Here is a 144,179-nt window from a genome sequence, read left to right as displayed (position 1 = left end):
CATTTTAAAAATATCTCGCAATAGAAAAATGATCTCTAAAACCAGGTCGCGAGGGTTATCGAAAAAAATAGCGAGATCTACAACTTTCGTGTTGGACGTTTTTTCATCCAAACAATGCACAAAGAGATATCTCAAAATTAGTGTTGCAGAGTGGAACAACCACATCTTGCATGAAGGTCAACTCAACTCTCTCTCCAAGAAGAGAAGCTCTTGAAATCCTATAAAAGAGAAGGCTCTCCTTGGGTGTAAGGGAGGGGTGAAGGAAGCATCACTTTGCATGTATCCAAGAGGAGAAGAGAAGGTGCAAGTCCTGCAGAAGCTCTGTTGAAATCAAGTGCCAGCAAGTGTTAGCCGGTTATATACGTGCAAGGAACCGTGATCTTGTTTCCAAGATCTACAAGTAAGAACTGGCTTATGTGTAATGAAAGAGCTTGCTCCTTGTCAATAATATAACTCCACAAGGGGGGGACAAGTCCATCTTCCAGTCCCTAGTGTGTTGCCAATTTCTCTACCTCTCTCTCTACATCTTTCTTTTCTCTCATTTATTCTCCCTCTGTGCCAACATAATATTTGCCATATATATTTTAAGTATATAAGAAAGTCGAGCATGTATCTCGGATTCTATAATAGAAGCAATGTCATGGACTGCATTCCCTACTTGTAACCAGCCAAGACACTTTAAATGCATTTGTTTTGAGCTCTAGACTTCAATTTTCAATAGCATTCAATGCTTGACCTAATGCTCCAAAAATTCCCAGACATATCCCAAGCCATACATTTGATAGGGACCAATCAATGTCATGTAGTGCTTCAAGTGTAAACAATGCTTGTTGTCCACAGTAAATGACATTTTTTCGCCTATGAAAATTTTCCAGATCTAAGTATTTTAGAAAAAATTCTAGCTTCAACACAAAATCAAATCCATATGTCCTCCTTGCATATATCTATGCTCCAATGATGCTTCTGGGTATGTTAAAGAGCTCCAAGCTCATGTCAACATGCTATATGTTGTATGTGTATAGTAGTTCAAGTCTTTTCCTAGATCTATATACTTGTATTTAAGTTTATATCTCTTTCCCCAACCAAGCATTCGCATGTCAAGCCTTCAAAGTACCATCTAATATATGCACACAAGCACTAGACCACACCATAATCACCTTATGTAATGGATTGCATTCAATAGAGGCAGTTTGAACAATAGGCACAATCACGCTAATAGATCCAAAGGTTGCTGCTCCTACTCATGTAGTTAATGATGACAAGTGCACCCTTACAAGTGCTCAAGGAAGCCTTAGCAAGCTCCCAAACAAGCTACAAACACTGCTTGAGCAATGGCAAACCAAATGATGCAATGCATACCTTCAACATGAGCAATGGCAGTCAGCCCCTCTTGTCGAGAACTTTGAATCTTCAAGTTCCAAGTCTACTTCACAAATGCTATCCACCACAAAGCCCATTCATGGCTCTGATACCATGTTGAGAGACAGACAAAGACAAAGATAAGAGTTGGAGCAACAGAGAGGAGCCGTATGCTCACACTCCTTTTCTTCATATTCCATAACCCATGTAACTAAAGTGAATACAACACTTTAAGGTCTGTAAGACCATTCACACCAGGTACAAACTAAGTCTAAAGTCATCAACTTATTTAATGTCTGCATGTGGTATAGCTGGACAAGCTAAGTGTCGGGTGCACACAACCTAAAGATAGTAGAGCTGAGCTTGAAGTTTTAACAAGAGCTGTGGTCTATTGTCCAACGGAGAATAATGGAGCAGATATCTTCACCAAAGCTCTTACAAATGATCTCCCTCAAATTCATCTTCAGAGACTTGGCATTGGGGTGAGAATGTAGTTCTCCTACGGGTAGACAATGAGGGGGAGTGTCAGATATGCTCAATACCCCACCCTCGTAAGGTGCCACCAATTATCCATGGGTGCTCTAAGTTATAAGGCCCCTATTATGAGGAGAAGCCATGTGTGAGCAATGATATTATGTGGGTCCTGACTTGTATGTCAAATTAGGTCTATGTGACTAGATGGCAAAAAGGTAACCTTAATGGAACTAGTCTTTGGGTTAGATAGAGTAGTTATGTTGGTAGCAACTTGAGGCACAATGCATCGAGTTGCGAGGTGTGGGAGTTATCAAGGGCCTCTATTTTGGGGATTTGTGTGTCGTGGAAGTGTCCCTTAGCTAGAGGGGTCTCAGGGGGGCCAACGATCCCCTGATAGGGGTCGAGGGGGGCAGCACCCTTGGCCTAGTAAAGGAAATATTCCCTCAAATGTTCCCTAGTCGACTAGGAAAGATTCACAATATAATCGAATATGCTGAGCAGACTACCTTTTTGGGCTATAAAAGGAAGACCCCTCTAAATCCATTGTCAATCTATCTTTCACCTAGCTAGATTTCTTCTATAGCTACCCTTAAGCTCTTCGCATATCATCTGTCTAGGATCGCCATCTAAGCTTCACAATGGAAGTGCACGGGTGGATATAGCCATCTTTGTATCATTTGAAATTAAAGCAATCTTTGTTCTTCTCATATTTAAGATCTTCTCTTGAATCCCTAGTGTGCCACCTTCGCTTCCATAGTGCTTAGTTGAGAGTCTATTATCCCTAGTGATAAGGAGGTTCATTGATTCTCAGCCCATATGATTTGGCATAGAAGTCAATATAATCATCAATATGGTCAAGTATCCAAAAGCAGCCATTGCTGAGAAAGACCCTAAGTTCATCCAATACTCTCCCACAATGCCAACAAAAACATTCTTGATCCACCACCACTCATTTTTCTTATAAAGAAAATGTAACTTATGATCCCATCTCATGCTTCTTCCTTTGAAATACTCATGGTATAAGGCTTCACTTCCAATGTCCCAAAAGGAATTTTCCCATTTGTTTTGGTGGTCTCAAAGTTGGTTGGTTTGATTAGTTTGTTTTTTGGTTGTGTTTTGGTTTGTCTCTCCTTTTCTGTACAAAAGTGTTCTTATTTGTGTTAGATATTATCTCTTATTGTAAACATTTACCCACACAAATTTGTAATACACTCACTCTATTTTTAGAGACTCAAGATAAGGAAGCATACCCTTTATGTCTATTCAAGATTTAACAAGTGGAACTACCTTTGAACAAGTCTAATACCAAAACATCTTACACACATCAAAAGTCTTTTTGTACATCCATTTCATATGACAAGTGCTTCTTGGTAAAAACTTAAGGCCACTTGTTCTTATTGTCAATAAGTAAGCTAAAGCTACTTATGTTCTGAGCAATTAATCCTCTTTTCAACATATACAAGCTCTATGAAAAGTATGATTTTAAAAAATATTTATAGTTTCAAATTAGGTAGGGTCATATTCTATAATATACATTGCAATAAGAAACCTACATGCAGTTCAAGTTTTAAATTCATGCCTTCAAGAATTCTTTTTCAATCTTGTATAGATCAAGGTCATGAAAATGGTGCCAATATCGCTCCTCATTTGTAGCAATTGGATCCTCTCTTTTCAAGCCCTCCACTTCCACCACCTCATATCAGTAGTAGCAGCTCGCTTCTCCTCCTGGTCTTCTCTTGGTTTTACTGTATCAGCCCCTTGATCATACCAGGCTACAACCACTCTGGAATCCCCAACCAACCCCCAATTATTCTCTTCTCCTCCCTTGAACAAGTCAGAACATAAGGCCACTTAATGAAGCTCCTATTGAGGTTAAAATCAAAGTTGCACCAATCCTCAACCTCTTCTTGTAGAAGCGTACACACTTCTTTTAGATGTTCTTAGTAGGGCATTCCCTAATCATCTAATCCCCCTTTCAAAATACTTCCACGGCAAGAATATGTAGCATGCTTTCCAGTACATGCTCCCATGTAGATTATGCAAGGACCTTCATAATTTTCTCTGACCAATGGCTTGTAGACGCTCTCTTCTACTACTCCTTTTAGTTGAAGCAAACTACCATCCCCCCAAGATCCAGAGATCCCCCGCTTGTGTAGTTGCCATCACTCTCCCAAAGCATCTCCCTTCCTTGGCCACCTTTCTCTTCCCTTGTCCTTCACATGGAGAAAATATGTTACTTTTTTAGGCCTTTGGGTAAGTTTCTTTCATGCCCCTGTTCACCCATAAGGCCAAGCACACAAGCACTTATTGGCCCATAGGCATCTATAGGCACAAATAGACATGCACAAGCCCACAAACAATTCAGGACACTAACACACATAATAAACCCATATGTGCACTCTAACACACATGTAGACATGTACCACATAGCCTAGCACATGAACACATGCACACGTTTCATGCTCAAAAACACCTATAGGCACATACCTGCACACATTTTCACACAAGCATATATGCATGTATTGTGAGGCACAAGAATGCACATATACATGATGATGAATTTAAACTCATGCAAATATATGTATATATGCATATATATATATATATATATACATACTAGGCCTCCAGACACACATAAGAGCACATTCTTACATATATATATACATATATAATACACACATAATAGGCCATATATCAAAGACACACATGCACATATAAACCTAAATACACTTCTCTTTCTTGCCTCTCGAATAATAATGAACTACTCTCATCCTATTCCCCACTAGCATCTCTCCATGTGATGATAACAAAAATGAAGCCTGAACCTTGCATTGATGCCCATTGCCAAGGGCTCTTGGCACGACCCTCGTGTGCACTGATAAAATATGCTTGCAACCAATGTATTGTGTTCATGCATACAATGATGAGGTGGAAAATCCAAAAGAAAATCATGAAATGCAAAGCAAGCATTCCATGCTACAAAAGGATATATATGCATTGAAAATTTGTTGTGGCTACATTGTGCTTAATGCCTAATGCACTATGCATACGGAAGTTCCTTGATTATTTGAATTTCGCTAGCACTCTTTTCAAGTAATGATGATTCATTAGCACTCTTTGCAAGTAATGATGATTCATTAGCACTCTTTGTTGTGGCTACATTGTGCTTAGTGCCTAATGCACTATGCATACGAAGGTTCCTTGATTATTTGAATTACTTTAGCACTCTTTTCAAGTAATGATGATTCATTAGCACTCTTAAATGCAAGTAATGATGATTCACTAGCACTCTTAGTGCCTTATGCATTATGCATACGGAGGTTCCTTGATTATTTTCATCAGCTAATGATGGTACTCCTCTCAATGCCCACACTTACAACTTTCTCTTGCTTGGCTGTGTATGATGAGCTATATAAACACCTAGTCTCTCATTTGATGTAGTCCTTCTTGACCCTCATAACTCACCCATTCATCTCACCTCTCTTCCCATGATTCCTATTATGTCATCATTCCCCAAAGTGATATGCTAAGAGGTGTATGCATTTGAAGGTGCATATTCAACATGCTCGTGTAACTAGGGTTATTAGATATAACTCCAATGGGCCTCATTTTGTGTAGTAAAATAAATGGTGCATCAATGCATTAAACCCCATGGCATGGAGTTTATTGATAAGTCAAGGCCCTAGTGTGTGTCAAGTCAACATGTGCAAGTGCTAATGCTCGTGTCCTAAACCCTAGTGATGTGCAATAAGTTTAGGGTATTAGAATACATTACTTCCCTTGATGGTTGCTTGCCTCTTGGCATCCAACTTCATCTTCTGCATTTGAAATAAACTCAACCATTCTTGATACACAAGATAATCCCTACCCCATGAAGAGTTTGAGTTTTATTCCTTTACCTAAGCACAAAGCATTATGCAACTATACAAAACAAGGTTTTAAAACCCCAACCATTCTATGTTGTCCAAGGGACTTTTTTGATTTTGCAAAAGTGCATTACAATGTGGCATGGGGCCCTACTAAACTTGTTGATGTGAAGGAGTAAAAAGTAAAATTATCTACTCTCGCGACTCACTTGCCAAAGGATATTAAAACACACACACTCTCTTTCTTCAATATCATATATTCCTTGTATAATAAGTTACAACCTACAAAACAACTATATAATATTTTTAACATATATGAAATATGTTTTAAATTATGCATTGTATGATAGACTATTCAATAGGCCAAATAATTTATATAATCATACATACATACGTACGTGCGTACATATGTATGTATGTATGTGCATGTGTGTGTGTGTGTGTGTGTGTGTGTGTGTGTGTGTGTGTGTGTGTGTGTTGTAGAACGAACAATGTATAGAATCCATCATATAACTTATTTATATAGATTTGTTTAAGAGTATAACAAATTTTTATCATGCATTTCTATTTTTTTAATATAATCCATTAAATACTCATTAGATGTGCCTCCTTTGTTGGTTGAAGATGTGGCTTTTAGTATTTACACGTAGAGGTTTTGTATCAAAAGGCTTTAGTCGTCATTGAGCCTAAGGTCCTTAGCTTTCTCTTGGTTAGTCGCATACAAGGGTGTGTTGCCCTTTCTAGAAAATACATTCCACCGTCCAAATGCAAGTGGAGAGACATGTATGATAGTTATTTGTCAAGCTCCTATGCGACTTTGGATAAAGAAGTGAAGCATATAACCTAATTATGAACCTTCATCTATCTATTCTATACTTCATTATTTGGCCTCTTGCCTCGGGGGCTCCGAACCTCCCGAGGCAAGAGACCAGGTTGTCGGAGCCACTGCAACCAACGCAAAAAGAAAGGTCGTTAGAGTCAACGCCATCACCACAATCATTCTCACTTCCCTTCTCCTTCTCTCTCTCTCTCTCGACCTCTCGACCTCTTCTAACGGTGTCGTCTAGTTGGTGGGCTCCTAGGCTGGCGGGTGTGCTCGCGACAGCGTGGCAGCTCCTTGCTGGGCAGTTCCGCGCTCTGTCTCTCACTCACTCTCTCTCTCTCTTTGGCATCGCCGAGCTGTGCAGCTCTAGCATCGCGAAACCAAGCAACGTTGATCCACCTCTCTCTTACCCATGAGTAGTTCACATCTGTTGTCTCTCGGATTCTCATCACAGGCCCATGGACAATTGACCCACCTCTCTCTTGCCCATGAGCAGCGCCTCATCAACGTGGATAACATACAGCCTTGCTAATATACGATTGTCCATGGACAGTTCGCACGGCTCCGTCACGGGCCCATGACCCACCTCTCTCTTGCCCATGGACAGCTAACGTCAGCAGCATTGCAATAGCAGCTTGACCCATGAGCAGCATTGCTCTTTCTCTCCCGTCGGCACTCGGTGCATCCCATCAACTTATGGCTCTCGGCTGTAGTTGTTGAGTGTCGAGGCCAGCAACAGGCTAAGTTGGCGGGACGTCTTTCTGGCTGCAGCAACTGAGTAGGGCGGGCTGCACTAGGGCAAGGCAGGCACATCGGTCCTCTCTCTCTCTCTCTCTCTCTCTCTCTCTCTCTCTCTCTCTCAAATAAGCGGGCGGGCAATGACTCACGTTGAAGCCAAAGCTGGGGGCAGTGGTATCAGGTAGGGTGCAGGAAACCCCCGTGCACTTGTGGCATGGCTCACGGGGTATGTTGGATGTCATGTCGCATGGGACGTGGTGGTGGGTTTACCCATATGCTTTCTCTCTCTATCGATATTTGAGTAGTTACAAGTATTATATATTTGTTTTTGTATCAAATTAATATATTGTGGCTATACAATTTTTCAAAATCTAATTATGACAATGATTTTGTGATAGCAGCCATTGGCATTGTTGATTGTCACATCTAGGCCCGGTTTGTTGTGGGGGTGGACTTTGTCACTCGGTCAAGTTAGAACAACTATTCAAAATACTTTGAGACAGATAAACATTTGATTTATTGTGTATAATTTTGGGATGAACATGTGTTTAGGGATAAAATATAGTTTGAAGTTTTACAATGGTATTAACACATTGTTAACATAGTGTGGAGTTTGTGAATTATTAGGACAAGTTTCTATTATCATGTTATTAATGTGGTGTTTAATTAAGTGCATTGTTAGGACAAGTTTCTATTATAGTGCATGTCAGGTTCATGCATGTAGATGAATATTTTATTAGCTTTTTAATAATGATTAAGAGGGTAGATAGGGTAGGGATGCATGTAGGTAGATATGGTGCGCACGCACGCACGCACGCACACACACACACACACACACACACACACACACACACACACACACACACACACACACACACACACACACACACACACACACACACACACACAGGACTCTGTCCTCTTAGGGTTTACAGGTACCTCTCTCTTAATCTCAATCTATTTTCCTCTCTCTCTTTTTCACGCATCTAGATAGAAATGGTTTATACAAGCATGATGAGAGAGAGAGAGAGAGAGAGAGAGGGCCATATCCTCTCGGGGTTTAGAGCCATCTCTCTCTATCTCTCTCACATTTGTGTGTGAGAAAATAAGATAAGCACATTTGAAAGACTCTCACATGAATTGATCAAGATAAGAAAATTTAAACTTAGTCATTGTGTGTTAAGTGAGTAGATGTAAATGTGTGTGTGTGTGTGTGTGTGTGTGTGTGTGTGTGTGTGTGTGTGTGTGTGTGTGTGTGTGTGTGTGTGTGTGTGTGTGTGTGTGTGTGTGTGTGTGTGTGTGTGTGTGTGTGTGTGTGTGTGTGTGTGTGTGTGTGTGTGTGTGTGTGTGTGTGTGTGTGTGTGTGTGTGTGTGGATGTCTTTTGCACACAAAAATAAGAATGCATGTGTGTTAAGTACTCTTACACTATGTAGATAAGAATATTGGTGTAGGTAAGGATGCACTCAAACTTGGCCATTGTGTGTTAAGAGAGTGGGTGTGAGTGCGTGTATTCATGGATGTCTCTTTGTACACAAGAATAAGACTGCATATGTAATGCACACAAGATTGAGAATGCATGTGTATTTAGTACTCTTGCACTATGTAGATAAGAATACTTGTGTAGATAAGGATGCATTTAAACTTGGCCATTGTGTGTTATGAGAGTGGTTGTGAGTGCATGTATTCAAGGATGTCTCTCTACATACAAGAATAAGAATGACTGTATATTTAGTACTCTTGCACTATGTAGATAAGAATACATGTGTAGATAAGGATGCATGTAGATAGAAATGGTATGTATGCATAGGGGGGGAGAGAGAGAGAGGACTCTCTCTCTCTCTCTCTCTCTCTCTCTCTCTCTCTCTCTCTCTCTCTCTCTCTGTGTGTGTGTGTGCACATCTAGATGGAAATGTTTATATGAACATGTTGAGAGAGAGAGAGAGAGAGAGAAAGGCACATGCTTGCTATAATTTGTATGTCTATAATTTGTGCATTCAAAGGAGATAAGGATATTTAAAGTGACACAATGTTAACCTTGATTATGCCTAGCAATCCACATCTACTTTGTTAAGAATTAGACCTTGCTAACTAATGTTGCCTACTATAGAATTTTATTTTTAAATAATTTTGTTTTGAATCGATCAAGATAAGCAATTTTGAGCTTAAATATTACGTGTGAGAAAATAAGAAAGTGGGTGAGGGTGCATGTGTTCATGGATATCTCTTTGCACGCAAGAATAAAAATGCATGTATATTCAGTACTCTTACATGTGTGAGAAACCCTAAGCCCTCGCTTATTTGCAACAATCCAAGAGCCCCTCTCTCTTTCTCTTTTTCTATATAGACATTTTAGCCTACCCCTCACACACACACACACACACAACAAGAGAGAGGATAAGTTTTCTCTAACCATAATCCTAAAATGAAAATATAATGTTCCTAAGATATATCTATGGTTTAGTTCAATGTGGAGAGAGTTTAGTACATCTAATACTTTAAGATAGTAATTATTTAACTTCGGTGATAGTTTAGTATTCTCTCTCTAAAGCCATTTCAACCTACCCATGCACGAACACACACACACACTCTCTCTCTCTCTCTCTCTCATAGGCATGACCTTATTCTCTTAGGGTTTAGAGTCTCTCTCTCTCTCTCTCTCTCTCTCTCTCTCTCTCTCTCTCTCTCTCTCTCTCTCTCTCTCTCTCTCTCTCTCTCTCTCTCTCTCTCTCTCTCTCTCTCTCTCTCTCTCTCTCTCTCTCTCTCTCTCTCTCTCTCTCTCTCTCTCTAAGATTGTATAGTTCTTTCTCTCTTTCTCTTTCAAACCTACACTTTGAAAATAATAATATGTCCTTTTTGATTCTTTCATCACATAATTTTTTGTATGCTCTTTTTATAAAGTGATGAAGTTTTCTTTGCTACATGTAGAGTGTATGTGTACATATGTGAGGCATGTGTTCATGGATGTCTCTTTGCACATAAGAATAGGAATGTATGTATATTTAGTACTCTTACACCATAAATGAAAGCCTAATACTTCACTTATTTGCAAAAATCCAACAACCCCCCTCTCTTTCTCATTTTATATCTTGCCCTAATCCTAGAATGAGAATGTGAGGTTTCTATATTATATCTATTGTTTATTTTTAAGATGATAGCTTGAGATTGAGATTTTTAAACTTTAGTGATACTTTAATATTCTCCTTCTCTTGCTTTTTCTTTTTCTCTAGAGCCATTTTAGCCTACTCCTCATGCATGCACACACACATCCAATACACACACACATACATAGACAATCATACACGTGACCTTGTTCTCTTGGGGTTTTGAGTTCTCTCTCTCTCTCTCTCTCTCTCTCTCTCTCTCTCTCTCTCTCTCTCTCTCTCTCTCTCTCTCTCTCTCTCTCTCTCTCTCTCTCTCTCTCTCTCTCTCTCTCTCTCTCTCTCTCTCTCTCTCTCTCATCCTATGCCCTCTAGGAGCTCCAAGTCCTTTCTGTCTCTTCCTCTTTTAAATCAACACATTGAGAATGTGTATACATGGTAAAGTAGAGTAACTCATTGCTATATGTGAGATGTGAATGAACCTATTCTCTCTATGATTCTTTGACCACTTGCTTCTCAGTCTATTCTCTTTGTAAAAATGAGAAAGTTTTCTCTTTTTTTATCTAGCCATTTTAACATGTATCATGTAACATATATGTTGGGATGGCTAGCTCAACACATGCAGACATTGATGATGGATTGTCTGGCTAGATGGGTCCTCACATCTACACATAGCACATCAGTGGTCATTATGATCCCCACATGGCCACCTACTTCTCACTTATTATAATTAGTTTGTTGCACCTACCTATCAATAGCATAGTTATAGTATTAGTCGATTAGAATAGTTTGTTATGCATTGTTTAACTTAGTAGGCAGTTATGTGCTGCTCTCTTGGCCATCTGAGACCATTTTGGACCTTGTTTTAGACCCACAAGGTTATAGAGACAACAATTTCAAGGTATACTGTAGTTTCTGCTCTATCGATTGAAATTGAATGCATAGGTTATAGATTTCAAATCTGTAAGTTTTGAGGTATTTACTAGGCAGCAAACACAAGTTTTATTTACAAATAAGTTGCACATTACATGTATTGTTGAGTAGTTAGTGAAAAAAGCTACTTGGTGTATTATTGTGCACTTGCTGTGAAAGGTTATAGAAGACTTGCTTGCTGTTTTATATCATTTTTGTAATAATGGCAGAGAGTAGTGGAAACCCCATCATTGAGAAGTTAGACAAGAACAACTATCCATTGTGGAAGTTCTGTATGAAAAACTTCCTTATTAGAAAAGATCTTTACGAGTTCATTTCTGGTGAAGAAAAGGAGCTAGAGCTGAGTGACCCTACAACTACAAAAGAATTAAAGGTGTGGAAAGAATGGAATGCAAAGGACAAAAAGCTGATGTATTGGCTATCTATAGACATTGATAATACTATACTGGGGCATATAAAAAATGCAGAAACTTCACATGTAACTTGGATAATTTTTGAAAATATATTTTCAGTAAATACCAAGGCACCAAAGATTCAACTCAATCAAGAGTTGAATACTTTGAAGAAAGGGAAAATGTATATCAATGAGTATGTTTTGAAGGTGAGGAGTATTGCAGATGCTTTGACAGCAATTGATGCAATGCTTGATTATAATGATTTGGTAATTTCATCTACTTTGGGTGGCCTTAATATTAAGAAGGATTGAATATCATTTGTGTCACTTCTTTATATGTACCAAAGCCATTTCTAGCTTTTGATGAGTTGGTCTTTCATGATCATTGAAGATATCAATATACACGATGAATCATCTAAAAGAAGTGGTGAATAAGTCTAAGAATTTTTCTTGAGTTTAGAAAGAGGGCGTGGTAAATTCTCTTTTAGAGGCCGTGATATGGGACGCAGTGCTAATAACCAACAAAATAGGTTAAATCAGTAATTTAGTGAGCTACAGGTTTCAGAAAACTATGGAAACTTTAGAGGTAGAGGGAGCTCTAGAGGAAAAGGTGGATAGCAAAATATAGATTCTGGTAATTCTAGTATTGTTTGTTATTATTGTTGCAAAATAGGTCATATTACAACCCATTGTTAAGCTAAGAAGGATTATATCCACAATGGTAAATTTCAACAAAGAAACTATGCATCATCTTCATGACAGAATGAAGACAAAAATGAGCATTTGTTTATTATGCAACCTATGATGAATGTTGTTACAAGAAAGAGGACACATGATGATGTATGGTATGTCAATTTAGGTGCATCTAATCATATGACTAGTCATACTGAATGGTTTGAAGAGATAAAAGATTTATAAAATCTAGGTTATGGACATACAAGTGATGATTCATGCCACCCAATTTCACATATTAGAAAGGTTCCCTTGTCCTTGCATGAATATGGCCAGACAAGCAGTCTATCAGATGTATTACGTGTGCCATCAATCACAAAGAATTTAGTGTCTATTGGCCAAATGATAGAGCAAGGGTTACAAGTTCAATTTGATACAAAAGCTTATTTTGTAGAAGACTTTAAGTGTAGGTTGGTCGCAAAATAAAGTAAAGTTGGCCGCATGTTTACCTTAGATGCTAGAATTCCCACTATGAATACTACCATGTATACTAAAGGCAAAGGAGTAGTTGCAGACACTGAAACATAGCACAAACATATTGGACATACAAATATGCAAAGGCTGAAATTAATGTAGTCCAAAGGATTGCTTAAAGTATGACCTACCTTTAGAGTTGTAGAATTTCATAAAATGTGTGAAGCATGTCAGTTTTTTATAAGTAGGCAAGACAAACTTTTTCACATGAGAAAGATGTGAGTAGAAATATACCCCAGGGGATCCATCTTATAGAATATATAAGATACCATGTGAGTTCAAAAGAAATTGTATTATATTAGTAAAATTTACAAGATTATATTTACAAAATTTATTTTTTAATTATAATTTTTTTAAAAATCCATATATTTTATAAAGTAAAAGGCTTCATTTTAAGGTCTTATAACATGTAAAAAATGGGTAGTTTTTAATATCATTTAAATACATGTTACATAGATGATTTCTTATAAGTGGACTCCCCGAGAAATATACTTGATGTTGTGCATACAGATGTTTGGGAGTCTACACAGAACATATCTCTTGGTGGTAACAAATACTTTGTCACATTTATTGATGATTATTCAAGAAAGCTATGGGTATACTTCATGAAGAAAAGAAGTGATGTATTTGAGCACTTCAAAACTTTCAAAGGCTGCTATTGAAAGAGAAACAAGCTTAAAAGTTTAAGTGCTTGAGATCAAATAGCAGGGGAGAGTGCCTCTCTAATAAGTTTAGTGACTTTTTGAGGTCTCATGGGACAAAAAAGACAGTTTACTTGCATGTATACCCCATAGAAAAATAGAGTTGCATTTTTTTTAATGCATATTATAGAAGTTGCAAGGGCATTAATACCTAAAAAGAATATGTCAAAAAAAATTTGGTCTGAAGTTATTCATACTGCTATCTATATTATGAACAGAACTCCCACAATAGCTGTAGTTCATGGGATGATCCCCAAAGAATGCTTTACAGGCAAGAAGCATGATATGTCAGACTTGAAAGTATTTGGTTGTATTGCACATGTCATGTGCTAGATGAGCTACAAAAGAAGCTTAATCCAAAGGTTGAAAATTATATTTTTATTGGATACTCTTTAGAGTAGAAAGGATATCATTGTTATAACCCTATCTCACTAGTGAGTTCAGAGTGAGCAAGGATGCTATTTTTTTATAAGATGAGCAATTGGTATGCATCTAGTGGTGATGCATCGGATGATAATGATGATGATGATAGTTATGTGTAGAAAGAAAATCAAGAATCATGGAGCCTTAGTGGACTAGAAACACCATCTAATACTACATCTATAGTTAGCCCTTGGCCTAGGAGACTAGGGAGTAGCCCCACATCTTTAGGTGTATCTACAAGTGTTGCAGGTAAAGACAAATGGAAGAAGAAAGTGTCATATGGTTATACTAGTTATTTGGGATTTGTTGGAAATTGCAGTGGTTCAAAGAATTTGGATAATGAGCTTGCTATTCCTTCAATCAAGACACTAGGTGTACAGAGAGCACATAGTAATGTAAAGGCTCCACTAAGTGATCTAGTGGCACAAAGGTCTAGCAAGGTCAAATATCATATTAAAATATATGGTTTTGAATATTATGCAGCTTGCCATTATGCTTATATGGTAAAGGTGATTGAGGATGTTGTTGGTCATGCTCATTGGGATGCAGCAATGGATGAGGAGATGGATGCATTAGAAGCTAATAAGATTTGGGATTAGTACCATGCCCTAAGGGTAAGAAAGCTATTGGCTATAATGGATTTACAAAATCAAGCATAATATAGATTTTTCTATTAGTAATATAAGTCTATGGTGGTTGCAAAAGGTTATGCTCAAACATATGGCATACATTATAAAGAGACATTCAGTCCACTTGCTAGAATAACAACTATTAGATATGTGATTTGTCTATATACAAAGGTTAGATTTTGTAGCAAATGGATATCAAGAATGCCTTTTTGCACAGTGAACTACAAGAAGAGGTGTATGTGGAGCAACCATCAAGTTATGAGGATTTAGAGTATCCCACATATATGTGTAGGTTAAAGAAGGTACTCTATGGGCTAAAGTAAGCACCTAGAGCATGGTTTAGCAAGATTAGAGAGTATCTTGTTAACATTGGCTTTTATGTTTTTTTTATGTGAGAAAGAGATATGCAGGCTTGGTCATCATAATCATCTATGTGGATGACTTGATTATTATAGATGATAGTAACAGTGGGATTGCTGAAGTTAAGGACTTTTTGAAAAAGAAGTTTGAGATGAAAGATTTGGGTGAGCTGAGGTACTTTCTCGGTATCGAGGTGATCAGATGTGATCATGGTATATGGTTGTTCCGAAGGTAGTGTGGCTTCCATATGTTGTCCAAGTATGGTATAATAGCATATAAGCCTCTTTCAGTGCCATTGGACCAAAATGTAAAATTGAATGCTGATATTGGGGATGAGACCCTACTATGTTCAAGAGGATAGTAGGAAGTTTGATTTACATGACTATCACAAGGCCAGACTTGAGCTATGTTGTTGGCCTTATTAGTCAATTTATGTAGATGTCTAGAAAGCATCACTTGGATGTGAAATCCACTTTGCATTATGGACTTTTTATCAGGCAAGTAAGGATATACAAAGTGTTTGGATATATAGATGCAGATTGGACTGATAGTATATCTGACAAAAGATCTATCAATAGATTTATTTTTTTCCTTGGTAGTGTAGCAATTACAAAAAGCAGTAAAAAGCAACCTATAGTTACTTTATCGAGTACAAAGGGCAGCATATGAGGTGTATAGCTATAGAAGTTATTGGGTGATATGGATGTGCAAGGAGATGGTCCCATTGTGTCATTCACTATGACAACATGAGCAGCATACAACTAGCTAGGAATCGAGTATTCCATGCTAGGATAAAACACATTGAGGTACATTGCCACTTTGTGAGAGAGAAGGTACTTGCATGAGAGATTGACTTTGTATATGTCAACGCACAAGATCATATATCTAATATTTTCACAAAGACGTTGGGTGCAAAACTAAGCTTCGAAAGTTTCAAAGCTTAGTTGAAGTTGCAAAGACATAGTTGAGCTTGAGGGGGAGTGTTGAGATGGCCTCCTCAACACATGCAAACATTGATGATGGACCGGCTAGCTAGATGAGTCCTCCGTCTACATTTAGCACGTTGATAGTCATTATGATCTGATTTCTCCCTTATTATATTTATTTTATTGCACCTAGCTAGAACTGGCATAGTTATAGTGTTGATCAATTAGTATAGTGAGTTAAGCACTGTTTGACTTAGTAGGCCACTTTTATTTATGTTGTATCTTATTTATACTCTGTGTACATCGTAATGTGTGTGGAAGAAGAAGAAAAAACCAAAAAGAAAATGTTTTTGGCCTCCATCTCTCTTCTTCTGTTCTTTAGTGAGCTTCCTCTCATCTATATGATGTGTGTTTGGTGCAACAACTCAAGCAAGTCCCCCCACCATGCAATTCTTGGCAATATACACACAGATGGAGAAAGATGGAGGATCCTATTCTCTTGGGGTCTTCAACCCCCTTCAAAATCATACATTTTCTCTTTTAGAGAGAGGGAGAGAATTGTAGACTCTATTTAGCCTCGACAACACAATTTTTCTCTTTTTGTATAGAAGTTTATATTATTATCAAGTGAGGTGAAACCAATATTAGAAATGGTATGTTTTCTCTTCCAGAGAGAGGGAGAGAGTGCCCACCAACCACATTGCCATTTTACCCCCTTTGAGAGTTTCTAGCATTGTTTGTATTTCCATCCAATTGCAATTTAAGAGGTTATTAAGGTCTCTCTCTCACTCCCTCTTTAAACTTGCACTTTGAGAGTATGTGCATACATGGTAAAGTAGAGTAGCATGTTGCTATATTAGCATTCCTTGCATGCTTCACGCACATGGAACACTAGGCTGATTTGCAATAACCTCACGTGATACTATATGTGAGACATGAATGACCCTATTTTCCCATATGATTCTTTGACCACTTACTTCTCAATATATTCTTTTTGTAAAAATGGTGAAGTTTCCTCTTTTCTATCTAGCCATTTTAGCATGTACCTCATAATATATACACACGTGGAGAAAGATGGAGGATCCTATTCTCTTGGGGTCTTTATCTCCCCTTCAAAATCATATATTTTCTTGATTAGAGAGAGAGAGAGAGAGAGAGAACCCTAGGCTCTACTTGCCCCCATGACCTGGACGTGAACCTTATCTTCTTTACCCGATTTAGTTGGAGTGAGCACACAAGTCGTCAATGAAGATGTCTAACTCTTTCCTAAGCATGTCCTTGAATATTGAGCACATGAGCCTATGAAAAGTAGTAGGTGCATTAGTCAGCCCGAAAGGCATGATTATGTAGGCAAAGACATCACGAAGGTGGTCTTGTGCCTATTGTCAAGGTGCACTTGCAACTGATTGTATCTCTTGAGAACCCGTCCAAAAAACTATAGGCCTCTTTTCCTACCACTCTCTCAAGTAGGTCTTCAATGTATGGCAATGGACAATTGTCCCCATTGGTAGTATGGCACACTCTGATCATTCCATTCTTCTTCAGTGTGATCACTATGGACGAGACCCAGTCCGTGTGCTCAATCTTGTAAATGAATCCTACCCTTAGCAGCTTGTCAATTTCTTCCTTGACAGTGTGAGCAGGCTTGGGATTCATAGGGTACGGTCGGTGCTTGACTGGCATTGCATCGGGGATCATGGGGATATTATGAGTTATAACAATCGAATCTACCTCTTTCAACTCATTGAGGGACCAAGAAAAGACATCCATGTACTCTCACAAGAGAGAAATGAGACTTGCTTCCTCTTCCTTGGTCAAGTCATTGGTGATAAAGATAGGTCAGGGTGTCTCTCCTTCCTTGGCTAGATCAACCTCCTTGGTTGGTCCTTCTATTGGTTCACTTTCTTGTCCCTGTTGTTTGGCTCTTTGCAAGATCACTACCTTGTCACCTTTCTTAAACTTAGTAAATTGCTTTGGCAAGTCTTGCAGTTTCCTTTGCTCCTCAGCTTGCATAGCTCTAGGCTACTTTTGTCGCTCGTCCTTCAACCTTCGATGCCTTAAGTGGACTGGCATGTCCCCTTTTGTGCATTTGGTCTTACGTGGTTATGGCACCTCAGGGTCACTATTTGAACTTACATCCGACTCAAAATCAAATTCTCCATCTTCACTAGAAGAGGCAGTCTCACCTGGTGGTCATAGTTCGAACGATGACTCTATCCTAAGCACTGGCAAAGCACTTGTCTGAGCAATGCCTGTTTGTTCATATATTTGATTTCCTTTACATGCTCTAGCCAGGCTCAATCTCAATACATGCACATGACTCCTCTCTTGATTCTAAAGGCATTCTTTCCACATGGGTTGAAGTCAGCTTGAATTTTCTCTATCATCCTTCTCTCAATGTCATATTCCACCATGTCCTCCTCTCCTTCGCTTCCATCACTAAAGGAACAACAATTCTCATATTCTTTGCTAGAACCATCCTCCTCCAACTACTCATCATCTCCTAGGTCTTGATAGGGACTTTCTTTCTCGTCGGTGGCTAAGGCCAAATTGTATATTAAGTTTAAGTTGTGCACTTTGGTCCATCGCCACTTAGGTTCATCCAAGAGATCTTGGAAAGGTTTAAGGTTACGGCAAGATTTCCTACTAGCTTGCTTGTCAAATATTCTAGAATCCCCAAGAGTTCTCGCTTGTTACTTGGGACATGGATTTTGATGGGGTTGGATTGTCCATTCAAGCTTTTGGCCATCATGCAGATTGGCACTTAGGGTGCATGTCTAGGCTTATCAACTATCTTGGCAGCTTGCTCATACTCCTCACTATTTGAGAATGGTAGATCTATCATGGCAAGCACGTGCATCCAATATCACTCATCCTTGGGACAGGGGATATATAAGGTTAGTGGCCCCCCATAAGATTTCCTAATCTACATGTCACTCTTCAGCATGGTGGAGATGGCATCTAAGTTGACTGGTGTGGTCTTCCATGTATCCATCTCTACTCTTACTGCCTCCATTCAATTTCCTAAGGAGATCACATTGTTGCCCCAATCTTCTATGACCCATGCATTGTGCATCCAACGAAGGCAAGCCTAACAGGATGTCATAGTCTACTCCCTTCATGACTATAAAGTCAACAGAGAATTGGATCCCTGCGATCTTAAATGGCCAATTCCTTAATACTCCAAATGGTTGCACTTTCATTCCATTGGCTAGTGTGACATTGAACCTACCATTCTTAACAACGGGGTTACCCCAGTCCTGGAGTACTCCATGGCTCAACACACTAACTCTTGCTCACGTATCCATAATTCCGTTTCTTGTGGTGTCTCCTAGAGCTAGGACCAGTAAGATTGCTTGCATTTTGGTGCCTTCCCAAAAAGCGTTAACATGTAAGGACTTTGGCACTAAGTGTAGTGTCAGGCTGGGCATCTGAGTTACTGCATCATGATCTTGTAGATCAATTGCTCCTTGCTCCATGGGTCCTTCAACCCACTGCTTCAGTTTTTACCATAGCATTGGATGTTGTCTAACCAAATCTCCTAGGCTTAGAGTCACCAGGGTGGTAACTAGCATGGTGAGGAGGTCATTGACAGCTTGCCTCTCTTCTAACTCTACATTTCTTGGCCAATGTCCTTGAATGGTTTGCTAGCCCATAGCATGTAGGCTCTGTTTAAGTGGCACTACTTGTGGCACAACCGCATCTCTCGACTTTAGTTGTGGAGGCAAGGCTGGTGTGCTTATTCTTGAGAGATCATCGATCTCATCTTCCAATATGGGCTTAGCATCCTTTAGGTGTTATTGGGCTTCTTTTACCCACTCCATGACCTTTTCAATGGCCTCAAGTTGGCACTTTAGGTTGGGGTACTCCCCAACCTTTACACTCCCCTTATCGGCCGCCTTTGGAGCTAACATTTCTACTTCTATGTTTATCACATTTTTTTGACAAGCAGTGTTGTGGCACTCTCGATTTTCACCATGACCTTTACATCATCTTTCTTTCTCGTTCCCCTATGACTTTTCTTTCCAATTGAGGCTACATCTAAGTTGCTAGGTCTAGGGACTAGGCCTGCTTTGTCTGCACATGGGTCATGACATGCAACAGGATGGGTGTGTCCTCTCCATTAAATGTCTCAACTATAAACAATCCCAATGGTATAGATGTCTCATTTGCCACACTAAGGGGTAGATTTTGTCTAGGGCATTCAGAAAACAGGTGAGTGATTCCACACACTGGACATCTAAGATATTTTCCCGATGCTTCTACTCCTATTCGTGGTAGTGTGAGGAGATGCATCCTGGGTGACCGCAGTTCCCCCACGAGATTGTTTCTTAGGTTTTCCCTCCAAAGACTATGCCTCTACCTCTACCTAATTCCATCACTCATGCATATTGGTAATCTATAAGGATTACATTGCCCTCTTCATCATATAACACATAGGGGTGCACATAAGGCTCTTCATCATTCAGCTCCTCCACATAGTGAATTGGAGTGTCACTCGGTGGATGGGTTATGTAGGGTCCATGTGGTCTAGGTATTCCTACGGGGTTAATCTCCATCCTAGGAATGGCCGGTTTGGCATCATTAGGTGCCAAGAGAGCCAATGGGGCTCCTCTTTTGAAAAAGTTTTGTGGCCTATTGGCTAGATAAGGCTGTCCGTATGGATGCGAGTATGGGAGTCTCCTCGATAGTCTGCAATGCATGACATTGTGACTGAACCTACCACAGTTGGCATAAGGTCAGGACCTTGGGTCCTAACACTCGGCTGGCAAGTGGTTTCCATCACAATACACACATTGGACGTGAGGGCATGTTGGCTGTCTCATCATTTCTTGTAATATGGCTAGCTCCATCTTCATCTCCGCTAACTCCTAACTTGCATCCATGCCCTTTCCTTTATCTTGAGTACTTGGGCATGATTTTTTGCCTGAAGTCAAAAGCCTCTCAGAGTTTCTAGCATGTTGAGATGGCAAGCTCAACAGTGTAGACATTGATGATGGACTGCTTGGCTAGATGGGTCCGCATGTCTACACTTAGCATGTTGGTGGTCATTATGATACTCACATGGCCACTAACTTATCACTTATTATATTTAGCTTGTTACACCTACCTATAGCTGGCAAAGATATAGCGCCAATCAATTAGTGTAGTCTGTTATGCACTATTTAACTTAGTATACCACTTTCCTTTATATTGTATCTTATCTATACTTTGTATATATTGTATAGTGTGTGGAAGAAGAAGAAGAAATCAACAAGAAAACTTTTTGGCCTCCATCTCTCTTTGTGTGTTATTGAGTGAGCTTCCTCTTGTGTATACAATGTATGTTTGGCGCACCAGCTCAAGCAAGTCCCCCCACCATATGATTCTTGACATGGTATTAGAGTCCCACCACTAGGAGATGCTGATTTTGAAGATTGAAGTGAAGGAAAAGAAAAAAGGTTTGAGCAAGCAAGCAATGGGTAAGAAGCTCTTCCATTCTTCCACTCTTTCTCTTGGATAGTACCTATGGAGGCACTAGAAGCAGGGTAGAGTGAAAATCTCAGATTGTTGTGAGATTGGGTATGTGAGTAAAGCACTGTATACTCTTCGAGCAATTTTTTTGGGCATCGGAGGATATTTTAGGCCCTGTTTTACAGCCACAAGGTTGCGAACAACAATTTTAAGGTACATTGTGATTTCGGCTATGTTGACCAAAGGTGACTGTACATGTTACAGATTCTGAATCTGTAATTTTTTAGGTGTTTGTTAGGAAGCAAACATAAGATTTATCTGCAAACAAGTTGCAGATTATATGTACTATTGAGTAATCAGTGAAAAAGATTGCTTGGTATATTATTGTGCACTTATTGTGAAAGGTTGCAGAAGAATTGCTTGCTGTGTTGTATCATTTTTTGTGATAATGGGAGAATAGTGGAAATCCCATTATTGTTGAGAAGCTTAACAAGAATAACTACCCTTCATGGAAGTTCCATGTGACAAATTTCCTCACTAGAAATGGTCTTTACGAGTTTGCTTCAAGTGAAGAAAAGGAGCCAGAGTTTCGACTGCAGATAAATTAAAGGCATGGAAAGAATGGAATGCAAAAGACAAAAAGGTGATGTACTGACTATCTATAGTCATTGATAATACTATGCTGGGACATCGAAAATGCAAAAACTTCACATGCAACTTGGATAATGTTTGAGAACATGTTTTCAGTAACTACAAAGGCACAAAAGATTCAACTCAAGCAAGAGTTAAATACCTTGAAGAAAGGGAAAATGTTTGTCAATGAGTATGTTTTGAAGGTGAGGAGCATTACAATTGCTTTAGCAAAGTGGAAAGTTGAAAATGAGCAACTTTCAAGACATAAGAAAGAAGACTATGTGAAGGCTTTCAAGGAGTCCATTGAATCCTCACTATCATCTAAAGCAGCATGGTAAAGTCGATGGGCTAGAGGCCTTGGAGAAGATATACAAGGAGCTTAAGAGAAGCAAAGTTGAGGCACTCATAGAAAAACAAGAATTGTAGGAGAAGCTAGAAAATACGTAGAAGGACTTCAAAAATTCATCATTCATCTAGAGAAGCAAGCCCTAAAGTTCCAAACAAAGATGGAGGACAAGATTATTGCACTTCAACAAAGTCTCAAGAACTCGATAAGAAGAAAGAAATGTTACGAGAAGAGTTTCAAAAGATACTACAAAACAAGAAAATCTCTCTATAGGTAGAATTCCAAAGAGCATTATAGGAAAAAAATAGTGTCTTAAAGGAGGAACTCCAGAAAGAACTATAGAAAAATGAGATCTTTATGAGAAGAAATTCAGGTGACTAGAAAAAAAGATGCAACATAGATGAAAGAGCTACATGAGGAATCGGAAGGGAAGGAGACGGCCCTATGGAACACCATCATTAAGCTTCAGGAAGCAAAGATAGACCTGAAGGAATACATAGAACACAATGATACACTGAGTAAACAAACAGTTGAATTGAATTGCCTATTGATACAAAGTAGCCTTGAGCTTTCTCAAGAGAAGGCTAAATTGTAGCATAATAAAAGAGAACATGAGCAACACCTTTAGTAGAGAGAACAATGGAAGATCACTTTTGATACACTACATCAAACATTGACTAACCAACTAGCCCAGGCTAAAAAGTCTATGAAAGGAGAAGCACAACAACTATGTGGGGAGATGCTCTTAAAGTTGTCTAACAATCTAGGCATTTCTCTTTTTGTATGGGAAATCCCAATACAAAATCTAGTTAGACACTTACAAGTACATCCTCACTAAGTATCAAGAAATCTACAAAGAAGGGGCCCTTAAAATCTGCATGCCTTAGACATAAGATCCTAATGCGCTCAAGTCAGAACTTGGAACTACACATAGCATCTTGGATGATATGGAACTAATCAAGATTGTAAAATGACAGCTAAGCCAACCAAGCAAGACCTCATATGACACCTACAATAGAAAGGATATGAGGATCATGAGTTAGAACTAATGGGGCTTCTAAAAGATGAGCCTTCTCCTCTAAGGTTCCCTATTTCCTTAGAACCACCAACTATCATGACACCTCCAACAAATCTTCCTGATCTACCACTTTTGATTATTTCATTGTACGGCCCATTATAGAATAGATTGCAAAACAAAAAGATGCCCATCATGCTACAGTAGAAGATCTTAATGCACAACCCCAAAAAATATTAGGTCACCCTATTTTGCTTGAGCTCATGAAGAGCGAAGAGGAAAGCAACACAAGAAAAAAGTCAAAGGAGAATCTTCAGAGGTACAAGGTCATAGGAGGAATCCAGCAAGGAAGTAATATTTATTTCACTCAAGCTCAACAAGGTCGATAAGTTTAAGAAGCCCTTACCCCCACAAACAATCAAAGTCTTTGGCTAGTAGCATAGCATAGAAATGGGTCCACCAGATGGACCATGATGCCTTGGAATTGACTGAGTGGCTATGATATGGCTCCACCTTTGAAACCTACTACTACCTACCTATTATAATGATCTCTTGACATATGTGATAGATAGTAGGTTTGCTCTATGCACACATCCACTCTATTCATAATCACATCTACAATTGTGCAACTCACTAAAAGAATATATACTAAGTAAAGGATGCCTCGAGCATGCACTCAAATTAGTCCCTGAGTAGTGGAAATGACTATTTTTTTAAAAGAGAAAAAGAGAAAAAGAGAAGCACATGGAAATCTCATAACACCCAAGTGCCACCCTAGCCCCCTCTCCCACGTCACAATCTCAGGATCCATCAAGGGTAAGACATCCTAAGCTTGCTTGGTAGACCTGTCACCCAAGGGATGGCACAACACACCAACCTTCCACAAATTGGGTCCTCAAGTATGGGACAATGTTCCTTGAAACTCAACCCATCTCTTAGTTCCACTACACAAACATCTCACATCACCAAGACAAGTAGACACGCCCTTAGGGAGAGCACCATGATGGGTATATGGAGCACCTAATGAACCATCAACATTGGGGGCCTATACTTCATACTTACTCCATCTTTCACAGCCATCATTTTCCTCTTTACCGCACTCTGCATCTTTTCCATATACTATCAAAGAAAGTTGGCCCTCCAAGCTCTCTTCATCAACTAGCCTAATATTTCTCACCAACACATAATGCTTCTTTGGCATAAGTGCCATGGGGCTGGCACTTCACTAGGACGGGCACAAATATTAACCAATCTTCTGAAGACATGAAGACCCGAAGAAAAACAAGAACATGGAAACCTGTTTGAAGACATGAAATTCTAAAGAAAGAGAAGAACATGGAAACCTCGAAGCCTCAAAATTTTTGGAAATTATTATGCCTTGAAATTGAAATCATTTTTATAAATGAGAGCGTGGATCCTTCCCATACAAGTTGTAATCAAAATTGCTAGCACTCAACATATAGGAATGTAGATTTGAGCACATCCAAGGGTAGAATATTAGTCTTTGGCCCAAAATATGGGTAGTATTCCCAAAGGACATGGGGAAAATCCTAAAAGGTTGAAAAGGAATGGAAAATGCTATTTGTGTGTGTGCCACTTTTGGTTCTTGCCCTCATACTTTTGTATTGAGAGAGAGAGAGAGAGAGAGAGAGGGAGGGAGGGAGGGAGGGAGGGAGGTGAGTTGAGAGCAAGAGAGTGGGGGTGAGGGTGAGGGACCAAGAGGCAAACATGATACTCAGCAACATAGAATTGTTGTTCATCAATTGCGACACTTTTTTCTATCACCATAATCATTATTTATTGAACAACGTGAAAGAGAATAACACCAACACTCAAGAGACAATCTGAAGATAATGGGAGCAAACATTAGCAGCCATTTCCAGTACATACAGATGTTTGGAGGCCTACACAGAATGTATCTCTTGGTGGCAGCAAATACTTTGTCACATTTATTGATGACTATTCAAGGAAGCTATGGGTATACTTCATGAAGGAAAAGTGAAGTGCTTGAGATCAAATGGAGGGGGAGAGTTCCTCTCTAATGAGTTCAGTGGCTTCTTGAGGACTCATGGGATAAAGAGGCAATTTACTTGCAGGTATATCCCATAGCAAAATGGTATTGCAGAAAGAAAAACATGCATATTGCAGAAGTTGCACGGGCATTAATGGCTGAAAAAAATATGCCCAAACATTTTTAGTCTGAGGCTGTCCATACTGATGTCTACATTATGAACAGAACTCCCACAGCTGCAGTTCATGGGATAACTCCTAAAGAGTGATTTACTGGCAAAAAGCCCAATGTATCGCACTTGAAGGTATTTGGATGTGTTGCATATGTTCATGTGCCAGATGAGCTACGAATGAAGCTTGATCCAAAGGCTGAAAAATACATTTTTATTGGGTACTCTTTAGAGCAGAAAGGGTATTGCTGTTATAACCCTGTCACAGGTGAGTTCAGAGTGAGCAGGGATGTTATCTTTAATGAGATGGGCAATTGGTATGCACCTACTGGTGATGTATTAGATGATGATAATGATCAGGACAGCTATGTGCAAAAAGAAAAACAAGAATCGCCTACAGTGAGCCCTTGGTCTTGGAGACTAAGGAGTAGTCCCACATCTTCACATGGATCTATAAGTGTTGCAGGGAAGGACAAAGGAAAGAAGAAAGTGCTGGATGGTAATGATGCATCTACTAGTCATTTGAAATTTGATGGAGATTCTTGTGGTTCGGAGAGTTTGGATGATGAGCTTGGAATTCCTTCAGTCAGGACACCAGGTGTACAGAGAGCTCATAATAATATAAAGGCTCCATTGAATGATCCGGTGGTACGCAGATCTAGCAGGGTTAGATACCCTGTTAAAAGATTTGGTTTTGAAGGTTATGCAGCTCACCATTATGCTTATATGGTGAAACTAGTTGAGGATGTTGAGCCCACCTATTTTGAGGATGCTGTTGGTCATGCTCATTGGGATGCAACAATGGATGAGGAGATGGCTGCACTAGAAGCTAATAAGACTTGGGATTTGGTACCCTTACCTAACGGTAAGAAAGCTATTGGCTGTAAGTGGATTTACAAAGTCAAGCATAATGCAGACGGTTCAGTTAGTAGGTACAAAGCTAGGCCGGTTGCAAAAGGCTATGCTCAAACATATGGCATAGATTATGACGATACATTCAGTCGAGTTGCTAGGTTGGCAACTGTTAGGTGTGTGATTGCCTTGGCAGCATCCAAAGGTTGGAGTTTGCAGCAAATGGATGTTAAGAATGCCTTCTTGCATGGTGAATTGCAAGAAGAAGTGTATATGGAGCAGCCAGCAGGCTTTGAGGATTTAGAGCATCCCACATATGTGTGCAAGTTAAAGAAGGTGCTAAATGGGCTGAAGTAAGCACCTAGAGCATGGTCTGACAAGATTAGAGAGTATCTTTTTAATATTGGATTTTGTATTTTTGATGTTGATCACTCACTTTATGTGAGAAAGGGAGATGCAGGGTTGGTCATCATAGTCATCTATATGGATAACTTGATTATTACAGGTGACAATGACAATGGGATTGCTGAAGTTAAGGACTTCTTGAAGAAGAAGTTTGAGATGAAATATTTCGGTGAGCTGAGATACTTTCTTGGTATTGAGGTGATTTGATGTGATGATGGTATATGGCTATTCCTAAGGCAGTATGACTTGGATATGTTATCCAAGTATGGTATGATAGCATGTAAGCCTCTTTCAGTACCCTTGGAGTAAAATGTGAAGCTGAGTGCTGATGATGGGGATGAGATAGAAGACCCTACTATGTTCAAGAGGATAGTAGGGAGTTTGATTTACATGACTATCACAAGGCCAGACTTAAGCTATGATGTTCGCCTTGTCAATCAGTTTATGCAGATGCCTAGAAAGCCTCATTTGGATGCAATTAGACGTATATTGAGGTATATGAAGTCCACTTTACATTATGGAATTTTTTATGAGGCAAGTAAGAATGTACATGTCTTTGGATACACAGATGCAGATTGGGCTGGTAGCATATCAGACAGAAGATCTACAAGTGGATTCATGTTTTCCCTTGGTAGTGTAGCAATTACATGGAGCAGCAAAAAGCAACCTACAGTTGCTTTATCGAGTACAGAGGCTGAGTTACAGAGGTGCTGCTATGGCAACATGTGAGGTGGTATGGTTGCAAAAGTTACTAGGTGATTTAGATATGCAGAGAGGTGGTCCAGTTGTCATTCATTGTGACAACATGAGCAACATACAGTTAGCTAGGAATCTAGTGTTCCATGCTAGGACAAAACACATTGAGGTGCACTACCACTTTGTGAGAGAGAAGGTACTTACAGGAGAGATTGACTTGGTATATGTCAGCACACATGATCATATAGCTGACATTTTCACAAAGGCATTGGATGCAGAGAAGCTTTGAAAGTTCCGAAGCTTACTTGGAGTTGCAAAGATAGAGTTGAGCTTGAGGGGGAGTGTTCAGATGGCAAGCTCAACACGTGCGGACATTGATGATGGACCGCCTGGCTAGATGAGTCTGAACATCTACACTTAGCACGTTGGTGGCCATTATGATACTCACATGGTCACTGACTTATCACTTATTATATTTAGTTTATTACTCCTACCTACAACAGCTGGCAAAGATATAGTGCCAGTCGATTAGTGTAGTCGATTATGCACTATTTGACTTAGACGGCCGCTTTCCTTTATGTTTGTATCTTATCTATACTTTGTGTACATTGTATAGTGTGTGGAAGAAGAAGAAAAAACCAACAAGAAAATGTTTTGGCCTCCATCTCTCTTCTTGTGTTCTTGAGTGAGCTTTCTCTTGTGTATATAGTGTGTGTTTGGCACAGCAGGTCAAGTACGCATACACTAAATAAGAGTCCACTGGTGAATCCCAACCAGTCATACCACCAATGCTTCTCCCTCCAAACCTTTTCAAGTACCTTCTCCATTTGCAAACCAAAGGTAGCAACATCCACTATTGCATAAGCATTTCGAACAATCAATTACCCCAATAATTTTTGTATATCCCATTTTTCAAAATCAAAGTTTAGAGCAAGAGGCCAACCAATCTCTTATACATGGATTTTCCAAAAGATAACCTAGCTTTCTAATGCATCATGATGTGAATCACAGTCTCACCTCTCATGCGCTTAGGGATATCATACCATATGTACCTATGCACAAAGCTCGCACGTAGAGGATTAGGGATGTTCTCCACCCTTTCTCATCCAACTTTTCAACCTTCAGCTCTATAGCTCACTTGTTCCCTTCACCAACTAATCCATATCATCCTCTTTTACTATCAAAACAATAGATTTATCCTTAGGAATATTCACATATATAAGTGGCTTGCTTAGAAGCAGTAGGCAAGGCCCCAACATGCAATCTCTCCTTCTTATATGTTTCTTGATAAGTGCATTTATAGCATCTTTGGCAGTGTTGCCATTTAGTTTTAACCCCTATTTTAGAAGATTGATATTCCAATAGATCATGCAGCTTTTCTTGCAAAGCATGATCTATAGCTTGGCAAACATCTCAATTTTCTAGGGTTCAAACAATATTCAACTACTCAAATCTACTTTCAAACTCTCAAAGAAATTCCTTAGCTCTAAGTCCTTTATTTGGCTTCATGACCCACTCTTGAAATGTCATGCAGTAATCGAGTTAGCATATTCTATGTAAATTTCCTCTTAGTGCCTTCTTAAACATAGGCCAATCAACACCCTGTGAATACAATTTTGTAATCCATGCCTTTAATTCTTGCACAATGAGTCGTACAAAATATTGGATTCATGCAATTTGAGTCTCCCAATAGAATTCCATCTTTAGTGCATATATGCAGATATATTTCAACCATTAAACAATTTCATATCCTACTCTACAACCAGCAAAGCCTTTACCACGGTTGACTCTAATTTTGCAGATGCATACATCCTTTGTTGATGTTGCTTTTGTTGCTATTGTGCATGCAAAATCATATTCATATTATGCATTAACTGTTGAATAACATCACTTAAACCCAACCCTGTTATATTTCCATCTTGCATCCTACCGATGGCTTTCACATCGTGTTCATCAAAAATGTTAGAGGATAAAGGGATAGAAGTCGGAACCACGAGGGTTTTGGAATTATGGGCATAGTAAGTAAGGTTTCACGAGAAGAAGATGAGAAAAAGGAGAAAGAAATCATAACCCAAATAAATCTGATGCCAAGCCTTTGTATTTCTACCAAGTACAATAGTGCCCAATCAATTCAACCCTTGCTGCGACAATTGATCAACTCAAAACCAATTACCCAACTTATAAACTGACCTTGATTACGAACAAATCAAACTCTTGTTGTACATGAATATATGAAATAGGAAAAAGCATCAAATCTCAATGCAAATGCATGAATTTTGGTGGGGAAAGACCAATCCCATCACCCAAAAGTACTATCAATTGATAGACATGGATAAAGATACGTCAAACCTATATAGGCCTAAATTTTGTACTTTATCCCTATTTTCTATTGTGAATTACACCAGCAAATAAATGCCTTTAATCCACTCCAAAATCTCTCTAAACTGTGTGCTTGACAAGTGCAAATTGCTCCCTTAATCACTCGAAAGCAATACTAATCAATAGAAGTGATTTCTGATGGAGCAAACCCTGTATGGGCCTCTATTTTTTTGTTCGACCTTGTTTTTCCCTATTTATTACAATATTAATAAAATGCTCAAAAATTGCTTCAAACCCTCCCAAGATCGAGCCTTTAATAGTCACAATGCATCCTCTGATAGTAGAGAGTAGGATCCTTTGCATAGTTGCACCTAACATCAATAGAAGACACCTAAATCTTTATGGACAACAAGCTGGCATGTTCTCTTTCCTATAAATCCTTGCTTTGGAGAGCATACAGATAGCCAATAACTCCTCTCTCTTACAAGAATAGACAAAATATTCACTTTGATGCTAGAGCCATCTCCCCTTTTCTTCTCTTCCTGTTTGCATGCTCATCTCCCCCTCCTTTAGTCCACAATTGGAGCAACCCAAAGCATGCCTATTGGCACCTAAAAAAAGCACCAATTTTTCTCCTCTTTTTGTTCACATTTTGTCTCTTCCTCATCCACTCCCACTTAGCCCCTGAAGTCCTCGCCATAAACCATACATTATGTCCCATGCAACCTTGATTTACTAAGCCTTCCTCCTAACTTAGCCTTATAGATGACTTCTAAACACTAAAGGTTGCATATAAACTGAGTCAATACATTGAGCAAATCTCTCATAAGCATGTCTCCTCACGTCCTAAAGGCAATGCATAGAACTCTGTAAGGTACGGGTAATCATCCACTTTCAGAGCTTAGCCCCAAAATCACATGACATGACAATGGGCAACTTGAATATATGCTAGAACTATATGCAACCTAAACACATGTTTACAAATCCCCACAGAAACTAGAAGCACCGATGAATAGTTGAACGGACTAGTTATGCCCCAAATACAGCATAACACACATATATCTCAATTGTCTTAAGCGAAAAGCCATCACGAGAAAGTCCATTGTCCCATCTATATCCTTGTCTTTTTTAGCAAGAACACCATACTATTCCCTATAGATATATGTCATGTGAAATCAAAGTAAAGAAACTACTCCCAAACCTTCCACCACTAATAGATCAATCATAAGAAAAAATAACTCTAGGAAGAGGAGAAAGAGAGCTACAACCAAGGTGATGCTACAAAGCAAAGGACTCACCATGGTACCTATTGAGAATGTTGCATCCAATGTAAAGAGTGCAACCATAGGTCCATGAATACAAAAAGTTGTAGCCTCTAAAGAGAAAGAGTACCCATTTTAGAACATCAACTCAAGATAATAGATAAAGTCAAGATATGGGTACAAGAGGCTCAGGCAAGAGAACAAAATCCAAAAGTTGTGTATGGCATGAGTGCAATAGGGCTATCCAACACCATCATCACACCCATGACAAGAACACAACCTAGAAAGACCAATCTCGAATCCAATCAAACAAAGAATAAGCCAAAGTCCGACCCACAAAAGGCAAAGTCATAGCCAAATAAGTGGCTAGTTCAAGTAAAGTGAGGCAAAACATTGATTGATTGTCACATTGGCTTCAACTAGCATGACAATGCCGCCAGGAATATTATTGTGGGATAGTCCTAACCTCTAAAAAGAATTCAAACTCTAAAGAGAGGAAAGGACAAAACCATATGAACCTTAGCTTCACTAAAGAAAAAGAAATATCACTATCGAAGCACCAATCCCTTCTCCAAAGGCACTTGGAGTCAAACATATTTTGGGAAGGAGCTAAGTGTCATACAAGTTGGAATATCAAAGTTGAAGCATGGAAGAGTGTGCACGAGGGAGAAGAGAGCTCATAAAGTACAAGATCTTACTTATTCAATTGCTCATGAAGTACAATTGGTACACTCTCTCTACTACCCTGAGAGTGACCAATAGTGCTATTTCTATAGCCACTGAATGAGCTAGAGTTAGGGTTTCCCCTATCCTCTAGTCCATTCACACCTCACATTTCCTCATGCACCCTTGCCTACATAAGGTTCTCATGCTATACTTAAAACCCCCCCTTCCCTCAATGCAAAGGCGGCATTGGATTACATAGCATGGAAATGATCCCCCTCTCAATCAAGTAGCAAAATGCCTTTATAAAGTAGACTACAATGATGTTTATGGAAAGATGATACAACATATACCATAGTTGGCCTCCAATTCTTTTGGTACTTCATGGGAATTAGGACATTTGATGGTGGTATGTTCTATTTTTCCAAGCAGTTGCTTACAATGTCCCTTTTTATTACAAAAGAAACATTTAGTGGAAACAAAATGACTAAGAGTTTATCTTGGGTTGTTGAGGTAGATGATAAGCTAGTGCTATCTTCCTTTTGATTTCTTTTCTCCTTATCCAAACAAGACTGAATGGCACCATCAAGTTTAGGATTTGGTACATTTGTTAGAGTAGTTACAAGAGCTAGGAAGACTTTCCATACAGCTTTTAAAAGTATTGCAATTGCATCTTCTTCAATAATTAGAGCCTGGACTAAAGCTAGTTGGGATATCAATCCCTTCATATGGGAAAAGACTTTTTCCAAGTCTTTTTCTTACTTGTATTCCAACCTAAAAAACTCTACTTTGAGAAAAATTTTGGAGTCTTTTTCTCATGCACCATACAATTTCTCGAGCTCAACCCACTTCTCCTTTGTAATTCCAAGTTAATCAATGTGGTGGATTAAGGATTCATCCAAATGCAACATTATTATGGCTTGGACTCTTTCATCATCTTCTACATCCATAAGGTTGGATGGGTCAATGTCCTTGGTCCCTTTGATGAAGGGCCAATAAACCCTCTCCATCATTTTATATTTCACTAATACCTGCCATGGATGAAAGTCTCCCACAAATTTGGGATTTTACATCAACATAGACCATAATAAGGTCTTACCAATTGCACAAGGCAATGGCAATGGCAATGGCAATGGCAATGTCTAATCCTTTACAAAGCAAGTACTAAGAGCATAAGTAAATGAAATTATGCTTAAATAGCAAGCAAAAAATGATGTAAAACTTGTATAGAATTGAATGAAAAGATGAAATGATCTGTGTTTATATCTGACACATAGCCTTACAATGATGAAGAGATAGATGATGATAGTTAAGCACTTAGTTAATATGCTTAATGTCTAAAAACCTTCAGATTGCTAAGAATAATTAACAAGAAATGATAAACAAATTGATCAGTAGTGTTTAAAAACACTCATATCCAAATAGATTGTAGTTGGACAAAGCTAAAGAATATCCAAATAGAGGTCTCTTGCTTTCTATTGATAATACATGAAACTATTATTATATACCTACAAGAATTCATAAGTTGGATAGTCATGAAACAAATAATCAACAAAATCCAATACTCTTGAAACCTACGCACGTCAAGTTGAATACTACCATTGGTGAGGTACTTGAGAACTTAACTCCTTTAAGTGAAGAAGCAAACTGCTAATATTATATCCATTGTTGCAATCAATCAATCTTGTTATAATGAAGATTCAAGTTCTCATTGCGTCATCTTGCAAGTTTGAGAGTGACATTCCTCACTTATGAGCACTTGCCATGCTCATCACAATTCTTGCTCCTCCAATTGATGACCACCCTCCTAGTGCTTTGTCACTCCATTTTCATAACTAAGTGTCTAATTGTGGATCCCAATAAGGTTGTGGACTACTAAGTACCCACTTACCACACCTAAAGGCCTTGTGCAATGGATCAATTGACTCTCTTAAATCTTCACACTCATGTCTAGAACATCTAAACCCTATAATGCAAAACAAGTCTCTATTTGTTGTCTTCTAACAAAGTGTAAAATGAAGCTCTCACAAAGCATGTACTCCATTCAAACTTCCATCATGCCATCAATCTATTATTTGATAACATCTATCCCCTCAACTACCAATCTACAAACTAGACATCTCTCCTCCATCTCCCTCCAAAAGGCAATGTCTTCTCATCCTCATGGCCTCTCCAAAGAAGTTGATTCCCTATAGGCTCTTATTCAACATCTAGCTACATGTCCAATCGGGAAGTCCACAACCCCCAAGAATTGCATGACCAATGCTTTTAGATCCTTGTCATAAGAGCTAGTGCTCTAGAATCTTTACACTGCATTGAGACGAATGTTCCAATAGATTAGTGTCAAGAATTATATCAACTATGCCTCCTTTCTCGCAAGCCCAATTATCCACATCAAGACCATGGATCTTGGAGAAGACCCACCAATGCTTTTAGATCCTTGTCATAAGAGCTAGTGCTCTAGAGTCTTTACACTGCATTGAGACGAATGTTCCAATAGATTAGTGTCAAGAATGATATCAACTATGCCTCCTCTCTCGCAAGCCCAATTATCCACATCAAGACCATGGATCTTGGAGGAGACCCTAGCTCCTAATATTTCTATTTTCTTCAACAAGCAAAGCGAGCATGCGAACTTCTCAAAATCCACTATGAACCAAGGATCCTATCCTCTAATCTAATATATCAACTCACATGAGGCATACTTTCCTATGGTCATTGTGCAATTCTCTCCCTCATCATCCAAGGCCTCCACCATGTTAAGTCTCCAACTACTCCCCAAAGCTTGAATCTCTGTCCTAATGATGGTACCCAAAAGTGTAGCTCCATCTTAGCAAAAGATTCCTGCAATATCGAGATACTTTCCCTGTTGGGAGGAGGTGTTCTTGTATCATGAGAAGGCCCACTGATCCTTCCGCTAGTAATGTATGTATATCCTATATCTCATGAGGCTAGTGCTCTATGTAAATCCTATATCATCATGTAGTCTGCAAAATCTAGAGACATGTATCAACAACATGCTCATGTGGCTGTGACATCTGAGACTCCCAGGATGCTATTGGTTTGGAGTGACTGAGGGGGGAGTGACTTACGTGCCTCATGCTACAACTTGGGCCACCACTTGAGTACCATCCCTCTGTCTGTCCTTGCTTTTGCTGAAGACCTTATCCATCTTAACAATGCAAAACACATGGTCATATGAAGCCATAAACCACTTGCCACTGCCAGTTGGAATTTATGAACCGTACTTAGCTTCAGGAACTGGCACTTTTTAAATCATAACTTCTTAGATTAAAAACATGCTTGTGGCAATGTTGAAATGTATCATTTTTAATATTTTGCCAAATTCTTCATCCTAGTGAAAAGATTTGATTGAGCGTGCTGAATTTTTTTGCTTTAATTTCTTAAATGTACTCATCAACAGATATTAACCACTAAAACATGTGCACCTAAATATAGCTCAAGTATGAGCCTGGTTATATTAAACAATACTGCACTTGGGCATTGACTTCTGTACGCAAATTATGTTCACGTGTTCACAAAAGATCTCAATAGACTCGATGTTGCACCTCCCCATTCCTGTGAGATCACCCCAGAAGGGCTGAAGCCACAAGCTATTCATGCGCTGTCAACTTTAACTTGAGAACTGGTCATTAACAGCATTGGTCTAAAACAAAAGATGCCTTAAAATGTAGATTAGCTCTCTGAACTGTTAAAAACATTGTCTCAGCTCTCATAGCTGTTTGAATAGATAGTGTATCCACAGACAAGGTCATTCACTTGACTCACCCATTCGCTCTGTGACTCAAAAACACATTTCAACAGAACGCTCCATCACAAATGGATACAGTTCCCATAGCACACGTAACTATAACAGTTTTAACAAAAGAGCGGAAACAGGTGCAATCATCTAGATGGGTTGTCTGAGGCGTGAACCTGGTATACTCTGTAGTGCAAATCTTCAAAAAGTTGTTCGAAGTCCTAATATATACACACAGACTAAGGCATTAACTTCACCCATCTGCTTGAGCTACACATTACGATAGGCGGAGTGTACTCTTGAGTGCTGTTTAAGAACAAATCGTCCAGGAAGAACAGATTTGGCATATTTACGATAGGCCCAGTGTACTCCAGTGCTGTTTAAGAACAAATCCTCCAGGTAGAACAGATGTGCCATATTTCTCACTTCAAGATTTGTCAGGATGCCATTCAAGTTCAGTTGATCAATCTCCTGTAGAAACAAATGTCTCTAATATACAAAAAAGAGTGTACAAATTCACAATTCACCCTTCTTTCTGGCGCTTTGCAGGTTTGCTCTTCCCTTCCTTCTGGGATGGCTTCCTTCGAGTATTTGCCTGTCGAGCTTGAGATCCTTTCCCCTTTCCCTTCCCTGCAAAACAGATGTGGAACTCTCCAGTTTAGAAACCTGATCCATCAACTATTACTGCTCATATGCAAAAGAAAAGGAAGAAAATGATTTGTAATAACTTTCCAGCCTTAAACAAGAGCAAATCAAACAAATCTTACAGCTGCACACCCTTAAAAAGTGGTACACACCTGCAACATTCTCATCCAGAATCAACTGCACTTTACCATTTGCTTCTAATGTAGCTGCATAACCAGTAACCAAATGTTCTCTATAAAAAGGTGACCAAATAGACTGTTTGACACTCAATCCACTCTCTTTACAGAAGTTAAAGAGTGATAAAATGCACGACAAGATTCAGAGATAACAATGCCTTTCTTTAGATATCAATACAAAAACCATCAAGTTACGTCAACTATGAGCAGAAAAGATTTATTTTGCAATTTTAAGCTAACCTAGATTGTCAGGATCCACAATCTCTTCATCGTCCTCATCTGCAATCCCACCACACATGAATTAGGTTCGTCAAATATTGCCTTTAAATGTACAGAGTATATGAGATCTCCAATCATAGATCACATTGTTTTAACGACTTGCCTATTGATTCATCTACTTCCTCATCTTCAAACGACTCTGCTGGAATAATTTGCAGTGCACTGCGCTTCTTTGGAGCCTTTTTCTGTCCTCCTGGGCTAAATACAGGAAGAAGGTCAGCTGATTTCACGCGCCTATCACTCTCTCTTTGTTTGTAAGCCTTGGTCAAAGCTGTCTTGACTGCAGGTTGAACACCCTCCATCAAGTCATGCTGGCCCTGTGCAGGAAGAAGCTGAAGCATATAAGTACTATCATTTACAGGTTAAAAACTATGTCAACTCGTTCTAGCTGATATGATTGAAGAAAACCAACCTGAAATCGTAAAAGCTCAAGGATAGAATCAAAATCTTCCTGTGTTATAGAATACTCTTCCATAAAATTGACCACCTCCAGAACAGCTTTCTCCTAAAACATAACACGCTGAATATAACTGGTCTATACATTGAATGGTCAATTGGCTGGCACCTACCAGACCTCACATACACAAACTCTAGTAACTAAAACCAATGATAGTCACTTAAAAACTGTATCTAAATACAATGGAATAACAGCGACTAGAAATGCAGCACCCTCACAATCCACCTGGAAGTAAACGAAATTTTAAGGCAACAGGACTGGTGTCAAAGAGGCTTGAAGGGATCAATCTATCTATCTACCTATCTGACTGACCATTCAAGATTGTCCATATGGGGTTCAATCTTGCAAGTCCTCCCTAAATTCTCAGAACTGAGAATTGACAAACATAGATGGCAAAGAGCTTGAAGCATTGACAAGAACTTGCACAACAGGCAAACACTGATTTGATGGATGACGTTGATTCACAATCTCTCACTTGAACTAAGTGCTCAATCATTTGATCCTTCTTATATCCATGTGACAAGGGTCCATGGCCTAGAGCACAATGTGTGTGTGAGGTGTGCGTACACATATGCTAGATGTTTGGGCTAGTGGCCAAGGAATTCAGTATGCAGAGTGTCCAGTGTTGGGGTGGCTACTCATGAGGACATCTGGGCTAGTGGCCAAGGAATTCAGTATCCGAGCGAGCCCCAATGTGAAAGCAGCCAGGGTGGCTCACTCATAAAAGGAAACCCAAGCTGCATTATTGGGAGAGACCCTTCCGAGTATGCGAACTCACGTGCAACCAATGGGGCTAGTGTAGCATAAGCTCACTCTGAGGTGGTTCGGCATGATGATATAGGACATCATTGTCTTGCTCATACAGTTGCTATTCTCCAGACACTCGAACCCAATGCAAGGGAGCCATTCAACAACAAATATAGACAGGCAGCTTGTCCAACTTAGTTCTCTAGGTTGCTGTGCATATTGGCTCAAAACGACCGTGAATTGATGGGCAGCACAAATGCACACATGCATGACATGAACAGAGTGATAGAGCTCATAAGTCTTAGACGAACTCTGAGGGAGTTCAAAACTAGGAGAGGTTTCTTGACAAGTCTTTGAGAGGAGTTGAAAGTGTCCAGTTCCATATCAGGACACAAAGTATTTAGAAGTTTTGTCCATGATTTTACATTGTACAAGCACCACAGTAATAGTCTGCTACAGCAAACACAAGGCTGCTAACAGGGGTAGGAAGCCGGAGAGAGTGCCATGCAGCTGTCTCACAAAAGTTGATGGCAATGATATGAGAGTTGCAGTAGCAGAATAGGGTCAATGCAAGTAGAGAGAACACTAATGGCAAGAGTGAAGATGATGAGAAACTCAGCTGAATGATGAAGAGAAACTGATACAGTGCTCAGCCCCTGCACATCCTACAGATGAAGCTGCAGTGAGGGCATTGGAAAGAGAAGACAGGAGACTGAAGAATGTCAGCGACTGAAGTGATTGAAATCTGTAGACCAACAAACATGTGAAACCAAAAATAGGGATGACAGACCAAAAGACCAGAAATGACCAAAATGACCAAACCTGGACAGAGCTCCTCATGTCTGTTACTGACTCTGTGCAGGACTCACAGCCAAGAGATGACCATGAACACAAACGGGCTGAGCTCAATTCATGCGTACTTGCTGAACCTAACCCTAATATAAGTTGTGCATAAGCATCCCTTATGTATGACCTAACGCTAATGCGTATGGGCATAATCATGCTTCTTTATATACTGACTTGATTCTTATACTGAATGTGGTTAAACTGAATGGCATTATCAGAGCTATGATGTCATTTGTCATTGACTTCAACTATCTTAAACATTCATGAGCCATACATAGCTATCCTTCAACCCATAATGCAATGGTGAGCAATGGTGTTTGTGTGATCATCTTCATGCTCTCTCTCAAACACTAGCAGCCTTGTTTGTGCTATATTCTTCATGCTCTCGTGCATACACATCAAGCCTCGAAGCAAGGACAAGGGCATGCATGGTTCCTTCACATGGATTTCTATGTTATCATGGTGATGCCCTCTTGCTCCACATTATGAGCGGTAATATGTAGTGTTGGAACAAGTATGTGTGCTTTTCATAAAGGATAGGTAGACTTTCCTTGCTGCCTGACATGTTTTGTTGTATCAATACCACAGAAACTCTTTCTTGAATCTTTGTCATCTCTCCCTTGAGCCTGTGCAGACCTTAAAACATATAAAGCTCTTGTAGAGACAGGCTTCGAGTCTGATTTACATAAACTTGTGACATCTAGAAGTCTCTAATTGCATAGTCTGTTAAGCCATTACAGACTGCCTGATACACCACACCAAGGAGGCAAAACGATTGTAATAGTTTAAAAGTTTATCTGCTGGCATTAGCCAATTTAGCTGCTGAATGCTTGGCATGCAAAAAGAGAGGAGACACTGTGGTAAAACCAGATTCCAAACCTTTGGCATGATTTTCAGAGGAGTCGTCAGCTGCAGAGCCAGCATATAAAGGTAATCCCTCCGAACAGCCTGACTGCATAGCCACACAAATGGAGTTCTTCAGAGCATAGAGAGGTGCTTCACAGAACTGCATTATGATACAAGACCTTGAGCAGTGTATGCTAAATCACAGAGAACTTCAACATGATGTATCTTTCTGCCAGCAGATATATAATGTGCTCAAAAACAGCAGGCTCCATGCCTAAAAATTAATCAAATGCACACCAACAAAACGTTTCCATAGAAGCAACAAGTTCACTTCACTTTTATCAGAAGCTCTCCTGCCACTTCTCTCCCTCTTTTTGTGCCCAAACCTCAAGTGTTTCTCATCTCCCATTTACCCTCGCATTGCCCTCAAAATAACTTGATTTGACGGTGCCATCCATAATCACATGCTGATGATATGGAACAAGCATACACTACTTAGGTCTTTCCATTAGCATGGTCATTTATGGGTCCCTCAGACTACAGGTTTATACCTCGAAAAAATCAGGATAACAGGTCAAAAAAATGCCAGAACAGCTCTCACAAATTCACACCTCATGTTTTCAAGTTACTAATGTGCAAACGGTAACATCTTTTGTTCTCTAGAGAGACAAGAACTAAAAGACAGTGCTAACCATAGCTACAAAACATCACCAAAACCAAGCTAGAGGAGGTGTAAATAATCACAATAACCCATTCAACAGGTGTCAGGTACAATACACAAAATGGGCTCAGAATGATTTTGACAGCATCTCAAATCACATAATCTGAAGCCATCAAGTAGCACCTATAGGCCACTCACATTGAAAGCAGCATAACCGTTATTTAAAGTGCATGCCTAAGCTTGTCATTTTACCATCCTACATAAAACACAGTAAAAATTTCACATACCGTGTGGGCTCACATACTCTGGATGCCAACAAATGCACGTGAAGATCATCCAAAAGACGTAGTTTCTTTCCAAAAGAGGAGTTCTTGCCCAGCCAACCCCCAAAACGATTGAAATTGCGTTCACCCTGTAATCACTTAAACAGATGAAATATATATGTATGTACCAGCAAACCTTAGTAAAAAATATTGACTGGGTACTGCTATTCCATGCCATCTAAGGTGCCTGCTCATATTCTCCTTCAACCAAGTGCTGTGAGATGTTCTGGTACTTACAGCATACAACCAAATACAATCACCTACACCTATCCTTATCACAAGTAACAACATTATTCATGATCGCAGTCTGCTAAAAGTTTGTATCCATTGAACAATTCTAATGGTTTCAAAAATTTGCTCAAAGCACCAAAAGTATTTGTGAAGCCTTAACTCTGAGAAGATCACTTAAAACAGGCGTTAACATATTTGCTCAAAGCATACTTAGCAGTGACTAATCCCCTCTTTGCGGAGTGCCAAAGTAAATAAACAAAGTATTTGTAAAACAACAAAACACTCATGCACGCTCATATACAACACACTGCTTTATGCCATGCTCACATATAACTATCCTCATGCAAACAATCTCATGGTAAAACATAAGCATGTGATCAGATCACACACTTGTTGCAAACAGCTGCGTTTTGGTCTTCCAGCTGCTGCCCTGTCATCTGCCACCATTCTGGTGCTGGTGCCCTGACTGAAGGTGCTGCATTCCATTGCAGCCATTGATTGAGCTGTCACACTCTGCATTTTCAGCCCTATGCAAGCATCCCTAACACCTACTGCTACTCAGGCTGCCTTTACTGCCCGATCAGGCCTGCCAGCTGCTCACATCACCATTCCAACTATTGCCCAGCCTGTTTGGGGCAGTAAACAGCTGCATTTTCATCTTCCAGCTGCTGCCCTCTCATCTGCCACCGTTCTGGTGCTGGTGCCTGACTGAAGGTGCTGCATTTCATTGCAGCCATTGATTGAGCTGTCACACTTTGCATTTTCAGCCATGTGCAAGCCACCCTGATGCCTACTGCTAGATTCAGCCCATCCAGACTTCACTGTCCACGTTTACAGCAGCTGATCACTTCCTAAGGAGGCCTGCTGCATTCCAAGATCCGTTCAAAGTACAACACACTCTGCAGTTCATCTCTGCCCTGGTCCATCCAAGACACAAAGCTTAGACATCATTGTATTCACATTAGCATAGTGTGTTTGATCACTTGTTTACATGCTCTTTTAATAACCCTTCACCTTTGAGTTCTATTGTTTTTCATTGTGTTATCATCATAAACTTTGAGTTTATCTTCTTTGTTTGGGTAATTCTTTACATGGTATTAGAGCTAGGTACACATTAAAGATCCCTAAGCCTTGATCTGAAAGCTCAACATCGAAGAGAAGTAAGGACAAAGAAAGGAAGATGTCTTCAAACAATTCATCACCAAAGCAATCTCCAACACAACCCATGTCAAGAGCCGAACAAGAGTGGTATTCACAACCGACTCCTAAAGAGCCTTATACAGATGGCAATTTGATTAATTATCATGGTCAATACAAGACGTATCAGATTACTTGAGCCAAATACGGCTCCACTCTTATATATAGGACCCAACAAGTTCTTGAAGGTAAATATTACAAACTCCCTTTGGATTTTGTGCACAAATCGGAGGATCTTGCAAGACCGTCGGCGCAACACATTGGGCCAAATCCTCCAATTATAGGAGACACCAAATACATACCATTTTTCAATCCAATTCCACCTTTATCAGTAAAAGGTAAACAAGTTTCCATTTCTAGTCCTTCCTTTACTAGTTCTATATTGCAAGTAAAACCAGGCTTCCTTCCGTGGATGGGTGGTAATTCCCTGATTACAACTTAGTTACAGTTGTAACATTTATTACAAATTTGAGAAATGCAAAATAACTTACAATCTTGGATAATGGACACCCTATTGCGCCAAAACTAGTGAACTTCATTGAGAAGTTGATGTACAATGGGATTCTCCCAATCCCTATTGGTATTCCAACTACTCTTGCTATCCAAAATGACCAACAAGTCTTCAATCTGATTTGCCCCTTGATTTGGGCAATCAATTGGTCTTTATCCGCTTTGACAGAGATGGAAAATGCCCCAAATTCATTGATTTGCTGGTCCCTCCACTTGAATGTGACTGAAAACAGCTTCAGCCCTATTGAATCCAAGTCTTGGAGCTTCCAATTTTTTGCACCCTTCCCAAGGATGCTACTAAACCCTAATTTCTACTGCAAATTAGAATTTACAACAGAGAAATCTGAAATTTCTCAACCTCTAGTGATCTCAATGCTGTAATCTTCGAAGCAAGGCTGTAGAAAGGCTAGGAGATGAGAGAATGTTGAGGAGAGAGAAAATTCAGACTTGGCCAAATGAATGACCTAGACCAACAACTAGCACCAAATGTTATACACAGAGTGCGTAGAGTAATATCCCCAAGCTTCCTTTGGCACAACACGGCACGACACGGCATGGCACGGCACGACACGGCACAATACCAAGTGTTATACACAAAGTGCGTAGAGTAATATCCCCAAGCTTCCTTTGGCACAACACAACACGACACGTCACGGCACAACACGACATGATTGCAAGGAAAGAGAGTGAAGAGAGTTTTGAGAATAAAAGTGAGAAGATGTATTAGAAGGTTGTGAGAATGCTTTTTACAAAGGAATAGGCAATTCGAAGATAGCGCTATCAACACGCTACCAATATCGTTTCAACACCGTTAGGTAAGAAAGCAAGAGGATGCTCCCTTATACACCAGATACCACCAAGTACCTATGCGGAATAACTTATAGCAACTTTTGCCTTTGACATCCTATGATTTCCTAGAGTCCCAAGCTTATAAATTTACTCGGCTCACATGTGCAACATTTACTTTAACCATGTGATTAAAAATTAATCCACATGTTAAGTAAGGTTTCAAAAATACATGTCCCCATGACAACAAGATACGAGTAAGCCATCAAGAAGATCCCTACCAATACGTTAACACAAAAAGAGGTGATTATAAGAAAATTCAAAAATATCTTTTTCAAAATTTCCTTCTTCCAGTCGATTTACTCTTAGTGCTTCATCATTTACTTCTCAAAGTCCATCTTCACAATTTCATTTTCTATCATTTAACCTGAAATTTTTAAATTTCACACGCTTATACTTCCAATCACATCTCATTTCCAAAACCCACCCATCCCACCCTTTCCTTCCGCTGCACCTTCATTTGTACAAGCACTTGTACCACCACACATCACACAAGGGGACCATCATCTTTAGACACATCTAATCTTTCTAGGCCCTTTGCTTTTCGCAACTAGGTGGCAGACTTGTGGTGGGGATTTATCCCCCAAGCCAAGCACCTTTCGGGGATTATTCACAAGGTTTACCTACCCAAGTGTACCCAACCCCTTGGTGTTTCCACTTAGTACCGTAATTTGCAAATATGTTATCACCTAGTGGACAATCTAGTCAAGCTCTATTACCTCAACCTACAGTTGAAAAAGGACCTTTGGTTCCAATGTTGCCTCCTTCGACACCTTATGGCATACCACGCTCTATTCCTACCTTCCTACCATACCCTTCTTATCTGACACCTCAAAGTTCACATTCCACATCAACCTCTCCTAAGAATGCTTTCACTAACAAGACACGTTCTAACGAGTCTAACTATACTACATGATCTAATCTCATGACATATTTCTTAGACTCTTAGAACTTATGGGATCTTGTTCAAGGGCTAGAACCCCAACTAGACCCTTGTTGGACTCCTCCAAAGGTTGTCCACTCTTGAAAAACAACAAATGCTTCTATCATTATCGAGTCGATGCAAAGTCTTTTACTTAAACTCACAATTGCAACATTTTAACCTAGCATTTGAGCAATAGAAACAATTAACTCACCGCTATGCGGCTCGAGATAGGACCCAATGTAACAAACATTTCGTATATCAATTGTTACCAAGACATATTGGCTCAATGATTCTAAATTAATTTGATGCTCACGTATGTTAAAAGGCAATTTATATTCTTTAAGTGTTTCAAAATATGATTAAATGTTCATATTTATGTTTAAAGGTGACCAATTATCAAATTGCCCTATAATTATTCTTGGGTCGTCATTGTCGAGATTTCCAAGAGAAATTAAAAGTTTAGTTGGGCGATCAAATTGACCACAAAGCTCAGATGACTAAGGCTTTTACACTCAGATAGTCACATGAACTAGACGCCCATATAATGAGTGGTTTCAAAAAGTAAAACCAGATCTTCATGATCGAAAAAACAAACCATAAACCAATGAACCTATATAATGAAGCTTTCCAGAAGCTAAATTGGATGAATCCTAAAATTTAGGAGGTTCCTATTTTTTGAAAGTTGCTAAAATGGAAATTTTGTTCATAATAAAGACTCTAGAATTTCGCAAGAAACAATTTTATCTTCAACAGCTATCTCAAATTCTTAAGCATTTAAGAGATTTTCAAAGTAGAAGGTTTGGAAGCTTCTTTCTCTAGAAAAGTAACGTGGCATTTAGAAAAGGACATGTGACATTATGAAGACACAAATGTCCCTACACTTGTCATTTTCAACAAACACTTGTCATTTATAGCCTCTACTTTCCACTTTTACCACACATATATATTGGAGATCTCTCTCTTTATTTGCAATAAGCTCTCATGCTGAAATTTTAGCCACATGATTTGTATTCTCTATCTATCTCTCATCCAAAAAGTATTTTCTACTTAGTTTAATTTAACCGAGCCCTAAAGAAGAAAATTAACTTGCTGCACAAGTTTAGAGAAATTAAGGTTTCAAAACCCTAATTTTCAATATTGCAATAAATCAGCCTTTTGTTTATGCTTCAAGCACTTGGTGCGCGTGGTTTTTGTTTTAATGAATTCCTATCAAGGGGAGAGAGGGGAGGTCGGTTCCCCTCTCAACGTAGTGTCTCTCTCTCTCTCTCTCTCTCTCTCTTTTCATGGTGATAATTCATTGAGTTGGTTGAGTTCAAAGTACTGTCATTCTCATGTTCTTCCCCACGCTTACACCCATCTTATATATCTTCACCATGAGCTCCAAGAGTTCAGAATTATTGATCCGGATGACCTTGAGGTCCAACTAATAGAGTACTCATGTTTACTCACTGTGTTTGCCGCTACAACACTTCCTAAGTCCTCTGATGACAAAGTCGCATTGTTTCTCAAAACAAGATTTCACATAGATGCTTTAATTTTCTATAACAAGTGATCTCACAACCTACTATGCCCAATTTCTATGCATTTGACTGTCAACTATTGCAATACCTATAATTGTTCGACCAATTTCATAAGAAAGCTCCTCTCACACCTTCAAAAGGGGCCCTTGTTTCCACTTCTCAAAAGCGGAAGAAAGAAAAGAGTAAGATATATAAAGACCAAAATCAAAAAAAGAACACTAGTGAATCACAAGGGAATACCCAATCGCAACTCAAATCAATGACAAAATATTTCCAAGAAAAATAAGCATTGTCAATGCTCTCAAAAGACTGGCCATTTTGACTACGTGTGTTGTTTAAAGGAAAAAGATAAAAAATCCAAAAAAACTCTCCATACAAACCCCACCCCACAATCACAAGGTATACTCCACAATGGAGGCAAGGTGGTGGCAATCAAAATGCTCAAGAGTAATAGAGATCTCATACTCACTCTACCACAAGCTAACTATCCTAATTTGCGCCTTTCTCGACTCCCAAGGAAATGTCAAACTCATCTATTGGACCAAAAATGGACTTCGATCCTTAGCCCACCTTGTCTCAATAGAGACATTGGAGTTTGACAATTTGTCCCACATATGCAAGTTGCCCACAAATGAGGCTATAACAAAGGTCCACCCAACCTGACCTTCTAGTCATACAATCACTTGGATTGTGGATAGTGACGCCATGTATCACATGACCCTACTCGGTAACATCTTCCAATCCAACGGTCCATGGTTGGGAATGTCTAATGTAGTAACAACTCTTTCGCCAGCATTCTAGGCATCAATCACATCATGTCTAATATTGACAAAGCGTCGAATCTTGCTTCATTGGATGATGTACTATATGTCCCCCAACTTGGGGTGAATCTTTTATCCATCCGTTACCTTTGTCACTTAAGGAGAGAATTTTCTCTGGACACCTTGGGTATGATTCTCTTTATGAGTTGTCACATCATCAAATAGTTAAAGGCTTTCGTGCCTAAAACTATCCAAGGACGTCTATAAAGCATGCCAACTGGATAAATAACATTGCACACCAAACCCTCTGCAAACCACAAATGGAGTTGAGGGGTCCATTAGGTTGATTGACATTAACCTTAGTGGGCCAACATCCACAACCACCTTAGATGTCACGTTATACTTCTTCCTGTTAGTGACGATCATTTGAGATATACATGGATATACTTTCTCAAGGCTAAATCAAAGGCCTTCTCATAGTTCTCTACATGGATGTGATCAATATAAAATCAAAAGGATGTGCATATTGGGAGATTATCCAACACACCTCTATCAACTCTCCCTCTCAAAAGAGAATCCTAGAGCATAGGAACCAGACTATCATGAACATGGCTCACTCTATACGATTCATAGCAAAGCTTCCTGAGTGCCTATGGTCTAAAGTTGTTAATACTTTGGTGTACATCCTCAACAAGCAGTTGACTATAGTGATCTCTCATAAGATCCCCTTGGAGACACTGCAAGGCATTCGATCTACCATTTCTCACCTTTGAGTCTTTAGGAATTGTATATACACCCATACTCCCGACAACAAGATGGATAAGCTTGCACCTAGACAAAAGCTCTTGATTTTTGTAGACTGCTCTTTCAAAGCTAAGGTATACCAATTGTTGGATCCCAAAACGAACCGTACCGTACAAAGAAGAAACATCGTATTTGACAAGAGGGACATCCTGCAACCCCTTACACTAGCCAAACCCTTTGAGCCAATCCATCAACAGGATAGCCACAAAACATGTTTAAGTGCCAACGGAACATAAAACACGTTTCACACGTGAAAGGTTTCAATGAGCGGTGAAGCACCTAAATATTTCAGCCTCCCCCCCCCCCAAGAAAAGGATTTTAAAAATGACGCTTTTGGTCGCTTGCTTTAGTCTTGACCCTTTAGCTTAAATCGAAGGATTTAATAATAATCGTTGCTCAAACAACTTAAGTTAATCGTGGATAGTGCTTACACTTCAATCATATCAATCAAGATAATGAAAAGTCAATGGCTTACGTGTTTGGAGAGCAATGATTGTTGGGTGATACACGGACAAGTCATCACTCACAAGACGATGACTTAATCAATTGGCTCATAAACAAATATTCATTGCAGGTTGGTCTAAAAACTCTCTCTCTCTCTCTCTCTCTCTCTCTCTCTCTCTCTCTCTCTCTCTCTCTCATAGTCTAGTGGCTACCCTAGTGATAAGCCACTTATTTTACTAACCCACTAACTTGGGTTCAAATCTCCCTTTTTCTATACCTATATAAATGGCAATGTTGAACGTAGGAGTTGAACCAAAGACTTTCTGGTCACAATGGGTTCAACTTAACCAATTGAGCTATGTTCTCTCTCTCTCTCTCTCTCTCTCTCTCTCTCTCTCTCTCTCTCTCTCTCTCTCTCCAACGAGGACTGCAGTCAACCGATCAGTGGCCTCACCCCAAGGAGTCACCTTGGATAGAGCTACAGAGAGATGTAGAGCTTGCCGCCCACACCCAGCAAGCCCACGCCCCCGCAAGAGACATCACCTATAGATACAGTGGATACTACAGCACCACCGGGGAGCCATACCCCGCCGCTTCAGCCTCTCTATGCTAGACACGCCCATGCGGGACATCTTAAGATGACCACACTCCATGAGCAGTTCCACACTGCACTTGAAGTGCAACTAGATTGTATCAAGTTTGTATCCTATTTTGTACCTACTCACCTAGTTCACCATAACACTAGATAGCAGGTTTACTAGGACTTCGAAAACTTCCCAGACATTTTGTATATAACCTTTTGGTCTCATAGGCCAACTTGGCCTTTTGTAGATGTTAACTCTCTCTCTCTCTCTCTCTCTCTCTCTCTCTCTCTCTCTCTCTCTCTCTCTCTCTCTCTCTCTCTCTCTCTCTCTCTCTCTCTCTCTCTCTCTCTCTCCAATATTGATTCAGCAAATCTGAAATTTCAACATTTTGCTCCTAAGAAATTTAGTCCCAAAATCCAAAAATTTTGCCACAATTTTACCAATTTTCATCCCAAATCTGAAATTGTATTTCCATTTTACCAAATGTGGCCCAAATATGTCAATTGTTGCCCCCAGTCTAAATAAATTTGTCCAAGTTCGTCTCTAATCTGAAAATTTTAGTCCCAAACTTTGAAAGTTTGCCTTAAATCTAAACCAACTTTCCCCCGAATCATAAAACTTTTCCCAAATCAATGTGATTTTTCCCGGGCCTTAAAATTTCTGAATAATATTGCCAAATTTTGCAGCCAAATCTAAGAATTTTAACCCCAAATATAATCAAATTTTGTAAATTTGCACCAAATTGGATATAACATTCGTCCCAAATCTGAGAACTTTGCTCCAATCTCATTTTCCCCAAACTTTGATGGTCTCGCTTCAAATTTGAATACATTTGCCCCAAATCTCCAACTTTTATCCCAAATCAGATCTCAAATTTGAATAATTTTGTCCCAAATCTGAAAAATTCAGTTTGGGGATTAACTCTAAGTTTCCCATATCTTAAAGTTTGTAGATACTGGCATCCTTTCTAAATTGTAATTTGCCTCATAAATAATTTGTTATTTTCTTCTTTTGTTTGCTTGTTAAACATGGTATGGTGAACTATTCGAGGAAATCAAGTGACTAGCGTTCAAGCCAACACTCCCCATGTTTGGCAAGAATTAATTGTGATTAAAAGGTATCCCAAAGGAAGTGGGTATGCAAGCATTGCAGAAACATACTTGCACGTGGTGTTGCTCGAACAAAGGCCCATTTTACATGGGTAAGTGGTGAGAGAATACATGGATGCAAAAGGATCTCTAAATCCATATTTTTGGCCGATGGTGGAGATCAATCAAAGTGGTTCAGTACATGGGAGAGCTAAAAGGTCCTATTGATTAGAACAGGCTCAACATGATTGTAGAGAGAGAATGCAATCTTTCGAGACCAATCTTCTCAAACTCAAACACAAGCGAGTGGATTGTGCTAAAGCACCATCAGTTTACTAACACCCCATGTGCTAGTGCTATGCCTAGAGCACCTCCAATGCCTACAAGACAAGGCCCTTCTACTAAGCACGAATATGTCATCATGCCCAAATACACTACAATGATGGTTGGGCCACTTGGACACTTGGCTTCAAGAAGAAAGCTGAAATTGCAAAAGAAAGATTTTTCTATCAATGTAGCATTGCCTTTTATGTTGCTCGCACAAGTGCCTATAAGAGATTAATCAATGTTATTTTAGTTGCAAGTACTACAGGAGTAACTATTACTCATGCTAGTTCGAAGGCTCTAAGGACCGCTAGGCTCAATGATGTGGTTGATTTAATTCACATAAGCCTTAAGGGTCATAGAGCATCATGGGAGAAATATGGATGCACAATTATTTCAAATGGATGGAAAGATACATACAAGTGCCAACTAATGAATATCTTGGTATCTTCCTATACTGAAATGACATTTCTCAAATGTATAGATCTATCCAGCTATGGTGTGTGGATCACAAGTATCTTCATGTTCTAACTTGTAAGTACAATTTAGTTTTTATTAATCTTGTATTTAGCTTAACTATTGCTAAGTTATATATATGTAACCAAAGGTAATATTTCACCAGATCAATGAAGCAATCCAAGAGATTCAGCCCAAACATGTTGTAATACTCATAATAGATAACCCAAGCAATTCCAAGAGCATAAAAGAGTAATTGGAGGCCCAATATCCAAACATTGCATGGACAGCACACGCAGCCCACTCCATTGACTTGATGATGGAGGACATTGGGTTGATTCCATGGGTTCATCTATTGTGGAGAAAGCTTTAGGATTGATCGACATTATTCCTCGAAAGTCATTCGCCTATAGCTTGTTCAGACACCATTGGCAATGGGAGCTTGTAAAACCAGCTAAAATAAGATTTTGCTATATATTCCGAGTTTTATGCAAGTATGTGAGTTACAAATTAGATTATATATCATAATCATCATTACAATCATGATTTATGACTTATAGTTATATACCATATCTCTTAACAAGCATAGTTAATCTCAGGTTGGTGAAGTGCAAGGATGCATTCAAACATATGATAGTAGATTAAGAGTGGTTGGATTGGTCAAAATCCCCTACTCCAAATGCCATGAATATCGCACACACAATCTATAACATTGCATTTGGACAGATGCAAATGGATTACAGTATGCACTGCTTCCTATAGTATCAATGTTACAACTGGAGGGGAGCTACGAAGCTCTACCCCGAGACCTACGGACCGCTTATTGATCAAGTGTTTCAAGCCAAGCGGCCATGGCTACCTCTCACATAGCCGACACGCAATGCCTACCTTACGGGTGTAGTGAGCTTACCTTGATGCTCAATCGAGTTCCCTCCTCTCTCTTGCACTCCGATAGCTCCACGATCCTTGTGGCAAGCTCAAGCAACCTCAAGCCCCCTCCGTCAAGCTCCATCCTCCATAGCCACGCAAGAAAAGAAAAGAGAAGAGAAGAAGAGAAGATGAAGAGAGAAGATAGGGAGCTTCTTCTCCACGATCCCTCACTCTCACACACTCACTCCCTCACACTCCTTCAATCCCTCACTCAAGCACAAGCAAGAAGGCAAGAAACAAGAGAAGAAGAAGAAGCTTTGGCCACACACAAGAATGAGCTTCTCATTCACTTTTCAACTTTATATACAAAACCCTAAATCCATTTTGGGCGGTCATCCCCTTATCCCCTTCTTTACATGGCCGGCCATGGCCTAAGTCATTTTTCCCATTGTCCTTCTATCTTCCTAGCTTCCTTTCCACCACCCGTCTACATTTACAAATTGCGCGGGTGAGAGCCCGATGCTCCTTAAATGTGCATACTTAGATATTACGTAGTTAGAAGAACGTGGGCTAGTTTCTTGTAACAATGTGTGGATGAAGCAAAGTTTTCCATGTTGAGAAGAAGTACACGTGAACCTGTATGAGACATCCTTTGCGTTGTGACTACACGACGTAGACTAATTGAACACAAGGACACCGCACTTTCGGTAGTTGAAAGCTATTGGACTAGCTTGATGAGGACGGTGTACTTTCCCTGGCCATTCGTGCGGTGCTTACCACAATTGATTGCAATGTTATTAAGACAGAGTGCAAGAGAGAATTGTGCGAATGGATCAGGGTGACAGGTCTAACCATAACCGAGACAAGCTCCCTAGGTATGTCCTGCCCTTGATGTGCCCTAAACAATTGTGGGTGATGCTAAAGGGCTAGGGGACTAGGGACAGAGACAACCGACCAAGGTCATTGGTCGTACCTAATTTGAGGACCCCTAGGTGTTGTGCTCTGATCGTGGATGCTTCTTATTTTTCATTCTTTTCTTTTCTTTTTTCCTTTTTCTTTTTTCTTTTTCTTTTCTTTTTCTTGTTTTTTTTCTTTCTTTCTTTCTTTCTTTCTTTATTCTCTTTTCTTTTTTTTTGTGGACTTGCGTGAGTACAACCATTGCAATATGTTGAGGCTATCATCCTTTCAGTGGGTTGGAAAATGTCAAGGTTCGAAGGCTCACGAAATGGATATTACAGTGATGAGTGTATCCTAGCCCCGTTGTTAGAGAAGTAGTTGTTGAGATGGGGAGATACACATGAGATATTGCAACCCTCTTTGGAACGTGCAATATTGGTACAACTGGGGTAACAACTGCCATGAGTGTCCGGCGTAGAGTGTAGCCCAGAAAGAGGAAGTGGTTAAGCTCATGCTTTGGACCATGCGACGTGGGCACTCGCAAGGGTGATTTTCGCTTTCGGCAGCATGACTTTGTCGCGGCTCTTCACGGGGTTGGCGGTCTTGTGGTGTCTTGTGGTGCAACACAAGGAGACATCACTTATCTGAATTCCATGGTGTTGACTTAGATACTTACCACATACGCTTGATTATCTTTTTCTTTTGCTAAAGACGTGAAACATAGTAAATGCAGATATGAAAAGTTTTTACAATTGGGAAGCATGTCAGTACATAACCCTTTAGAGATAAAAAGTTATGGCCAGGTAGCATTTCATAAGCCTTTTACATAACATGGGGCTACTCTATTTGTACGAGGCGGAGCGAGTCCGGGTGGTCGGGCGACTGAGGCTTTGCTAGTGAGGGGCTCCTGTGAGGTTGGGCAGGGAAGATATTGCCGGGAACCTGAATGGTGTAGTCCCTGGCCGCAACTATTTCCAGAATACTTTTGAACAATGCATCAAATTCATGCTTGTCTCGAGCTGTTCCTGCTTGTCTCAAGCTGCCCTCTCTTTCAAGCACCTGGTGCCCGAGCGCCTGTTGGGGGCCCGCACGGCTAGTATTGCCACACCCCGTATTCTCCCTTGAGCTTCTATTCCCCCGGCCTGGGGATTTTTTTACCTACGTCCGAGGCGGTGTTGCTTGGGGCCTCATTTCTTTGCATACCTTTTAAGGGTAGGTACGTAGCGTTCCGGCGGAGGAGCTTGTACTACATGCTCCCTTCGACGGCGGATAGCATCCTTGTAAACCAACTGCACTGGGTGCTTCATGTCGGCTACCGTAGGGGGACCTGCAAAATGCAAACCAAGGATTAGGCCTTGAGGCAGAATAAAACTATTCGCATGGAAGGGATTATACAGTGGGTTATCGAGCGCATATGATGAGGGAAGAGGTGAGACATCCAGTGTTTATTGTAGAGGGATGGCCCCCATGATGATGTTCGTTTTGCCTCCAGCCATTAGCAGATCTTGGCTTATGCTAAGTTGCGTGGACTGGTTGTCATGAAGTGGAGCAGGGCTCATCCCTGGAAGGATAGACCGAAAAAGGGGAAAGGTGTATAGAAAGGGACGGTGCCCCATCTATACCATTAAAGTTATTGGTCAAGGCTTCCTATGGCGATAATGAGGGTTGCATGCCCTCCACTTGGAGGTGGGAATGGTCACACAACTTCCAAATGTGTGGTGAGAGAAGGACCTGAGGAGCTTAGCCTATTGAACCCAACCCTTCTCCCTACGCTTGACTATCATTGCTTATGTGTGTTGATATTGTCTATACAGGGTCACAAAATTCATTGTTTATTTATGTACATATTTATGAATCCATGTCACTTCACGAGGATAAAAGCCAATTGTCGAACTCCGAATTGTACTGGAGTGTAGCACACACATCTAGTACTCGTGGCAGCTTACTCAATACTGATAGATATTTTGCCACATCGAGTAGCATGGAACCTTGTCCGAGTCTACTGGCAACATGTAACTCCTCCTCAGTGAGAACCTTATCAAGACAGAGAGTTCTCTTGGCTAGTTTCAGCTAAGTCCGTACCCCGAATGGCAGTCAGCACTCGAAAGAAAGTTGGTGCCACATAAGTCGGGTCTCTTTGAGACCGCCATTTGGCCAATCGCTCCTCTGAGACTGTCATGATCTGGGCTCCTAGTTCGGCCATAGCAACGCGGTTTTCAAACCAACGTTGTTCAAATTGACTTCGACCCTCTGATTATCACTTTAGTTGCTCTATCTCTAAGAGATTTGGTTGGCAGAGCACATCATTGAATGTTACAGTTAAGCGTAGTTCGCCGACTTTCTCGTCAGAGGTAAGTCGCATGCGTTCATGCAAGAGCCTGTTATAGTGCTCGTCAAGATGTTCTTGCTCTTCCCAGGATAAGGAAAATGGCAAGTAACCTTCAAGCTGCTCTTTAGGGAATGCGCCCATGTCTGCCAGGTTATAGATACGTGCGAACACTTTGAGCTTAGCATCCAACTCGGTTAAACATTCTGCGACACTTCTATGTTCAACGAGGGCTTGCTCGGTTACTATCTCATGCAAGATTCTAGGAGTTTGCCTAGGCTTTAGCATAGCTAGGGGCTCAAGCCTAGGCGAGCAAGATTGGTTTATCCTAGGATTTCTTATGCTCTTGGGGTTTCTATGTTTCTCCTGAGGCTTTGTCATTGTGTCATGGTTCTCCTTGGATGTGACTGGCATAAATTTGTCACCCTGTTGTGACAGCGTTGTATCCACTCTTGATTGGCCAATGCGAGTTCTGTTGTCGGTGGATTGAGTGTTGCAAGCAATCGTTGATGGTAACGACTGCTTTGATTTTTCAGAGCACAGAGATGTGTTTGAGGTTTCACCGCTATTAGGAGAGGCATCAATGGGGTCATTGGTGGATGGACTCAATGCTTTATTCCTCAACTCTCCAGCGCTCTTGGTGTCAATGTTCTTGGGGTCCACAACCACCTGTAACTGCTGTTGTTTTCGTTGTTTTCTCCTCTTTTTCTTGGTCAGTGAAGATGCGTCTTTCAACGGCTCAGGACCCTGGACTAGGTCAACCGTTGATGTGCTTGGTTGGGCCTCAGTATTTTCTTTCTCTAGTGTGTCCTTACGGAACATAGTTGTGGCTTGCTGAATAGCCTCGCTAGGTTATGAGAGTACAACTGCCTCCCTTTTTGGAGAGTCTAGCTCTTTTCTTCTGTTTAACTCCTCTAGCCTAGACTTTAGGCGCTTTGAAAGTGTTGGAGTTGTCAATGAAGTTGGTTGCGACACCTCCTCCACAGGTAAACTGCTAAGGACACGTTCCCCAAGGGGCGTTGTCACGGCCAAGGGCTGTGACTGCTGTGATCCTTGATTGGAAGTAGTGACGGCTATTTCAGTGGACTGGCTACTACTAGTAGATTGCAGTGTCAAGTCCCTAGGGCGATCGGAAGTGGTCGTGTCTTTTGTTGCCCTTTGAGCATTCACTTGTGTAGATCGAGCATGAGTTGATCTAGTCACATTAGGTTGCACAAGCATAACCTTGGGCCGAGAGCTACGGATGGTGTCATGTCCCACCTCTTGAACATTTGGAAGCTTAGATGGAGATAGAGATTGGGATTGAGCAACCGCCCTTGGCGACTGCTGTTGTGCTTCCTGTGTCCGTTTGGGAAAAGAGGGTGTAGGAGATCTAGGACTCTTAGGTGGACCTGGCACTAGTTGAATGATTTGCTCGAGGCTATTAAACGATTGTGCCATTTGCTTTGTTGAGCGATCAACCTTCTCACGAGCAGCATTGTGCCTCTGGTGCTCATTATCCTCTTGGGAAATCAAAGGCTCCTTGGGCACTAGTGGCTTTTGCATATCCTCAACAATTACATCTGATATCTGCTTGTCAAGCACACTAGGATGAGGATCTACCCTTTGATTGGTCCTGTTTGGTTTCTTGATTTCGACCGTGAGGGGCTCGATTACTCCAATGCTTTTGACTCAAGACTTGGTTTTTCGTTTAGATCTCCTCCTATGCTTCTTTGCTCTTGATACAATCTGGCCTTCAGTCGACAAAGGAGGTTTAGCAGGGGGTTTTGGCACCCAAATCCATCGGTTCCCTGCGCAATATCCTTGAGCACGTAGCAATGCTTTGAATATCCATCGCGGTGTTGTGCTAACCCTCCATCGATGCCTTCATCTATAAGGCTTGGGCTTCTTTTGGGGTCTTCAACGATATTTGTAAGTCCAAAGCCCGTCCTTGGCATTGTCTCTTGACCTTCTTGTTTCAGGCGTCGCCTCACTCTCACTGGTTCTCGTTGTTCGACCTGTGCTTGTATCAATTCTTCCAACAAGTCCTTGCTCTCGTTAGTAGGCTTGACTGTTATGTCAGCACCTTCCTTGCCTTTCCCTCAAGGTTCGATGAGGTCACCCTTGCTGAGGGTTGTGACTATCCTCACACTCGGTAGTGTCAGGTGTATTCTCTATGCTACATAGTCGGCCTCACACTTGGTCGCCCTTTTGAAGGGTCTTCTTAGGAGGGTTTCCTTACCGTAATTAGCACTACTTGGAGGAACATGAAATAGGATAGGTAAGCTTTCAGTTTCAATTGTCACAAGGATTTTGCACTTCCCTATGAGTGCTTGCACGTGTCACGCGTAAGGGCTAAGAGTTGTATTAGTCAGTGTAAGCTCTGGTTGGCCTAGTAGGATCTATGCTTCATAGGTCAAGATATTAAAATCTGCTCCTTCATCAATCAAAGCATCGATAGTATGCTCTCTTTTCGCGGTGAGTTTAGCACGACCAGTTGTGGATTCTCCACTGATGTCTTGGATAGTCAATGCAATGCTATTCAAGAGGCATCTATCGTCAGAACTATCATATCTAGTCATCCTCGCAATGGTAGCTTGATGTTGTTACTTTCCGCTTTGACTAGATGCAATCCGAATGCAATACGTACGTGTTTTTGTTGTATGGCTTTTTTTCCCTTGTAGGCTAGATTGGCCCATTGAGGTTCTAGGGTGTCTGTTTGTCTCTGTTTGGGTATGGGCTTTTGGTTGCTCTTTTGCAAGTGAAAATCCATGCTCGTGTAGAGCCATTACTTCACTAGGGTCTATTTTGGGGGACTTGTCACAACGCGCGTTTTCTCTCCAACCTACTTGGGGGAGTTGCGGAGGGAGTAGAGCCCCCTCTGCGGGGGTCCGGGGAGGGGGGGAGGGGTCCCCCCCGGCCCGCAAGGCCGTTACGGTAAATACCATACGCAATTTGAAGGACCGTTTTTGTCAAGTTTTGAACTACTTGCTCTAGATTTCAGCCCAGTGATAGATCTATGAGGTGATTTCGGCTCTATATGGTCTCCTGGTCAGTTTCAAGGTCTACAAGTTAAAATTTGAAAAAATCTAAATTCGGCCAAACAGGTCCAAATTGCAGGGTCCGAGTGCCCAATTGTGGCTCTAGGACCAATGGTCCGATTTTGGCACGGGATCCGATTCTGGGACTAGGACACGTGGTAGGATTTTGGCACTGGGTCCGATTCTGAGACTAGGACACATGGTACGATTTTGACACTGGGTCCGATTATAACAATCGGATGGAGTGGTCCGATTTTCAGAGTGGTTCAATTTTCAAAGTGGTCCGATTTTCGGAGTCGGATGGTCCGACTCCAGAGATCGGATAGTCCTATTCTGTGGGTCGGACGGCCTAGTCCGACGGCGCAGACGATGGTCCGCGGGTTGCACGCGATGCTTCGAGGTCAACGCCTACTCCCTGGAATCATCCCGTGCTTTCCAAACACGTGCAAAACAATGCAAGGAACTGCCAAGCACACCTGGAAACAATGTGGCGCTCGAATCGATCAGCACTTCGTAATCTCCTCGCAGCTCTCTTTCTCTTACTCTCTCCCTGGCTCTCAAGCTCACTTTCTTGTCAGAAGTCAGAATATCAAATGTGGTGATTCTTGGTTCCCTGGGCCTCTTATTACCCCATCCCAGCCTGCTGTAACCTCAGAAACTAATCCCTCGTACTCTTCCAGCCAGAAATCTGAATATGTGCCCCTATTTTCCTGTTTCCAGCAGCAATACCCTACTTCTATACTCGATTCGATGCGTGTGGCGCTCAAGGCTCGATTCTGTCGGTCCTGGCAACAGAACCAAAATGGAGGGCAGCTACGAAGCTCTACCCTGAGACCTACGGACCGCTTATTGATCAAGCGTTTCAAGCCAAACGGCCATGGCTACCTCTCACATAGCCGACACGCAATGCCTACCTTACGGGTGTAGTGAGCTTACCTTGATGCTCGATCGAGTTCCCTCCTCTCTCTTGCACTCCGATAGCTCCACGATCCTTGTGGCAAGCTCAAGCAACCTCAAGCCCCCTCCGTCAAGCTCCATCCTCCATAGCCACGCAAGAAAAGAAAAGAGAAGAGAAGAAGAGAAGATGAAGAGAGAAGATGGGGAGCTTCTTCTCCACGATCCCTCACTCTCACGCACTCACTCCCTCACACTCCCTCAATCCCTCACTCAAGCACAAGCAAGAAGGCAAGAAACAAGAGAAGAAGAAGAAGAAGCTTTGGCCACACACAAGAACCAGATTCTCATTCACTTTTCATATACAAAACCCTAAATCGATTTTGGGTGGTCATCCCCTTATCCCCTTTTTTACATGGCCGGCCATGGCCTAGGCCCTTTTTTCCATTGTCCTTTTATCTTCCTAGATTCCTTTCCACCGCCCATCTACATTTACAAATTGCACGGGTGAGAGCCCAGCGCTCCTTAAATTAAATCATGATGCGCTTGCGCTCTTTTACAAAAGTATTGACTTGCGCTTTTCCTTGTGCACATTTTCCTTTATTTAGGACTTTTTTGCATTTCTTGTGCTTCCATATTTATATTGGCGCGCCTTCGTCTTCCATATTTAGGACTTTTGCATTGGCCTTTGTCCTCCGCTTTAGATTTTCCAGATTTTCCACCTTGTTTGTCTGATGGTTAACAACAACTGTATCATAGCAAAGGAGCTACCATGGGCCTTTTGTATGGGTTTATGGAAAGGCTTCGCACTCCTATCCACAACTGCACTATATTGTCAACTAACAAGTAAGAAAATATGAGTTTTCTTTCATTCTATGGCATATGTCATAAATCACCTCTTAAGTTTCACGCTTGATTCGAGTTCTTGACTCTTGCATCTTTTGACTATATTTTGTGCGAGATATCCCAAACAACTCAAATGTTCAAGCATGGATGGGATTGGTTTTGCAACGTCCCATCCATTCTAAAGCACATTCTCCACCCTACGTGCAGAAAAGACTCTCAACATACAAATCCAACATTAATGTCAAGTAGCCCACCAGATTGATAGTTCGCATAATCATTGTATTTGTGATGTACTAAGTTATTCTTTATAGAGCTCCTTGTACTTTGTATTTTACCTCAACGTTTTTCCAAGGTGTTAGTAATAGAATCTTCCTTCTTGAAAAAAAAAACATTAATGTTAAGGTGAGCATAATACTTTGAGAGAGTTTATCCAACGTCTACCATGCACAATAGCATTAAGGATGACTTCCTAGTCTATATGGGAGAAGTTTGGGCATTTAACAATCCCCTTTCAAATGGTAACTTTGTATATGTATATATATATATATATACAAAGATCACAATAGGTGATGATAGGTAATGATCACACCAAAGATCACAATAGGTAATGATAAATATAAACCTTTAAAATAAGCTAGTAGCTTAAGAACTAACCTAAACATTATAATATGATGAATGCCCTTTGTTTTTGCAAGCTTAGCACTAGCCAATTGAATAAGTTGGTATATATAAATGCTAACTTTCGAGTCCTTAAGAGGATAGAAGCTTTGAATGGTGAGGGATTAGCAAGTCAGACACCACATCAGCTTGACCCTAGGAAGATTGTTGTGTGAGTAGCAAAAGTGACTATGTTGCAACCCCAAACCCTTGAGAATGATGTATATGACTTCATCCACAAGGACATTGAGAGGATGAGATGCAAAACCTGATCCTCTACATGTCGGCATTGTAAAGTTACAATGTCATTTCTTGCAGTTACTACTGTTTCTCCTTGCCATGCACAAAAAGGCCACCTTCGAGATTGACTCCAAGTTCATCCGAGTGTGATAGTGAGAGTAATACTAGTTCTAGTGAAAGTACTAGACAATAGTGCTTTTGAGATTTAAGAATTAAAAATTAGGTATTTTTAACTATTCATTTTTTAAGAAATGTGTGCATTGTACTTTGTATTGATCATGAGTCTCATAAGTATAATTTGTATTCGATCGTGAGTTTCATGAGTAGTAATTTTGGACTATTCATTTTTTAAGAAATGTATGCATTGTAATTTATATTCAATCATGAGCTTCATTCTCAAGACTCTCAAGTCTTGACTTGGAATTGTTATCCTAAGTTGTAATTTGATGATGACTACTATCAATCTATTATCTATGATTTGTATTCTTTGGAACCTTAATGGATTCATGAATTCAATCCATGGTACATGTAGCCCAATTATTTGCTTGATTCTTCAACTTGGTAACCAATTACTAGTTTGATGTTTGGACTCTCGATTCTTTATCTTATGATTGTTAAAGGTTCTTTATTGAAGCAAATTGAACACTTGCATAACTAAGTCTTAACACTAAAAAATTAGCATTGATACTTGTAAAAAAATATATCTTATCTTATGTGTATTATTCAGCATTTTCAGTTGGCATTTCACTTGGGACCTTCTTGGAGGCGAAACGTTATGGATCAGAACGCAATGTTTGAAGGGTGAAATGTTTCGTGGTTACCCTACATCAGCGTACACTTCCTAAGATCATACAATCAAAGCCTATTGCTTTTGGGCCACTTGCAAAGTCTTCAACTCCCATGCCCCCTCCTAGAAACCCATTATCTCATTGTTACACTATGCAAGATTCGGGATCCTTCCATCAAATACAATCTGAAGGAAACCTACAAGATATATTAGGCTTGGGACCGAAGCCTAACGCTTTACCTGCATCTATCTTTACAATAGATTACATAGCCCACTCTGAGCCGAATAGTTCGCATGAGACTCTAAAGCATCCCAATGGCAAGAAGCCATGAAAAAACAGCTAAATGGAACTTGGCCTCTAGGAGATCATCTGGGTCATAAGAAGATCATTGGAACCAATAGACCTTTCGAGCTAAAGTCAAAGTTGATGAAATCTTGGATAAAGACAAGGTCCACCTTGTGCTACAAGAGTTTCAACATAAACAAGGCATTGAACTATGAAGAAACCTTTGTACCTACAACATGCTTGACATCATTAGATTTGTTAGTTGTCTAGGTTTCCCATCATGGTTAACCTATCTATCAAATGGACAATAAAAGCGCCTTTATGAATGGTTATTTAGAGAAGAAAATCTACATGGAGCAATCTCCCGTGTTTTCTCTTCCAAGCCACAAAGATAAGGTCTTTCATTTATGAAAAGCTCTTTATGGGCAGAAGCAAGCACTGCCCTCAAGGTCCATATAATGGATGATTTTCTCAAACCCCATGACTACTATTCTACCCCACATGACCCAAACTTGTCTATCCATAGTCACCAAGGATAGGAAACAAGGGACAAGGACGAGGACAACGAAAAATAGAGAGCATGGGACGAAGACTGGGACGGAGATCTAAAAATTATATGTTTCTAGAAATAACTGAGATACTTATAAAAAGACCTAAATAAATATGATACCTTAACTCAAAAACCTTCTTAAATTGTCATATAAAATTTCAAAATAATATATGAGCCGTGAAAGTTGAAACTCAACTCAACAATAAATACTCAAATTAAAGAGTACAAGTAACAATGTGAAATGGTGACTTCAAACTAATAACTCAAAGATACCATATGACACCAAAACTAAAGTCCAACAATAAACAGTAAATAATGAGTGCTCAAACTAAAGACTACAAGAAACACTGCAAACTAAGTAATGACTAGGAACTAAGATTTTCAAAATGTCAAGACTCAAAAGGAGTGTACACTGTACACTCAATAATCAAGGCTCACTTATAGGAGGATGCTCCATCTCACATATGACATAATCATCATCCTCATGATCTCCTTGTTCGACATGCTTAGCTCGTTGCTCCTCCTGCTCTTATTGCTTCTCCCATACTACATATAGATCTGCAAATGCAATCGTGCTCTTTCCCAACATGTGCAAATTGGCACTGACAAATACCAAGTCATTTGCTTTTTGCATACCTAAACAATTTTGCTTTTTTCAAGCGATGCAAAATGGCATTGACAAATACCAAGTCATTTTCTTTCTGCATACCTTAACAATTCCACTTTTTTCAAGCAATGAGAGAATAGGAGCTCCATAACTACTCCAAACATATGCCATAACGATTTTTGTACTTTGCAAGACTATCTCTATTTTTTTGTCTCTTGTCAAAGTCAAGCACTAACTTGTTCAAGACTAACTTGTTTAAGTCTGTCATCCAACCAGCTGTAATCTCATTATCTCTATTCTAACGATAATCTTGAAACTTGGGATCCAATACTCATACAATCGCATGCCAAGGAGAATACTAATTGCTCCACCATGCTATGCATAATGTGCATATCTCCTATCTGCCATCAATTAATCCTCATATCATCATCAAAAGAAGGAAAGAAATGCAATAGCTACTCAATCATTCTATCCATAGCCTCGTAGACTTTCCCAATGTATGGTTGAATACTATTGAGCTAAAAATGCATTCTAAGCTTAATTAGCTCTTAATTACAACCCCAAACCTCAAAATGACCAAACCTTTATTAAAAAGAAACACAATCCTAGAGAGTGTCCATGTCCCATAAACCAAATCCTAAGTTGGGAGGACCCATCCATCTATAAATAGACTAGCTGCCCATGACTCAGCCTCAATCTTGTTTTTGAAATTTGCATGTGCCTTCTCTCTGTTGTCCACGCATGTTCGCAAAGGATATCTCAGTTCAAGTTGTGGCCCACTACAGCCCATCATCAAGCACCTATTGTCCAGCCCCCTTGAGCTATTGGCGATTGTTTCCAACCTATTGTACAACTAGAAATTGTTGTGTAAGCTGCTGACATCATCCTGCCTAGTGCCAACCCAAGATCTGCATTCACCAACCATTGTACAATCAAAAACTGCTGTGTTTTCCTGATTCAGCCATCATCTATACTCCCATGTGTCACCTAGATCTGTATTTTGTTGTTCCAGCCTATAACCCAACAGCCATGTCATCATTTGATCAGTGTTTTGCTGATTCTGCTCTTGCCTACTTCATTAGACACTGATCTAGCCTCTTCTGAGCTGCATTTGCTACTGCTTGACATCTCCAAAGAATGTCTGTTGCGTTTCGAGATCTATCAAAGTACAACGTGCTCTCCTACTCATATGCTCTGCCTCGATCTTTGAGACACGAGTTTCAGGGTCTTCCCAAGTGTGTTTGTTGCATTGATCATCGTAGATATTCAGCATTCATTATTTATTCATGACCTTCTTCCATGTTCATTGTCTCTAAGTTACCCTACCCCTAAGCGTATTCTTTATCAGTCTATGATTTGTCGTACAATTGCGTTGTTAACTGTAGATGAGTATTTCTTTACACATACTATCAACAAGTCTCAACAAATGCAACACAATCTACACCACGGCATCAATTTGATGCACATCATCCCAAAAAGAGGCATCTTTTACACATACAATGCATTTCATTCCAATGGAGGACAATGTACTGGCACGATACTCATCACCAATGAACACCTGTCTCAAAGCACTATTGCATGTGCTCAAGCAACCAAGTATCAAGATATTAAAAGCAAAGTGTATTTCTAAGTACTTCAAGAGAACCTTCTTGAATCTCTTCTGAGATTCAACACGCATAAGCTAAAGGTTCAACAAAATTTTTAAATGTAACCATAGCACTTGCTTTTTCAATCACAAGCTCTATCCATTCCAACTTGCCAATGTCTTTTAGCAAATTGTTTAAGCAATGTGCCATGCAATAAGACATTGTAATATGGGAGTACACATGCTAAACAATCTCACTTGTAGCCCTATTGTAGACTCTCCATCCACCACAAGTCCAATGACCAAATTAAAGCCAGTCATTGTTGGGTATTTCACTCACGCCTCACTTACGCCTACACTCACATAGGAGTGTCGGTGATCAGTAGGACACTGGGGCACTTTCTACTCTCGGTAGGAGAGGTTTTTTCCCCAGACTTATGGTATTATTTCGTATGTGCTTATGATACACACTTACGTGCACTTACCATGTTCGGGTGTGAACACCCTCCCTACAACCCTAAGGTTTAAGGGTTGTACCTTGTACTTTCAATTTACACTCTTTCAGACTATTTGCATTGGGTGTCGTGCTTCACTCTCTACTGTCTACAGTTTTCTGTGCTGAGCTTGGATCCTGCGTCCTCTCTCACATTTGGTATCAGAGCATTGGCTCTATTTAGCTCAGCTCCGTTCAAGAGCATTATCTTCTCAAGGATGGTTTCATGTTGATGCATGGTAGACTATGTGTGACTATGCCATTGAGACGGAAAGTTATGACAGAGAGTCATTCTCCACCGTATGCAGGGCATCGTGGTATTGATGCAGCAGTCAAAGCAGTAGAGACATTCTTTTATTGGCCTACTTTGAGAAGAGACGTGGATGCTTTTGTGCGGCAGTGTTTGATTTGCCAGAATGTCAAGTTTGACAGGTAAAAAGCACCAGGGCTTTTACAACCATTGCCTATTCCAAATAAACCATGGGAAAGCATAGCTATGGATTTTATCTTTGATCTTCCAAGGACACAGACAGGAAATGATGGGATATGGACTATTATTTGCAAGTTTAGCAAACAGGCTCATTTCATTCCTATCAGGAAGAAGATAAAACCAGATCAGATGGCACGTTTGTTTATGTGCAATGTCTTCAAGTATGATGGTATGCCACAGTCTATTGTCAATGACTGTGATCCACGAATGACAAGTCTATTCTGGAGAGGCATATTTGAGAACATGGGCTGATGGACAATCAGAAGAGGCAAATTCTACTGTCTTGGATCTGCTTAAGTGCTATGTGTCAGAGCACGAGTCAAAGTGGGAGCAGTATTTGCCTTTGGTTGAGTATGCATACAATAATACTGTGCATTCGTCAACAGGCAAAACCCCTTTTGAAATTGTTGAAGGTGGTAAAAAGGTTCCTCCCATTTTGCATACAAAGGATAAGATCTTTCAGGCAGATCAATATGTGCAGAGTATGGATGAAATGTATCAGAAAGTTAAGCATGCCCTTGAAAGGTCTCAAGCAAAGCAAAAGAAAGCTATTGATCATCATCATCGTGAATTGTTATTTTCACTTGGTGATTGGGTACTGTTGCGGTTTGAAAAGGCACGATTAAAGAAGCGGAAAGGCAAGGAGAGTCTTTTCACTAAGCTTAGTATGCGATACTATGGGCCTTTTCAAGTAACAGAGAAGATTAGTGATGTCAACTATAGGCTGAAAATGCCTGACAATTGGAAGATTCATAATGCTTTCCATGTAAGTCTTCTTAGACCCTATGTGGGTGATGTGCCAAAAGATATGCTAGCTGAGGAATAGCCCGAAGTTAAGGAACTTGATGAAATTCTTGTTCCAGAACAGGTACTGGCACACAAGGAAAGTAAAGTGAAAGGCAAGGTTGCTAGAAGGTATTTAGTTAAGTTCAAGAACTATCCAGCTATAGATGCTAAGTGGATGGACGAAGGTGAACTTGCAGAGTCACCTAATGTGTTGGAACTTTACCTTGAAGCATTTCACTTGCAACCTACCTTGACCCCTTGTATCTCTAAGCTGAAATAGATTGTCAAAGTGACAATTACTCAAGAAAGAAATTATGTACAGAAACAGATTTTGTACAGTTAAAACTTATTGTGTCCATATGGTTTTCTCAGTGCTAAAGAAGTAAGTATTGCTTGCAAGAATACATGTTGTAACAATGGTTACTCGATCGGGCATGTATTCTGTGAATTGACTCAGTGGGGATATCATTTTGATGTACTGGCTACTAGATCTCTAGTCAGGGTGATGTGGAGTCGTCAAATGAGAATCTGCCACTATGGGGATATCATTGTGGTGTACCGGCGACTATATCTGGAAACAGTGATGTGGAGTCACATGATGATAGTCTGCCATGTTTCATAGTTAGAACATACATGTGTTAACAGTGTGTTCAGTACACAATGTTGACTGATAGCATGTATGTGTTGTACATGTGCTGCCAAGTGTAAGTTCACTGGGTTAGCAGGAAGCATGGATGACATTCATGCAAACGAGGACGTTTGCGATTTCGAGAGGGAGGTATGTCACAAGACTGTGACAACTATTACCTTTTTGCTGACTTTTTTTATTTCTACTTTATTTGGTTTTTCTTTTTGAAAGGATCCCTCTTGAAATCTAAACGCCTGAGTTGCATGGCCAGTATGTGAAATGGACAGAAATGTCTAGTGAGTCAAGACTGGACAGTTAAGGTCCAGTACAAGTCTGGAAGAGACTGATGGCACTGTAGATTGACAAGCCTGGAAGAGACTTGTGAAAGTGTATATGGACAAGTGTGTTGAAGAACTAGCCTCGAAGAGACTAGTTCAAAGTGAAGATGGACAAATCTGCAAGAGATTAGTCCATGTGGGGTCATCAGTGGAAATTCACTTTCAATTGAGCTACATTGCAAATTTGGATGTAGCCATAGTCTGCAAAGATGGTCAGAAGACTAGTGGGGATGCAATGGAAGCAAGTCCTAAAATTTAGGGAGTTACTATTTTTGGACCCCCGAATTTGTTCGCGTCATTATCTTCGTTTTTGCACGAGGATCAATCCTTTGGTCTGTGCCGAGGTCAAATTCTGCACCGAGTATGGAGAATTTTAGACCGGAAGGCTGGAACGGGAAATATCTTCCAGTGCTGCCACTTGGCACAAATTTGTGCCCTTACCTCTTTAAAGTGGGGCTGGCATGCAGTTTTTTGATGATTGGGGACTCATTTTCTGAAAGGGAGGATGAATAGCTGCAGATGGAGAGCTCTTGAGAGCTGGTCTACCTTGTCTATGATGCACAGAGGGTTGAGCTTGGTCCCTACTCTCTCTCTTTCTCTCCCTGACAGTTATGGGTATGCCTCAGTTGAGGGCTTTTCTGCTGATTCATGTACAGTTGTGTGGGAATATGCTGTTTTTGCATGAGGCAAGAGCCTCCTTTCTCCAGGTACATGAGCAGTTGTTTGCTGCCCACAAGCAGGAATAGGTGAGGGTGGTAATCTCACCAAGTAGGTGTCTGAAACAGCACTAAATCAGTACAGATTTTGGACTGTTCAGAGGTTATTTCAGAGCCCAATTGATGTCAGAGTCAAGGGGCACTCAGCACAGATGATGCAGAACAGTACAGGGAACAATATGAGCTGAAAACAGGTTTCAGAACAGGTCTAAACCAGTAATTATAGTGGGCTGAACAGTACAGGGAACAGTATGAGTTGAAAACAGGTTTCAGAACAGGTCTGAACCAGTAATTACAGCAGACTGAAATGGTCAATTCTGCACTCCAACCAGAAGTTTCAGACTTGGGCAGAGTTTCCCCTCCTGGTCAACTTGTTTTGGGTCAGTAATTATACTGTTATGCTGCCAAATTTCACCCAAAATAGGTGAAAGACAGCCCATTGTACTTTCTCTCTTTTTTAAAAATAAAGAAATACCGCAAGGGGCGCCTGACTTAGGGGCCAACAAGGTGTCTGTGTGGCAACAGGAGCATTTTAGCTCCTTGTTTTTCTTCTTGGTTTTGTGTCTTTAAGTTCAGGTAAAGTGGACGACTATAAATTGGGTGAAAGCATTTATATATTTTGGTTGTACACTACCGCCCTCTTCAGTGAACAGGCCGGTTCCAGCAAGGCTGGGAGGAAAAAACGTACCTCGTGTCCCTATTGAGAATCGGACTGTGTGGTCTTCCGTTCTCCTCATCATATCAGTTTCTTCATTGAATCGCCATCTCGACTACAACATTGGTATCAGAGCCGCCATCGCATCCTGCTGGAGCCATTGGGTCCTGTTTCAGCCAGCGGGTCCTGATTTCGTCAGTTATTCACAAAGTCTTTTTCGGCGTCTTATTGCGTGAGGGTCAGCCGATCAAGGCGTGAGGGTCAAGCGACTAAGGCGAGGGTCGGGCGGGCGACTAAGGCATGGGGTCAGGTGACTAAGGCGAGGCCCAGGCGACTTGACGGACATATCACCCGTCATCCGTTTAAACTGGCCGCAGGGAGACGTATAGCGTGAGACGGTACTCCACATGCCATACGTCATACACGACGGTCTTCAGAGAGCAGTAATACAGCGGGAGTCAAATCCGTCACCAGTCAACTGAAGTCAGTCAGACCTGTCTTATACATAGAAGACATACTGATGGTTCACATGACCATTAAGAAGGGGGATATTTAGTCCCCTTCTTACTAGCCGTTTCTGCCAATAAGCTTCATTTCCCGCGTGATCGGCTTAGTTCGGGAAGATAAAAATTATCCCTCACTCTTCGGGCTTATTAATAAAACCAGCAATAGTTGCCCTGTCATTATAACCAAGGAAGTACTTTACTTTGTATGCAAATTTCTTATCTTTGCTTTCCAATTCCAGTGTATTAATGGCAGAAAAAGGGAAAGAGGGAGCAATGGAAGGTTCTAGTTTTGGGGACCACCCTATGGTAGATCCCCATGAAATGGAGATGCGAGAAGAACAGTAAGAAGAATTCTTTGCCACACGAGAACAATTTGATGATCTAACTGCTCGTGTGCAGGCACAGGGGGTTCAAATGGAATTTTTAACTCAAACACTCACCAAAATAAAATCTCAATTAACTTTGTTACTAGAAAGGGATTAAAATAAGATAGAAACCTCGGATATCCCATCTTCATCGAAAGATTTAGATGTGATCATGCGAGATCCTAAGGAACCCCACCATAAGTTGAGGGATAATCCAGTTCTTAAAGATATGAAACCCCCTCAGTTTCACGGGGAGGAAAAAGATAGAAATAAAGACACTATCTTTAATTTTCTCCAAAAATGGGAAGATTTACACAAACTTGAAAATACTCCACCACATCTCCAAGCACTGGAGGCCAGTTTAACTTTGGGGCCAAAGACGTATAAATGGTGGCGAACTTTAAAGGAGGCAAATAAAATACCTGAAACTTGGGCTCAATTTGAATCCGTCTTTTTGAAAGAATTCCTTTCTGAAAATGAAATGAAAAGAAATTGGGAAGATTGGGATTATGTCAGACAAAAGGGAAGACCCCTGCTGACATATTTGGAGGAATATCGTTAGATAATCCTCAAATTGGAAGGAATAGATGAATTTCAAAAGACAAGAGGATTCATCAGGGGACTAGATAAGGCCTGTAAAAAGGAAGTAAAAAGGAGTTCACCTAAGACGCTGGAAAAGGCAATTAAATTTGCATTAATCAATGAAGATAGTATGCGTCTAGGTACACTCCACTAGTCTCATTGATACGGAGCCCAAGTCTAAGGAATTGGAAACCTCAAAATTTGTAGGCAAATTTAAAAGGAAAATGCCATTTTTAAAGGGCAAGAAACAACCTTTGAAAAGAAACAATATGTAAGGCCAAAGTTAAGTCTAGATGACTTTGATAAGGTCAAAAAAGAAAAGCTGTGTTTCAATTGCCTATCCCCTACCATGCTGCTTGGAATTGCCCTCAAAGGAAAAAGGGGAAAGACAAAGGAAAGGATAAGGACAAGGGCAAAGGAAAAGAAAAACAAATCCATGTAGTGCAGACTCTAGAATTAAAGGGGCATGAAAGGTATAAATCTTTAGAAGTCTTGCACAAGGATGTACAACACAGGTGTTGTATGTCAACTTCTATGTGGCAGCCTACCTTTGAGCCACATGATTTAGTTAGAGTGCATGGATTGATAGCTAGAAAGAGGGTTAGAGTCATGATTGATGACTCTGCTACCCACAATTTCATAAATTATGCACTTGTAAAAATTTTGAAACTTTCCCAACAAAAGAGTAGGCATCAATATGTTGTTCGTATGATGCAAGGTCAAGATAATAAAATATGGGATACAATGGTATCCAATTTGGAAATTGAGATCCAAGGATATAAAGATAAACTTGATTTCCAAATTATGAATATGGGAAGAGCCGATATTGCTTTAGGGAGGGAGTGGCTATGGGGATTGGAACCATCCTTAAAACGCAGTTATCATCATAATACACTGGAATTTGAAAGGGATGGTAAGACTTTTGTGATTCAAGGTGAACATGAAGTATCTGATAATCCTTTGTTGTGTTCCACTGAGGTTCAGAAGCTGATAAAGAAGGAAGCTTGTGAGGTATATATGTTATGGTCTTTTCCTGTACAAAACACTTTTACTTTCTGTAATATAAAGCAACAATTTTCTTATGTTTATGAGTTGAATGTAAATAATGAATTAAGTAGTTTGTTAGATGAATTTAAAGATGTGTTTCCTTCTGATTTACCAAGTGGCCTTCCACCAGATAGGGGTGATATAAATCACCCAATTGATACAAATAAGGATACACACCCTATTTCTAAACCACCGTATAAATTAAGGGAAACACAGTATCAAGAAGTTAAAAGACAAATTAAGGATTACCTTAATAAAGGGTTTATACAACCCAGTAATTCACCTTAGGCTTCGCCAATTTAATTAGTAAAGAAAAAATATGGTTCTATGCGACTTTGTGTTGATTATAGAGCACTTAATAAAATAACGGTGAAGAATAAATTTCCTATGCCCAGAATGGAAGATCTTTTTGATCAATTACAAGGGGCAAAATTCTTCACAAAGATAGATTTAAGATCAGGCTATCACCAAGTAAGAATTAAGGCACAAGATGTTCCTAAAACAGTATTTCATACTAGATATGGGCATTATGATTTTTTGCTGATGCCTTTTGGCCTCACTAATGCACCAGCTACCTTTATGAAGCTGATGAATAGTGTGTTACGGCCCTATCTAGGACATTTTGTAGTAGTCTTCTTGGATGATATCTTAATCTTTAGTGAATCAAGAGAAGAACATTTGGAACACTTACAATTGGTATTCCAACTGTTAAGAACACATTCCCTTTATGCGAAGAAAACTAAATGTGAATTCTTCGCACAAGAGGTCAAATATTTGGGGCATATTATCTCGAAAGAAGGAATCAAGATGAATCCAGAAAAAGTAAGGGCAATTATTGAATGGTCATCTCCAAGAAACCTGGAAGAGCTGCAGATCTTCCTTGGTTTATCTGGATTTTATTGTAGATTCATTCGAGATTATGCCAAAATAGCTGTTACAATGACAAACCAACTTAAAGGGAAAGGAAAGAGCTTTAATTGGGGAACAGACCAAAATGAAAGTTTTCAAAAACTTAAGGTAGCTATTGCTACAGCTCCAGTACTATTAATTGTGGATCCCAATAAACCATTTGTGGTTGAAGCCGATGCCAGTGATAAGGCAATAAGCGCCGTCTTATTACAAGAAGGTCGATCGGTTGCTTTTGAAAGCAAGAAATTAGACCGTGCAAAACAGAATTATTCTGTTTATGAGAGGGAGCTGTATGCAATAGTACATGCAATGAAGAAATGGAGGCACTATTTGTACGGTGCCAAACTTTTGATCTTGTCGGATCATGAAAACATTAAGTAGCTTAATGACCAACCGGATCTACAAGGGCATAAAGCCAGATGGGCCGAACTCCTCCAAGAGTTCGACTATGAGATAAGATATAGAAAAGGAAAGTATAATATAGTAGCTGATGCACTCAGCAGAATGCCCATCATAAAGGAATTGAGTTTTACTCATTTCACTTCCGATTTGCTTGAATCTTTAAAAGGGAAATGCCAGGTTGATCTGGCATATTCCAACATATGGGAAGCAATAAAAAATGGGGATCCAAATGAAAGTGCCTCCACTGAGGAAGGAATATCTGAGGATGTTCAACAAGGAAATGGAGCATCAGGGGTTGCTCAAACCGGATTTAAGTGGAAGAATTTTACCATTGATAATGGTTATTTACTCTACAAGGGTAGGGTATGTGTCCCGAAAGATAAAGAAATAAGGCGCCAGATACTCTTTGAGTGTCATGATACCCCTAGCGCGAGACATCCAGGAGTTAATAAGACTTATAGTCTTATTAAAAGGGAGTTCTATTGGCCTGGAATGAATAAGGACGTCCTTGACTATGTGGTCAAATGTAATAAATGCCAGGTTAATAAAGCTGAAAGATTGAAAATGGGAGGACTTCTCCATCCATTAGAGATTCCTTCAAGAAAATGGGAGAGTATCTCCATGGATTTTATTGTTGCATTACCCAGAACACAGAGGGGGCATGACTCTGTGTGGGTGATTGTGGATAGGTTAACCAAAATGGCTAGGTTCATTCCAACTTCAACTGATGTTAAAACACAAGAATTGGCTAGATTGTTCGTAGAGAACATATACCGATTGTATGGCCTTCCGGTAAATATAGTTTCTAATCGAGATAGAAAATTTGATAGTCAATTTTGGCGTGCGGTATTTAAGAAGTTGGATACTAAACTTAGAATGAGTACAGCGGACCACCCGCAAACTGATGGGCAAACTGAAAGGGTTAACCAAATCCTTAAAGATATGCTTAGGGCATATGTAAGTAAAAGGCAAACTAATTGGGAAGAGTATCTACCGATAGCAGAGTTTGCATATAATAGTGCCAAGCACTCTTCCACTGGGTGTAGTCCATTTATGTTAATGTATAGGTTTCAGCCCAGAGCTCCTCATGCAGTAGGACTGCATAAGGAAAAGGTTCAAGCAGCCAAGGACTTTTTGGAGGATATGAATAGTATGTTAAAATTTGCTCAAGAAAATATTAAGAAAGCTCAAAATCGAGCTAGAGCTTATGCAGATCCTCACCGAAGAGATGTATCCTTTGAAGAAGGAGAATTGGTCTATCTTAAAGTGCCTGAACAAACTAAAACCATGAAAACGAGACAATGTCCAAAGCTTTCACCCAGGTATTGTGGTCCTTTCACAATACTTAAAAAGGTGGGAGAACGGGCTTACAAGCTCCAACTACCTACTGGTAGTAAAATACATCCAATTTTTCATGTGAGTAAGTTAAGGAAGAAGCTGGGTGATTTGGATAATTTAATCTTAAATGATAACATTGAGGAGCTATTAGATGACCAATCTAATCCACATGAACCGGAAAGAATATTAAATGTTCGTAACAGACGAACAAGGAATACTATTTATCAAGAATGTTTGGTCAAGTGAAAAGATTGTTCCAAAGAAAGCTCAACATGGGAGCGAGTAAGTACCCTAAGAAAAAGGTTTCCCAATTTACAGTTAGACCTTCCAAGTATCGTTTTCGAGGACGAAACCAATTCTTAAGGGGAAGGAAATGTTATATTAATAAGGTAAATTACGGGAAACAGACACGAGGGATAACCGTCCGGGGGCCTTGGGCGCCCGAACGGGGTTTAGGGGAGCCTAGAATTAAAGAGAGTCCAGAAATAGTAGGACTCACCAAGAAGTGACGGCTGGCAATCGGATCACGATGGAAGTTGCTAGCAATTAACTAGGCAAGGCTAGGAGGAAAAAACATATCTCGTGCCCCTATTAAGAATCGGACTGTGTGGTCTTCCGTTCTCCTCATCATATCAGTTTCTTCATTGAATCGCCATCTCGACTACAACAATTTTGTTGGTATAGTGTTGCTGAACACTGATTGCACGTTGGACTGCGTGCATAGCAGACAAATTTAACAAAGTGCACCTCTGTACACTAATTGCAGAAAGTTATTTCCTGCAATTTCTAAAAATTTTCAGATTTCCAATGTAGTCCTCCTTTGACATTGCTCTTTTGCATTTTTTTGGTAATTGAAAATCATAGCAAATCAGGGAGGAGATGTTTTCACCTATGTATCCAAGGAGGACAAATTGGATGGAAATAACTATTCACTTTGGTCCTTCATGATGAAGAATGCACTTGTGGCCAAAAATCTTTGGGATCATGTCAGTGGAGAAGAAGCTCGACCTGGAGTTGTGGCTCCAGCTCCTCCTCCTCCAGGAGGACGTGCACCACGGGCACCTCAGCCTGCTCCACTTCAGCCACTTCCCCAAAGAAGAACAGCTCAAAAAGCATGGGATACACGGGATGCACAGGCTTTGTCGCTTATTGCATTAACAATTCAGCAATCAATCATCCCCCACATTCATTCAACAGCTTCTTTACGAGAAGCTTGGCTAACTTTGGAGCAGATGTTTGTAGGCAAGAATGAGACTCGCATCTCTTTCTTACAAAAAGAGCTAGAGACATTGAAAATGGATGAAGGTGATTCTATTCAGGATCACTTGAACAAAATTCACGACTTGCGAGAGCAACTCATGAATGTTGATGAGTACTATTCGGATGCACAGATAATATCCACCACTTTGAACTCATTACCTCCTTCGTACTTGGCTTTTCATACAGCCTTAAACCTCACCATGAGGATTGCCGCGCAGCCAATCACTTTTCTTTAGTTAGTCAATTTGCTTCTACAGGAGGAGCAAACACGGAGGAATAGTGGTGTGGATGCTATAGCCTCTCAGCAGGCTTTTATGGCTAGACAGAAGGGCAAAGGGAGCCAAGTGAAGAATGCTCCACAGAGTTCTGAGACTTCTAGCACATCCCAGGTAAACAAAAAACAAGGGGACACGCAAGCCAAAAAGGAAAAATGCCATTATTGCAAAAAGCCAAGCCACTACATCACTGAGTGCAGAAAGCGCATTGCCAAAGAGAAGAAAAAGGAGTCATGAATGTCTGTTTTTTAAGCTCCTTCCACTGCTACTGAGTCCGCGTCTTTGTTGCAGATAGAAACTATTGTTTTTACACATGCAGTTATGATATCTCTTGGGCAAATCGAGCATTTAGCTCTACTGAGGATGCAGACACTTGGTTTTTTGGTAGTGGTGTTTCTAGGCATATTACATCTCGCAGAGATTTATTTACATCTGTTCGTGCAGCTCCAGTTGGCAAGTCTGTACAATGTGCCAACAATGCATCATATCCTGTTAGAGGTATTGGGGAGATTGTGCTCACAGCCATTGATGGCTCTATTCTCCGCCTACAGGATGTTTTATTTGTGCCAAGCATAAAGAAAAATTTGCTCTCTATCTCTTCTTTGGCACATTGTAGATTGCAGGTTACATTTGATGATAACAGATGCATGGTGAGAGACAAAGAACACATGACTTTCGTCTTGACAGGCACTTTATGTCATGGATTATACGAGTTGGATGCTCTTTCAATTGATCAGTCAACGTATTTGACATCCACTCTTACTGATTGCAGGTCACATTTGATGATGACAGATGCATGGTGAGAGACAAAGAACACATGACTTTGGTCTTGACAGGCACTTTATGTCATGGATTATACGAGTTGGATGCTCTTTCAATTGATCAGTCAGCGTATTTGACATCCACTCTTACTCCTGCTATGATATAGGCAGAGTTATGGCATGCTAGGATGGGGCATGTGAACTTTGGTAGCTTGATACTCTTATAGCATGCGCAGATGCTAGATGGATTACCTCTACTGGAGAGACCTCCTGAGCACTTGTGCGAAGGATGTATTTTGGAAAAAATGCATCATTTTTCGTTTCCCCGTGATGTTGCTTTTAGAGCAACAGCCAGGTTGCAATTAGTGCATTCAAATGTATGTGGGTCTATATAGACAAAGTCATTGGAAGGATGTTACTATTTTGTGACTTTTATTGATGACTTTACTCGCTTTTGCTGGGTCTACTCTTTGGTCAAAAAGTCAAAAGTATGATGCATTATTGGCTTTTATTGCACTTGTTGAAAACCAGTCTGGTTGTAAAATTAAGAATCTCCATTCGGACCGAGGAGGGGAATACATGTCCTCTACGCTGAATTCTTTTTTGAAGCAAAAGAGCATTGTCCATCAGTACACTACTGCTTATACTCCATAGCAGAATGGGGTTGCAGAGAGAATCGGTCACTCATGGAGATGGCCAGATGTATGCTGAAGGCAAAGAGCTTGTCTCACAGTTTCTGGATGGAAGCTGTCATGTGTGCTTGCCATGTTTTGAACAGATGCCCCACCAAAGCATTGAAGAAAATTACACCTTTTGAGGCTTGGAACAGCCGGAAGCCTTCTGTTGGACACTTTCATACCTTTGGGTGCCTTGCATATGCACATATTCCAAAGGTACCCAGGAAAAAGTTGGATAACAAGGTTGTTAAATGCATTTTTATGGGATATAGCAGTGAGAGCAAAGGCTACCGACTCTATGATCCTGTTTCTAAAAAGGTGTTTATCAATAGGGATGTACTATTTGATGAAAAATCAGAATTGTCCCTGGCTGGTTTAGATACATATCAAGCTGCCCGTGATGTATTTGAAGGGCTCCTGCCCGTTACATTTGGTGATTCAGCTGGAGTTTCAGCAAGTGAACTCAATGTTCAGCCAGCTATTCCTTTGGAAAATGCAGAAAATCAGCCATTGGCTGATCTGAATATTCAGCAAAGTGCTGAAACTGAAATTCAGTAAGAGCTTATGCACAGTCAGGAGGCAAGACAAATGCCTAGATGGTATTTACAAACTATGAAAGATAGTCATTTGGATGCACCCATGGCTGGTCGTACTAGAAGGCAAGCTCGTATGCATGATACTACACATACCATGGAGTTTGTTATGGCAACAAGCACCTTTGATGATGAGGAGCTTGAATGTTTTGAAGATGCACAACAGAGTGTGCATTGGATGGCAGCAATGAAAGCTGAATTGGATTCTATCACTAAGAATCAAACATGGGATTAGGTGTCTTTGCCATTTCGGAAGAAAGCCATTGGAACAAAATGGGTCTACAAGCTGAAACGGAATGCGAATGGATCCATTGACAAATACAAGGCAAGGCTTGTAGCTAAAGGCTATGCACAGAAAAAAGGCATTGACTATGAGGAGAAATTTGCTCCTACTTCCCGTATGACGACCATCAAGTCTATGGTTGCTTTGGCTGCTCATTATGGATGGACTGTGCATCAATTGGATATTAAAACTGCATTTTTAAATGGGGAACTTCACGAGGAAGTACATGTACAGCAGCCCATTGGTTTTGCAATTGAGGGCTTGGAACACTTGGTCTACAAGCTGAAAAAAGCTTTGTATGGTTTGAAACAAGCTCCTAGTGCTTGGAATGCAAAGATAGATGCTTTCTTGCTTAGCCAAGGGTTCATAAACAGCTCATCTGAGTCTACCCTTTACGTATGTAAAGAGGGGGGATCCATGCTGATCATTTGTCTTTATGTTGATGATCTCTTGCTCAGGGACGCATGCTGATCAAATTTCAGCATTTAAACAAAATTTGCAACAAACTTTTGGCATGTCAAACTTGGGGTCTTTGCATTATTACTTGGGCATTCAGTTTATACATGATGCTAGAGGTATTGGGTTATCACAGTCAAGATACATTGGTAAACTTCTTGAGAAGTTTGGCTTACAAGATTGCAAGCCAATTTGTACACCAATGGAACCTGGACTTAAACTGTCATTACATGATGACAGTGATTCGTTTGATATACACACATATGCTCCAACAGTTGGATGTCTTATTTACTTAAGCAACACTAGGCCAAACATACAGTTTGCAGTTTCAGCCCTGAGCAGATATATGCATCAGCCACGCATGTCACATTGGCAAGCTGTTAAGCGTGTCTTCCGTTACTTGCAGGGTACTAGATCTCTTGGATTGCTTTATGCCAAGGGGGGACCACTGCAGTTACATGCTTACAGTGATTCTAATTGGGCTGGTGATTATGATTCACGTCACTCGACTAGTGGCAATTGTTTCTTTGTTGGCTTGTCTTGCATATCTTGGCTTAGCAAGAAACAGTCCACTATTGCTACATCATCATGTGAAGCTAAATACAAGGCAGCTTTCACTACCATAGTTGAATGCATATGGATTAGACGCTTGCTTGCTGATCTGGATGTATCTGTTACGGAGCCTACTCCTTTGTTCACTGACAGTCAGAGTGCCATTGTAGTGGCACGGAACCCAGTGTTTCATGCACGCACGAAACACATTGAGATACATTATCACTTTGTCAGAGAGAGGCTACATGCAAGTCATATCAGCCTTGTCTATTGTCCTACCACCAGTAATGTGGCAGACATCTTCACCAAAGCTCTTCCTCGTGAGAAATTTGAAGCATTTCGCCATGCTTTAAATTTGATCTCCTTTGGTGGCGGATGATCCTTGTACTCTTGATCACTCTTCACTCCACGGGGGTTTGTTGAGGGATTTTACTCACACCTCACTCATGCCTCACGCCTACACTCACATAGGAGTGCCGGTGATCAGTAGGACACTGGGGCAGTTTTTACTCTCGGTAGGAGAGATTTTCCCCCCCAGACTTATGGTATTATTTCGTATGTGCTTATGACACACACTTACGGGCACTTACCATGTTCGGGTGTGAACACCCCTCTACAACCCTAAGATTTAAGGGTTGTACCTTGTACTTTCAGTTTACACTCTTTCAAACTATTTGCATTGGGTGTCGCGCTTCACTCTCTACTATCTACTATTTTCTGTGCTGAGCTTCGATCCTACCGTCCTCTCTCACAGTCATCTCCATGCTCCGAATTCATTCCGTGACAAGTACATTAGCTAACTTACCAGTTTTAGAGGTATCGTGAGAGCTAATAAGATACATCTCACCACACGAATATGCAACCACACCATGAATGGATCGTCTTGGAGTATCCAACCACCCACCTACAATCAAGGTCACCCCATTTGTCTTCCATAAACTCTAGGTGTTTTCACGTACACTCTCCATTGCACATCTCTCCTTTTCTAAAAGAGTGATACGCAAAGACTCAAAGAACCATGAAAAATATAATGACCCTCTCCTCTATGCTGAAATGGCATCCTGCTCTGCAACCTTTTGTTAAAGAACTTGCTGCTTCTCTTGGTTGAGATCCTCACCACAAAAGAGCACCTAATGGTTTGGCTCTCTCAAAAAATAAGCTCTTACTTTGTTTGCACCACATGTTCTTTTATAGCCATAAAAGGTGTATTTCCAATGTCGTGATTCCTCTCTCGATATTGGTGTTTCAGCCTCAACCCCACATCACCATGACCGAACGTTGGATCATCTACCCCTACCACCACTATGAGGGATATTAGATGAGGGAAAAACCTTTATATGCAAGCGCCCATCCAAGGACAAGAATCTCCCTGAATATATGTATCCTATCTCTTTATCTTCATCATAAAGTAGCTGGATCCACCATATTCACCGCCTATCATATGGCAGTCTCTATAGCAATATATCATATGACAACATAGGACACATACTTCTATATTTCGTCACCATCAACATATTAGCAAGCGGTTCTGTAAGCCTACCTAGTTTGTGATGTTGGAGCCAACAACCTCCTTTTCCCCCCATGGGCACAAATTTATATGGAAAAATAGAAAAACAAACAAACAAAAAGAGAAAAGACAGCTCAAGGACCTTTTTATCACCTTTGTAGGTCTTGGTTGGCTATTTGGTAGCTGAGAAGCACCCTTTGTCCGATGCCTTGGCCTCTCTAAGGTAGCTCTTTAGAAGATACCCATCGCCTTTGTAGTCTTGGCAGGTTCTTGGGCAGCCATGAGGCAAACATAGACTGATGCATTGGCTACTTTGGTGTGGGACCTATCAAGGCAATATGGGGTACCTATGCTTGCAATCCCTCCTAGGTTCTAATTTCAGGCCTCAAAGGGGGATGTTAAGATAAACGGGTGCATTTCAGATTAGATCTTAAGTAGCTTATTTTAAACAGCCCCAAAACTCGAACTGCTACAAAGTTTTGTGTCCCATGAGCACACCCCCAAACTTTGGTTGGTTCCTCATCTATAATTAAAAGGGGCTACATAGCCATCAACCATCCTTTCTTTGCAGACCAGACTCCTACTGCTGGCACCTAATTCCAATGCTGTCTACACTCCTTCCCTGCAGATACCTCAGTTTGGTGCTGTCCAGCCTGCCTCCAGCCTTGACGACCCGATCAGCCCTATCTCCAGCCGGCATTTGCTAATCAGAACCAGCCTACATAAATCCGGAGCATCCAGCAACTGTCACCTACACTCAGGGGCTGTGTTTACTGCCTGATCGGGTCTGCCAGCTGCTGACATCAGAATAGCAGCCATCACCCAGCCTGTTTGGGGCAGCAAACAGTTGTGTTTTCATCTTTCAACCACTGCCATGTCATGTTCCATCATTCTGGTGCAGCTGCCCTGACTGGAGGTGCTGCATTTCACTGCAGCCATCAATTGGAGCTCTCACACTTTGCATTTTCAGCCCTGTACAGGCCACCCTGCTGCCTACTGCAAGATTCAGCCAGTCCGGACTTCACTGTCTGCATTTACAGCAACTGATCACTTCCTGAGGTTGCCTGCTGCGTTATAGGATCGATTCAGATTGTGACACACGCTCCAATTATCCATACACCAGGCCAGCCGAGACACAAAAGTTCAAGGGCATTGTATTCACATTAGCACAATATGTTCGATCATTCATTTACATTCTCTCTGAGTTACTCTTCACCTTTAAGGTCTACTATTTTTCATTGTGTTACTGCCATACACTTTGAGTTTATCTTCTTTGTTCAAGTATTTCTTTACACGTACCTTATATGGTTTTCACATCTCCAGAAATAATTAAGGCAAGCTTTTGCTTTGACCTAGCAACATCAAGTGATCATGTAACAATCACAATGCAAATGACAAAGTTGTCACCATAAGCAATTTCAGAGAAACTTTTCTGTTCCTATACAAGTGAGCTCTATATGTGATAGAAGTTTGGTAAAGTGCTCATTTTTTAACTCTCCCGGAATCAATGTTGGTTAAAATCCATTTTTATCGCAATAATACCTGAACCAACGTCTCCCTTCTCCCATGCATAAGAGCAGCACTGCACCAAATACATAATGTGAGCCCACAAAGATAATGCTGGATCCAATACATCTACTGTACAATTTGACTATTTCATTAAAAATGTGCTTTTTCCAATGCTCCACCCAGTTAAACAATAAATTGGAAGCCTGAAAACGATGTTCAAGTTTATTCCCATGCACATCTATCACAGAAGTATATTCATCTTCTTTGCCTCCCCTCTTCTATCTCCTTCAATAAATTACTGTATAGTCTTTCACCCATTCTGATCTTTCTTTGTACAAAATGATGATCCCTAAATTTTGATGTCTACCTATCGAATCATGTTTCCCCTTTGGTACTATTTTCTCTTTCTTACAAACCCCACTTTCAACCATATTTATGAACTCCTGTGCACAAACGAATCATTCATGCATTTCCACTAATCTTTCTTTAGCTATCAACTGTATTTCATGCATTTCCCAGCACTTTATCTATCTTATGAAAATCATCTTGTTAACGTTCCCGGCCCAAGAAACTGTTTTCTTCATGTCTTTCTTTCTGCACAGTAGTGTGAATGCAGAACAGAAACAGGTGCATACACTTTGTACCCTAGTTTAGAAAAGATTGGTATGCATCAGTAATAATAATACAATAATCAATAGCACTTTATTCAGAAAAAAGGGAAAAACTGCATTTTCAAGGTTCAGCAGGACGGACGGTATTATGGAAGACATGAATGCAGCCATTTGTGAATGTTGCCATTGTCGATATTGACGTATTTGGACATTCACAATGTCTCCATCAGCTATGCAAGATGCTGCACGTGCAACCAAGTCCATACGAGCAGTTCCATTTTCATCTCGACCCGCTAGTGATGGACAGTAATTGAGATAGTTTTCCTGCACAGATACACAGATGCACAGGGGCAGAGAGTGAGATAAAGTGACTGAGGAAAGGTTTTGCAAAAACCAAAGAAAAACAAACAAACATCCTTTAGTACATGAAAATGAAAAACACAAACACCTCACAGCAAGTGTGGTCAAGCATGAGCTGGTTATAACTCCCAAAGTGCAAAAACTCTCCATCATCTACAACTACAAGGTTTCATGTTTCACCAGAGTCCAGCATATAAATGATTTGTTGGATTGATTTCTCTCTTGTTGCAGGCTAACAATTAAAAGCTGTGCAGTTTGTCTTGTTTCTCTACCATTTATCTTCTCAGGATCATAAGAGCTTACTTCAAGCCTCTACAACATTGGATCCAATGCCATCATTGAAATGAAATTATGTTGGGATGCTGATGCTCATCAAAAAAATCATACCACTACTGAGCTTACTATCTTGAAGAATTATGCATATTGACATCCATAACCCCAGAGATACAAAACTCTTCATCATAGCAGCTAGATACCATACTCCAGCTTGTAAAAAATGTATTCCATGTATAATTACTCTTGTTGCAGACTCTCAGCTTAAAACATTATAACTTTTCAGTTTCCCTAGAAAGGGCTTCAATATCAGTTCATATATCATTCTTTTGTTGCTAAATTATCAATTAAACAAGTCATAAAAGATGCATGTATGCAAGACATTCCTATTGCAGCCAGTGCATGGAGCAATTTTCACTGTAACTACCTGAATGAGTAAAGGCACTAGATCAGGATCTGACATGCTTGCATCAAGCCGTTCATCCATGCGCAATCGTCCCCCATCATAAGACATTAGTCTATACAAAAACAACTACATGTATCAGAAGCAGCTGCTTTTAGTTAAAACACAAAAAGTATCCTGAAAGGAACTAAGTCCGTACTATGAAATTATTGCATCATTGGCTTATGCAACATATATGTAAAGGAGCATTTTTTTAACACAAAACAGAGTGCTGAAAATGTTTTCTACAGTATGATAAATGATTACTTGTCAACTGCATTGAAAGGGCTTATATCTTCATCCTTGCCGCCAGAACCAAGCCGAGCCTTGATATCCTTAAATTTGACGACTCGTGTACGCAAGCTCATATACTGCAGCTCATTTAAAGCCATCCTCATATCTCCATTTACTCGTTCTGCAAGCTCTTCGAGAGCAATCTGAGGATCAGACAAGTAAATGTGAAAAGCAAATAGCCACAAAATGCTTATTATAGTAAGGAGAACAGTGGAAACACAGTGCACTTCAAATTTTAAGAAAAATGCATTTCAGAAGCAACAATAAAGTGTTAGAAGTTCAAGTGTTTTGCTACTAAGGGAGGATTATTAGGAATTTCTTTTCGGCAAAAGAACCATATACCTCGTCAACTTCCATGCCCTCAGCTTGAGCTATTTGCTGAAGCCTTTTTGCCATCTGCACTCGAAACTGAAGTGTTAGCATGCATTCTTGGACCAAAGTGTCAGCACAACAACCTCACACTGAAAAGAAATATTGCCAAGCCAAAGTCTGACAAAAAGAAACAGCGACATCTCAAGCCCTTTCCAACCTTCTCTCCTTATCAAGTTGCCTTTTCTTTCAGTCAAAGAGACACTGCTTGCAAACATTCACCCCATTCTTGTTGAAGAATATGAAGATGATGATAGCATATAGACATTCATATTCCATACATTTATATGAACAGTCAAAATAATAACTGGCAAAGATTATCATGCCTGCTGTTTTGTGGGCCTTCTGAAATTAAGTGGTAAACAGTAATTAACAAGAGACTTCAGCTTCTGGCTATAGCGATCATTGCATATGCACATGATGGGTATTTTGCTGATTTTTATGCTGGCTATAAGATCTGCAACTCCGCCTCGATCGCCTCCAGACATCCCATCAACCTCATCCATTATCAGCACTGCTTTTCTTGGCTTTGTACCCCTGGAAAAATCAGATCTTTCAGTAAATAAAATGCAAAAGTCTTATGTTCAAAAGCCTATTCGATACAGACATAAAAACACACTCACTTGTTTTTGTCACTGCTTGCTTTCAGGGATTCATTGCTAACCATCTCTTTGATAGCATTTGCTGTACTGCCACAAACGCCCTTCCCCACTTTTGAATCTGCCTTTCCCCTGTTGTCACTTGCATTCACCTGCAGGAACAGTTAGCAGAAAATGTTCACAGCCATTCTTATATCAGAGCATCATCAGTAAGATCTTCAATTTACCCCTCTATTTCCCACATTTCCAAGAATGTAGTTAACAATACAGGGGTATGTATCTACTATCCACTCGTATGTGTCACTTTATATGTGTGAGTACAAATCAGTAAAGCTCTGAAGCTACTATTAGTCTGTTACTGAAGAGATTGTACTGAAGCAAAAAAGATAAAAGACCGCACAATATGTGTCAAACAGTGAGAGCAACCCAAAGGACTCAACAACAGGATTGACAGTAGCCAAACGCAAAAAGTTTGTTCTCAACTTGAATCGGACCATATCAATAAGAAATCAGACATTTGCCAAGATGTCCAACACCTTGGTGGCCAAAAAATGTTTAAGATTGTACAGGAGAATCAACTTGAAACACGGTATTAACTCAATACTGAATTGATATATCATGTATGCAGAACGGTTTATCTTATCAAAAGAGAAAAGATTCAAAACATACTTGGACCAGATTTCAGCACTTGGATTTGCAAACTGGATAATAAAACCCAAATAAACTAACCTGAAATGCCCACAATGTTCCAACATAACACCTACAGCACAAACCAAGCATACTCCACTGACATAGAGCATAAACACACGGGCAGCAAGCTCTGCACCCACCCCGTAAATATAAACAAAACTTTAATGCATTAAGTGTTTCTATATCTCATTAGCATCCCCCACACTTTGGTTGGCTCCTCGTCTATAAATAGACTGTGTGCATACGAACCTGTATCCTATTCCATTTTACCACATCCAGTCTGTGTCATCAGGTAGCTGTCAACCTCATCAACTGCCTAATGCCACCTCTTTCAACTCCTGGCCTGGTGATCTACAACTGCCACCTGCCCTTCTTAAGGCTACTACCTGCTGCGTTTTCATTCCAGCTGTGCTGACATCAGCTCCTTATACTGCTCCATGACCGGTCAGGCTCTGGTGTATTCACAGTTTTAGCCATTGCCTGCTGGTCACTATTTTTTGCCAATTGGACAGCCACTTTGACTGTCCAGCACCTGACAGGCTGTTCCCAGCTCCCACCCTGTTCATCCTCACCATGGACAGCTGCATTTTCAGGCCACCTCAGTTGGCCTAATCTGCACAGCCCCTAAAGGGCACACACTGCTCCAGCACTTCCCTACAGGCTGTGTTTTTGCTGGTGGCCCACTTCTCCATCATTCCTCAGCTCCAACCAGTGGTTTCAGCACATGGGATCTATCTCCAATGGAGGAGACACTTTTAACACCTCCCTCAGCCCACCCCCATGAGAGCCACGGCCCATAAGCAGTTAAGACAGTGCACTGTGTATGTACATTCATTCGCATTCAGCATTCATTCAGTTTCATCAGATTCTCTTCCTCCCTACTTTGCATTTTTGTGTTTTAGTCTAGGTTATTTTATTTTAATTGTGTTCCTACATTTTATGTTTTCTTAGTGCTAACCCTAGCATATCTTCACATGGTATCAACTAGTACTCTGAGTATTTGGCAGCTATCATGGAGGCTTGGTCTGTGCAAGATGTTGAGCTGTAAAATGCATTACCAGCTAATTAGCTCTTTAAAACAGCCCCAAAACATGTTTATAACCAAACTTTCATTAAAATTACAAAACTTTCCTATAGAGTGTCTACATCCCATAGGCAAACGCTTGTTCGGGAGGATCCACTCATCTATAAATAGAAAGCAGCACCACTCAGCCCCATCCCTTTTTTGCAGATTTCTCGCACCAAGATTCCATTGCTGTCTACACCCCTCCTTTCGTAGATACTTCAGTTTGTGGTGCTGTCAGCTCTTCCCCAGCCTAAGGTGCCCCCTGCCTACTATCACCATCACTTCTATTGAACTCTGAAGTTGTTCCATATCTGCCTTTAATGCTGCATGCTGCTGCCCAGATCAGCCCAACACTTCCCTCATGAATAATCACTAGTTTCACAGCCAAGAGGCAGCTGCCTACTACTGCCCAGCATCTTTTCTCTCTCCAAGAGTTGTCGCCACTGCAGGCTGCTCTGCATTTTCAGCCAGACCTGCATTTTTGGCTGCAACCCTGCCCTTCTGCACTCTGCTGCCTTTGATCATCCAAATCTGAGTTTGCAGTTGTTGATCACACACAAAGACTGCCTACATTGTTTTAGGATCCATTTAGAGGACAACAAAGGCTCCAAATCATCGCTTTGCCCCAGTTCTTGCAGCTTGCAGAGACACACGAGTTCGAGGATGATTTCCTGGCCCTTTTCCAAGATAGTGAGGAGTTTCTTGAGGGTTTCCAATCTACTTTGGGCCTTTCTTTTATGCGGCTACCCCTTTTCTTCATCATTGAGCCACCATTCCCCGTCGCCTGGCCCTTGGTTCTTGGTGTTTCTATTCAACTTATGGTGCCTTCGCTATCGTTTCATAGTTGGGTTAGAGGCTTGGCTCACCTATCCCCAACTAGAGTTTTCTAAAGTGATCCATCCAAGGCCTCTCCATTTCCATTGCCCTTTGGTGGCCTTCTGTTTGTGATCATCTACTTATATGGAGAGAATCTTGCTCCTTAGCTGGCTTTCTTCATCGATGGACTACATCAGCTTTGGCACTCTTCTTGCCACCCTTGGACCCGCATCTCCTTTAGCCTTCCGCCACATCCAAGATCTGAGAGGAGACGTTAGCAATCGTGTGTTTTGTGTGGTCATCTCCTCCCTATGAGCCCCAATCTAAGTCAAATGAGGACATTAGGAGCTCTGGCATTGTCTTTGTCTATCATTTTATGTGATTTAGACACTTTAGATGGAGGGCACATTAATGCATTTCTTTTTGTGCAGTTTTGACTATTTTTTAGGGGTTTGACCACATTTAGGGTTCTCTCTTTTTCCCCTATATATAGGCAACCTACCCTCCCCACTCATTATCCATTATTGATCATTGATCCTTCGTGAAGATCAGCAAGCCCTCCTCATTCTCTCAGCCCCCTACTACCATCTGGCACCCACACTGATGCGTAGAGCTACATGTTGGGACTGATTGTTGTAGCCTTGTACTTTTAGCCATTGCAATCACATTGTTCCTTCTCTCTCGCACATACTCTCTTTGTCTCCTCCTCTCTCTGTTCACTTTCTTGTTTCTGTTGCATACTCTCACACCTTGTCATTCTCCTACCCACGACCCTAAAATTCACGATCCAACATGTATGCTATTGAATGCAAAGGAGACCCATAGGCATCCCATCATGTCACACATAAGGTGTGGGTCTCATCATACTAATTCTCATCTCATCTGGCACCAACTCCTATAGGTACTCAAACATCCTATCCATAACCTCATAGACCTTGCTAATACATGGCTGCATCGTGTCTACAAGATGGCGCAATATGTGTATGATCAAGTGAACCATGGCAGCAATCCCCTTCACCTCATCCCAAAATCGCATGTCCTCAACTATGGTCATGCATGACATCCCTACAAGAGTCGAAGCCAAAGGAGAGCTCCTAAACTCATCATTGATGAATACCTATCTCTCTGCACCACTACACTCCCTCAAGCAACCCAGCATCAAGAAGTTGTAAGCAAAGCAAGTGTTAGAGCTTTATAGGCTTCTTTGAAAATTTATGGCGAATATACCAATGGTTAAGCACAAAGGTCACCATCTCAACAACTTTAGTGATTGTCACCTCAATCCATGAAAGCTTACCAATATCCTTGAGAAGATTACTTAAACAATGAACCATGTAACAAACTATAATGCGGGGATAGTAGCTCTCAACTATCACACCAACAACTCTATTGGTTGCTTACCATCTACCATGAATGCCACAAAATACTACAGCCGAACCACCTCAATGTTGTCTATCCACTTGTGGGCAAGTACATCAACACTCTTACCTATTGAGAAACCCTTCACCTGTAGTTTGCGTTTTTGCGTTTCTGCGTTTTGCATTTAGGGTTTGCAGCCCCAAAAAGGGACGCCATCCTAGACTAACTGTGCCTATTTATAGGCCACTCTCTCATTCATTCCTCGCGACTAATTCATTCAGTCTGTCACCTCTTCTCTTCAGCCTCTCCACTACCTTCACACCCCTTCAGGAGGACATTGCAGTTCGTGGTTCGTAGATGACTTCATCATCTTCCTTGTGCTACGGCACCCTTGGTCCCTTGTATCACATTCACTCCATGATTCGGAACTTCATCATTCCATTCATTAGAGTTTCATCTCTCTTCTCTTCTCTTCTCCATGTTTGCCGAGTTCACTCCGTGTTCCTCCCCGCAAACCCTACTATCTCGCTAGAACGTCATCTTTTGACATGACCTATGCCTAAAGCATCATGCAATGAAACAAAGTACATCTTACCACAAGAATATGCTACTAGCCCATGAATGGATCTCCTATGCTATGGCTCCATCCATCTATGATCAATGTCAGACCATGGCGTGCCCAAAGTCTCCTAGTATCCTCTACAATCTACTCAACCTTGTGTCTCTCCCTCTCTAAGAGAGTAGTATGCAACTACTCTGATGGTAGTGGTGCATATGAGAGGCCATATTCAACAACCTTCTTTAGCAACTACTATATGGTAGTGGTGCGTACGAGGGGCCAAATTCAACAACCTTCTTTAGCATTTCCTTGAAGAGCTCCGACCTAATTGATAATTGAACACAATGTATATTATGATTCATTGATGATCATACATAGAGTATTGTATTATGCATGGAGCATAGTACCTACACATTACAAACTTCAAATATCAAAATCATGATTAACGATTTATCATTTGAATTTATTTCCAATTTCCATTTACAAATAGACAATGAAGTCATGAATACTTATTATTTCTAAAAATGTACCTCACAATATAAAAGGCAATGTGATCTACATAGAAGTAGCAAGTGACGACAGCATCGGTCTCATTCTTCTTCTTCAGATCCCATGAAGCCTCAAGGATATTTTGTCATCGTATGGAAGGTGCATTAGAAGTAGATATGTCAATCTTGTACACACATCTTGTACACACATTAGACACGGAAGGATGAGTGTGTAACTGTCATCTATCCGTGAGCACCAGTGGAAATAGATGTTGTGGAAGTAGATGCTATTGTAGATGCTCGTGGAATACATGTGGCACGATCAGCAGTTATACGTAGCCTCAATCAAGCCACGGCGTCCTAATCAACTCCCCATGCACCTCAAGAGGGTACCCGCCTCTCCTCAAGTAGTAATCGTGTGTAAAAGCTCAGGTCTTTTCCCTGCTCTCCCAAGGAATGAGTGTGCACCTATCAGCTCCACTTGTGTACTCATAAGGGCATAGCTTGCATATCCATTAACGTGCTCCTCCACCACAAGCAGGCCGTTCAACATTCAGTTCATCCCACCATGACCAATGTCTAGGTGTTTGGAGTCTAGTTCGTACATGGGAGGAAGTTCCAACAACATCCATTTTTTCAAGCACAACGTGGGTAGTTGAGTCTCAACGTTTGAGCTGAGAGAGAGAGAAAGAGAGAGAGAGAGGGCCAGGACAGTTTGGTGAGAAAGAGAGAGATCTCAGATAGGCCAATCACACTAGGTGTCATAAGGACATGTATTTTTGAAGCCTCACTTAACATGTGGATTAATTTTTAATCACATTATTAAGTGTGTTGCACATGTGAGGTGCAACTGGGGTTAAAGAAAATTTACGAGCCGGAGTCCCAAGAAAATCATGGAATGTCAAAGGCAAAAGTTGCTATAAGTTACGTTGCACGGGTACTTGGTGGTATCTGATGTCAATTGTTGGCCTAGGTCAATCATTTGGCCATAAGTATCAATTGGTGACACTAGAGATGTGACATTTAAAGGTACCTAATGCTTATCTAATAGTCAAAGATGGCACAGAGAGACTAGGGAGTGGAAGATGCCTAGCCAATTTAATTATTGGCCAGTCAGTTTATTTTTCTAGGTACCGAAATAATTATTAGATTAATAATGTTGAAAAAACCATTTGGAAAGGCCGCCACTTGGCAAACTTGCCCATACAAGCTGGTAAAAGGCTGAAGAAGAGTTAAATCGAGATGATTCTTGCTGTAGCAAATGTGGGAGAGTTGTGAGCAACCATGGCGCAATATTTTAATGTTGAGACCTGCATTTTATGTTTGGATATCTGTGTTTTGATCTGCAGCTACTGCATTTTGTGCATTTATTGCTTTGATCTGCAGCTGCTGCATTTTGTGCATTTATTGCTGCTTGTGCCGGCTAGGCAACACTTTAGCGGTCAAGGAATCCATGGTTACATATGCTCAAAGGCACTTTGACAAGATAGTCATGTATACTACTGCGAGGCCAACTATGATGAGTCATTATCATTCTATCATTGTGTTGTATCAAATCACCCATGATTTGAGAGAGGGTATTAGCAATCTAGTCAACTCATAAGTGAGTCTGGACATGTGGTTTAGTGCGCCAACCATTGTAGTAATTTTAGGTATTTTCTATATCACTATTATGGCGATTTTAGTATTTAATGGTGGTCACACGAGCTATGGGTACAAAAGTATCATGGAAGTCAACACTTCACCTTTGCGCAAAATCCTTGGAAGCCAACCATACCCTGCGCTTGTCAAGTGTGCCATCACTCAAATACTTGATCTTAAAGACCCACTTGACTGAAATCGCCTTGTGATGAGTAGGCCAAGGCTCAAGATACCAAGCACCATTCCACTCAATAGACTCCAACTCCTAATCCATGGCCTTCTGCCAAGAATCAAATTCTAGCACCTCCTTTATCGATGTCAGCTTTCTATTCTACATGACATGAGTCATCAAACCATAGTTAGTGCAAACAAGCTCAATGGAATATGAATGGTTCCACTGAGATCGTCACAGGCCATCCTGCAGCTACCACTCTTCAAAAAGCCCCTCAATCCCTACATCACAAACTGTCTCACAAGCCCAACGAATAGGAGGCCAATACTCCCCTCGTTGCTCTATCTCTGTCAAAGTCTCTAGAACATCAGCAAGAAATTTTAATGGAGAAGCAATCTCCTCCTTTGTAGAGGAAGCCTCAAGATGCTAGGCTCATCTCCAAGAATAGAGCGCTCCTCATCTCCCTTTACATATGAAACTCCACGAACCACGCATCTCGGCTCATATAAGCATCCAATGAGATAAGATCATATCATATACTCCTATGACTAGGAGTTATTGTCATGAGGACATGTATTTTTGAAACCTCACTTAACATGTGGATTAATTTTTAATTACATGGTTAAGTAAATGTTACACATGCGAGGTGTAACTGGGATTAGAGTAAATTTACGAGCTCGAGACCAAAGGAAATCACAGGACGTCAAAGGCAAAAGTTGTTATAAGTTATGCCGCACAGATACTTCGTGGTATCTGGTGTCAATTGTTGGCCTAGGTCATTCATTTGGCCATAAGTGTCAATTGGTGACACTAGAGATGTAGCGTTTAATGACACCTAACGCCACCTTAATGGTTAAAGATGACAGAGAGACACTCGGGAATTGAAGTTGCCTAGCCAATTTAATTATTCGCCAGTCATATTATTTTTCAGGGCACCGAAATAATTATTCGATTAATTTTTAGTATTTAAAGACTGAAAATTAATATTTAATTATGGATAATGTTGGAAAAACCATTTGGGAAGATTGCCACTTGTCAAAAATACCCATACAAGATGGAAAAACGTCTTTAGAGACTTGAGAGAGGCATTTTTAGTATATTTAGCCTGGAAGAGACAGAGAGAGGAGATGTTGCTGGTCTAATTTGCAGCCATTGGAGGACCTTCTAAGGCAACCAAGGACAGGAGAAGACCAATCAACAAGTGACAATATCTACAGGCTGTTGAGACAGGGCGGTAACAGTAAATGACTGATTTTCTTCAATTCTTTGCATCTACAAGCTGTTGAGACAAGGCAACAGCAGTAAATGACAAATTCTCTTTAATTCTTCACGAAGAAACTTTGAATTTTCTCTCTCCTCAGCATTCTCTCTCATCTCCCAACCTTTCTACAGCCTTGCTCCAAATATTGCAGCATTGAGATCACCAGAGACTGAGAAATTTTAGATTTCTCTACTGTAAAGCCTAATCTGCAACAAAAATCAGGATTTAGCAACAGCCTTGAGAAGCATGTCAAAAATTGGAAGCTCCAAGACTTGAATTCAACAAGGTTGAAGCTGGTTTTAGCCTATTCAAGTGGAGGGACCAACAAATAATTGAATATGGGGCATTTTCCATCTCCATCAAAGCGGCTGAAGGCCAATTGATTGCCCGAATCAAGGGGCAAATCAGATTAAAGACTTGCTGGTCATTTTGAACAGCAAGGGGAGTTGGAATACCAAAAGGAATTGGGAGAATCCCATTGTACATCAACTTCTTATTCAATTAAGTTAAATAAATACTAAAAGGAACGCTAGTTTTGGGGCCAACAAGGTGTCCAATGTCCAAGATTATATGATAAAGTGTATTTTTCAGTTTTATGAATTTGTTAATTGTTGTAAATAGTGCTTAATCAAGTTATTTACCACCCTATCCGAGGAGGTAGACTGGTTACAGCTATAGTCAACACCGGTGAGATGGGATCACCAATCTTGCACCCCTATGACTAAGAGCTATAGTTGTAACCAGCCTTCCTTCCGTGGATGGGTGGTAAATCCCTGATTATAACTTAATTACAACAGCAAACAATTAATGCAAATCTAAAAATACAAATTTACCTACTGAATCTTGATCTTGGACAATGCACATCCGATTGGCCCCAAAATTGGCACCCCTTTCGGTATTTCTTTAGCTTTATTGAAGAAGAAGTTAATTTACAATGGGATTCTCCCAATCCCCTTCACAATCCAAACTTGCTTGCAAAGTTCCCTCTACCACTGAAGGATTGGAGATTATCATTGCTAAAGCCACTTTCCACCATCATGATGCAGTCTCTATGTGGTGGACTATTTCCTCTTCCTGTTGAAGCAACAGAGACGTACATCTTGGTGGAAATTTGTTTGGAAACAAACTAAAGTATAGAAACACACAGAATGACCATCCATAGAAGATCTGGCATTCATTGAGAAGTTTTTGGACGACATCAAGTGGAAGATCGTAAAGAAGCTTTAGAAATCGTGGTCAGTGGAGATTCACGAAAACAAGAAAGAAAAGAGTTGACATTTGTTTGTGAATGCTCAACTGAAGGACACGTGGGATACATGGTGTACTAATAATCTCATGTTTGTCCAATTAGCAACCCACTGGAAGTTGGTAGATAGAGTATTATTCACAACATACACTATTCAAACCATCACAAGAAGCTGAAATCACTATGATGATGGCACCACAACAATCCTCAAAAGAATGAGTTTTGATACCTTCAGAACAGAATGGAATACCTTCCTCTCTGTAGCAATTTGAAAGCTAAATTCAGAGACGTAAAAAAGCAAAAAGTAGAAGAAATATTAGTCAAAGAATCCTCTAGACATTGAAGCCCCTCTAGTTCTATTCTGTTGAGTAGAGACCAACTGGGTGCAGCCAATCCCCTGATGAATGATGCAATCAAGAGGCAAGCACTAGAACGAGTCTAGAGGTACGTGAGAAGAGAGAAAGCAAAAATCAAGGCCGAGAATGAGCTTACAGTAGAAGCCTCCTTTAACGCTCTAAAAGCACTCTTTACAGAAGTCCCCATGGCGACTTAATGTTCCCTTCCTAGTCAAATCTATCTTGGAAATATTGATGATATGCCAACAAATGTAGTCCCGTTGCCCATTTTTAAGGAAGAGTACAATGAAGATTCTGATCTTCATATAGCAAAGTTTATGGTAGCATGTGTGGCTAACAATGCCAAAACCCCTGAGTATTGGTTAGTAATATTCCCCACCACTTTCAAGGATGCAACGTTTCACTAGTATGAAAAACAAGCAGCATGAACTTTTGGCACATGGGACGACGACCTGAAGTTGACCTTCCTCACTAAATTTAGACATGAAGGTTTTGAAGAGGGGATGCCAGAGAAGTTCATGAATCTAAGTCTAATCTAAGTCATTTCTCTAGTGGTGAACAAGTAGAAGCCTATGTCTCATGAATGGAATCCATACTGAAGAGATGGACCAACCATCATTTGAATGAAGGCATTCAGAAAGGAGTTTTCCTTAGAAGACTACAACTAGAAGTTTGCAAATTTGTGGAATTGAGAAGACCAGGCAATCTGCAAGCTGCAATGGAAGGTGCAAGACTCTATGACGAAGTTGAAGCAAGGTTTTCAATGACCTCAGGAAGAGGAGTCCTACCTCAGGAATGCAACCTACGCAGTGGCTTATTAGATTCGCTGACCAAAGTAAAATCAAACCGTTGGACGTTCTCCCATATATAAAGACAACCCTCATAGGAAGGAATTATTGACTGACATATATGGTGGTCAAACCAAATTACTACGTGACCTCATACCCTCTTCATAGATTATGGAAATGCCCCAAATTCAATGGTTGGCTAATCCTTCACCTAAATTTAGCTGAAATTCACCTTCAGCCCTAAAAAATCTTAAGTCTTGCAGCTTCCAATTTCTAGCACGCTTCCCAAGGCTGCTGCTAAACCCTAATTTCTGCTGTAAATTAGAGTTTACAACAAAGAAATCTGCAATTTCTTAATCTCCAAGGGTCCAAATGTTGAGATCTTTGAAGCAAGACTGTGAAATGGCTAAGAGATGAGAGGGAAAGCTATAGAGAGAGAAAATTCAAAGTTTTGTCGCGAAGAATGACTAAAAATCTATCATTTACTGCTGCTGCCCTGTTTCAACAGCTTGTAGATGCAAAGAACTGAAGAATATCAATCATTTACTGCTACTGCCCTCTCTCAACAGCCTGTAGATGATATCACTTGCTGTTGATTGGTCTTCTCTAGCCCCTAGCTGCCTCAAAAGATTCTCCAATGGCTGCAAATCAAACCAGCAACATCTCCTCCCTCTCTCTTGATAGTTGAATCCACTAAAAATGCCTCTCTCTTGCAAGCTGAATCCACTAAAAATGCCTCTCTCTAGTCTCTAAAGACGTTTTTTAGTCTTACATAGGCAATTTTGACAAGTGGCAACCTTCCCAAATGGTTTTTTCAGTATTATCTATAATTAAACATTAATTTTCAGTCTTTAAATACTGAAAATTAATCTAATAATTATTTTGGTGCCCTAAAAATTAATCTGACTGACCAATAATTAAATTGGCTAGACAACTTCAATTCCCAAGTGTCTCTCTGTCATCTTTGACTATCAAATTGGCGTTAGGTACCATTAAACGCCACTTCTCTAGTGTCACCAACTGACACTTATGGCCAAATGAATGACCTAGGCCAACGATTGGCACCAGATACCACCAAGTATCTGTGCGGCATAACTTATAACAACTTTTGCCTTTGACATCCCGCGATTTCCTCAAGTCTCAAGCTCGTAAATTTACTCTAACCCAATTGCACCTCACGTATGTAACATTTACTTAATCATGTGATTAAAAGTTAATCCACATGTTAAGTGAGGTTTCAAAAATACATGTCCTCATGACAATAGTCAACAAACACTTGTTTCTTGGAAGTCGGCTGAAACTTACCCCTTTGCTTTTTTGGAATATAAACATGGGCCTCACACCCAAACATCTTGAAATAGGAAACATCCAATTTTAAGAGTCCAAAATGCATCTCAAATTGAGTCATACTAGCAACGGCAAATGCGGGTGACCAATTTACGATATGAACTATGATGGCCACTACTAAGGCCTAAAGACACAAATATGTCTGTCAAAGCTCCATCATACTTCGCGCCATCTTGATTACACTTCAATTCTTTTGCTCAAAAATACAATTCTCTTGAGGAGTGTTAGTGTTACCAAACTCCTGATAAATCCCTCGATCCAAACAGAACCAAGCTAATTCATTGAAAACAAACTCTCCACCCTTGTTGGATCTTGCTACCTTAAGCTTCCTACCTAAACGGCTTTCCTTGAAGATGAGCCAATCTTTAAAGTGTGAGAAAACTTATGATTTTAATACCAAAAAGTACGCCTATCTCATGCGATTGAAATAATCCACAATCAACATAAAGAAAAGACTTTCCTTCCGAAGTCCATCCACATTGATCCACAAAAATCTATACAAACAAGCTTCAAGGGCTCCTTTGCCCATCTCGAAGCCTTGTTGGGAATCGCATCTCTATGTTGTTTACCACAGATGTAAGATACACATGGCAAAATGCTTACCCGAACATATGGCAATCCATGCACAAGCTGGTCAAAGGATGCCTTCCTAAGGTACTTGTACTTGACATGGCCATACTTACCATGGCATAGCTTGAACTGAGACTAAGAAGTAAGAAGAAGAAAAGTTAGGGCTGAAGAACTCTACACCTTATAGGCACCATTCTCCTTGTACACTTGGCAAAGCGCTTGTCTAGTCTTTCAATAAGGAACCCAAAAGAGATCCCTATCAAACTCAATTGTGAGGTCAAGTGTATAAATCTTGCCCACTGTAAAAAGATGATAGCCCAAGCCTAGAACATTAAGAACCTTTGAAGTGTGAATACCGCCATGTTGTCCATCCAGAATCGGCTACATATCAGCCTTGCCCTATATAGAAGCTCAAGAATTGTCACCAATCAAAATATGCCCATGCATTGAACGCATATAGATAATGCCATCTCGAGAAGGGGTCATGTGGTAAGAAGCACCACAATCCACAATCCACTCTTGAGTCTATGGAGCCATCAATGTCACATCAAACAGATCCTCCTCTAAATGTAAACATGCCATTGATCAAGGAGAAGCCACCGCTACTGAGTCCTTTGTAGCCTTCTTCTCCTCATGCTTGATATCCTTATCCTTACTGGAACATCTTTCGCCAAGTGACCTATCTTACCACATATGTGGCGAGTAGACTCCCTATCCTTCTTGTTCTTGTCTTCCTAGTTCTGCTTTTGTTTCCCCTTCTTTTGAAAATCTTGACCTGTAAGAGTTGAGAATTCATACCCTTCAATTGTCTCTCTTGGTCCAGGACCAAGGAACTAACTCCTTCCACTAAAGGATCTCCATTTGCCCTAAAGTAATCAAGGCAAAGTAAAACGCACTAAATCTAGAGGGCAATTACGACAACATAGTAATCACCATGTCCTTGAAGGTGATCAACTTGTCTTCATTCTAACCCTGATTTGTAGCTATTTAAGCTTGTTCACATGCACCCACATAGAAGCAAACTTGCTTAGATTCAAAGTCTCTATCTACACCTCCAAAGAAACCCTCTCCATACTAAGCATCCTATTATAGAGCTAATCAAGTTTGAGCCATATCTCCCGAGCACTAGTAAGATGCTCAATATGGACTATCACAATTGGAGTACACGAAAGAAATAAGAAAGTGTGAACATTCAACTTGTCCCAATGTGCCTATACCTTTGCCAACTCCGCTTTCTCCGAAGAAGAAAGTTTGAAAAGATCTTGGGCCAATGAACGATCAACGGCCTTTGTCGCAAGATCTACTAAATCATAAGACTTCAAAACATCAAGCTTCATCACTTGCCAAATGCGGTAGTTTTTCCCATCTAGCTATTGATCCTATGGAATAGCTGCTTACACTAGGACCTTCTTTCGATCCATAATCACCTCAAACTCCACATCAATTTCTAAAGACATGGCTCCGAAAGAACCTGCACAAAATAAAGAGTAGTCCCCTCTGACTCCAAAAAGGCTGCGAAGAAAACTGCTAGGATTTGTACTAAGGAAACACAAAGTGTGCAACCACGACAGAAACACAAAGAGACAAATACGGACACAGAAAGCAAAACTCAAAACTCAAACACAAACAGAATAAGGGAGAGAAGAACACAACTCTGAAGCGAATGAATACTGTAAATAAATGTAAGAGTGTATAGATACTAGGGCAGAGCAAAGTATCGAAGAGTGATGTCCACCGGAGATGGATCCCAAGTTTGTGACCACCAATCGGAGTGTGAAGTGAGAAATCTACAAAACACTAATAACACAAGGCTGAGGAGACCGAGGCGACAACTATAGAAGAGAAAGATGATACCAAGCGGCTCCAAAAGGGTGCAAACGCAAGCTAAAGGATGTCGTCTAATGGAGAGGGAAGCAGCCACACTGTCGCCAGGTAGAGGGAGCCCAAATGCAAGCAACCGAAGGGTATGGAGACTGACACCTAGTTGATATGGGTCAAACGCAAGCACCAAGAGATGGTGGAGATGTTGGCGATGGTAGATGGATGCCAAATGCAGCCTGGAAGATGGTGCCAAATAGTGGGCGACAGCCTAGAGGAAGGCGCCAAGGCACTGCAGGGGCTGATGGATAGGTGGCAACAGTCGTGAAAGCTGGACAACCACGTGGAGATAGATTGATGGCTGAAATCTGCACACAAGGGTGAGAAACCTGCAAAAAGGGACGAGGCTAAATGGGGGAAGCCTATCTATTTATAGATGTTGAAGGGTGCCCCAAAGAATTAGGGTTTTTGGGCGACCACTGAAACTCTCAACCACTCCCCTTTTTAGGGTTTTTCATTGATTAAGTGTGTTTTAGGGTTGTTGCTGTTTAAGAATGCTAATCAGCTGAAAAGCGTGTTTTTACTCAACAAAGCCAGCCTGCCAGAGCTTCCTTTGCTGCTCCTTAACATGTTGGTGATTAAAATTAAAACCTGCTGTAAAAGGCTGAAAAAGCAGCCTTTTCTCCTTCTTTGCCAAGAAAACCTGCACAAAAACAGCAAACTCCCTTCCTATCCCGTACGTCTCCGCTCACTTCAGCCTTATGTCGATGCGTAGCCCTCCTACTTGCCTTCGAATGTTGAAATCGCAACTTTGGTGTCACGCTGAAACCTACTCTACAAATCTGCCCACAATCAATCAGCCCTTCAATGTTGCTCTAATACCATGTCAAATCGCAACAAATGCAGAAGCATATGGTCAGATTAAAAGTAAGAGGTAAACACACACACACACACACACAAAGTAGAACAGTGAAGACTGCAAAGTATGAATGCTGAATACTGAAGATAGATATATACAACAGGTTGTCGGAATATCGCCAACTAGAACTCTCTCTCACCTGCAAGAAACTGAAGTGAATGTGACCACCACAGCAGGCCAGCCACGCATAGGTTGAGAAAATGAATAAAATACATCAGGTCAGACAATCAAAACTGGCCGACTGCATGCTGTAAATGGCCAGCTACAATGAAATAATAAAATAATAATAATGCAATGATCAGCTGCCTGCCACATGGCACAACCTATCCACCCAATCCAGCCTGCGTGGCTTGCTTGGAATCATGCCAAATCTGCTTGACCTGCTCCAAAACATAATAACGCGATTGCCTGAACCACCCTTAACTGCCATGTACATGCATGTGCCTGTCTTGGGGATGACCACAACTCTAACACCCACCACTACCACCCTCACCCTCTGTGCCATTGGAGAGTCATGAGGGACGACCACATCACCAAGCACTAGAAGACAACAGAGAAGGCTGGCGTGGCCTTCTTCCTGCAAAAGATGAGCTCTTCCAAGTCATGGATGGTCTTCGCCTTTGCCAAAGGGTTAAAATCAGAGTCACCTCAGGAAGATGATGACAACTCGTCAAAGGAAGCATATTCTACCTTTTCTTCTTCTCTCTCTTCTTTTGCAACACCGCCTAGATCCTTGCAATCCTTGTAAAGATGACCCTTCTTACCATAGTGATAACACTGGGCCTTTGTCTTCTTCCTATCACCCCTCTCTGAAGCTACAAAATCCTATTGGCCACCATATCGAGATGGAAGGTTTCCCTATAGATGTGAAGGCACCTCATGCTTAAGTAGTGTAGAGAACATATGATCAAAGTTAATGAGGGTATCTAATGTTTGAGCTCGTAAAGTATTAGCTACTCCATCAAACTGCACAGGAAGCTTATAAGAGTATAGCCCCCATAAGATGGTTCTCTGAAAGGGCAAACTACATGTGTCAAAGCTGATCCTATATCTGTGTAACCCGAAGTAAAAAAGACCGGATTGTGTCCTTTAGGCTCAAACTTCAAAGCATGTGGATGACCATAGAGGGTCACAGCTCACATAGTTGACAAAGCCTCGTACAACATCTATAACTTCTCCCACACTTTGAAAGTTGTCCTACAAGAGGTAACCATTGAAAGAACCTCTTTAGAGATGCATCAGAAAATAGCAAAATAAGTGCGGGTATCATCTATCTCCCAAGTAAGAACTACTTCCTCATAGTTGTCAAAATCCCAATCTGGTGGAATAGAATCCGGCATCTAGGGACACATGATAGCTCTAGAAACAACCTACCATAAGTGCTTCTATATAAACCATGCTTTCATCATGATATTCTAAGTAAGATAGTCAGAACCCTTAAGCTTATCATCATTTGAACAAGAGGAACAAGAGGGAGGTGCCATTGGAGAGGATAGGAAGAGAAGATAAAGGAAAGAAGATGCAAGGAGCAATGCCAAGATTCAACTCAAGAAGTACTTTTCAAAAGTTAAAGAGGAGCTCATCAAACAAAATGACTACTTTGTTGAGCTCAAAATGCATTACACACTGATTAGCTCTTTAAAAGAACCCCAAATCATGTGAGTTACCAAAAGTGTCATTAAACGAGAAGCAATCCTAGAGAGTTTTCGTCTCCCACATGGAAAACCCTAATTTGACAATTTTCAGCATTGGAGGAGCAATTTTCAGCCTTCCTCTACACTCCTACAACTTCGACTCGTGGTTACAACACTCAAGATTCGTCTTCAGTGGACATCATCACTCGCCATTTTGTCCTTGAGCATTCTATACTCTCTCATTCATCTACAGCATCGATTCATTCACTTCAGAGTTCTCTTTCTTCTCTGTTTGTGTGCATGTTTTTGCGTTTTGAGTTTTGAGTTTAAGTTTTGCATTTAGGGTTTGCATTTATTGTGTTACTATCTAAGTTGGTGTTTTAGTCGTGTTCGTACGTTTTGTGTTTTCTCAATGCAAACACTAGTATATCTTCACATACTTCCCAATGAAAGAAGATATCAAACAAGAAAGATCCAACCAAACACAGCCAAGGGAGGATCAAATACAAAGTACACAGCCCATATGCAGCCTAAAAATCCTATCACCCTACCTTCCAAAGTGTTTCAAAACTGTAAATGTAGATTGTTGTAGCATAAACACAAACTTGGTAGGTCAAGAACCAACTTGTACAATAGTGAGAGAGGTCCACCCAACCAAAGTATATGACTAGTTTTCTAATGGTCAACATCATGAGCGTTACACTATCAGAGATGGTTTTTTGATTATACATGCGTAGTTATGTATCACAAAGCAGAGGGCTAAGGTTCTAGTTGAAATCCATGCTCCACCATGTACAAGGCATAGGGGCATTGATGCTATTGTTAAGGCATTTTAGCATTTCTTTTATTGGCCAACTTTGAGTCATGATGTTGATCACTATATTAGGACATGCATTGTCTGTCTGAAGGTTAACTTTGTCCATTCAAAAGGCATCCAACTTGTTACAACCTCTACCTATTCCGAATAGACCGTAAGCATAGCCATAGATTTTATATTTGATCTTTTGAGGAAATCTATAAGGAATGATGGGATACAAATTCTATTATGGAAGTTTACCAAGCAGGCTCATTCATTCTTGTGAGAAAGAATGTCATGTTAGCAAATTAGTCAGCTCATGTGTGAGTCTGAGCATTTCAAGGGTTGTTTTTTGTATTTCTCCTAGTTGAGTGTGGTCGCCTCATTCACAACACCAATTTATTTGTTGGCCGACTAGCATTTATGATGTACTTTCATGATGGCTGGCTGACTTGTGCACATTTATGGCCCCAATTTTTGCTCCATGGTTTGGACCTATTAATATTCCAAGGGCTCCCCCCTCTAGTGATCTTGAGCATACATCATACCTTTGAGTCTTGTTGGAGAGAGGGAGCCAATGTCCACTACCAGCAACTCATAGTTGAGTTTCTACTCTCTCATCTTGGTATATGGATTCCATTTCCCGAGTGTAGTCTTCTGCGTTCTTTTGTTCCTTAACAGTGTCTCTTTCTTGTTTTGGTGGAGTCTATTACAACAGTTTCTCACGCTTCCATTGCTGCACCCTATTCTAACATGGTATCAGATGTCCGTGTTAGGTATCTTGGTTCTGTTTTCTGCTGCTGCAAATCTGCCTTCACCTTCTGCTGCTGCTGATCTGGCCTTTTCAGACTGCTGCAACTGATTATACAGCCTGGACAACCCTTCCTGCTGCCAAAGTGGCTTGTTTCCTGGCATGCAAGTCTGCATTTTTCCAGGCCTAAACTCTGACAGTAAACTTTCCAATTTTAGGGACACCCCTTGGTAATTTGATCCAGCCCTAGACCCTGACAACAATTGTAACACGCCCACAAACAATAAGCAGCAAAGAGCACTAAAACTCAGCTCACAAGGCAGAAAAGGAAGTGCGCACAAAAAATTAAAACATAAATGCACAAAACAACAGTTTTCAAGATCTTGGGCACAACCCTAAGTCCAAGGGCAGAAGAAGGATAAAATGCAAATTTAACATATTCTAGCCAAAGCCGACGATTTTTTTTTGCGAAAAACCCACATGGACATGACTAGACTAAATGGACACCTAATAATGTTTTGCTCTTTCAAATGTCCATATAAAGTAACATTGAAATCATTTAATCTCTTCCACCTTTGACCCCTTTAATGTATACACACTAATGGTCAGAAAGCTAGTACAAAATAACTTCCATTGGTTAAATGGCAAAAACTTTGCAATTAGCTATAACATAGGACAAAAAACTGACCTCAAAAGCTTCAAAACCAAGTGCTTTGCTTATTAGTCTTGCCGAGGTAGTTTTTCCAATTCCTGGTGGACCACTCAACAAGACAGCCTTTTTTGATGTATTGCTGCTACTGCTTCCTGCTCGTTTTTTGCTTTTCTGTTGACCTCCTTGGAGGTTATTTACTTCCCAATGCTGCAACCAATCGTGTAACTGCTTCACCTGGTATGGCAACCATAGAGGGTTTGTAAACAAAAAGAGAGAATCAGATAATGTTACATGTTTTTTTTTAATCATTATTAACATGAGCCTCTGACATCTAATGAGACCTCTCTACACTAAGGATAATCAATCTAGCTTCAACATCATTGGTGCAGTTACATTAGGCGAAATTTGCCATTTTGTACATGCATTACTCATATTACACTCCTTGCTCTTGTATGGATGGCCTACTCTAAAATTCTTCCTGAATATCCCATATTATACTGGGGCAATTTGAAATATTGTACTTGCTTGTATATTAATGGATTTAACTCCCTATTCATTCATCCAATCCCCACAATCCAAGCCCCTCACCCAAGTAGATCGATAAGATACATTTCTGTCAAAAAATTATGCATTAAAACACTAATGAGTCTTAGGAGCCAGTTCATACAATGGACTGATTCCCTATAATTTCACTGGCATCTACAGGTTGATACTTCTGTGGCCATGCTTTTGTTTCAACAGATAGCCCTCTCCGTTGCACCATTGACAAAGGTGAAGCAGGTGCTTTCGCCTTGGCTGCGATGGACTTTGGGGTGACAAGTTCAGCTTTTGCTGTTTCCTCCTTGTGTCCTATATTTTTGCAAAACCCCATCAATTAGCATTTTAATTGCAACAATGCATCAAAATTCTTAGCTAGTGTTGTTCTAATCATCAATTTGACTTACCTTGCCCTCCAGGTGTCCTTTGTTCAGTTTTGACACTAGCTGGCTTTGAAGAACGAATCTTGTCAAAGAGACCATCTTCTGTGAGAAAAGGCACCCTAGTCCATGCACCATAAACACAATCCATTTTCAAAGGATAGTAACACACCACGACAAGTAAGTTCAAGATAGTGATCAAAGATGATACAGACCCCAGCTCTTTGGCCTTGTCTGATTTGCGTCCTCCAATATCTTCATCAGCAAGAAGAAAACTCTGAACACCACAAGAATATGTCAGTACTCATGGCTGACACTATTGCTAAAGGTCATTCAAGCTGCAAGGATTGGTCATGTCAAACTGACAGTCTTTTTGCTAACAGCAGAAGTTACGCGACCCCCATGTCTCTTTATCAGGTCCTCTGCTTCTTCTCGCTCCAAACTGCACAAGGACTACTTCTCTAAACAAAACATACAACTGACTATTTGAGGACGCAATAAGTCAGACAAACCTATCAAGAGTTCCACTGATGACGAATGTTAAACCCGACAGGCAACCTTCCGCACCTTCAGGAACTTCCTGATACAATCAAAAGAATTCGGCTAAAGATTCAAACATTACATAGCTTCTCTCCTTCCAGGACTAGCTCCACTTTATCTTCAGTTGTTAACTTTAGCTATTACATCTAGCTGCAAGAAGAAAATACAGCCATTAACAGAATCAAGCACAATAAATGTATGCTAGCCCCACTTTGGGGGGCAAACTCATGTGAGATAGTGTGTTTGTTGGTCAGTTTCTGTTGTTTCAAAAAATAAGATGTTGAACTGTGCCATATACTTTTCTCACTTTTAAAGATTCCGATCGCCCATACACAACCTAAACTAGACATATCCAAACCTTCTCGCCTTTGTGAGGTGGTGGTGCTCGTGGTTGGTACGCACCACCTCCTCGGCCACCTCCACCACGTCCTCGGCCAGCAGGCTTGGGTCCGCTCTCTTCAGGTGCTGATGCAGTGACACTCCTTCCTCCAGTTCCTCTGCCTCGTCCCCTTCCTCTGCCTCTACCAGCTGATGGCGAAGATGATAATTTAACACCTCCATCACCATCATCAAAATCAGAATCACCAAGGTCATCATCATTGTCGCCATCAGTCAGTCTATGGTGCAGTGCCCCAGGCTTTTGAGTAACACGTGCCTTCTTGGCTGGGCTTTCAATCTTTGTTTCAATAATCAGGTCCGCATTCTGCTGTTTCCGTTTGGCTGGAGACTTCTCCGGGCTTGGCTTGGGCTCCGGGGTTGCAGGCTTCTTAGCTACCGATTTGGGCTCATTCACAGCGGTCTTTGCACCACCGGTGGAGGAGAAGTACTTGCTGGTTTTCTTCAGGTCAGGCCGGGCATCTGGTGAACCCTTGGCAGCATCGAGGAAAGGCTTGTGCTCCTCTGCATTTCCATGATCCTTCTTGTGAGGTTGCTTAAGAAACCAACGCCGGATGTCGCCGGACTGCGTGGGCAGAACATGCCCCATGAACAAACACACACAGAGGATCATTACAGTGACCACAGACTTTCGTCGTCATCAAAACATCACGGCCTTTTGTTATCATCAAAAACATCAACAGAGCCAACAGAAAAATGCATGGCCGGTTTGTCCTGCATTGCAAGGGTGGCACGTATGCAGAAGGAGAAGACTTACATCAGCTGGCATGTTGCAGAGAGTGGCCTTCGTCTGTGTCTCTGTCTCGAGAGGTTTCTTCAATGAACCTCCGTTCGGACACAGAGCACATTCGTAGACTGCAGAGGATGATTAGTCCTTTCACATTTTAGACTCAAGAACAAAACATAAACGATCAGGTGTTAAAGACACGTCACACAGCGTTTCTTCTGATGCGAAGTGCATTAAGTAAAGAAGTAAACAATCACTCTTTTGTCGTTGTTTCAGCCCTCCAATTTTTTCACCGTCTTTTTTTCATGCGAATAGATTATCTAATGAGATACCAGGCACTTCGCGCCCAGACTAGATGGGCCGGGTTGCACAAGTAGGTGGGCGTATCATGTGGGCATCATATGGTAGTCACGAAAGGTTTTGCAAGGGCATTGGGTATCCAAGGGGGCAGGGGGGAAGCGCTCCGGGTGCACCACATGGCCCCGACAAAACTTTATGTTGATATGTATTAAAGATTTACAACACACCGAGGTGGCATAGGGATAAACCCAAAAACCAATAACAAAACAAAACAAAACCCTACTTACCCTCTTAGGTCTTTGTAGGCAATCTTGTACACCAAGGAAGCCTTCTTAAGAAGCTTGAATAAGGATAAGGCCTCCATTACACATGCTCAAAATCTACTAGGCTCGTATCACCTTTTGCATCAATTTCTAGCTGCCCATATGTGTCTTGGAATGTCGGCTTTAATTACACTTAAGACCCTCTTGATCAAGAGCACCCATATCACCAAAAAGGGTTGTTCTCATGTTGAGGATATGGTTGAAACTGGTTTAACGCACTCCTTAACCCAAATGTTTCATCCCTCTTAATTGCAGCAAAGTGGGCAGAACTTAGGGACTTCTCTAAATTTGGAAATCGTGCCTTCTATGCTTCCAAGTACACCATGAGGTCCTAAGGAATGCCCTCTTCCATTTTTCTAAAGAGAGGCTATTATGTGCTTCCAAGTACACCAAGAGGTCATGGGGAATGGCCTCTTCCACTTTTCTTAAACCTTTAAAAATAAAAGGTTGGATTTAGTATTGAAGCCTTCTCTCTTCTTCAGTTTATAAGTTCATTTCACTTTAAAATTAACTAGAATTTTCAAGAGATTTACCTATTCATCACCACTTGAAAGCAACCAAGATTCATATTTTTAAGAACATGAGAAAGTCAATTGTCTTCTTAGGTACTCAATTGAAACTTGACTCTAATGCCCTCAAGGCTTAAGAGCTCCTATTTATTGCTATCTAGGGAAGGACCAAATGCTTTACAAGAGGGTAGCATCACCTTTGTGACTAGGATCATGTGTCCAATGAAGGAGCTTAAGAACAACTTGAATGGTTGGCGTACCCTTGATCTTTACTTTGGAACCATACCCGTAAGCTTGTCACCCCAAATGAGGACCCTCTACTAGCCCCCATGAAGCTTAGTCTTGTCCAAGGAATCCTTGACTACAAGAGCCAAGCAATAATTCTTCCACTCTCTTCAACAAGTTGAAAGCAAAACATTGAGTCTTGCCTTCAAACTCTCAAGCCTCAAACCAAGATCTCTCCTTGAGGAAGCTAACAATCTCCCAAGAGATGTTATGCAAGTCTCTTAGGACTTTACTGACTTGTAGCCCACACATCCTTCAACATAGGGTAGGCCACCACCACAAATGTAATAGCAAGAGTTAGAACTTTGTCAATAGCCATTAGCCTACCACTAAACTAACAGGGAGGTGACATAGTCTTTTAACATTGACTTCGATCTTATCCAACACCCCATTGACCTTTTTGTGCTAATGTGACACCTAGGCTAAAGGGACATCCAAGGTACCTTACGATAGACCCCATCTAGATTTAAACTTTGTGGTAGCACAATTAGACCCTTAAAGATCATCTCTATCTTGGCCACTTTGATGATACAACTTGACAAGATCCATACAAGCAACAAGCTATTGAGGCTACTCTCTTCAGGTAAATTTGAATTTTGAGTTAAGTGCCCTAATTAGTTTACAAAATTAAGTTGAGAAGCCAATGTTTGGAATCACTATGAGTATAAAATTTCACCTAATATAGTCCTATGCCTTATTTAGGTCCATACTTTAAAAGAGCAACTTCATTAGTAATGACATTGCTAAAAGGGGCTAAGAAGTCTTTCAGTTTTTAATTCTAATCATTATCAACACTCAAGCAAGATCCCACAAAGGTTGAAAGGTGTTCCACAAAGACCAAAGCAATAAACCAACCATCCTTTTACTAAATCCTTGATTCATCTTCAATAGCACTGATTATGTTCTTTTCTTTTGTTTTTGTGAACTTGAGAAAAGAGGGAGATAGGGCATCTCCTGTAGGATCCACTTTCCTTTTGGTTTAGTATTTATGCTTTCAATCCTAGCCCTTCCATGTGCTACAACTTTGAATAGATTTATCCACCTAAAAATAGCTAGAGATTAGCCATACTTTTGAAGGGAGGTGAGCCCTAAAGTGGAAGCATGAGCAGAAGCAAGAGTAAGAGAGAGAGACACACACAATGTGGGAACTTCAACAATCACAATGTGTGACCGGCCTTCCCTTTATTCAAATGTCACTGAAAGAATAAAGAATGAAGTAACAATGATGGGCGTCAGCTGCTTGCTGTGTGCAGGCGCGGGTATTATCAGTACAGTAATACATGGGCGGCTAAGCAGAAGCGCCTTTACCCCCAACAACCTCCCACTTAAAGGAAAATTTGCCTTAGTGAGGAATGAAAAGAAAAAAAGAATAAAAAGATGGTACAGCATATACATAGATACAACTGGATGAGGAAAGATACCATCTCATCGAAAGCCCATCAACCTCCTAAGGAAAGCAAAGTGCTCTATCGAGAGGCTTTTCATGAGCAAGTTTGCAAGATTCTAGTCAATTGAGATCTTGACAAGATCAACAGACCTATCCTCAATGACTCATGAATGAAGTGATACCTCACCTCAATGTGTTTCACATTCGCATGTGGAAGACCGGATTCTTGGCAAATTGGATAGCACTCATAGAATCCGAATGCAGTGTAGGGATAGCATCTACAATACCAAGGTCAACAACCAAATGACCCAACCAAATGGCCTCCTTACAAGCCTCAATGGCAGCAACATACTCGGCCTCTGTAGAAAGGGTTGTGCATTTTTACACACTAGACATCCATAAAACAACACCTCCAACAAAAGTGAACACATAGTCGAAAGTGGACTTCCTACTATCTGCATGTCCTGCATAGTCAAAGTCAATGTATCCCACGACTCGTGTATCCTTCCTGCCATAACAGATGCATATATCAGCAGTGTCCTTCAAGTACCTCATGATACCCTTCACGGCATCCCAATGCCTCTTGCCAGGTGTAGCCATATAATGTGCCACAATACCATTTACAAATGCAATATCTAGATAGGTGGCTATCATGACATGCATAAGATTGCCCATTGTGGATGCATAAGAAGCCTTGGCCATCTTGGCCCTCTGCTCATCTGCCTGCGGACAATCGTCCTATGATACCTTCACATGAGAAAGCAATGGACAACCAATAGACTTCACATCCTACATAGTACGGAAGCACTCAAGGACTCTATGGATATACTCCTTCTGTGACATATAGAGTAGTCTCTAAGACCTATCATATGTAATGTGCATACCAAGTATATGAGAGGCTTGTCCTAGATCTTTCATCTTAGAGCTCTTTTTGAGATAAGCCTTAAGAGCATCTAGCTCATCATGAGCTTTCCTTGCTAAAAGCATGTCATCCACATAGAGTACCAACATCAGTAATGAACCGTCATGGGCTTTCTTTTGTACAAGCATGGATCCATAGCACTACGGTTGTAGTCCTGTGATTGCATGAATGCATCAGATTTGTGGTACCATTCCCTAGGTTTGACTTCAAGCCATAAAGACTCTTCCTCAATCAGCACACTAGGTGTTTCTTGCCAGGCTTTGCAAAGCCCTTACACTGCTCCATGTATATCTCATCATGCAAGTCCCCATATAAGAAAGCCGTCTTGACATCCAACCAATACACGTCCAATTCAAGTTGTGTAGCCAAAGCCAAGACTAAGCATAGGGTGGTCATCTTAACCACAACCATGCTCTTGCTTAAAACCCTTTGCTACCAAATTGGCCTTATATGCTGGCCTAAGGTGTCTAGGGGTACTTTTCAACTTGTACACCCACTTGCAAGGCAAAGCCCTCTTTCCACTAGGCAAGGAAACCAAATCCAACATATGATTCTTATGTAATGAGTCAATCTCAAACTACATAGCCCTCTCCTAGGGGTGACTATCACCCCTCTACATAGCCTTATCATAGGTGAGAGGCTCTTCGGCATCTGTAACCAAGACATAATTTATGGAGGGCTCATAACTTTCAGGAGATCGTCAATCTATAGTAGAATGCCTCAATGCAAGCTGTGCTACTATATGTCCAATATCTTGTCTAACATCTTGGCCATGAGCATCAACTGCTGCTGCAGGCTGTCCAGTTGGCTATACGAGAGTAGATGGCTCCTCCAGAAAAATAACCCTACGTATCTCAACAACTTTCTTAGGCTGTCTATGCATTTTTTCCTCATTGAACACAACACCATGGTTGCGGATCACTTTCCGTGTCTATGGATCCCAAAGACAATATCCCATCTCATCTGTATCTCCATAGCCAAGGAAAATGCATTTCACACTTTTAGGATCCAACTTATTGCATTTGTCCTTGGGCACATGACAAAATGCCTCATATCCAAAGACACACAAATGAGCATAAGAGGGAGACTTTCCTATCCATACCTCCTCTGCAACTTGGAAGTCAACACCACTGCTAGGCCACTGATTAATGATATGTATGGCAGTAGTAATAGCCTCAGCCCAAAAATGTTGCAATAAGCTAGCTTGGCTAAGCATGCTACACTGACTCTCTCCTAGATAGTCCTATTCATGCACTCAACTATACCATTATGCAGAGCGGTGTAGGGGGCAGTCAACTAACGCTTAATACCCCGCTCGTCACAAAACTGCTCAAAGGAACGTGGGACGCACTCACCCCCATTATCGATCCTTAGGTATTTCAGCCTATGCCCAGACTAATTCTCTGCGAGCGAGAGCAAGCCAATGCTGAAAAATGGCCAAGACATCAAATTTGTGCTTTATGCGATAAGCCCAAACCTTACATGAATAATCGTTAATAAATGTAACAAAGTACTTTGTACCCCCTAACGATTGATAGGGCATGGGTCCACATACATTTGAATGCACGAGAGCAAAAGGCTCACCCATGCATGGAATACTAGACTTTTTATGTGAATTCCTAGTCTACTTACCATATAGACAGTGATCACACAATTCAAAATGTGAGTAGCCAAAAGGCAGAAGATACTGCAAAGCACTAAGCATTTTTATTCCCTTGAGTGACGTATGCCCAAGATGAGCATGCCAGAGATATACATGTGGGATAGAACCTACTAAGAAAACATGGTCAATCCAAGGGATAGAGGCTACTAGACTTGGCACCTCTTGTAAGAATGAGCTTGCCATGAGTTATTTTCCATGCAGAATCACCAAAGCATTTATGATAACCTGTATCATCAAGCTACCCAATAGACATAAGGCTTTTAGTCAGTGCGGGTACATGGCATATGTTATGCAGAAGAAAAGTGCTACTAGAGGGAAACTATAGAGTGACATCACCAAGGTCAACAATAGCAAGAGACTGATAATTACCTAAGTGCACAGAACCGGATACACTGCGATAGGTATGAAACCACTCACTATAGGGGATCACATGAAAAGATGCACCCGAATCTAAGAGCCAACATTGTGCATGCATTGACTGAGCCTTGGTCAGCTGAGAGACATCACATGAAGAGGCAGCTAAGATGTAGTCACCATTGGACTTCTCAGGCTGCATGACATTTATCTCCTCGATCTTTACGTTGCTAGACTTTGCAGGTATAATACTGTGATCATTGGATTTCTCATGCACTTTTTATTTTCCCTTTTCTTTGCGCTTGTCATTGTGCATCTTATGGCACTGTGGCCGTATGTGTCATGCTTTTCCACAATAATGGCATGTAAGATTAGACTTACATCCATGGGACTTGCTGCATCCACGTGACTTAGATTGAGACTTCTGAGAGTCCTTCCCATGATAATCATTATCTTTCTTGTCATGTGTATGCCACCTCTAACGGATAATGCATGTGAACTGTGGGAAGCATCTCGACTTTAATACCCTTGTTTCTTAGTGACTTAATCTTCAATTTCTCCACCAAAACATTCCATATTTGAGACTTCCAGTAGCCACAATTGGTGCCATCCAACTTGGCAATGTTAAACAAAGTCTTATCTTTGAGATGACCAGCCATAATGAGTTAAACAAAGGTAGACTATGTAGAAAATAGCATGCTGTAATCAATAGTAAATAGACCAAAACCACTGCCAAAACAAGCTGAAAATAAGAGAGTTTGCTAAAATGACCAACTATCCACTAAATAGTACCAAAAGTACATCAAAATGACATGATTAAGCTCAGTAAAGACATCACAGTCTGCATAAAATAGCTTATTGTAATAAATCATAGCAATGATAAGAAGAGAGCAAACAATGAGTTAATAGTGATCCAAAGTCAAGTATGATTGCCAAGTCAGATCCTACAGCATCAAGCGGGCATGTAACAAACACTGTAGTAGCCAAGAACCATGAGTCAAACACCCAAATGTATCAGAGCAATCGATATCAATAGGAGGATACAACCCCTAGCATAAACAACTCAGAGAGTAAGCCAAGCTGGGTGTATGCCTAATTGATAGGACCTGACAAAGGTTGGTGTATGCTCAAAGAGAAGACAAATCAAATTAGCCCGAAAGTATCCAATGCAAACAGGTATCTATCAAGAGCATAAACATGTAAGAGATCTTGGTCCCATATACTCAAGAAGCTCAACTGCATAACCCACAAGCTCTGTAATATTCAGAGATAGCATGAAACTCCCACTGGTAGAAAGATCAATGTCAATCAAGCAACCAAGCTCAAAGATAGCATGTGAATACATAAGACATCATGGAGTCAAGATCGTATATCAACGGAGCATCTAGAGCAAGGGATAGATCAAGCATCACCTATAACATCCAATATATCATGTAACAATCGATGTCAAATCTCTCACAACCCAAATAAGCATCCAAGAGATCCAAAGTTTGCAAATGAAAGCCCAACTGAAGCTCAAAGCGGCAATCAAACACAGACAATGTGAGGAGCATGCATTTTTGACATATGCTTCAAAGCATGTACCGAAAGGTCAAGCATAGACCATAAGCATAATAACTATCACAAAGCATACCATTGTAGACCAATTTCAATCAAATGCCAACTAGAGAGAACTCGATTGAAGCTCAAAAGACATTCTGAAGCAATACAAGACATGTGTCAATCTCTATATACATCCATGTAGTCACATGAAACAACCAAGAAGCACCCATGACCAATAGGCAAAACATAAAGTGACCAAATAAGCTTTAGCCATGGTGTATTATAGCAGTAAAATCACTACTAAACTGAGATAAAACAAGGCCAAAATCAGCTCCAAATCATTCCCTTACATTTGGGCATCAATTAGGTACCAAATGGCATCAACAACTAGTGCCAACCAAGCATAAACATCAAATGCTAATGTAACACTGCATGTGGACTATTATAGTAGTCATGGAACTGATGTATATTAGTCCAAACCCAATGCCAATTATAAAAGCCTTCAATGTGTAGCTCTAGACATGTTTGTATGCATTAGATAAACCCTGTTCAAGTACCCAAGGCCTAAGAGAGCTACTCTGGACCAAGGTGAAGCTGAAATGTGACTTGTGAGCATGCACGTTGATGGCACCTTTAGTTTTGGAGGGGTTGCGGAGCTACAACAAGGCTTTGGCTAGGTGTGGGGGGTCCCCAAGGACCCAGGGAAGCTCCCTCTTGAAGGGTAAATGCAATGGGAAGGTGTATGCTTTACAAGAAGCAAAGAGGCACGGCTGCCTTGTTGTTCATACCTAGTGAACTGAAGTAAACCAACAAATGAGAGCTCCAATAATTGCTTTGAGGGTGCCCAAGAAGCCCCAATGCGAGCCCGAGAAGGATGAGACCAACTGAAAGCTCAAAGGTGCGGCTATGGCTACCAAGAGTGAAGACAAAGCTGTAGGTATTTGAATGATGCTGAGTATGTGCCGACCAAGTTCAAGGTTGCAAAGAAGAAGGCTCTGATACTAGTTGAAGGGAGGTGAGCCCTGAAGTGGAAGCATGAGTGGAATAAGAGCTATAGTGGAAGGAGCAAGAGCAAGAGAGAGAGACAAACACAATGTGGAAACTCCAATAGTCACAATGTGCGAGCCTTCCCTTTATTCAAATGTCATTGAAAGAATAAAGAATGAAGTGATAATGATGGGCACCCACTGCCTGCAATGTGCAGGTGCGGGTACTGTCAATGTAGTAATACATGGGTAGCTAGGCAGATACACCTTTACCCCCACAAACGTTTTGGAGGCCTTTGTCATCATAGCTCAAACAAACCCTTAGAGTTTGAGAAATGATTGCAGCCTTAGAGTTTAAGAAATGAATCTTCATGTAGAGGCATGCTGCCCCCAACATTCTTTACGCAACTACACATACTTGCAATCATTAAGGAAAGATGTATTTAACCTAAATAGTACCAGATTTGATGGAACAACCATCCCAAAAACTTGTTCCAAAGAGCAATGATGAGAGTCCTTGACATTGTCTAAAACTCTAAGCCTGATGGTGGGGGCCACCCACCAACTAGAACATGTGGAGGATACTTCAATAAGAGAACCTACCATATCCACAACCTTCCTGTATATATGTGTGTACTCTCGGCTATTGCAATGCGTGTGATTCGACAAGTGTGTGATTCATTCTCCATCTCATTCTCTCCCTCTTTCTCTCACCATTATTTTCATTACATGGTATCAGAGCTCACCAAGCTCTTGATTGCCTAACATTCTCAATCATTTACAAACTTAGAGTTGGCCCTAGGCTAATATGTTTTTGCATGCATCTTAGAACTCACCTCATCTAATTGTTGCATTGCCTAGCTTAGTGCACTCATGATAGGCTTCTCATTGAACAAGCATTAGTCTACATCTTGGTTTTCTCACTCATTGAGTTTGCATCACATTATTGAGAAGATCTCTTCATCACAAAATTTATCTCAATATCAACAACTCGAGGGATTCTCAATTAAGCAATGATGAAGTCTCTACATTAAACAAGAAGGTGCTCTTCATTGAGAGATTTACAATGAACTCTACATCTCAAGGATGTCTACTTCAAAGAGTATTTCTACATCAAGTTTGAATATTTTGTATTTGTCTTGGAGCACAAGGTGGTAATATTCATTGGTGGTTGTCTACCTTAAGAAGAGCTTCAGAAAGGCCAATATCTACACCTACATGAGAGTATCTTATTGAAGTGGTAATACCATCATTTGTGTTGACTATTTCTTACATTGATTATCTTGGCAAAATCTACTATATTTGGGCAAACATATCTATCTATTGACTGAAAGTGGGACTTGAACCCACACTTAGCCCCATCTGGGATTTCACTACAAGCAATAAAGTCAAGCTCTCTATTTGGGGAGCTAGTATTTTAAGAGTTTTTAAGTTGAAAGTAAAGAAGAAATGAAAGACTAGATTACAATCAATTCAACTCAAAAGAATCAAAATGTTTCTCACAAGGAGCATCGAGGTAACCTTTGATTATGCCATCCCTTAGAGGACACATTTATCATCCATGCCATACAATGTGCTCTCTGTATTAGATGTGAAAATTATTGCTTGCGAGTCAAAGCCAATTGCTTCTTTTCCTGTTGTGCTCCGCCATCCTAGACAATAGTATCCACTACAATAGCTGGCCCACCTTGGTCTCAAAATGAAATACTCCAACCACCCAAACTTGTTGCAAGAGTTTCCCTACCTTAGCTTCATGAACAAACTTTCCGTCTTGATTACTGAATCACTAGTTGCCTTTACCAAGCTTCAAACATTGGCAAGTCAATGCTTTGCTCAATGTTAATGTCAACATTGACACCCCTAGTGCTATCGAGTGCTAATAGCCACAATTAATGACTTCTACTCCATCATAGGCACATCATCAATAGCATAAAAGGTGGAAATAGTAGTTCCTAGACTGATGCAATCTACCACATCAGCCCACCTCATCATCCAATCAACCTAGCAAGATCATTAGCAGTAATTCAGGACATTTGTAGCTTTCTTCAAGTAGCATTGCAACATTGATTAGCGTGTCCTCTTTGCATTATGCATGCTGTAGATCTATGTGAGAGCTTTTATTGCCAACCATTTACTATAACATCGCGTCTGGTCATCGTATTCTTTGCAAGTCACCTTGCTAGAGTGTTTAGTAGTATCAACTTTCCTGATCAAGATGGCCCCATAATCGCCATCATGTACCTAGGCTCTGCATAGCTCGTTAAATTCTATAGTACATCCGCCACATTGAGTTATTCCTCCAACTATACCCTCCACGCTCCAACTTAGTAGATGCCATCAACATCAACTCAATCAATGCAATCATTGGCAGCAGCTTGGTATCCATATAAGCATATCAATCATGAAAAGGGGTATCGCATCCAATAGATTTGATGACATTTGCATCAATCTCCATCATAGGAGCCATTGTAGTAGCCACCATGGCAAGCTCGACAAGAAACAACACTCCATATCTCCTAGTCCTTGTTGTAGCTCAATAGGTTACATTGCCACCTGTCATTAGAGAGCATTCAGTGACACACAATATCACTTTTTAATCAATGTGAAGAATGGCATTTGCTTTAGCTTGATAGTAAAAAGAGGTAGCATCTCCATTCCAAGTATAATCATTGGTGGCATCTTCATCCTCATTGGTGGTTCCAAAACAATCAATGGTGATTTTAGGCTTATGTTATTTACTAAGGTTTCAAACCCTTACTCTCTCATTTTGTGGTCCATCATATCCATTAAAAACCTACCCAATCGAATCTTATCCTCAAATAAAATTTTCCTAACCACATCTACTCTATCCTTTCTCACCTAATTTTTGACCCTATCCATATCTACTTGCAAGCCTTAACTCTAATATTATCCTCAATCACATCCACTATCATTGCCAAAAAAAATATGCTTCACAAATGTAGTGGGAGCTCATGCTCATCTACTAAGACCCATGGACTGCTTATTGCTTCAAGCATTTCAATCAAGGACAAATGGCTATCTCTCACCTAGCCGATGCACCTTCAATGCTATGGGGGTGTAGTAAGCTTACGCTCATGCCCAAATGAGTAGCCTCCTCCCACAAGCAAATCGGTAGCTCCACGATTCGATATGCGAGCTCAAGCAACCTCAAGCCTCCACCACCTCCAAGCTCCATCCTCCATAACTGTGTGCAAGAGAAGAGAAGAGAAGAAGAAGAGAGGAGATGATGGAGAGCTTCTTCTCCAAGATCTCTCACCCTCACATACTCACTCCCTCTCTAAAGCACACATAAGCAAGTAAGAAGGAGAGAAGAAGAGACCACTTTGCCACACACCAAAGAATGAGCTCCTCATTCACTTTTTAGGTTTATATACAAGCCCTAAATCCCTTGGGCACTCGTCCCCTTTTTTACATGACCAAGCATCTTGCGAAGGTTCTCTTTCCCTATTCCCTTCTAGTTGCCTTATCCCTTTACTTATGTCAGTTTAGACTTTACAACTTGCACAGGAGGGAGCCTTGCAATTCTATAAAATGAATTACATTACATCTTGTACTTTCCTTTTGGTTGAGTTGTCGAAGGCTCTCCTTCATCCTTGAGAGAGAGCCTTGCTAGAATCTTCAGTGCTTTCCTTAATCCTTGAGAGCACCTTGTTAGGATCTTCGGTGCTTTCCTTCATCCTTGAGAGAACCTTGCTAGAATATTCGGTGCTCTCCCACATTTTTTTAAAGCTTGCCTTCTCCTCCACTTTTCTTGCCTAGGCCAAATGAGCTTCTCCATTCACTTTTTGACTTGGGCTTTCTTAGTCTTCCTCTACTTCTTTTTTGTTGCACGGTCCATATCCGTGACATGTCTTGTAACATTAACCCCCCTCCTAGATGAGTGCCAGTCCCATGGCACTTGCGGATTTGAGCTGATGAAGATTCGATGATTTGAAAGGTGGTCATGTGAGTTGATGATGATGGGGCCTCCGAAGTTGGTGGCTTGCATTGTTAGTTACTTGTAAAGAAAAGAAGGTTCATTGTGTGGTGGTGTGCCTACCTTACTGTGTGGTGCATTGTGATCGTGCTAGTGGAATTGGGAGTTGGGTCGAACCATAGGTAGGCTTGGGTGTTGTCCCACACTTAAGGATCTAGTTCTTGCCTAAGGGGGTGTGGTGAGTGTGGCTTAGGAAGACAAGTCTAACCATAAGCGAGGGTGGCCTCCCTAGGTATGCCCTGCCCTTGATGTGCCCTAAGTGTGATGTGGGGAATTAAAATGGGCTACGGGGTTAGGGATGGAGCCCGCTAACCAAAGCCACTAGACATTCCTAACTTGATGACCGCTTGGTGCAGTGGCTGCGGCCTACATGTAACAAGATTGTTTGGTTGCTTCCCTTACAATTTCCTTCTAGTGATCTCTTATTCTTTCTCTTTTCTTTGTCTTTTCTCTTATTCTTCTTCTCTCTCTCCTTTTTTTGTGAATAGATGAAAATCTAGTCTTTGTTCATCAAAGTCATGAGAGGGAGGAGTTGGGGGCTTAAGAGATTTGTTAAGGAATCTCCAGCTTTGCATGTATCCTTTGAGGTTCATTCGTGCCTAGAGAGGAGTGGTGGAAAGAAATGGATGACTGTAGAGTGAAGCGGATATCATTCATATCTTCTAAGAGAGCTAAGCAAAGTCGGGAAGGTGCTGGGGAAGCCGAGGAGTGACGGGAGCTCGAAGGATTCGGATATGGCTGCCGGGAAGGAAACCCAATGCAAGTAGGGAGTCGATGGGATGTTGAGAATGCCATGAACCAAGCTCAAGAGTCGGAAAGCCGAGCTCAGATACCAGTTGAAAGGGAGAGAAGGATCGAAGCTTGGACTCGAGAGCTACGGGAGAGCAAGAGCAAGAAAGAGAGAGACAAGAAACGGGAACTCCAACAGTCAGAATATGTGACCGGGCCTTCCTTTATTCAAATTGTCACTAAAAGAATAAAGAATAAAGTGAGCTGATGGGCGCCTGCCACCTGCAATGTGCAATGGTGGTGACTGTCAGTGTAGTAATACACGAGCGGCTAGGCAAAGGCGCCTTTACCCCCAATACCCTTATTACGTCTGATGTAGGCCGCACTGCTGTACAGACTGAAAGGTGAGAAGGATCGAAGCTTGCACGCGAGCTATGGCGGGAGAGCAAGAGCAAGAAAGAGAGAGACAAGAAATGGGAACTCCAACAGTCAGAATGTGTGACCGGGCCTTCCTTTATTCAAACTGTCACTAAAAGAAGAAAGAATAAAGTGACGTGACGGGTGCCCGCCACCTGCAGTGTGCAGTGGCGGGTACTGTCAGTGTAGTAATACATGGGGCGGCACGGCGGAGGCGCCTTTACCCCCAACAACCTCCCACTTAAAGGCGAATCTGCCCCAATGAGAGAGAAAAGAAAAGTAAAAGACAATACAACTATACATAGGTACAAGGGATGAGGAAAGGCAACATCTCATCCAATGCCCATCAATCTCCTGAGGAAGGCAAAGCGCTCAGCAGTGAGACTTTTCGTGAGCAGATCTGCAGAATTCTCGTCAGTGGAGATCTTGACAAGGTCAACAGACTTGTCCTCCACAACACCACGTATGAAGTGATACCTCACCTCAATGTGTTTTGTCTTTGCATGGAAGATTGGATTCTTAGCCCCAACTGAATGGCACTCATAGAATCCGAATGCAGTGTAGGTATGGTATCAATCCCAAGGTCAGCAACTAGACGGCCTAGCCATATGGCCTCCTTGCAAGCCTCAGTGGGCTGCAACATACTCGGCCTCAGTGGTAGACAAAGCCGTACACTTTTGAACCCTGGACATCCAAGAGATAGCCCCTCCAGCATATGTGAATACATAGCCAGAAGTGGACTTCCTACTATCTACATGTCTTGCATAATTGGAGTCAGTGTACCTCACGACCCCTGTATCCTGGCAATACACATATCTGTTGTGCCCTTCAGGTACCTCATGATACCCTTCACGGCATCCCAATGTCTGCTGCCAGGTGTAGCCATATAGCGTGCCACAACACCAACTGCATGCGCAATATCTGGACAAGTGGCTATCATGGCATACATCAAACTGCCCACGGCTGAAGCATAAGGGATCTTGGCCATCTCGGCCCTCTGCTCATCTGTCTGCGGACAATCAACCTGTGATACCTTCACATAAGAAGGTAATGGACAGCCAATAGGCTTTACGTCCTACATGCGGAAGCGCTCAAGGAATTTATGAATGTACTCCCGTTGTGAGAGATACAAAAGCCCATGATGCCTATCGCGCTTAATGCGCATCCCAAGTATATGTGAGGCCTGTCCCAAATCCTTCATCTCGAAGCTCTTCTTCAGCTGAGATTTAAGAGCATCTAGCTCATCATGAGCATTCCCTGCTATCAGCATATCATCAACATATAGTACCAAGATGTAAAGACTGTAAAGACGGATCCATAGCACTCCTGTTGTAGCCCTGTGACTGCATAAAGGCATCAAACTTATGATACCATTCCCTAGGTGCCTGCTTCAAGCCATACAAACTCTTCTTCAACTTGCACACTAGGTGCTCCCTTCCAGGTTCTGCAAACCCCTTAGGCTGATCCATATAGATCTCATCATGCAAGTCCCCATGTAGAAAAGCCGTCTTGTCATCCATCTGATATAGATCTAAGTCAAGTTGTGCAACCAAAGCCAAGACTAAGCGCAGGGTGGTCATCTTAACCATAGGAGAGAAGACCTCATCAAAGTCCACACCATGTTCTTGCTTAAAACCCTTTGCTACCAATCTAGCCTTGTATGCCGGCTTGGGGTGTCCAGGGGTACTTTTCAACTTGTACGCCCACTTGCATGGCAAAGCCTTCTTACCCTTAGGCAAGGCAACCAAATCCCAAGTCTCATTCTTATGCAAGGAGTCTATCTCAGATTGCATAGCCCTCTCCCAGGAGTGACTGTCACCCCTGCGCATAACCTCATCATAAGTGAAAGGCTCTCTTGCATCTGTAACCAAAACATAATGCATAGAGGGCTGAAATCTGTCAGGTGGACATCTGTCTCTAGCAGACCGTCTCACCGCAGGCTCTGCTGCCTATCTAACTGCCTGTCCAACACCCTGGCCCTGTGGAGGAACTGCTGCAGGCTATACTACTGGTTGTGCTGGAGCTCTAGGCTCCTCCTGAAAGATCACTCTAGGGATCTCAACCACCTTCTCATGCTGCCTGTGCATCTTGTCTTCATGGAAGACGACATCATGGCTGCGTACTATTTTCGCGCCTGCAGATCCCATAGGCGATAGCCCATCTCTCCTGACTCACCATAGCCAAGGAATATGCATTTAATGCTCTTTGGATCCAATTTACTCCTCTTATCCTTGGGCACATGGCAGAATGCCTCACATCCAAAGACATGGAGATGCGCATAAGAGGGTGGCTTACCAACCCAAACTTCCTCTGCAACCTGGAAATCCAATCCACTGGAAGGCAATCGATTTATGACATGCACTGCCGTACTAACTGCCTCAGCCCAAAAACTTTGGGGTAGGCCTGCATGGCTAAGCATAGAGCGCACACGCTCCTGAATAGTCATGTTCATGCGCTCAGCCAAACCATTCTGGGGTGGGGTGTAAGGGGCGGTCAACTGACGCTTAATACCCCTGTCATCACAAAACTGCTCAAAAGCACGTGAGACATATTCTCCCCCATTATCAATCCTAAGGCATTTCAGCCTATACCCAGTCTGGTTCTCCACAAGAGCAAGCCAACGCTGAAAGACTGCCAAGACATTGGACTTTTGCTTTATGGGATAAGCCCACACTTTCCTAGAAAAATCATCAATGAAGGTAACAAAGTACTTTGCGCCACCCATAGACATGCAAGGCATAGGCCCACAAACATCGGAATGCACCAATGCCAAGGGCTCACTCATGCGTGGCCTACCCGATTTCTTATGCGTAGACCTATTCTACTTACCATAAAGACAATGATCACACGAGTCAAAACATGCATAGTCCAAAGGCGGAAGATACTGCAAACCAGATAACATTTTCATTCCCTTCAAAGACATATGCCCCAAATGGGCATGCCAAAGCGATACATGTGGGATAGAGCCGACTGCCAAAACATGGTCTACAGAAGACCCAGATACAACAAGAGGATAGAGGCTGCCAGCCTTGGCGCCTCTAGCAAGCACAAGTCTGCCTTTGGTAATTTTCTAGGCAGAATCCCCAAAATAGACATGAAACCCTGCATCATCCAACTATCCTGCAGACATAGGACTGCGCGTAAGCGCAGGTACATGACGTACATCCCTGAGCAAAAAGGAACTGCCAGTGGAAAACTGCAACTGAATATCTCCACAGCCCACAATATCAAGAGACCTGTTATCTCCAAGTCTGACTGATCCAGATACAGTACGGTAAGAGTGAAACCACTCACGGTAAGGCGTCACATGGAAGGACTCACCTGAATCCAATAACCAGCACTGTGCATACATACTAGATGTCTCAGTCAAGTGTGAAGCATCAGAAGAACTAGCTGCAAGTATAAACTCATCACCACCATCGGACTCCTCAGTCTGCGTGACATTAATTTCCTCAATCTTGACGTTGGACTTCGCAGGTACTATGCTGCGATCAGAGGACTTCTCCTGCACTTTATCTTTCACCTTATCCTTGCGCTTCTCATTGCGCAACTCATGACACTGTGGTCTAATATGGCCCTTTTTCTCACAATGACGACAAGTGACATTTGCATTGCACCCACGCGACTTACTACGCGACTTGCCACGAGATTTAGACCGATCCTTCTGCGAGTCACGGCCACGGTTATTACCACGATCATTCCTGCCTCTAAATGTCAAAGCATGACTACCACGAGAGGCATCCAAGTTTTTGCGATTCACCTCTTCCTAAAGAAGAGCACTCTCAACATCTGCCAATTTTAGAGTAGCACTAGAGGCACAAAGAATAGTGCGGAATACATCCCATGACTCATTCAGAGTCCCAAGCAAGAAAAGAGGAGTTACTTCCTCTCCAAAGGTGATATCCTGCGAAGTCAGGTTCTTCAGTATAGCGTGGAACTGGCTCAAGTGAGCAGACATAGTCGCATTATCCTTCATGCGCAGATCCATAAGCTACTTCAACCAGTACATCTAACTCGCCGGACTTTTCTTATCATAAAGATTATTGATCTTATTCCATAGATCCCATGCACTCTGTGCTTCCTCAAATACATTATAATGTACCTGTTCAGTGAGAGACAATACAATCGTGGACTTGCATAGCTCATCAAGTTCAAGCCAGTCGTCATTGTCCATAGTTTCAAGCTGCTCCCCACTCAACCGAAGCGGCTTAATCTGAGATTTCTACACCAAGACCTGCCAAATTTGACTCTTCCAATTAGAGTAGTTGGTATCATCCAACTTTGTAATGTTAAAGATGGCACTATCATGCGAAGATGACGCCATTATGCAGGCTGGAAATGCCCAAACAGTCCAAAACTGCTTGCTGTTTTACTGTAGAAACTGCCCAAAAATGACCAAAACGGGGTCCAAAGGGCAAGCAAAGTGTGCCAAAAGTTGCTGCCCACTTAGTACTAGGTGCGGTACACCAAATCAGGATATTTCAGCATGAAAAGTACACCTCAGTCCACCAATAACTGCTTGCTGTAATAAATTGTAGGTATGCAATCTAGAGAGCAAACTGTCCCAAAATAGGATCCAATGTCAAGCAAACAATGCTAGGTCTAAAGCCAGCATGAAACGGACATAAGCAAGGCCAATGACAGTGAAAAGAACATGAGCTCAACACCGAAGCATGTCAAAATAACATCTGCCAGTGAAAGGCACACCCCCATACACTCTAGGCAAAGTGTTCCTGTAACTGCCAAAACCTGACACAAATAGGTGTCTGCTCAAAGAGAAAGATCCAAATATGAGACTCATCTCATAAGCATCCTGTGAACCAAGAGTACATCAATGCATATCCATAAAGATCGGAGTATGATCCCAAAGTCTCAATGCGTATGTAGCTGCTCAAGACATAAACTGCTCCAAATACATGTAAGTGCTCCAATAGCATGCAACTGTCAAAGGTCAAGCAAGCATGTAAAATGCTCCCATTGGCACAAAAGGCGTACAAAGCGAGCTTAGAAGCTCAAACAACCCAAGAGAAAGCACCAGTGATAAGTGACCCTGTCAATGCATCAAGCGCATCCAAGAGAGCATGACATACATGAAGCACCGGTCGTATTAACCATGAAGCAATACATAAGCCCAAATAAGCTCTCGATCAACTCAATGACATCCAAATAGCAACCAAGATCAGTGATCAAGTAAGCCGGGAATGCTCAAATACATCCAAATCCAAGCTCCAAATGTCGGTATGGCATACACGAACCAAATAGCATATGTCACGAACCAAAGCATGTAACGCAAAAGCCTAACTGTCAAGCAGAGACATGAGGCATAGGCGGTCCACGAGCATGCTAAGTCGGTCCAAATGCCACTGAAGACGGAGCTAATGCAAAGCTCAAAAGCATCCCATAATCTCATACATATGCTCCAAGTCATCCCCAAATGTCAGAGACATCATGCCAAAGCTCAAAGCATACATCCGGTATCGGTAGGTAAGTGCCAAAGCATGTAAAGTACCTTCAGCCCACTGTTATTCCAGCATGTATTTACTATTCTAAACAATAGATTTCAGCCCCGAATTCAAGCCAAAATCATGGTCAAACCAAATGCATACATCCCCAATACATCAAATAGCTCCAATGGAATGAGGCATAAGCAACAAATGTCAGTGTCAGGGGTGCTGCCCTGTTTCCAGCACTGTTATGCAGTAAATGGCAATTTCAAAACTGAGAATGATCAGCTCCCAACCTCAATGTCAAGCCAAAGCATCAAAATGACATCCAAAAATGGCTCAAATGCCCTCCAAATAGGCCAATGATGAGTGCTCCATGAGCAACAAAGCATTCAGCTGTAAAACGTGGAGGTCAAAGTCTGAAAATGGGCGCCATATTCAACGTGTTGAGGCCTGGAGTGCTGCTGCCAATCACGTGGCTGAATGTTGAGTGTGGGGGGGCTCAATGATGGCCCAAGGTAGGCACATACCAAGCCATGAAGGCCCAATGCAAAGGGGAGGGAAGATATGAGCTATGGAGCTAAAGAAGAGTGGCTACCCTTTGTTCCTGCCCTGTTTCAAACTAAGAATACACTCAAATGCCTGCAAATGCTGAAGCAATACCTCAAGGGCAAGGCCCTGATGAAGCTCAAGAAGGCCGGGATGGAGCTCGGGAAGCCGGGGAGAGTCAGGAGCTCGAGAGGTCGGCTATGGCTGCCGGGATGGAGACCCAATGCGTGAAGCGAGTCGATGCGAAGGTTGGGAAGCACCGAGTCGAGCTCGAGCAAGAGAATGCCAAGCTCTGATACCAGTTGAAAGGTGAGAAGGATCGAAGCTTGCACGCGAGCTATGATGGGAGAGCAAGAGCAAGAAAGAGAGAGACAAGAAATGGGAACTCCAACAATCACAATGTGTGACCGGGCCTTCCTTTATTCAAACTGTCACTAAAAGAATAAAGAATAAAGTGACGTGACGGGCGCCCACCACCTGCAGTGTGTAGTGGCGGGTACTGTCAGTGTAGTAATACATGGGGCGGCACCGCGGAGGTGCCTTTACCCCCAACACAGACTGCCACACTATCAAAACTACATCGTTTTCTACATTTATGGCAATGCTTCCCACCACGTCAACCAATGTCAAGGATTGATGCACTATGCTGAAGTGCCCTAAGCTAAGGATGAAGTCTCCAGAAGGAATCAGGAGCTAAAACTGCTTCTATTGCACACACCAGCTCCTCCAAGGTCAGGGGGTCTAGCTGGCTATGGTGGAAAGGAAGGTAACTGAGACGGCAAGAGTTCTTCTTGTGCACGTAGATGTGTATAGAGGCTGAGGAAAGCTAAAGGATCAAAGATGGTTCTAATACCATGTTGCAAATCAGAGTTGGAAGCATAAGAGAGTGTGCACAAGAGGGAGAGAGAGAGCTCAAATACAAGAACAATATCTTGTTTAGTTAGTTGCTCAAAGTACAACTAGTACACTCTCCTCTTCTTGAATGTGTGCTTTAGGCTATTTATATAGTCACTGGAGGAGTTAGGGTTAGGGTTTCCCCTATCCTCCAGTCCATTTACACCTAGCTACCCTTTAAGGAGAGTTACTATGCTTATCTTTCAACAAAGATATCCCTACACATAGACACCTACACATAGATACTTACACATAGCCCTTATAACTTACACATAAACATGTGCACTTGCACACATACCCTTGCACTTGTAAAAGCATGCATGCACACAAACTATTGCATGTTCACACATGCATGCACACACAACTTCATGCACTAGGATCCCTACACACACATAGCCACTTGCACATAGTACCCCGCATGTACACGTATACAAGTGTGCATGCACATAGGCACTAGCACTTAGAACCTTGCACATGTACACTTGTATGTGACCACCTTACACACAAGCACACCCACAATACCCCTGTATGTAGACCCCTACACATGCACATAAACACGAGCACTTGCATACATCCTTGCGAGTAGGCCTATGTACACACATGCACATGGACCATTGTATAAGCACACAACAGCACTGCACATAAACACATTTATGTGCACATTGCACCCACACATATACACACCCATACTCACGTCACTATGCACATTAGGCTCACACACACACATTGTAATACACCTATGTGCACATATTTTTGCACACACATTGCACACCTTAGCTTCACACATAAGTGCCACACACACAAGTGTATGCAGACCACCCTATTGCACATATAAGCACATTGATATATGTAGACACATCAATTTGTCAATGTTTGTGCCTAGGCCACACACCCAAGTTTCTGCACCACATTAACTCATCTCACTCATGCAATGTAACAACCACCTCATAGTACCTAGAGTCACACCTAGCACATTTCTCTCACCTTAAGATATACCCTCACTTAGTGCATCTAGCCCACCACTACATAGCCACACCATGTACACACACTACACCTAGTACATTAATACCCTACATGTCCTCCTAGGCTAAACTTATGCACACATGCTTAAACACCTCATAGTTTGGTCATGCACACACCCAAGCATTTAGCACCTTAGCACACATAGGCTAAAATAAAAATCCGAGTACACTCAAATGTAAACATATCCAAGAACACCTAGTGCACACAACAATGCATAGTGATCCTTAATATCTCACATAGTGACACACATGCATAATACCACACTAACCCACAAACTACCTTTTGCACGACACCCACATATACACTTGTAAGTTGCACATCATGATTGGGTAGTATTCTGAAAGGAAGCTTTGTTAGAAGCAAACAAAATTAGGAACAAATAAAAGAACCACAAAACCAACAAACAAAACAAAAGATACTAGTAAAACAAATTGACGCAACACTCACAACATTTGTTAAGATGACAACCACTACATATACTTGACCCACGGACTAGGATTTATGCAAGAGTTGCATGCACTTGAGAAGTGGTTGTGAGCTTCATACTTTGCCTATTAGCAACAGGGATGCAAATCCTAGTGGCACTTTTGACCTAGAAAACGCACATGTGTATGACCTCATTAATCACATCATCAACCTAGTTAGTTTAGAGACCATGGGGACCGCCACAAGTGCCATGGATAACTCAAGAGGTGATTCTAATGCTTCCAAGCCACATTTGATAGATTCTAACTAGCTACGAGCTTTGATTTTTCAAGTATGACTTCTGAAGCATTATAATGAAAGCTAATAGAATTGAAGGGACAAGGAATGCTTACCCTTAATTGCCTTGTTAATCTCAACAATGACACCAAGTTGTAACTTGCCACTATGGAAGAGGAAATGGATAGCATTTGTAGAACATTGTTCAACATAGGAGAAATTGTCTCATCACAAGACTTCCTCTTTGATCTAGTACAATGAAGACTATTGGACTCATCAGATATGCTCTAGGTTGGAACACATATCACATAAACCATCCTCATGGGGATAGGAAACATGTGGACCCATATTTAGTTGGCATGTAATCTGATCTATGAAAGAAGACTATGCACATTGAGGTGTGATGTCACTTCATCAAAGAGGTGGTAGCGGACAAGTCTCTTAAGCTTGTCAAAATCTCGACTAACAAGAATCCTACAAATTTACTCACTAAAAGTCTCTCAACGCAATGTTTTACCTTTCTTAAGAAGATGATGGATGTAGGATGAGATGATATATTTTCTCATCTTATTGTACTCTATATACATATTGTAGTTTTTCTCTTTTTCTTTCACTCCTTACTAAGGCACATTCACCTTTAAGTGGAAAGCTGTTGGTGGTAAAGTTGCCTATACCTAGCCACCCACACTCACTATACATTGTAGCTACATACTTGTACACTACATGTAGTGGGTGCCTATCACTGTCACTTTATTCTTTATTCTTTCAATGACTATTGAATAAGGGAAGGTCTGCCATATGTTGTGACTATTGGAATTCTCATATATGATAACTCTCTCTCTCTCTCTCTCTCTCTCTCTCTCTCTCTCTCTCTCTCTCTCTCTCTCCTTTTATTTTGGATAGATGGACCTCATCAATTGTATCACAATTTGTCTCATAGGCCAGTTTTGGTCTTTAGAAGATGTTAATATAACTTTCTTTCTTCTCTCTCTCTCTCTCTCTCTCTCTCTCTCTCTCTCTCTCTCTCTCTCTCTCTCTCTCTCTCCATCCACCATAGCTCTAGCTTCTGCTTTTGTGCTTCCACTCGGGCTATACCTTTCATTTACTTCTCCTTCTCCATCTCCTTCTTATTTTTTTTATGTTATGATCATCATCATCGTCCTCCTCCTCCTCCTCCTCCTCCTTTAGCTTCTACTTCTACTTCTCCTTCTACTTCTTCTTCTTTTGCTTCTGCATCTCCTTCTTCTTCTCTTTTTTCCCTTCTTCTTTTTCCCTCCTCCTCATCCTTATCCTCGTCCTTGTCCTTGTCCTCGTCCTTCTCCTTCTTCTTTTTCTTCTTCTCCTTGTCCTTCTTCTCCTTCTCCATTTCCTTCTCCTTTTTTCACTTCTTCTTTTTCTCCTTGTTCTACTTCTTCTCCCTCTCCTCCTTCTTCTTCTCCTTCTCCTTCTTCTTTTTCTTCTCTTGCTGGTGCTTCTCCTCCTCCTTTTGCTTCTGCTTCTCCTCCTCTTACTTCTTGTTCTCCTTCTCCTTTTGCTTCTTCTCCTTCTTTGTTTTTGTTGTTGCTTCTCCTCCTCCTCCTCCTCCTTTTGCTCTTACTTCTCCTTCTACTTCTTTTTTGGCTTTTGTGTCTTCTCCTTTTTCCCTTCTTATTTTTTCCTCCTCCTCCTCCTCCGAATCCTTGTCCTCACCCTTCTCCTTCTTCTTTTGCTTCTCCTCCTCCTTCTCCCTCACCTTTTGCCTATTCTTCTTCTCCTTGTTCTACTTCTTCTTCTCCTTCTCCTCCTTCTCTTTGTCCTTCTACTTTTTCTCCTCTTACTTATGCTTTTCCCCCTCCTTTTTCTTGTGCTGCTGCTGCTGCTCCTCCTCCTCCTCCTTCTTCTTCTTGTGCTTCTTGTTCTCCTTCTTTTGCTTCTTCTTCTCCTTCTCCTCCTCCTCCTCCTCCCCCTATTTCTCCTCCTCCACCTCCTATTTTACAATGGTGGTTTGAGCTTGCAATGGGCCAAGAGCATAGATGGAGTGCTTGAAGTGACAAGACCACATGAGGATCATCAAATAATCTCCAACTCTGGAATGTGACTACAATGAGAGGGAGAAATAGGTATGTGTATTATAAACTTGGAATGGTTGAGTTGCTTGCATGCTTGTGGCATGAACTCTATGGTTTGGAGGGTGGAGGAGAGTGATTAGGTGAGAGATGGCTAGTTAAGGAAGGTTGGACTCTTGAAATCACAAGATTTCCACTCATGTCTTGTTATTGAGTGCATAGAAGCCTCAATAACAATTCTTAGAGAAGAGATAGTAGCAAGCTATAGAGGTTAAAGCAAAGATTCACAAAGTTCTAGTCACCTTTTCACTTTAGAAAATCAAGAAAAGGCATGTTGATTTCTTTTTTTAGGCTATTTCTTATTCTTAATGGGAAAGTTCAATTGGAAGGAGAGTTTGCAATATGGTTTTTGCAAACCTACCAAGCTAGACTGATGTTCATTTGTTATAAATTTGTTGGGAACGAGTTTTATTTTGCCATGGTGGCTTCTTAGCAATAATGTGTTTTGATTATTTCTTTAGTCGGTGGATATAAGGGAAACTATGTCTATGCTCTACTATGGACTCCTTGTTTCTCTCCTAATGATACTCTTTTGCATAACTGCCTTGTACGGATTATATTTTTGGGTCTTCTCACTTAGCTTAATGGTAAGATCAGAACCTAGAATAATCACTTGGAAAGGTCCTTTATGTCCCTATGCCATCTAATGACATCCTCAACAATGTGAAAAAAGCTTGCTTACTGTTCAATGAATGTGATGGTGAGAGAAAGAGGGACACACAATGAGATGGAGAATGAATCACACACTTCTTAAATCACACTTGCATTGGAATAGTTGAGATTACACATATATATGCAAGAAGGTTGTGGATATGGTAGGTTCTCTTGTTGAAGTATCCTCCACATGTTCTAGATCTATCTTATCTAGTTCTCCTAAATATCTAGATATTGTCTTCCTAGACATTCTCTAAGTGCATATTCATACAAATACATTCTAACATTTTAGCATTCCCTCTCTCTAGAAAGGTAAACACTATATTTTAACATTCTTCCTCCCTTCTCAAAAGAAAACGTGATTTTCTTTTGTAGTATAAAGACTTTTTGCCAATCATCTTGGCTACAAGAGAAGTAAGATTGCAATGATGATATAGCATGAGACCTTGTCCTTGTTGTTGTAGAATATATACATCAATCTTTGATTGCAACAATTCAAGGGATGTAAGTTGATGATGAAGATCTTTGGAATTTGGTTGATGGATACCTTGATAAAGAGTTGACCATCGTAGTTTGCTTCATGATAGACTTGATAAGAGATGGGGCTTGTCTTATAGATGGATGATGTATTGTAGTTGCAACTTGATAGTGGTGGAATGAAACAATAGTGAGAAAAAGGAATAAGATAACATGTTTGTAGATAGATATATGATCCCACTGTGACTAGATACCATAGTAAGAGAGTGATTAATAAGGTGCTTATGATCTTGATCTTTGTAAAGGCTAGTTATGAATACATAAGCATAGAATAGCAAGTGATTGATAAGGAATTTCAAGCTTTTTGCATTTGAGAGGACTCCAAGAGTTGAGCACAACATCTTTAGTAAGCATACTTAGTGTCAGTGTGCTCTTTTATCCATACAAAGTAATTTGCACCAATGTGCTCGTGAGTTTCTTTGTACTTTATCCATTCCTTTCCCCTACTTTGCGAGGCCAAGATAGTTGGCTAATTTGAGAAAGATACAATTTGTAGATGATGATTTGAGTAAGGTAGGTGGTCGACCAATGTGCTCATGAGTTTCTTTGTACTTTATCCATTCCTTTCCCTTACTTTGCGTGGCCAAGATAGTTGGCTAATTTGAGAAAGATACAAATTGTAGATGATGATTTGAGTAAGGTAGGTGGTCGACCATTTCATAATGAGATTGAGAAAACATTGGAAGAGAGAGTACTTGTGATTGTTGTTGCCATGTAAGGTAGAGTGATAAGTTGAAATTTGGGTATACAATTAGAGAAAGATGATTGTAGGAGAAAGGTAACTATGTGGATGGTTAGATAGGGTAAGATATAAGTAGTGATGTGAAAATGAGGAACTCAAGGAGATAGAATTTTGATGTGGACTTGGAAACATTATGAGACTATTGAATGTATAGGAGGAATCTACAAGTGTGTATAATTGCATTTGATCAATAGATTGTTGCATACAGTTCAAGTGGAGTGTGTGTGACCATGAGAAGCTGAGGATATTGAGTACATAGACAAAGTGCAAGATAAGGACCAAGAGATGATTTTGACATTGAAGTGGAGTTTAGATAGTGAGTAGATGTGGAGTGATAAATATAAAGAAATAGGATATAACTCATAGATATAAGAGAAGTGGAAGTGATGTACTTGACAAGGGAGTGACCTTCAAGGTTGGTAGAAATATCCAATAAGAGTTGATGAGGAATGGTAGGAGTATCCATGTTGTCAATTGATAGAATGACGATGTTTTGCCAACTTTTTGCCACTAAAGTACCATTCAAATGTCTTGAAGAAGAAAGTCCAATAGAGAGGCCAGAAAGAATACCTTCTTGGGCCGCAAGATATAGGGTACTAAATGCTTCCCTTTCTTCAATGGTTGTTTCAATTGAGATTGTTATAGAGTCTTCTATTTTAAGATTCAAGAGGAGAGATTAACAGGGATGAGAAACATTGTACTATTGAAAGTGACCAAGAGAGTAAGAGCATGCTTGGATGGATAAGTTGAGAGCATGAGAGCACAAAATGAAGGGTCATGAGAAGGAGGTGGGTATGAGGGGCCTTCATCTGATAGAGGATTCGGGTTGTCCATCAAAGAAATATCTGTGTAGTATTCCACTAAATGACGAGAGAGAGTGAACAATGGACTTAATGAGGATACAAGGATGGAACATGTGTGCTGCATAATGTCATTGAAATATATTGTGATGTGATGAATGATATGAGAGAAAGACTTTAGATAAGGGAGAACATTTAGAGTTTGACAAAATAGGAGATTGTAAACGTGTGACACGGGCAAGGGCGATGGAAATTTGTTGTTACAAGACATGTCATGGGGACACAGACCATGCAGACAAAAAGAAGTAGAGGAAGACCAAGGAAACCCAAGTCAAAAAGTGAATGGAGAAGCTCACTCGGCCTAGGCAAGAAAAGTGGAGGAGAAGGCAAGCTTAGAAAAAACACGGGAGAGCATCGAATATTCTAGCAAGGTGCTCTCAAGGATGAAGGAAAGCACCGAAAATCCTAGCAAGGTGCTCTTAAGGATTAAGGAAAGCACCAAAGATTCTAGCAAGGTGCTCTCTCAAGGATGAAGGAGAGCCTCCAAAGGCTCTCGCAAGGAAAAAGCAGGGCACAATGTAATTCATTTTATAAGAGCGCTAGGCTCCCTCTTGTGCAAGTTGTAAAGTCTAAACTAACATAGATGAAGGGATAAGGCAACTAGAAGGGAATAGGGAAAGAGGACCTTGGCAAGATGCCCGGTCATGTAAAAAAGGGGATGAGTGCTCAAGGGATTTAGGGCTTGTATATAAACCTAAAAAGTGAATGAGGAGCTCATTCTTTGGTGTGTGGTAAAAGTGGTCTCTTCTTCTTCTCTTCTTCTTGCCTACTTGTATGTGCTTGAGAGAGGGAGTGAGTGTGTGAGGGTGAGGGATCTTGGAGAAGAAGCTCTCCATCATCTCCTCTCTTCTTCTTTTCTTCTCTTCTCTTCCCTTGCTTGCGCGCAATTATGGAGGATGCGGCTTGGAGATGTAGGTTTGAGGTTGCTTGAGCTCGCATCTCTTGAACCATGGAGCTATCGGTTTGCTTGTGGTAGGAGGCTACTCATTCGGGCATGAAGGCAAGCTCACTACACCCTCGTAGGATCGAAGGTGCGTCAGCTAGGTGAGAGATAGCCATTTGTGCTCACTTGAAACACTTGAAGCAACAAGTGATTCATGGGACTTGGGAAATAAGCATGAGCTCCCACTACATTTTGGTTCTATTGCTGCTGGGACCAACGGATTCAAGCTTGAGCACTTGCACGCCTCAAATCGAGCATCAAAGTAGGGTTGCATCCCCAAACCAGTGCTTGATATAGGTAGGAGATTTGGGGTTTTTAATCTTCAAAAATAGTAAGTATTTTGAGATTTCGATGAGTAGACAAGTAGGATAAATCATTTCAGAATTTGGGTTTTGATTTTTGTTGCATTTAGAGAAAGATATGATTGAGAAATTGAAGCAAACTGACTTACAGTTTCTGTTGTAAAATAGGCCTAAACAGGACACAAACAAGAAAATAATGGGAAAAAAGAGCACTTAGATGTGTTAGTACCGAAAGGGATCGATCGAAGAGGTCAAGGCTAAGCGGAACAAGGGCTTAAGGCCCTAGAGGGTAAGGGGAAGCTCATTTGCACCTTTAGTATTGAGAGAGAGAGAGAGAGAGAGAGAGAGAGAGAGAGAGAGAGAGAGAGAGAGAGAGAGAGAGAGAGAGAGAGAGAGAGAGAGAGAGAGAGAGAGAGAGAGAGAGAGAGAGAGAGAGAGAGAGAGAGAGAGAGAGAGGGGGCTTGAACTTTGGGTGAATCAATGGGCTTCCACAGGAGTTTGTTGCGCGCATTAGGTATATAGAAACCTTCATGTGTATCCATCCTTGTATTCTCGAGCTCCTTGCATGTTGGTGTGACCAAAATCATCACCACGAGTTGATTTTTTTGTCGTCATTGTTTGCATGCCGCCGGAATCAAACACGGTCCACAAGGTCTGATTCCTAGAATTGAACAATCAGACGTTCGATTCCTTTCAATCTAACGTTTGGACTTTCTCAACCTGTCTGATCAAATGTTATTTGTTTGATCTTGAAAATTGGACCAGATCGAACGTTCACCCTATCTCATTCAAACGATTGGACGCATCACAATCTGACATCTCCAAAATCGATCTCGAACACTCGGCCATTAGCTACTCGAACATGCCAAAATTGGACCAGTCTAAATCGTATGCAGAACAATCAGACACTAGAATCAGACTAGCTTGAATCGGACACACGAAAATCGGATGGTTGAAAATCAAACATCTGATTTTGGGAATTGGACACTATAGTATCATACCCAAAAAAAAAAAGCATGACACGAGAAACTTACAAATTTAGTGCATCTCAGGTGAGATAGAACACCTCTCACAACCGTGAAAGGCTCCGAAATCCTTACAGGCACAATTGACCTTAGAAATCATAATAGGACAGCTAGACATGACCACTGATAGTCACATCAAGTTTTATCCCCTTTTAGGGCCGTAAACTGACCCTCAGGCCCCCATTTGACCTTGATCAACTAAGTAGCGTAGCATGCTACCTTAGAGACCAAAGAGAGCGGCTAGTGTGACTGAATATAAAGCCCTATTCGACTGAGAACTTATACTAGAGTGCGGAATATGCATTTATTATCTTGTGCTCACACCCACATTATTTTCAACACTTCAAGTGCACTTGGAAAAACTAAAAGCCTGATTTCGCACAATGCATGTAGAATAGCACTAGGCACACACTGAGTGAACATAAATTGAGTCTTGTCTGTAAATAAGAAGAAACCCACTCAAACTTAATAAATATAATGGACCCACTAATAAGAGACAACCCTGAAACCTAGACGGATGATTAAGAGCCCCAATCGGGTAGGACCTAGTGAGAGATGCAATATAGAAAGTCAAACACATAGAAGGACCAACACCATTGGTAGCACAACACTGCCCAACTTGATCAACCTCATTGACAATTTAGTGAAACAGGAGACCATAGATATGGTAGAACCTAGTATAAAGCGCAATGACACTACCTATCAAAAGGAAAGTCACAGATGTTGAGGTAGAACAATCTCTCCCACACGACCAAGAGACGCGTTCGCACCTCAAATTGTGCCACCTAGACAGAGCTTGAATACCACGCGCTAGCAAACTAGTCGAGGCCATTGGCGGAGCTAAAGCAATGGGTGGAGGGATCGATGGAGCAAGCTGTCTCACTGACTTGCAAGACCATGATGTAGTAATGCAAATATCGAGCCTAGCACTACATTCAGTACCCAAGTCTTTGCATGCTAACGCTTTCTGGGAAGGCACAAAGATGCACATAGTCTTGCTGTTCCTAGCTCTAGGTGATACCACAAGGAAAGGGATTGTAGACATAGAGACAGGAGTCAGTGTACTTAGCCACACTATGCTCTAGGCGCAAGGTAACCTGCCTATCGAGGATGCTAGGTTCAATATCACATTGGCTAACGAAACAAAGGTGAAGCCATCCGAAGTGCTGAAAAATTGGCCATTGAAGATCGCAAGAGTCCAATTCTCTATGGACTTTATAGTCATGAAAGACGTGGACTGTGATATCTTGTTAGGCTGACCCTAGATACACAATGCACGAGTCATAGAAGACTAGGGCAATGGCCTAATATTCCTAGGCAATCGAATGGAAGCAGTAAGAGTGAAGGTGGATACTTGGCAGACTACACCAGTCGACCTAGACACCATCTCAACTATGCTCAAGGGTGATGCTCAGATCAGGAAATCGTACATGCCACAGACCAAGTATATCCCTTGCCCTAAGGATGAGCAAGATTGGATGCGTGTGCGAGCCACAATCAATCTGCCATTCTCGGATAATGAGGAATACGAGCAAGTTGTGATGAGAGTACGACACTAAGGGGCATGGGATTGAACAAAATACGGGCAGACTCTAAACCGCAGAAAAAGAGCATATTCAAAATTGAGAAAGGAGTCATGCAAATGGATTGCAATTGCACTTGGTGGGAGCACATAGGAGCGATTGATTTTATGAAGGAGTAGGACTTGGCCAACCAAGTGTCGCACTAGTACTCAGAACAGAATCACCATTGGAGCTACGACCTCTAGGAGAGGCTCCCTCTTCTAGCAAAGACAAAGAGTTCATTTTTGAGTCGTAAGTAAGCTCGGATAGTGATCGTGAGATATCCCAACCACCTAAGACCAAATGCACCAAAGGAGACCTACCAGTCCACCTAAGGTGCCAAAGGTTGAAAAAGAAAAAAATGAAACATCCTAGGGATCTGCAAAAGCTGAGGAGCAAAGGAAGTCGCAAGACCTACTAAAATGATTCACAAGATTAAGAAAAGCGAGAGGGCAGTGATCTTGCTAAGAGCCAAAAGATGAGGGCAAGCAAGCGAGCCTATAAAAGGATCCGCCAAAGTCTAGGTCAATCTAACTAAGGAAGGGGAGACGTCCCGACCTGTTTTTATGGTCGATGACTTGACTGAGGAGGAGGAGGAAACCTTATTGCCATCTTGTGAGAGTACATAGACATATTTGCCTAGTCCCTCAATGAGCTAAAAGGGATAAATCCGAGTGTAGTGACTCATAACATCCCGATGACACTCGATGTGACCATATCCAATGAATCCCAAACATGCTCACGCAATCAAAGAGGAAATCGAGAAGCTCTAAGAGTAGGATTCATTCATAAGATCAAGCACACAGATTGGGTATCACCCATAGTGATTGTAATGAAAATGAATGAAAAAATCAAAGTGTGTGTCAATTATAAGGCAGCCAACACTGCCATGAAGATAGACAATTATAAGCATATACTCAAGAGGGTGGCAAGTAAAGAAGCGTACAATTTATTGGATGGCTTCTCTAGATACAATCAAGTGCAAATGCATTCGGATGATAGGCACAAGACCACATTTGCTATCGAGTGGGGCATCTTTGCCTACATAGTCATGCCCTTTGAGTTGACAAACGCACTAGTCACATTTTCAAAGGCTCATGTGTACCATTTTCAAAGACATGCTTAGGCAAGAGTTAGAGGTATTTGTTGACGATTTATGTGTCCATTCTAATTGGAAGCCACACCTAAGCAAGCTTTGAGCTGTCTTTGAAAGATGTAGATTGTATAGTCTCTCATTTGAACCCCTTGAAAGGTTGACCTTCCACCACCAACTGATTACAAAGGGAGTTCAGTGCTTCCTCGGCCATACAAGATACTATCGATGATTTATGTTAAACTATGCATTAATCGGCTAGGCCTCTATATAAATTGCTGGTAATATTTGAATGGACCGAGGAATGATAGCACACATACGAAGAGTTGAAGAAGGTTCTAACCATGGCACCAATCTTACAAGCCCCAAACTGGACCATAACCTTCCATGTTCACATTGACGCCTCAAAGTTTACTGCGGGAGTTGTGTTGTGCCAGTCGGATGAACACAATTTAGACTATCCAATGAGCTTTGCTAGCAAACAACTCACAAATACTGAAATCAACTACTCCACCATAGAGAAGGAAGGGTTAGCCATGGTGTTTGCTGTAAGGAAAATTAGGCATTACCTTTTGTCTTATTCATTAATCATCAAGCCTTGCTTTATCTTGTTAACAAACCCTGCACTACGGGTTGGATTGCTTAGTGGTTACTTTTGCTTCTCCAGTTTGACTTCTCTGTGGTTGTATGCAAAGGGAAGCAGCACTACATGGCTAACCATATGTCTCATATACCATAGGAGAAGCTATTGGATGAGGCATCACATATGACTTATCGGACGCACACTTATTTAACATGTCTAGTGAAAGGGACTTGCTTAGAGCTGACTTGACGCCTTACCAGGCAGAAGACATAGTCCAAGGGCTTAAGCATGGACTACCTGAAAGACCCATCAAGAAGGTCCAACTTAGCGACTCATCCTTAAAATATAACCCTATCAATTGATAGCAAGATAACTCTACAGGTTAGGGCATGATGGCTTGCTATGTAGATGCATATGTGAACATGAGATGCATGACGCACTTGCAAAAGCAAATGGTAGAATTGAAGGGGGGACACTTCAGCAAAGACACGACGGCCCACAAGAAAGTGTTGCAGTCTCAATTGTGGTGGCCTACTTTTTTTCGAGATGCAGCACAATTTGTGAAGCACTGCAATGAGTGCTAACGAACCAAGGTACCTATTCGCAAGGAAAAAATGGAGCTCAGTCCAAAACATTATTGCAAGACAACCATTCGAGAAATGGAGAATTGATCTCGTTGGGCTGATTAGTCTTGCGGCACAGTACTCGCAAGCCAAGTACATAATCATTGCTACACAAACTATCTCCCAAAGTGGGCACGAGCCGTTAGAAAGAGGGTAGAAAGTGATGAGCACGAGAGTAGGAAAAAGGAGAAAATTGACCTGCAAAGAGCCCAAAGAGAGTCCAAAAGCACTGAGAACATAAGGAAGAAAAAAGAAAAGGAGGCAAAAAGAATAAAAGAGGAATCCATGAAAACTGAAGAGGAGAGGAGGAGGAAAGCAAAGCAAGAAGCCAAGGAGTTAAGGAGGAAGGGAGAAGAAGACATAGCCCTCGCCATTTGCCTGTTAGTGGAGCAGCCCTCAAAGGAAGAAGAGCTGGCTGCCATGAGCCCTCACGAAGAAGAATACCCGAGCATAAACAAGCACCCAAAAGCATGCCACCCCCAGTAACAGAGGGCAAGGGTCTAATTAACCCTATCCCATTCGTCCTAGTGCCCACTACCCTAGTCTCTGTACCCACCCAAGCCTCTTCTACCACAGTGGATCCTAATAACCCAATAACCTTGTGTCCTAAGTGCAGTTTTTGGTTAACAAAGAAATAGTTCAAGGTGGAAGTGGAGGGACCCCAGTGACTAGAGCAAAAAGATTGGCAGCTAACGAATGCAGAGTCCAGACAGGACCCCAAAAGGCAGAAGATAGAAGCATCTACAACCACTAACCCCACCACACTGCCATTGTCTACAAACTATGATGACTATGTTCAAGAACTCCTGTCATAGATAAAGAGGGCGAAAGAAGAAAATAAAATAGCAATTATTAAGCTCGAAGCTGAAAAGGAGACAATGGTAGCCTCTCAATTAGAAAGAACCCGCCATGTATCAAATAGAAATAAATGACTAAAGGAGGAGACAATGGTAGCCTCTCAATTAGAAAGAACCCGCCATGTATCAAATATAAATAAATGTCTAAAGGAGGAGCTCAAGGCCAAGGGAGAAGAGGAAGAAAGGTGGCAAGCAAAGCTCGCGGTAGAAACACAAAGCCTCATGAACCTACAACACCATTATGACAAGATAATAGTGTTGTATCAAGTCTTGCAAAAGGAGAATGAAAAGATCTAGGAAGCCACAAAGCAACTAGTAGCAGTGGAAGAAGAGAGAAGCCAAAGGCACCAAAAGCACATAGAGTATTTGGAAAAGAGTGTAGCCTCGGAGATAGAAGAGCAGAAACGCTTGGAAAGAGAAATTGAGGAATAGGAGAGGAGGCTAAGGGCATTAGCCCAAAGGCATAATGAGAGCCTGGAGGAAATGAAGAGAAGATCAGATGAATGGATGGATGAGAGCAAAGGAAGGGTGAGAGACTTGGCAAGTTGGGGCTAGCCCTATCACAAGGCGACAAGATGTCAATAGAAAGCAGGGTAGCGGTAGCCACACAAATAAGTTTGGAAGCCCAACAATGTGCATTCCTTAACACTCTCTTAGATGCCATGCAATCTAAAGAGAAGAAAGCTATTTAATCATTAAGGGAAAAACTAGAAACTGCCCACAAGGATTTGAGATACAAACTGCGCATCCAAAGAGAGGCATCAGGGCCCAAGGAAGCACGGCCATAGGAGCACAAAAGAGAGGAAATGCAAAGGCCAGCTCAAGAGATAGGGCCAAACCTGGAAATGGAAGAACAAGAGGAGGAGCTAGTCCCACAACCTCCTTCCCCCCACGACCAGCAATCGAAAGTAATGCCAACATCGCCCATCCCACTGAGAGAGAAGACTACTTCCCAATAAACTATAACGTTGGAGTCATATTCTAGGAGCAAAGAGAGAATAATCGTAAGCCATTCGACTTTGATTTTTGATTCCCCATTGCATTGAGTAAGGTATTATCAACCAAAGTGGTGGAAGAGGTGATTGATGTCAGTATGAGGCTGTGAGATAGGTGGACCTATAAGAGAGAGAGAAATCCTACCCAATGGGGAATAGAGGCTAAAGACTACTGGGAAAACAAAGTCTATGAAGTGCCTAAAATAGTAAAGTGCTATGAGTGCCAGCCAAAGTGGAGGTGGCACATCTAGGAAGGTAACGCTAACACCTGGATGTCATTTTGCAACACCCTACCCTTTGAAAGAAATAACCCCACTTTCATGCCATATCCAAGAAGGGTAGGAGTGGATTACAACCCCAACATCGACGGTCGATATGACTTCCCTAGAGTATACAATATCAATGTCACAAAGCTTGAGGAAGCCCTCACTTTTACGCTACAAGATCTATACAACTCCATAGCCCACTTCCTCAACGAATTCAATTTATGCCCAAACCTATCCTTCCTGACCATATGCAATTATCTTAGATTACTTAGGGTACTATTGAAGCAAGAGCCTACATCGCAACAGTATCGCCACCGCCACTCTTTTTCTATCCCAATGGCATAGTTAGCTAAGCTATGACTAGGTTAATGATGTGGGCTACCCTCCTCCCCTCTTGTAGCTTGAGATAGGTAGGAACTTTGGGTGTTTTTGATCTTCAAAACAATTGCACTCACCTGGTACGAGCACCGTGGCAGGACGGCAGACGCTATCATCGTAGACCTAGAAGAAGAGAGGAAACTAGTTCGCAAGGCTTTGCAAAGCATAGTCGAATACTGATGAGACCTAAAATGGGCCAGCACTGGCTGTAGCACTAGCCGAACCTCATGCTCATGACACACAAACACCCTCACGGCCTTGCGGACCAGGAGCGTCAATCTAATGCTAAAGGACACACTGCCCTAAAGCTTAATTCCTGTGTTTATAGTTTATAGTCCAACATTTTTCTTAAACTCCTCAGAGGGAGATCCCTTATACATTGGCAATGCCACGATCACACACATATAGGAGGCACTCCACCGACTAATAGTCGGAGCCCCACTGCAGCTCTCCTACATCGCACGGATTGGCCCTTTGATGAGCTGCTAAACATATAACATATACGAGCACAAACTCCTCTCAAGGTACCAATATTTTACGTTCCAGGATATACCATTCCTCACTACAATTTTCCCTTAGGACCCAACGACTAACCTACAGCTTAGGACATCCTCTCATGCTCATCGTTGGTCACAACCTAAGGAAGACATGTGCCATGCATCCATGAGGTTTTTCTGATACCTTTTAATTATTATTCTTAATTCAAATCGTGTATGGCTATGTGCTTAGACAAAAGAAAAATCAGCATCGTGCATAGTGCATAAAGCATTCTTTCCATGAATTTCACTAGCGTGTACTGCGTTGAAAGGAGGCACCAAGCCATATGCTCATGCTACCATCCTCTTTATTTAAACCGTTTCCTATATGCCAAGTGCAATGCATAAATCAAACCTTTTCTTTATCTTTCAGTGTTTCAGCCCCTTTTCATCCAACTCTTAGCATTTTGCATCCTTGATCGGTTAAATAGGGTTTCTATGCATTTCTCCCCTTTAAAAGAACGATAAATACACACAAAACATAGAAACGGGGACAAACTGAGGTCAACCTTGTGCTTTGCCATCGTTATACATTGCACACACATAGATATAAATTTCCCTAATTTTTCTTAGCCCGTTTCCTATTTTTCCCTAATTTTAAACCAAATTTTCCCATTTTTTGGCATTTTTCTCTATTTTTCTTTAATAAATAATGATTGAAAATGAAAGTTGATGGTAGACTATGGCCCTTAGGTTCATTGACAGCAAAAACTCAGATTTAGTTGGTGTGACATATCATATTTCTCATTTATATAGCAAAAAACCCAATTTTACCCTTAAAATGCATGTTTTTCATGCATTTTGACACTATTTTCGGCCATGTAGCCTTATATTTTCTGATTTTCAGATTGCAAACAGTTGAAACTCATGGAAAACAATATTATAATGAACTTTCATCCCATATGAATAAGGTTTCATAAAGCAAATAGCATAAAAACATCATTTTTTCTTTATAAAAATAGCTTTACCGCTTATTTTTAGGTCTCGATTTCTTGATCTTAATTACGGGACTGATTTTCAGCATGCATTTAATGCTCAGCATCTTCAAGAACAACATTCTTCATGTCTTCATCCATTCGGAAGCAATCTGGTCTCATTCGGATAAGCTTTCCTCCATCATTCTTCATTGTCTTCTTCCACACAAGAACAACCCCTTAAGGGAGAGAGAGGGAAGAGAGAGAAAGACTAGAATCAGAATTCTTCATTCAGGCCACCATTGTACGATCGAAGGGCGGCGATATGATTAGTAGGCAGAGGGTAGGCAAGCCCCATTGTCAATTGGGTGGGTTGTTTGCAGGCTGGGATCTCCATCCCTCCACATCATGGCGCAAAAATCGGCATGAAGATGGCGCCCTCTTCCTCCATTCTCTCTCCACGTTTTTTCATGCTTCTTGATCAAAAATTTGAAGGGGGGGTTAAAATGTCCCAAAGGGCACCCCTTTTGGTCTTCTCCAATGTCCACCTTTTCATATCTTGCCCCATTTGTGGCCATTTCCCCGTCGTGGCTCCGATTCGAGCTCTGAAAAATCCTAGGCGTCTAGCTTGACATCCCACATTGGCTGGCAACTCTTGACAACCTGCACAGGTGCATGAAAAAATTACTAAAAATCTAGAAGCGTCACACGGGCGCCTTTTAAGAGTCGTATTTCACTTGGTGCTTAAAATCATCCTAGCTGGAGCCGCCGCCTTCGACGTTGAATATTTTTCCCTTGATATTCGTAATTTTTAGCTATTTTTAAGCACCTCTCGACATAAAAAATCCACTCTCATTGGTGACCACAGGATAGGGCGACTCAGCCCGTCGAATCCCACAGCAGATCTGCACAAAACAACCAAAGGAAGCATCAAGCTGATACAAAATAGATACATCCTAAACACATCACAATGCTCACCCTACCCCTTGACAAAACCAAGGCATGACACCACAAGGAGTAGGCCTAGTATAATCTGATAAAAGGTCTAAAGCTAGTCACTAACCGACTGCTCCAACATGACCAAACTAAAAAAAACTATCAAAGAGGTTGCCCTGAGTGGTAGTTTGAGCTACCTACCTAACTAAGGACAACACAACTAGGAGCTTCTACTAGGCAAGGACTCCTATAGCCTGATCAAAAAGTATTTTCTTTTAGCACATTTTTTCTTTTAGGTTTTTATTTTCCCATACTCGGGTGTGTAAAAAGGAGGGAGCTGAGCGTAGTGACCCAAGGAGAACAGGGCATCGGCCTCAGGACCTGTCTCGGTACCCAAGAACCTACCAAGCCCTCGCAAGGTGACACTTAATCCTTTTCTGACGCTCACTTTTATTTTCGCTCCAACCTTCCTTACTTTCTTCTTTTCTAGCAAGACGCCACCCCTAGGAAGACAAGGCATCGGCCCCGGGTCTGACTCATCCCCGGGAACCTACCAAGCCCTCGCAAGGTGATGATCTACTGCTTATAAATTTTCCTTTCTTTTCTTTTCTATTTTTATAGGGGGTTAGAACCCGTTTTTACATGCCTTTGTATATAGTTATTTTCTTTTGGGATATTCAGGGTTTCTCTTCCCTTATCATCATTATTTTTCTTTTGGTAGGCTTCTCTAACTGCCTCACAACTAACAAGAACTCCTAGAACGGCTGCCTAGCAGGCTAGCAGAACAGGGTCACTAGGACTACTGTCTAAAACAGGTCTTTCAATGCTTGACAATGTCTTTACAAGCGGCAATGACTACTCAAACCTCCCTTGAACATACATAACCTAAACCAGGGACTTCATGCC

The 144,179-nt window shown here is 41.1% G+C and overlaps 1 protein-coding gene across 2 annotated transcripts; it reads right to left on the bottom strand.

The window, feature by feature from the left end:
• Positions 1 to 35,419: 35,419 nt before the first annotated feature.
• RFC1 (replication factor C1) lies at positions 35,420 to 105,535 on the bottom strand. 2 transcript variants are annotated; one of them, XM_087699134.1, is made up of 22 exons: positions 105,367 to 105,535; positions 104,572 to 105,174; positions 104,186 to 104,253; positions 104,040 to 104,115; positions 103,889 to 103,950; positions 103,701 to 103,795; positions 103,424 to 103,605; positions 102,793 to 102,990; positions 83,852 to 83,979; positions 83,555 to 83,765; positions 83,202 to 83,255; positions 82,833 to 83,002; positions 82,551 to 82,641; positions 81,633 to 81,814; positions 80,913 to 80,952; positions 40,461 to 40,585; positions 39,546 to 39,618; positions 37,029 to 37,121; positions 36,720 to 36,948; positions 36,578 to 36,616; positions 36,314 to 36,367; positions 35,420 to 36,146 (listed from the first exon to the last, which is right to left on the bottom strand). In XM_087699134.1, exons 1-22 carry the CDS (start codon positions 105,376 to 105,378, stop codon positions 36,040 to 36,042), a joined length of 2,892 nt encoding a protein of 963 aa, XP_087555260.1. In that variant the 5' UTR covers positions 105,379 to 105,535; the 3' UTR covers positions 35,420 to 36,039. The 2 variants fall into 2 exon arrangements, with proteins under 2 accessions (XP_087555260.1, XP_087555261.1); XM_087699135.1 differs by having other exon boundaries at positions 35,421 to 36,146; positions 36,720 to 36,933; positions 105,367 to 105,534.
• Between the last annotated feature and the right edge of the window lie 38,644 nt (positions 105,536 to 144,179).

Source organism: Lygodium microphyllum, chromosome 18, assembly GCF_053477565.2.
Source record: "Lygodium microphyllum isolate KBCC chromosome 18, Lygodium_microphyllum_v1.1.10, whole genome shotgun sequence".
In the NCBI taxonomy this organism is placed as follows: domain Eukaryota; kingdom Viridiplantae; phylum Streptophyta; class Polypodiopsida; order Schizaeales; family Lygodiaceae; genus Lygodium; species Lygodium microphyllum.
Note: the sequence above shows the minus strand (reverse complement) of the source record. Positions and strands in the feature narration are given on the sequence as shown.

What these genes read in the sequence shown, in the direction of transcription:
- RFC1 (XM_087699134.1), bottom strand. An exon ending in AAGGACACCTGGAGGGCAAG is followed by an intron (nt 103,606 to 103,700) that starts GTAAGTCAAATT and finishes GCAAAAATATAG; the next exon opens with GACACAAGGAGGAAACAGCA. An exon ending in GAAGGGAGACGTTGGTTCAG is followed by an intron (nt 40,586 to 80,912) that starts GTATTATTGCGA and finishes AAGTGATTACAG; the next exon opens with GGTGAACGCAATTTCAATCG.